Source organism: Cottoperca gobio, chromosome 12 (assembly GCF_900634415.1).
Source record: "Cottoperca gobio chromosome 12, fCotGob3.1, whole genome shotgun sequence".
NCBI lineage: Eukaryota > Metazoa > Chordata > Actinopteri > Perciformes > Bovichtidae > Cottoperca > Cottoperca gobio.
The window spans coordinates 4,213,871-4,358,049 of record NC_041366.1 but is presented as its reverse complement, the minus strand read 5'-3'; the positions used below and the strand labels follow the sequence as shown (position 1 = coordinate 4,358,049).

General features: G+C 40.9%; 1 protein-coding gene across 1 annotated transcript; it reads left to right on the top strand.

Moving 5' to 3' along the window:
- The first annotated feature begins 59,341 nt into the window (after positions 1-59,341).
- On the top strand, positions 59,342-134,572 carry LOC115016897 (ephrin-A5-like). The gene is made up of 5 exons (XM_029444982.1): positions 59,342-60,221; positions 121,609-121,901; positions 128,866-128,931; positions 129,061-129,141; positions 130,097-134,572. Exons 1-5 carry the CDS (start codon positions 60,097-60,099, stop codon positions 130,219-130,221), a joined length of 690 nt encoding a protein of 229 aa, XP_029300842.1. The 5' UTR covers positions 59,342-60,096; the 3' UTR covers positions 130,222-134,572.
- Positions 134,573-144,179: the final 9,607 nt, after the last annotated feature.

Genomic DNA, 144,179 nt, shown 5'->3' with positions numbered 1-144,179 from the left:
ATTTAAAGAAATTCAGCATAGCCACTATCAGAAAGTTTTAATACACAGGATGTAGCAATATAAACATATTGAAACCTTTGTCTAAATACATTTAATTTTTTCTCAAAAGTTCCAGACCAAAATGGTCCGTAGTTGAAGAATCACCCATATATATATATATATATATATATATATATATATATATAATACAAAATATATATACACTCTCCGGCCACCGGTACACCTAATCTCTATAAATGTATATAATATGTAATATATGGATATAAATGCAGATTGAAGAACACCTTGCTAGTACCTGGTTGGACAGTCATGTTGGTGCTGGAAATAGCCATTAAAAGATGGGTAAACTGTGGTCATAAAGGGATGGACATGGTCAGCAGCAATACTCAACAATGCTCAATTGGTACAAAGAGGACCAAGGTGTGCCAAGAAAATATCCACCACACTATTACACTACTACCAGCCTGGAGCATTGATACAAGGCAGGAGGGATCCATGCTTTTATGGGGTTTACGTCAAAGTTTACATCCTGACATCTGAATGTCAGAGCAGAAATCAAGACCCATCCCACGAAGCAATGTTTTTCCAATCTTCAATTTCCAATTTTAAGAGCGTGCCAATTATAGATTCAGTTTTTTGTTCTGAGCTGGCAGGAGTGGCATCAGGTGTGGTCTTTTGCTGCTGTAGCCCATCTGCTTCAAAGTTTGGCATGTTGGGCGTGCAGAGATGCTCTTCTGCATTCCTCAGTTTGAACTGTTGCCTATGAATCAGCTCGAACCTATCTGGCCATTCTCCTCTGACCTTTGCCTGGATATTTTCTCTTTTTCGGACCATTCTCTGTAAACCCTACATCAGGGGTCACTAACTGGCGGACTGCGGTACGAGTCCGGACCCAGACCTATCCGGACTCGGACCTATAATCAATAAATGATTGAGGGATTTTCAATTTTGACGGGGTGCTTCTATTTTAACCGCTGCAGCTTTTCTCGTATTTACGGCACTGGTTTAGCGGTTCAGGAAACTCACAGACCAATTGCATTTGAGTTAAGCCATCCCACGTGATGCTACGCAGCCAATCAAATCTGTGCATTCCAGGTGGCAAACATTGCGACTCTGAATACAGACAGATGAGAGGCGAGTGACAGATGGAAAGACGAGTTAGCGATACAGGGAAAGAAGACGGAGAAAGGGAGAGAAACACAGACGAAGAGACGAGTGAGCGGCAGACAGAGAGAGAACAATAACTACTCATGGACTCATTCATGTTCATCCTTCCCACTGGGAGCACAACACCAGTGTCTCATATGCTCAGAGACCGTGGTGCTCATTAACAGTGGTGCTGTGAAACGCCACTATGAGGCAAAGCACAACATTTTTGACCAAACATACCCACTCAAGTCTGAACTGAGGGCACAGAAAATAAGCAGTCTCAGAGCCCAATATGATTTTGATTTGTGACAAAATAGAGCAAATAGACCACCTGTCAGCATCATCAGCCACAGAGAACAGTTTGACCCAGGATGAGCTAGTCTGGGTTAAACTGTTCAATTGTTAAGATGTGTTGAGACTGATTTATTCTAACATTGGTTGAGAGTTAAATCAAGATGTGAAACAGTTAAAGAAAAAGGGAAACTCAAGCTGCTGCTACACTTTATTGTATTCTTCTAAAATTAAGCACTTTATTTGAAGATGCACAATTTTTCAAAAGCTATTTTATTTATTTTCTGTTTTTAAATAAAGCCCGAGAAGAACATTATACATATCTACAGTAATATATATATCTGTATAGTTCAATGTTAAGTGACAATAAATATTGTTCTAAATGTTTTAAAACTGTACTTTCTTTATTAGATTTGACGTTGATACAGCTACTAGGCTACTTCAATATATATCACACTAATTCATAACGCAAGTTAGACATTATGATGCTCCGGACCTTTGCTCATGGAAATTTTCTCTAACTGGACCTTTTAGAAATTTTGTTGAATACCCCTGCCCTACATGGTTATGTGTGAAAACCCCCGGAGATCAGTAGTTTCTGAAATACTCAAACCTAGAACAATGCCATGTTATGATCATGTTTAGACGCCTAAATGCATTAAGTTGCTGCAACATGACTGATTAGATATTTGTGCCAAAAAGCCCATTAGTTGCAACACAAACACTAATACCAAACTAACTTGTAAAATTACTAATGCAGCTATTTAATAATAAACTGGTAAAACTAAACTTAGTATAAAACTGTCGCCTGAGATTTATCGAAGCACAGACTTAATATTTCCTCCTAAAGGCCTGAGCTTTGTTGTGCTGAGAGACGAGGAAGACGAAAGCAACAGAGGGAATTGTTCATGCCTAGAGTGACCAGGCAATTTCTCTTCATCCCTGGTCACGCATCAATAGTGTACTTCCCAACCATGATGCACTGCAGGTCTGGAAACACACACACCTCTCCGGGCGATGATGCTACACTTCTTTACTGAGTCACGTACACGATATCCCGAATGGACCACACACACACACACACACACACATATCACATGGCCTCTCACATTTCAAACTTGCCATCAGACACCCTGTCACCCTCTATGCTGTGTCCTGCTGAGGCCTCTGTCAGCCGTGACTGACAGGATGACAGGGGGACGCTGTTATGAGTCATGCCTGGGCTGGTGGCCTCACAGCTGGGTACCTCCCGCACCACACCTGGGTACCCCGGCTGGCAGCCACACCAGCCAATCCTGACGAGAGAGAGGGAGAGACGAGCATCTCTCACACAGAGAGGCTTAGATTCAAAAGAGATTATTAAACATGGAAGAAGGACGCTGAATATGGATGTGTGACAGACAGTCAGGCTTAAGTAGTTCGTAAGGTGAAACCCACGTAATAGACGCAATCTGCAGGCAATGCTCGTGCAGCAACAAACCAAAGACAGACAAAGGACACAAATGAAAAGTTTGTTTGAGGAGGGACTGTAGTCCGAAGCCACGGAGCTTTTTGGTGCAGATTGTAGGATTAAAGGAATGTTCTGTAAATCTAGTCTGTAAGCCTTAGTGATTGGCAGACATAAATAGCTCTACTACTACGGCTCTCAGCAGTCAAAAAGTGACCAGTAATGTGTGTTTACATTATGTTCAGAGTTGACTGTTGTCACCTGTCACATCTTCATACAAATGCATCACATTCTCAGGACAAAGAGTCTAAGGTCTGCGAAAAACATTTTCTGGGACCTCTCTGGGATCTTAGGAACTTTACCTCAATTTGTGCCTGCAGGAACCTGAAGTAGGAATTTCTCAAAGAGGCAGCCACACATTAACACTATGCAGGTTCTGGCAAGCAATTATCTAAACCAGAAGATGAAAAAGTATCTGCTCAAAGTCTCATTCATTCTCAACTTAGACTTTCTGATGGAAAAGGAACTATCAGGGTGGAGTCTGCAATAATGGATGTATTAAGAAATCTGGACACTGCAAAGTCTCAGCCTTGCAGCCAATTTGTGTCTAAGTGGCCAGCTGCACTAGGGGAACAAAAATTCACCTGATGCCCAAAAAGGATTTCCCTCAAATACCACCATTTTAAATCTTGCAATGGGATCACAGCAGCCACGACGGCCAAATCAGGCCAGGGAGTAAAGTATGTGTGTGCCCACACAGACTCACACAGTCTCACAAGGTGAAAAGATATGAGCATGTGTAGCAGACAATAGTGCAGGGCTATTCAACTATATTGTTATAGCTAAGGGCTCGGGGACAGAACATTTCCTTGAGCTATATTGTCGTGGGATAAATTGACCCACTTGACCTCTTCGGCCTTATGAGTGGATTTATTGTGGCAAAACTCAAGGCCATTGTGTAAATAAACGTACAAAAGGGGCATTTGGTTTAGTAATTATTAATTGGCTGTGAATCCCACAATGAACATGGTCCCTCTGTGAGGTTCTGAGGACTGTTCTAAGATAAGATAAGACAAGCCAAGCCTTTGTTGATCCCTAGAGGGAAATGCAGGTGTTGTTGCAGCACAAGAAAGATCTAATCTGGTGTAGCCTATGTTTCATAGTTTGTTTAATTACACCTTGTGCTGTTTAATCACCTGTACTGTAGTTTGTATTGTTCACCGTCTTAGAATGTTAGCATTTGCAAATTAGCACTAAAGTACAGCTGAGGCCTATGGGTCATTAGTTTTACAGGTATTTGTTCATAAGCCAATGAAAAACATTTACCTGATGATGGTGCTAAATGGACGTTTCAAAGTGTTGCTAAAGGAGATCAACAAAGTCAGGAACAATCATCCTCTGAATATACAGTAGATGTTGAGACATTTCAGTCTGGACCAAAGTGGTGGACCAGCTGGCTGACATTGCCATCTCTAGAGCCACGTATGGCTAATAAAAAACAAATCTTATAGTTCAGGACAAACAGTTAAACCTTCAGCCTCACAACACGCTGCCACCTCCTCTCCTACGGACCAATGAGTGGTATTTTACCCATCTCACCTCACTAGAACCTACCACCTGCTCAGGTAACCAGTGGCTGACATTAACATATACACAGCATTCAAATAACACACACTGATAAAAGAGATATAATGATTCCTCCGTTACTGCTGACATCAAGGTTTAGCCATGAGTGCACAACTGTTATCTAATGTTACTTAGTGCAGAATTGTTTTACTTCTGCTTCCACAACTTGACCGGCTGTTCCTCACCAACAAGATGGCCTAATGATGCACACCTGTTTTCACTTTCTCTGATTGAGCAGAATCTGAAGAAAGCTATTCATCGGATTGAATGAGTTCGTCTTTTTTTTTTTTGTAAAAAACATAAATACATGTAGGTGCAGACTGGGGACTGTGTGAATGCTGCTTTGTCACCCGCCTGCCCGAACATATATTTTCTGGTAAGCTTACCCCTTTCGAATGTTGATTTGTAATTTGAATGTCAACGTTATCAATGAAGCTTTGAAGCTTTAAACAATTCGGTACAGCCCTATTATGATACGACCAATACATGTCTCCTTTCCAGCACCTTTGACCCAAAGTAAAAGGTGTGATTTACGCGCATTTTCTTTAAAGCTAAACCATGATCTTTTAGTAATCCTAACCAAAACATATTGTTGCATTTTAGTTTAGTTCTGGATATATTTACACTTTTACCCACGTCTTTAAAACTGTGACTGTAGAGAAGATACGTTTCCTTCTGAACATAATTCAGAATGCAGTTTAGTTGTATGGGAACTAATTTAGTAAGAGACAGGGTTGTCTGGTTCAAATAAACCTCAATAAAAGCCTGTCGCCTGCAGCTCTTCATCTACCAGCTCATTGTGTCTACTTCTTCTTTTACTATTCCTCCCTGCAATATTCCAAACTCATCTGCTGATCAAAATAACACGAAATATGTCCAGTTTTTGTTGTGTGGACTATTTATATGAAAGAAAAGCACCACTGACAACATTCTGCTAAGTGACAATTGCATTGCATTTCTTATGGCTGCTCCACATAAAAGCCTCACTGGCTCGCCAGTGAAAAGCTTTTAATTGGAAGCAGCTTGTGAAGTTCCTGCCTGCATGTCTTTTCTTCAAACTGAGCCATATATTTTAAAAACTGTTGTAGGTCCATTTTGCCTAATGTCTCTTTTCACATGTTGTCAGGTGCAGTCAATAGACAAAAATAATTGAACCTTAAGTTCTTGATATAGATCCTGAAATTAGAAACAAAAACCCAGAGATACGAGCGTACCCAGAGTAAATTGCCAGCTGACCATCCAGTCCTTCTGTATGTACACCAAACCAATATTTCACCATCAGCCAAGAAGCCCACGACTGTGAGCTCATTAATTTTCAATGGGCAGAGACATGTTGGCAAATTCGGAACACGGTCACCTTGTTTACTTGTTTACCGAGAAGAAAAGTTGGCTCCGCTGTAAGTTTTGGGTGACTTCGCCCATCAGCAGCTAATCATAGAGCAGCTGAATGTACGGTGAGAGACGAGCCCTGACCCTCCGACAGACACCCGGCCAAGCGCCCAGGACTCAGATGCTGCTAATCTAATCACCTCGTCCACATGGCAGCTCACCTCTTTTCACCTCACACACACACTCCAAAACGTGTTGTGCCCCAGCTGGGAGTGGAGCCACCCAGACACAGCTCACTGGAGCAGGGACCAAACCAGCACCTGGCCGGGTGAACCACACACACACACACACACACACACACACACACACACACACACACACACACACACACACACACACACACACACACACACACACACACACACACACACACACAGTTCTTTAACTGCTCTGTCTCCCAGGCTTTGTTTTAAAGTGAAATTCCTGCCCTCCCTTAAGAAATGACCTTCATTCGTTTATTGTTCTCTTCGTTTCTCCTTCCCTTCATCCCTTATGTCCTTTATTCTCCAAGTTTGTGCCCTTCCTGTTTGACGTGTCCCTCATTTCCAGTCTGTTTTCCTGTACACGTCCTTACGCTCTTCTATCCAATGCACAGCAATTCAATGTGCTTCACAGGATAATACAAATACAGTAATTTAAAAACTACGAAAAGTACAGGCGTGAAACAAGACGGACTAAATTTAAAGGTAAACTAGTGCAGTTTACATTTTTTGAATTCTATGAATGTTTTACTGCTGAAATACAAGCATGATTATTATTATTCCTTCATTTCAGGAAGTCTATTATACAGAGATTTAATATGGTCACATGCTCCTACCGCTGGAGGGGCATGTGACCATATTTAATCAGCCTTGAACTAATGGGAATTTTGTTTTTGACTGTGAGTTACTACACCTCACATGATCTGTATGGTTTTACTGTCATGTGGTTTTTTTTCATACTGTACTTAATATCTGTTTGCCCAATTTCAACACCTCTTGTCTAAGTTACTTGGTAAGGCTTCATCTTGAACTGAGAATGTCAAGTGTAGGTAAGTTGGTTCCTGTCTACAGAAAGTTAGATGTGGACGATACAGCTTTGGTCAAAACTTCAGTGTTTGAAACCAAATAATAATAATTTAACTAAACTTTCAACTGCATCTCACAGTCTTCAATGGATCTGTCTCAGGCCCGTAGATATAGTTATCACTTTAGTTCTAGTTGCTGATGAAGACAGTGAGGTGCAGCTGAAAGCTCTGACAAAGTTAGTTAACTTTCTTATTTTATCATACATATTGGCCACAATAATGAATTTCCATAATCAAGGCAAAGTTATAAAGTTAGAATCTTAATAAAATGTAAAAACCCTGATCAGGTGTACTCTTTCCATCTCTTGTTATATACCAAATATACTGCATGTAAAAATAAAATAATCTTTAAAAAAACATTTTTGTGTTAAAATCTTTCTTTTTTTCTCTTTGTGTAAAACATTACAATATGTTGACTCCTCCTGAACCAGGGAGAGACCTGTATTTATTCAATCAATTGACTTGGGGAAACTAGTTAATCCCACCCATTGTATTACCCGCTCTTGAAATTTCCAAAGAGCAAAATTTCCTTATCTAACAACATGGGTGAGGGTGGTGTGGACGGAGGCCAACAGTCATCAACAGCTGGGACTCACTTCAGCTCCACATTGCTTTGTATTTTTTAATTCACAGCTACTTGTTAGGGATCCCATCAATCCTGGCGGACTTGATCAAGTCCCTCATGTACCCTCCCCACACTTTCCTTTTGAAGCATTTTTCAGCAAACACTCCTTGAGCAGGTACTTTGAGAGGAATCCAACAGAAGAACAACTGTTGTTTCTGTTTACGGTGCAGCTAGAAGGGCATTCGAAGCAAGAGTGCAGGCCTCCGTCGAGGCTGTTCCAATAAGTGAATAAAATAATAATGCGTGCCCCGTGATGCAGATCAGCTCCAAAATCAGGCCAGTTGGTTTTTCCGTGATTCGGCTGACAAACAAACCGAACCAAAAACATCCTTCTTGGCGGAGGTAATGAAGCACTGATGAACTTTGTAGTGTGTCATGACAATATTGAACTCGTCATGTAGTGTGGTGTGCTGCATTACAACCAGTATGTGCCTGCTTCATTTCCGGTGAGCCTTATGTGGATTGGTATGCAATTTTATGGGAAAGGCGGACTCAGCCAGTAACATTGAAGACTATATCAAAAGGTAATTACTGAAAGCAAACACATTGAATGACTATTACTGCAACAACAACAAAACGCCGGCTATACATTACATAGTATCAAAAATTGGGTTCAATTTTCTTGTGACCATTTTGGATATAATGTCATCCATTCATGTAATTTACATGACACACACACATGTTCTGCACACTTGCCTTGCTGCATTATTACAGGTCAGGTCATTTAGCTGACGCTCTTATCCAGAGTGACTTACAGTGAAATAACTACAGGGACAGTCTCCCTGCAGCCACTCAGGGTTAAGTGCCTCGCTCAGGGGCACACTGGTGGCAGCCTGGCATTGAACACCCAACCTTCCGGTGTTCTGTTTGGAAGGCGTACCACCAGACCACTAGGATTGATGCTTTGTATTTGAGTCAATGTGCAGCTGTGGCACCTGAGCCCCCAAATCTGTTTCATTATTCTCCAGCTGAAGAAGGGCTACTCTGGTCACTAAAAGGAAAGAAAAAGATAAATGATTGGACAAATGGGTCAAGTATTAATTCCACATAAACGTAAAATAAAAAACAGCGAGGTTTCAGGGTTTTCTTCAGACAATTCTAGTCCGTCACAGTTCTAAACAACCTGCTTAGTAACCAAACATGATATGGCTGTAACTGAGGAATTTGAATTGGAGATTGAGCTGGAACATGTTGACACCACATTTGACCGCTGCCACTTCTCTGATCGTTTTCAGCTCATCGCAGGCTTGAATAATAACAGGTCACTGTCATAGTCAGTCCAACGAAAAGGCTGAAGGGACCTACTAAACACACTTGTGGCACTGACACACACACACACACTAGAGCATACTGCTGTAAAAACACTATTTAATACAATTTAAAAAAAACGTCAGCACAACCCAATAAATGTTATTACAGAGCATAACAAGTTGACATTGGAACAATGTGAAAAATATAATGTGAATAGATTTTTCAATTGTTAGAGGAGCAGACCGTGGATTAAAAAACACCACACTGCACAACAGTTATTCATCATAGTGTTACAAGAACAGGTCAAATCCAATTGAACTCTTCTGACAAGTCATCTGACCCTCCAGAAGAAGAAAGGTTGATGTTTCTCCCACAGCCAGCTCATCGCATAACAGAGAAGAGATCGCTGATCACACCCAGACAGTGCAAGTTCAATTAGAAACCTCCAGTAAAACTGCAGCTACTGTATGAGCATCTCACTGTAACCAGAGAATATCTCTCTGGCCATATTCTAATAATATAAATAATAAAATAAAGTGTCCAGTAAAGATAGGACCACCATCGAGATCCAACAGACACGATCTCTTTCACATCTTTTACTAAAGCATGAACAAAAATGACATTTCCTAACTGGATGTTTAAATAAGCAATTTATTTGCTAACATGTTTGCTGTAACACCTTTATATTGTGATATGTCAGGGCTGTGTGCTCTGTTCGCCACTTTAAACAGCCGAAATATACCATGTATAGTGAATAAAGTTGAAATGCAATCAACTGTTGTGCCATATGTCATGCCTTTTATGCTGGACAAGGGCTCATATAGGTTGAATAGAGTTAATGGGGAATATAGCTTTAGACGAGGCATTACTGCCAGTTAAATGCATTGCAAAAGAGCCAGTCATTATTGAACAATAGAGCTAATGGAACCTTAAGGGGCTGCTATTGATCAGGGAGCTGCCACTCTTTTAGACTAATGTGATCAATAATTCAGCCATAGCCTGAAAAAAAAATCATAATAGTGCCAGTGGCGATGCACTTGGTCCTTTGACTCCTTTCGTGAGAAATGTGAGATGCACACCTTCTACAAAACATTTCTATTTGTGAGACTGCAGTGAAATCTGCATGCTAGGTAGATGCTATTAATACTAGATATTCATGGCATAGAGAGCACTTTCCAATGAAAGGAAGGCTCAGGTAGTAAGCAGCAAAATAATGATAATAAAGCTGCTAAAAGTGGTTTTGGTTGGTGACAAAGGGGCGAGAAAGGACTTGGAAAAGTTGAACATTTAAAGTTTCCATGACAGCAAAGTTTGATTGGTATGTACTGGAGACATTGTAGAGAATACTTTCTCCACATTAGATTATGTTGGTACTGACAGTGACTCAAATGTCTCCCTGTGATGTGAAAGGGTTTCTGGACCTCTATAATCTGCAGTGTTATTTATCTTTTAGTTGCTTTCAGCTCCTTGTTTCTGGGAGGTCCATTGAGGTAAATTGCTCCAGCTCTCACTAACCACATAGTTACTCCCTGCTAACATTTAGGTAACAAGTCGGGTCGTCCGACTGGGACTGTGTCCTGGCACAGCATGACCAAATATTGTGCTTGTCACGGTGGGGAAAAGGTGAGGACCCAAACACAGAATGCAAGATGATCTTTTAACAAAAAGAGGACTTTATTTCAGGAAAGCTTACAAAATTGCAAAGTAACAAATACAACTGAAAATACAGACCAGAGGGTGAGACGAGGTAGCCATGAGCTGAAAACACCATGTAACATGAATGACGACCAGACAAGGAACACTGGGACAGACAGGGATATATACACACAACCACTAAACGATGGAACGAGACACAGCTGGGAGAGAAAGGCAAATACACAGGTGGAAACTAATCAACAATCACAACTAGACATGACACAAGGGGGAGTGAACCCTTCAAAATAAAACAGGATATAGAAAATCACGATCATGAGTGCTGGATGAAATATTGTTGTATGCCAACCTGGAAGTTAGCATCGCCCTGGTCACCTCGACAAAAAAGCCAATATGATTTTGGATTATTGCAGAAAATAAACGCTATGGCAAACAAAAGTTTCTGATACTTACACGTTTTGTTCAGCAAAATATTCCTCACAAATGAACACCAATTTTATGATTTTTGGAGTGTAAATGCAATCGCTGCAAGTAAAAAGCTAACGTAAGGCTATAAACAAACTAAACCACTGCCGCAGGAAACTAGTGAGTGAAGACGCTTAATGTCCCCAACAACCTCTGTAGTCTCATTTATTCATTTGTTAGCAGCCTTTTTTTGGACACGTAGCCTAAATTTCCCCAGTGGTTTATTTACGGACGTATTTTATGTCGAAAAAAACAAGAACATCTCTAAAGCTTGTGAAAGGCAAAATAAACAACAGGGATAATAACTGAAAAAAATTAGTTCATAACTTTTGTCTGATTGTGTTTCCATACTGCCCAAATTAACTCATTAGTCATAAACTCACTCACCCCATGTCAAAAAGCGTATTAAACTAAAAGGGCACTCAGTTAACACAGACCTCCACCAAGGCTGAATGCAGCACAAATGCCCTACAGTATATTGCAATGTTAACAAAAGTGAAAAAATGTGATTCGGATCCACTCCAAAATGTAATGTGTTCTTCCTTTGCACATGCTACACCCTTCAGGCCAATAGTTTTTTCTGTAATCCTGCTGACAAATGAACCAAATTTACAGAATGACTCCTTTGTGGAGGTAATTATCATGGAACTGTTATGGTGATATGCATACAGCTTTATGTTAAACGCCCAAGTGTCTGACGGTGCTGTCGGAACATGTGGCTCTCGTTGTGCACCTTCACATTTACTGAAGGGGTGGGCAAGGGATTTATTACGTCACATGTCTCAACTTGTTCTTTTACCCCTGGCTATCAGGAGATTAGATTAGGATCATATCCTATCACGGATAAAAATAATAGTCACATTCATCCTGCCCTGTTTTCTCCTTTCACGGTGACATGACTGAGGGATAATGCAGAGTAAGTCATTGTCAATCAGGCTGCCTGTCTATCTCTTGGTCTGTTTGTCTGCATGTGTCTTTTTTTCTGTCACATTTTTATGACAGTTTCTCACTCCAACCTCACAAGACATCAGACAATCTAAGTCTTGCTCTTTGTTTCTCTCTGCTAGTTTCATTTGATTAGATTTCTGTGAAGTCACAGATTTAGCTCAGTTCTTGTGAAGCAAAGATGGAAAGATATGGAGGGGTAAATACATCCAACATTAGCCGTGATGGAATAAAGTGACTGTCTGTTTGTCCTTTTGACTGTCCAGCTGGTCCATGAGAGTCAACTAATGCTGCTGCCACACCACCCGGTGACACAGATTCTCCTCACCTAGTCATTATCTGGGCAGATAATGCCCGGGGGCGAGGATGACTCTTCTGTTTTCCTCCACTTTCTCCTTCGTGCTCTATCCATCTTTATCTTTTCTCTTCTCTCCTCTCCTCTCTTTTTCTTGTTTTGAGTACAGACTTGATATTATATTTAATACTAGAAGATGTTGAGAAATAACAAAATAGTAAACAAAAACTCATCACAGGGTGTATACTTTAACATGATATGAAATGTTTCTTTCAAACATGCTTTTTTTATATGTGACAAAGTTTCATGTGAATTTAGTATTTGAAACAGAACATATTTAATAAATTCAAATATGGGTGGTTTTAGGATATTTCATACATGAAAAACACAGCTAATAGGATTGAGCCTTAAATATAACCCTGCTGTGTTATAATACTCATGTGTGTCGTTGGCCTATACTTTACTTTATCCATCTGTTTGTGTACTATGCCACTAACCGGGGGCTGTCCAGTCAGTGTAACTTTATGTTTTGTTTATTGGACGAGAAAACGTCCCACACTTTTCCCGCGATCATGAGAGCAGCTCGCCGGGGAGGAGGGAGGTCGGCACTCGGAAGCCTTGGGAGACAGCCCCAGTCAATGGACACAGAAACGCTGGTGGAGAGCTCGATCTAACCGGTGTAATGCAACAATAGAAAGTTTGCGATTTAGTGGCTGAACTCAAGCTCATCGCTAAGTGCTAACTGAAGCATGGTCCGTCTCCTGGGACTACCGACCGCTCTACTCACTTCACAAACAGGATTGGTGATAAAGCGCAGCCCTGGTGGAGGCCAACATCTGGACACTAACCCTAACCCGCTTTAAGCATACAGGGATTGGATGGCCCTCAGAAGTGACCCCCCCACCCCATACTCCCGTAGCACCTCCCACAGTATCACCCGGGGGACTCCTGAGCGGCTCCGCCTGCCTCCAGCCCGGCCTCTCCGCCGGCCTCCTGAGCGGCTCTGTCCACCTCCAGCCCGGACTCTCTGCCCGCCACCAGCCTGGCTTCCAGAGGGGCTCCACCCGCCTGCAGCCATGACTCTCCGCCGGGCTCCAAAGTGGCCCCGCCCGCCTCACTGTCCTCCAGAGCGGCCTCGCCCGCCTCGTCGTCCTCCAGAGCGGCCCCGCCCCGACTTCCTGCCCGAACTTCCCCATCCAGTCTTGTTCCCCAGTCCTGTTAGCACCTTAGTTTGGGTCCTCACCTTTTCCCCACCGTGACAGTTTCATGTGGTTGTGTTGAACCATTCTTAGTCCGGCCCCTCACCTGAAACCAATTTGCGCTGCGCCCTGCCAAGACAATGGTAGGGGAAACACTGTCTACATTAGGCACAGCCTTAAAAATTGAAATCTCAAGTGTCTCAACGCCAATCACAATGCCAAGCTTAATTTAACAGTTGGGAAAACCCACTCACAGGTGTTAACACTAGTTACTTAATTGTTGAGGTCACAGATGAGCTGTGCTTCATCTGGCAACTGGTTGATCGACCACCCAGGTATTGTTATATACCTTCCAACATATTCCTTATTCCTGAACCAAATTCAAGTCATGGAATGTGTATTTGTCATGAAATGTGTATTACTGCCATCACCTTGCAGACATGCCTCTTCTCAAGGCAATGGAGGATGCATGTGGTGAAGTTGATGTGGGGGCAGCTGGATCTGTCACTCCAGATGATTATATTTCTTCTTTTTGTGTTTAGACTTAAAAACATTAGTCACTTTTGTTTATTCATTTATCTTCCTGAAGGTTTTTTTTTAAATTATTTTGTTACTGTATAGTATTTTATTTCAGCAGATATTACTGTACATTACTGTACGAATCTTCTACAACCAGCTACAGCAGGGGTCTCAAACTCAATTTCCCTGGGGGCCGCTGGAGGTAGAGTCTGGGTGAGGCTGGGCCGTATCAAATATTCCACAAAAAAAGGGTTTCAAGTATTCCAAAAAAAAGTACAACTGATCCAATCTTCTCAATCTTTAGTAATAACAGTTCAGAACATGAACGATTCTTCAGAACATAGGCTTCTCTGACCTACTCCTGACCTGTTCACTTCTGCTCTCAACTCAAAAAACCTCTTCAAGACGTTTCCCCTGTTGAGCCAACGTACCTCAGTGAAGTAGAGCACATCCTCATATGCTGACTCTATTTCCTCCAAAAAGGCACGGAACTGGTGGTGCTTTAAGCCCCTGGATCTGATATGGTTGATGCATTTCACAATGACAGACATCACATTGTCAAACATCACAGGCATTTGCTGCAAAGGGCCTGTTGATGGATAATGCAGTGCAGAGCAATGGCCTCCTCCACACCCTCATCTCCCAGTTTTCAGTGCCACCAGTCCATTTCTCCTCCCTGTCATTGATGGCGTTCCGTCGGTTGTTATTCCAGCAAACCTCTTCCACGGTAAACCGGCATCCACAGTGGCATCACACAGCTGACGGAATATTTCCTGAGCGGTGGTCTGGCCATGCATTGGAATCACTGTGAGCAACTCCTCCATCCCTTCAAAATTGTCGTCAACACCGCGGACATACATTGCGAGCTACGTAGTGTCAGTGATGTCTGTGCTCTCATCAAGAGCGACTGAGTATGCACAAAAATGTTTGGCTTTCTCACGCAGTTGGAGAAATATGTTGGTCGTATATGTTACCTGACAGTTTCAGAAATGCGCTCTGCCACTGTGTTGGCTGAAAGGCTGATGTTGCTTAACTGACCCTTCTTTTCCGGACAGACTATACTTGCAGTCTGTAACATGCACTTTTTGATGAACTCGCCGTCTTTGAATGGCTTTCCCGTGAAAGACATGACTGGGGCTGGGTGATAAAACAATATAAAATGCCCAGGGCAACGACTCGTGCAATGACTCGGCAAATAGGTGCGTGTGAGAAAAACGCGCGGGCCGCACTAACACTAAACTTTGATGTCAAGTAGGGGGCCGCAAAATATCGTCCAGCGAGTTTGAGACCCATGGGCTACAGTGTAACACTGAAAAAGGCTTTTGCATTTTGTATGGTGGTTTTGTGTTCAGAGTTTCGAGAACATTATCTAAATATCCAGAAAAAGTGTAAAAACTGTAATAGTCAGAATTTGGAGATTTGACATATCAACATGATTGATTGAAATTTGTCTTAGTAAGCTCACAGAGAAAGACAACAAATAGTATTCACTTTCGCATAAAGCACTAATTACATTAAACAGAGGTAATATCCATACCCATAAATAATTATTAATTCATTAATTATTAATTAATTATAACAACAAATGGGTAAAATAAAATCCAACGCATAAGAACCCCAAAGATAAAACACTTGCACCTGTAGGGAAATTAGCAGCAACATCAAACAACCCACTAAATAAAGTGCATTAAAAACATCTGCCCTATTGAAAAATTACTTAACTTTTGGATTGCCTGCAGTGCTACAGTATGTCTGTAGCATCAAGGAACCTGTTATGGAACCTGGAGTTTTTTGTGAGAAAGAAAGATCTGGTCAGAGTGATCAAGATTTGGCTCCCCCTCATATGTCACATGCAGGTTCATTAGAATATAACGCCTGCATCATATTTTCCTTCAGAGCATAACTTTTTTCCGGAAGGGGTTTTAAAGAGACAGGTGCTAACATGGAGTGTTTCAAACACAAGGTAAATACAGGTATACTTAGACAGTAAGAGAAGAATAATGTGTTTTTAGAACATTAAAGCATGTAAACATGTTCAAGTAGAAACTCAAAATACAAGTATGAACCTAAAAATTGGAATAATATGTCCCCTTTTAAAAGAAAGGTCTTTGATGTGCTATATATCACAGTTATCGTCAATGTCGGTATTACGCCCACACCCCTATTCCCAGTAGTCATGGAGTCAGCTTTGGTGAGAACATACTGTATATATGTAATTGAATAGAACAGAACATTTGTTAAAGTTATCAGTAACACCTGTGTGTCTCTTGCTATGACAACTCAAAATTGTAGTGTATAGCTTTTGATTTTTGATTTGATTTTGCATAATGTTTGCAGCTCTGCCGACCTCTTTGTTCTGTGATGCTTTAATGCTTGGATTTCCCCCCTCAGACATATCGAGTCCTCTCTGGTTCTCTCTTTTTCTTATTTATACATACTGTGCAGTTTATATAAAAGGTGTGATAGGTATATATAGATGAATAGTATTAGATGTGTACAAGGTTTAAATCTATCTTTTCAAGTTCATCTCTTTCCCCCTTTCTCCTCTCTTTCTCTTCTTTCTATCTCTTGCTCTCCTCCCTGCTTTTGCTATCAAAATTACACAGATAAAAATCCTCAAGAGGGTGCTTGTTCACACACAGATGAACAGGCAGGCAAACTAGCAGCATATTCAATACCTCATGTGCCTACTTCAGAACAAACAACAACAAAGAAGCGGAGCCTATCAGTGTCTCAGTACAGGTTTGATCAAGGCTGCTTTTGACATTATCAGCCCGATGGGGGCTGTTACTGTTCTCAGCTCCATATACCTCCTTTTCAAACTGCACGCTCCTGAAAGAATTAGCAACATGCAATAACAGAGGGCCAGGCTAAAAGCTCCGGTCTGCTACACAGCGTAAACTCCTTCTTAAATCTTCTAATAAACATCTGGGCTTTCTATAAAAAGGCAAGAGGGCTGAGCATGTGTAGCATACCTGACACCAGATACTCCCTGTGACAGCAGGCCTTAAGGACACCTAGAAACAGCTTTGTGCTTTTTCATTGGCTGAGACGGGCATGAATGCCCCGGTGTTAACCCAGCTGAGAGTTTATGATGGAATCGTGCACCGAGTTTCCGCACACCTTTACCCCTGCTCTTAAGCAAAAGTATGATGTATGTATGGTCAAAACAAAAAACATATAAATCCTGCACCCTTTATTAATTACACTGTGTAACACAATATTTGTATGCTTCTGGGGGTTCTCCGATATGCTGGCCCCCCACTGAACTGGAGCTCTGGAACTGAATAGCTTGAGTGTTTTGCCTCCTGTTAAGTGCGGGATTAAAAAAACCACGACTGACATATTAGCTGGTGACAGGATCCATGTTGGGGCGCCGGTTTAAGCTTCCAAGGCTGCTGATCCGTACGCCCAGCTGAAACTGGGTTTATAGGACCCAGGGAACTGAAAAAGTTCCAACATGACACGCTAATGGCTTTATGTATTTAAACAGTGTGCACTGTACCATTTCATTGCACAAGTACTATCTGCGAGATCTGACAAGTTGATTCCTCGGAGGAGAGATCAGAGCCAATTTGTTAGCCTAGTTGGATTAACTACGCCGCTGCTCTGGATTTTGGCCTTTGCTGTGGAAGTGACGGACAGAATCCAGCTGTCAGTCTCAGCCTGGGAGTTAAGTGATGATGCGGTGGAGTCGGGTGAGGATGCATCACATATAACGATTGATGATTCATTAATCAAGCTTTATTCTACTTAATCTCCATAAACAGATTCTGCATTCACATGCATAATCGTTTATGGAGATTATGTAGGCATTGGGACAACATTTTTGTATCGTAGAGTTCTGGTATCCGTTTATTTGAGTAGTATTGACCAATCAAGGTTGAGTGGGCTTTGGATGCATGCAGGTAAACAGTCTGTGCATGAAACGCAATGGCAGAATTGTAATCTCGGAACCCATCTGCTATCTTCTGACAATGATTTGGCTTTTTATTACCAAAATTAGCTTGTAAACTGTCCGTTAGTAGACGTTGTCTCTAGACTCCAACTCTCCCATCTCAAGTTACCAATCGGAGTGTAAACAATGAGCATCGCACGGAAGAGGAAGTCTACTGCAACTTTATTCTGCTATCCCTCTGTGGAGCTGCGGTACCCCAAAATTAACAGGTTTGATCCCCAACAACGGCTAAAGTTTCTGTGAACTAAAAGCTGAATCCCAAGCCTGCATTTGGAATGTTGCTCCTGGCTGACTTTTCAGTCTGGCCCTTCTGTTGAAATGTGATTATGTACACTATGTAAGGCTCACAAGAGGGGTTTATACAGAAACACATTAGTTACGCTGTGTGTCATATGACAGCTGAAATGCTATACAATCCCCTAAATAAATTAATAGAATTATTTCCAAGCAAAAGCATTTCTCTCAGCCTGGCAGGAAATACTCAAATACTGACAGATGTTATGTTGAATAGTGACCTTCAGTATATGCATAGTCAGCTGTCTGTATGTCTACGTCATGAAAGAAAACTGTTGTCATTTATTATCATTAAAGTAAATGTGATTCTGATTAGTCTCAATCAAGAACAGAACATCTTTCTTTTAATTTCCCTTGCACAGGAAAGTCCTACAATTCTCTCTCCTCATTTAGCAATGCAGCAGCTCACTTTCTATGTTGGCACTGCTGATTCCTTCCTCTGCCAATCTGTCCAACTATTTACCTTTTCTTCCTGTCGAAGGACATTTGTGTTTTTTGAAACAGTGGGTAAGGTCTACTAGTGCCCTTCTGCACCCCTGATTTATGTGGTACGAGGGGTTTGGTGGATAAATATTAAAACATGGCCGCTCCATTGGCTGCCAGCAATAACAGGCTGACTGGTTTCCTGTGCAGGGTTAGATTGCCTTCCTTGCATGGGCTTCTGGGATGAGAGGCCAGTGGAGGCGCAATTCATGAGAGGACCATCTGAGTGAGAATAAAGAAGCAAAAACAGGAAGTTAAGTTTGTATGGGATCGATAGCCAAATAGAATAATCATCTGAAGGTCAATTCACATGTGAATGCAACGGTATTCCCTTTAAAACAAGACAAAATACCACTGCAAACACGCCTCACACTGAACACCTACAAGGATGTGACCATGGGGTCAAGAACACAGTGGCAGGAGTGGAAAATTTGTCAAAAACGTGCAGGAGGGTGTCCTGGTAGTTTGAGAGAGCGTCCCATCGCTCCTAAATCAGTGTTGTCTTTGTCAGTGTCCTTGAGCAAGACCTGACAGAATCCCGTGGCTCTTCAGAATAACCAAACATGTGAGCTGACCCCAACGGAGTAAAACAACTTAGAGTTTATATTGAATGAGGTCTGAAAGGGATAGCAGAACAAACCTTTTAGTCATTGTTTTCTGTGAGTCTGAAGTGTTTTTGAGCAGCTTTTGCATTTAGCTAGCTGCAGAGCTTGTTGCCTGTTGACGGATGCTGTCAAAGATTCAGTGCAGGCTTCTAGATGAGAGCTGTGTTGAGACTGACATTACCATTCTGTGAAAAAATACAGACTCCTTATTCATTTCAATGAGACCACTGTGTCGGAACAGTGGGCATCATATTGAAGAGAGCTCCAGCTAAAAAAAAAACGTACATTCCTGGTATGTGACTTTGTCATTTAAATGGTGTAATTCCACTGGTTACTTGCCAATTGTGAAAACAGGGATTACATTGATTCCAAGAGCAACTGTAAGAACTTTCCAGAGTTGTAACCTCTTTCATAGTATAAAATAAGTGTCAGAACGACACAAAGAAGTGTCCCCTGACGTGAGGCCCCTATATGCCTTCCAAAACTGATAAAGATGACTGTTGAGAAATGTATCTGTTCTACGATAATGTCACGTTTGAGGTTTGGTTAGGTTTAGGGAAAGATCATGATCTGGCTAAAAATAAGTACTTTAAGGTTAAGGAAACATTGTGGTTTGGGTTAAGATGTCATTTGTCATCATGGTTAAAGTAATAAACACTGGTAAAGGTTGGCTGGACGATGGTGGTCATGATTAAAAGACACCAACATTGACTTGCAATTTGTAACGGGAAATGAACAGCAGTTTTCTCTTGGTGAAGTTTGACGTTTTGTTGACCCATCCATCCACCCTGACCACTTGGCAACATGGACTTTGTCGCTCTATAAGAACGTGGCCTCAATTCCTCCTTTCGCCATTTTGTAATTATTTACCAAAATATCCCCTTGTAAAGGGCCTCTGCTGACAGGGTCTAGAGTTTGGTTATGAGGGAAGTTTGAAGCAGATGAGCATCTATCCAAGCCTACTGATTACTATACCTTAAAACTGAATGCAGAGACAAGAAAAAGGCAGTCAGGAGTTTGTTTGACTCTCTGTGTGTAGGACAAAAGTAATATTCCCTAACCGACATATCTCTTTCAGTACACAGTGTGTGTTTTAACAGTCAGTGCCTCTAAAAATGAACAGAGCCCCTGATAACAAAACAAAGAGACCATAAATGAAAGATCAAGTTCTCTTTGTTTTCCCTCAGGGAACATGATATTATGATGATCAAAATGGCTTCAGCCACCAATAACTGCTTAAGAGTTTGTATTGGCAGAGACCCGAATCATAACAATGCTTCAAAGAATATAATACTGACACACACGGTAGAAGGACAGCAAAATCTCATGGTTCAGGATATATTTACGATCCAGAGACTGTGGATATTAGTCTAAATATATACATTTGTACAGTTACCATGTGTTTGTGTTAGGTGGTGAGCATGTGCAACTGTGAGGGAAATTGTGGTGAGTGCCTGATAGTGAACAACTACCACAGTATAAGATATAGACAGAAGACGTTGTATTAAAAGCTGCATTCTATTATTTGGATATTTTCTGACAGCGAGGGATCAAAATGACTCCATAACAGGCTCACAGACATATAAAACACTGTTATGGCTAACATGTTAGAAAACAATTGCCTTTAAATAACATCAGCATTCATTAATTATTGTGCTTGTCCCCTCGTTTCACCCAGAACTAATACAGTCTAATATACCAATCCTGCAATCGATCCTTTATGAAGGTTGTAATGTTCAGTTTTTCATCTCAAAGACAGACAGGGTCTGGATGTTGGGTCAGGGATGTCCACGGGCCCGCTTCTGAAGGATGTTTCATCTTCTGCCTTGATCTTGAACTGTAATAAATTAAAGTGGGGTTAAAGTACATATCTTTTATCGCAAATGCACTAGAGTAAGAGTAAAAAGTGTTCTGCAAATCAGCTACTCTTAAAAGTACAATTTATTTAATTAATTTAAGTACACGTAACAGAGTAAATGTAATTTATTACAATACATTACAGTATTCAGCCTAAGATCATTAATATCTATGGGGTGGACAAAATAATAGAAACACCTTTCAGTATGTGTACCAGCTAGTCACTAACTTTGACTTAAAATAAAAAAACTTGTATTAGCGACATGTGATTTCTATAGTGAATAATGTTACATTGAGGGCCAAAGGATTTTAGAAATGATGAGGTCAGAGTTCGGATCCCCCAATGCAACCCCACCCCCTTAGTATTTTTTATTTAGCAATTAAAAAAAACCCTCCTATTTAGTTTGTTCAAAGCCCACAATTTGAAGAAACAAAATGGAGAACACTGACTACTCAATAATAGCTAAGGCTACCATGCTGAATTAGCAAGTAAACCAAATAGCAACAGCAAGGCGTAATGCAAAGTATGATGTGTTGCATGCATTAATCTGTTTTCGGCCACTAGGGGGCAAACAACAAAACCAGCTAATGGATACAGAGCCACAATCACATCACAAACATTTACACATTCAGCAGACACAGAGCGATATTATCATCCAATTAAAGTCTTATTTGTGTCCATCTGTTGAATGTAAATCCAACATTCCACCAACTCCTGAGAAAAAACATTTGGATTTCCAGCAGCTTGATGTTCCTCTCCATCCACCAGCTGTCTCTGACTTTGTCTGTTTGCCATTTGTTGCTGGGCAGGCAGTGTACCCTAACCCTAACCCTAACTTATTTTACTCCGTCACAGTCTTTTGATCCAATGTGAGTGTAAAAATATTGTTTAATGGAGCTAAATAAATAATAAGCAATTACACCGAGATTCCTGAAACTGAAATGTGAGGTCGTAGCTTGTATGCACAAGGTTGGGTGCACTGTAGGGATTATGGGGTGTGTATACCCACCCTGGTTTACATGCATGCTAGCCTGAAGATACTCCTAGGCACTAAGCATGCAAGCAACAGTGAAACAGACTTAACAAAGCCTGCTCGAAATCCTAGTGCACCTGCACACAGAGGGCCAGCGGAGAAACAGCAGGATTATCAATAATACAAATATGCTGACAGTCATGAGGTGGAGGTCATTCATTACACATGTGCAGACACACGGCCCTGCACAGAAGTACACACAGGTAAATGTATGCATACAGAATCTTTTCTGCAGCCAGAGGGGAGTATGATGCTCCCTGTTCATTAATCTTGCATGCATTACGTACACACATGTACATCATACACGCACAAACCACGTTTGCACATACATCTAGAGTAATAAACCAACACACATTCTCTCCTGAACATGTTCCATTATCATCCATTTCCATTATGCATTGTTATAAAACATTTCCTTGGGTGGAGTTATTTGTTAGCTAATTTTTCTATGATGCTCCTTGTAGCCTTCTACAGTCATTTCCTACAATCGCCCAATTCCCAAATATGACAGTATATGGGTGTGATCTATTGTGCAAACAGTGATGGTGCCACACTCGATAAAATAAAATATATTTTGTATTGTCTTCATGTCAACCATGCTTCTTTTGTGCTCCAGGATCATTTAGAAGGAGGGTTGAATCAAGGCATTATGCTATTTTTATTTTACCAACACTGACAGTACAAAACTGCTTTGTCAAAGTTATCTTTTTTTATTTCAAGCATTTTGTCTTTTTCATCTTTTCACTTATTAAGAAAGGATCATGACAAAGTGGAATTCACAGTTTCATTGTCAATCTTACACCACAGCACAGCATCATGTTTTCCTATAGATAAAATGCAATACAGAACAAAGGCAAGTTGTGCCAGTTGTTGTACCCTTCTATTACATCATTGATGACATTGACTGTGATCCACCATCAGAGGGCTTCTGCCAACAGGCCTCGTGCAAGTGTTCGGGCGTCCCTTTCCTCCGGTCTGGGGGTTCGCCATAGAGGCCATGTATAAACCAGTACAACTACACTAGAAACAAATACTATTGTCTAGACACAAAGAAAATGTTTTTAAAAAATGTTGTTCATGAGTGCAGGCTCTGTTCGACTTGATTGATATACGATAACAATAAGGCCTGATTACTGTGTGCGTGTGCGTGTGCATGCGTGCGTGTGTGATTTCCATGAGGCTTGAGTCTTTATGCTTTCTAAAGCCTCCACAATGTTGGCTTCACATAGTTAAATATCAGCCGATTTATGGTAGAAGCAAATTTAATTATTTAATGTCATTACCATTGTTCTGCTTCACTTATAAAATGGTTTAAACCAAAGTTATGTTGAATACCCCGTCGAGAAGCGTATATTTCCAGTGGTGTTTTGTGCCCACAGTAAGTCCCAAAGCCTTTGTTCTTCTTCTGAAAGAATTCCTGAGCTCATGTGCTTTGCTGCTTTTCTTTCCCGCAAAGTCATATGATGTTATTACTTCCTCTCAAGACCACACCGACATTATTTTGCATAATGGTTGGAAATACTTACAAAGATGAGAAAACATATTTTGTTTTACATTCATTTTCCTGTTGTACAAGTATCATTTAGCTGAGTTATGTTCAATTTCATATCTCAGTTCAACCATAAAAAACACAGCTGAAGAAATATATTTTTTCTCAGGGTATTAAAAAAATGACAAAACGTCAAGATAAAACATACAAATATTAGTTTAAGTGTATTGGTGCATCAATAAATGTGATTGCAATAGAAGATCTGAGTGAATGAAATGCCGTAGGGAGGTGGTCAGCAACAGAAAGACTTAAAGTACATGGTTAACATAGCCAATAGACCTAAATCGGAGGAACACATTGTGAGGAACATTCATTTTGTGTGGATTTTGGCTCCCTGTGGACAAAAGCGGTAGTGTTTCCGAGCACCAGAGTCCATTTAGAATACCTCTCGTTTTACTACAGCATGGTCTGACAGGTGTGCCACTCAGTCCTGGTTCTGCTATGCCTTCCATCCATGCAGCAATGTGGTCTGCGCCTCCAGCAGGGTGCTGTCAGTGTTGGCTCCCCCCAGAGATGCTGGTTCCTGGAGCGGAGCTCTCTACCTTCCAACCAACTGCAGGTCAAAGCTGGCAGCGAAGCCAGATCAGGGTGATTCTGTGGCCCCGCTGGAGTCTGAGCTGAAGGAGTTTCTGATGAACCTACATGACTGTCGTATTTCGCTGGAATCAGACCTGGTGGCACCGATGACAAGCATTATGAATAACTATACTGTATAAATATATTGCCAGTCTTCTCGCTTATGGTCTTGTTCACTTATGTCATATAGAGGCATCAGTTAAAAACGGGTCATTATTCCATTCATTTATTTGCATATATCAATCGGTAATGCTCCAGGCGCATATTCTATCGGTGTTTCTATCATCCGTAAAGAGATGCATTTCCTTGCGTTGAACACCATAGGGCGTACTCTACGGTTGCGGACCCAAAACAAAACTGTGGAATAAGGCGTTAGAAATATAAATCATTAGTTGAATCCAAGACAATAGCACCAGCAAGTGTCATTGCAGCTATCTTCACCCTTCCCCGTATATTTGTTACATGTTAAAAAATAATCATTACGATCAGCCTGATATCATATATTTAACTGCTTTTGCCATCTCATTAATTACAAATCAACTGATCCTATTATCTTTCTCATCCCGAAAACAGTTTGAGGCGAACGCAATTCCTTAAGAAAATAACAATACGATAATATCAGATGCATACACATTAAGTAGAACAACAAACATTGTTTGTCATAATATTTAATGATTTTGCCACTCGCATTTGCAAAAATCATTAGTGGTTTTATTTGCCTGCTGTGTCGAGGTGTTAGCAGGAGCCGGCTAATATCAGCAGTGAGTATGCAAAACCATGCTCTCTATCAGTCTTTGAGCAGTGTGTTGTCTCTCCTCACACCACCAGCTGAGATGCACCTCCACTGTCAGCATCAATTCCCAGTGTGATGAAGTGTGTGTGTGTGTGTGTGTGTGTGTGTGTGTGTGTGTGTGTGTGTGTGTGTGTGTGTGTGTGTGTCTGTGTACGCCTTTGTTTATCATTAGGCCTTGGTAGACAACTCAATATGTTTGCTCCGGTTGACGTCTCTGTTGATGGGCCCTGAGGTGATCATGTGATGTTGTTTTAGTATGTGTGTGCATTAGTAGTTAGACATAATCTCCCCACCCACTCTCAGTCTCCCTTTCAGTTACTTTTTCTATTTCATAATTGTTAGAGAGTCAAATTTAAACTGGAACTACTGGGTTATGTTACCGAAGTAAGAAACCCCCATAACAAATCACTAAAAATCTGGTGTTACAAAAGTTTGTATTTTCACCTCTTTGTTATATTTGCCATAATCATCAACTCCCCAGGTTTAGATGCTGTAGATACAAATATCCCTTTTTAGTATGTGCAATAAAATCACTTAATTTGCGCTCCAGCAATTAATTTTGCACCCTCCGTAGTTACAAGCAAGTTTGTCTTATTGTTTTCATTTTTTTATATATTTATTGGTAATTTTGCCTGTTTTCATTTGTTTTTACTGCTATTACTCTTTATAAGTGATATTTTATATTTTATTTTACTAATTGATGAGTCTGTTTTAATGTGCTGGAGCCATATTTCCCAAGTGGGACAATAAAGACTGAAATTTATTAGCTAGATTTTACAAGCTGGTCTATGTAAATGTTTTCTACGTAAAATCTTAATTTGCAACGACCAACTATAGTTGTGAAATAAAACTGGTGAAGCAAAAAGTCCAATACATCCTAATGAAATTGAGGGTAGAAGTATAAAGTAGCATAAACATTATTTTTCTCTCTTGTCCCGTCTTTCTCCATAAAGACAAACTCACTTTGTTAAAGCATCGTAATAATCAAGTTTGACTCAACTTGACCCTCATCATCCTCTCCTTCTCTCTCCCCACCATTTATTTGATCAAATCACAGCAGGAACATTAATACATTCCAAGGAAAGGTTTATTTTACAAAACCCTGTGCCCTGCTGCTTGCTTGTTTTCAGTAACTCAATCTTTGCATTTACATTCTTTGTACTATTTGGATGTGAAAAGTTCTGTTTGGCCTGATCTCCGCCTTTGCAGATCCTGCAGTTACACCCATGAGCCTTGTGATGACATCATGTGGAAAAATCCCAACTAGCTTCCTAAATAACCGTAAAAGTTTGCAACACACACGCAGGACCTCAGTTGTCATATTGCACCTTAACAAACCTGAAGGCTCATTAGTCTTGGTGAGAAAATGTTCTCCTCAGGGCCAAAAAGGTTAATCTGTTCCTGACTGTTTTAATTTTTGGTGGGTTACGATGAGCATTGCTAGAGAAAAAATTCTAAAAACCCACCATACACTTTGTGACCAGCAATAAACAGCAGAAAGGTACAGTTAGCACCTAGCTGGTGAATATAGTGGAGCATTTAGCAGCTAAAGAGCCAGATATTTCCCTCAGAAGTTGGTGGCGACCAAAAAAAAGAACTATCAGCAGTGTGAATTATTGACTCCACTGGTTATTAAAAGAAGTCTATGAGAAAATGACCCGACTTCTCGCTTGATTTCTTACCTCACTAAACATTTTCCTAATGACTTTATGTTCTCAATCGCTAGTTTCAAGTCTTCTTCAATACAGCATGATGTTCCTTTTGTAAATGATGGTAATATAGCAGAGGATGCTTAAGGGCGTGGCTACCTGATTGACAAGTGTTACTACGTCGTCGCTACCATGTCATGGCAATCCATCCAACTGTTGTCAAAACATTAAATTCTGAATAAAAAATGTCAACCTGTTGGTGCCGCTTTAACCAATAGCCATCAAGGTATTTCAGTCCTGACCAAACACCCATCCCTACAGCGTGAACACCTAGTGTGGCCTAACTATGGTTTCTCCATGGAGGTGGGTGTCAAAGGGTTAATAGAGGGAATAAATTAATTAGTTAAAGGGAAAAAGCAGTGCGTCATCTTCTCTAAAGCGCCCAGCTCAGGCGTGGGGTCGTGCCCTTCTCTCTGAAAGCTCTTTGGCTCTAAACAGAGCTGAGTGTTAGGGTCGGGTAAACTCTCAGGGAGAAAAGACTCTTTTGAAATGGGGACGAGCCACAGCTTTGGGTTCAATCATCAGGATATAAAATGTAACCAGTGTCCTCTCACGGAGCTAACGAGAGCCAGGCTGGGACCTCTGACCCTAGTGTGCTTAAGTTCACCGCACTCATGTGAAATTAAGAGCTATTAACAGGGGGGTCATTGCTAATGAGGACCCCTGTCTGGACACCCGAGGAAAGCTTGGCCTGTGGAATGTGGACTCCTCATGTGCTCTAAGAGAAGTTAGCACCACACGCTCTCGTGATGTGGGATAGGGTGACATTACATTACACAATACGCTGCTTTTTAGGAATTCAGCTGACACTTTGGGACTAGCAGAGAATACAGTGACTCATTTCAAACAGCAGTACGGGCTGTGAGGAGTACTAGCATCATGTTGAGACAAAAACAGGAAATCTTGACATCTTGGTGTAGATGTCAAGTTTCCTGGCTGATGATTCAAAATGATTATGGTGTCCTTCTGAGCTTTCCTCTGGTGATAACATCAGGCCAACATTTCTCTTCGACCAACATTTTGACCAATTGTAATATACATTGTAAAAAACAAATTTCCATATTTCAGTCAATTTTGGTGTTGATACTGTATATACGGTTTCCAGAGATTGACCAACCCGTTCTCATTGCCAACGAAGCGTAACTTAAAATAAGTCAACGTTGAGTTTTGGTTTCACATGGGACTGTTTGCTTGACCGATCTCGATCTCCTCCATACGCAAACGTTTTGCTCTTTAAACTACGTCTCCTGACTTCCTGAACAGTTTCTCCAAGGGTCTAATATTACACCAGATGGGTTTACATTGAAGTTACTTGAAAGCCTGGTGCGTCTCACGCAGGTGTTAAATGGTGCCTTGTGCGTCGGGATCAAGCCCCAAGGTCCGTGACAAAACATTGGTATGTGATGCCCTGGGAATGAGAGCGGGATGTGTTGACAAATTATTTTGTTGACCCACAGACTCTTCCTGCAGCACCACGACCGACAACTTTCAGGGTGGAATATTTTCTCTTGCGTGATATACGCTTTAGTGATAATTGGATTTTCAAGTGCAAAACAAATTTACATGAATTTCAAGCAGATTGTGTGAACTGTGAATATTCTATTGTCTTAACTTGGAGAGAAAAAAATGGCGCAGCCTCGTTCCAGTGCGCTTCAGCAGCACTACACGTATGGTGCTCGTAAATTGCAAAAGCAATTAGTTCAATTCTGGCCTGGACCTTTATTATTTGTCATATACTCTATTCTCTCCCCTCATTTCTTGTCATGTATCTACTGTCAGCTCTCTAATAAAGCAATAAAAAAGGCCATTTCAAAACCAATGGGCATGCTCCCAAGATAATGAACAATTTAAGTAAACTTAGCTTTAAAGCTACTTAAATTAACTTTACTCTACCTCTATCCTTAAGCCCAAATGTCAAATTTGCTACTTACTACTTTGAGGTGTAATGAGTTTTACAGTCTCTATGAACTGGTAGCAGACCTTAAAGTGTTCTGATTTTTCTAATTAGTCTAGGTTTGACAATAACTAATTTGCAAAGTAGATAATCATAAAACCACATCTTAAAGCTGTTGCCAAAGTTCATCTTTTTCATATATGTGTCTGGGTTGCTTAATTGTGCTTTTTTTTAATGAGTTCATCTGTGGGAGGGAGTGCACGCATGGCTAAACACACCCACATGTGCTGCTCCTGACCTCGTGTGGTTATAATTACATTTTCCGCATCTGAATATGGCGACTGTCAGTGCTGATGTGAGCTAACTGGATTCCAAGTATCTAATCAGGATCATTTGATTACAGTTCATTATCCTGTGAACTCACACCATCCTGTGCTGCTGACATTCAGGCGTTAGGAGGCTCAGCAGGTGATATGAGGGTCTATTTCTTCTTATGAGATCTTTAAAAGGATGATAATAATGTCATCACTCCTTAAAGGGCCTACGAAATGATAAACATGAATTGCGGAGATCCTCTGCGGCAACAGAACACAGACAGGTATATACATTTGACTATAGTTAATAGAACTTCCCAATAAATAGTGAATACATCATAATGAAACGTAACATTATCCTCAATTGTAAATAGATCGCAAGCTATCCTATGATATCAAACGTCATATATTACGAGCTGTATATAAAGCATTAGCTATTAGCTAACAAACAGACCGGAGGACAGCGCTGTTTTATAAAGTATAGTCTGCCCACTGACGAGCGTCTCAAGGCTGCCTATAGTAGCCGGAACACTTACCAGATGTTCATGGAAGTTACGATGTCGTAACTTTACGAGACTTATGTGAAACGGGTAACAAGTTGCTACTAGATAGATCCAACCTCCGTACGACCACAACAGGCTTATGAGCTGCTTACGAGCCTGTCGTGAAACACAGGAATATACATAGTATGAAATTAACATGACGTTAATATTGGCCTTTTTTCTGGATATTGCATATTGTGTACATGTCCTTACCACTCTTCTTTTGTATAATTAGGTGTACATGTGAAAACTGTACAATTATGGAAGCAATTGAAGAGCTGCTGCCAAGAAAAGGATGTCATGGAGGAATTCAATGAATATGATGGACATCGTGCAAACATAACCTGCATAACAGATCACCCAGGATTCAAATCAAAGTGTCTGGATGTTTGGGTGTTGCAGACAGCCTACCAAAGGTACTCGAAGAGGGACAAACAACAAGCAGGTGATCAGCCACGTAATGAGGAAGTTACTTGTGTGCACAAAAGTGTAGAGCTCAGAAACTTTGATGTATTTATGGAGAGTCGAATGGTCACTCTGGCACAGTCACAGAATAAATAGATAAATAAGCAAATAAGGTTGAAGTGATTACCATTGACATGTATTATCTTGTATTTTACAGAATGTATCACTATATGGCATATCGCCAGCTGGTGAGATTTTGTTGGGGAATACTTGGTAAGAACCACAGAATGCCATCATGTGCCATTCAAAAGATCTGTGCTACGTTTCCATCTGACAACTACTTGTCGTTCAAGTATCAGCACTTTATTAGAGTTGATAACAAAACACAATGTCAGTTCAGTGATTGAATCTGCTTCTATACAGCACAACAGCATCCCTCTTGTTTGGTTCTTGCACCAACTGCTGAGTGGAGCTAGGACTTCGAAAGGTTCCTCATCAACATTGTCTTGGCACAAAGCATTGAGTCTCGGTCAAGAGTTCAGTAACATACTCTACAAAAAATATGTTTTATAATCAAGCATTATATATAATATATATATATGTATGTATGTATGTGTGTATATATATATTATGATGCTGACCTTTGGAACAACCAACCTGGATTGGAACTTGCAGTCCAGCTGACCTGACACGTGGTCGCGCCTGTATGGACTTGTGGTGTGTCCGTGGAGGAGGATCCGTCTGCACAGCAATTTCTTTCTGACATGTCTGAAATGTACAAAACACAACTTTACTAATAAATCTTTCAAACCAGCTTGAAATTGTATTGCATGTTTATACATGTCTGCGTAAAGAAAATATCTAATAACATTCATAATAAAAGATGTGGTTGAATTGATTGAGAGAGCAATGATATCAAATTAAACAAATATATGAATTATGTACATGCATGTGGTGATTGTATGTTTAACACGTCATGTGCAGGTCTACTGGTACTACAACTGTAATGTACAGATGACGTACAGTATGTATACTTACTGGTGTACACACAGCTTCCTCCTCAGTGTGGATGTCCAATAGATGGTCACTGATCATACAGGTATCCTCAGTTCTGTCAGTGGCTTCATTCACCAATGTTTCAATACCTATGTAATAATAGGGTGATAGTTAAAAGTTAAATAGACTCACGCCTTTACTCAAACTACAGAATAAAATGGGGAAGCCTGTTATAAACATTGAATCTATACTTAATTAAGCTAATGAAGTGTAATTAGCTAAAGTTATTAATACTACAAACAATAACACACAGATATCGGCAAGGGCCTGGTGTAAACTTGTTACATACAGTAGACCGATTATGGCTTCATGCACGAAACAATAAATAAAGTAAACAAGTAGCACGGCTTACCTTTGCTCTGTCCCTTTTGGCGAATGCATTTTGTTGTCTCTTTGCTGGAGGACTCTGCACCGGCGGACGTGTTTGAGTCGGCGTGCTGGCTTGTGCTGGCTGGGGTCTCGGCAGTGTTGTAGGCACAGCATCTGCGTTCAGTTTTAAATTCTTTTTGAATCTCATTTCCTTGGCAAGCATAGTTTGTTTGAAACACGATCTCTCAAAGTGCTGCCCACAAATTATCGGTTTCATCGACGCACTTGTCTTGACCATAAACGCGACATTTTATCATCTTTTGGCCACAGAAAGCTAGATTTGGAGACGGCCCCACATCCCCATACAACACATCGCTTCACAATTATCTTTGGCGATCGATTGTTGTCCATTCTTTCTCGTAATAATTGACAGCAGTCTTTGCTGCAACGCTTCAACGCAGACAAACACTGGCGGCGGCTGTGTTCTACTTGTGACGTCATCGATCGAACATTGCTGAAGTGGATGTTCTCGGCGCAGCGACCGATTGTTGTTAGCGGAAGTCATTTTTATGCTGTTGTGATCGTGATTTATTACGAATACATCAATATTAAAAATATATATATGGCACATTTCACAATAGATGTGCAACCTCTATCATATACCAAGCTCAATAACACTGACGAAATATCATTTCGTAGGCCCTTTAAGTATGTTGTTATTTGAGAGCTCACACATCAAAGAGAGATTATGGATACATAAGTGAGAACAATATTCTAATTTTGCATTGTAATTTAGATGACAAATCCCATCCTAAACGGTGCTGTTATATCATCTACATACCCCCCAATTGATCACTGACAATGAAACAGTTAATTACTATAAGCATGTACGAATGAGCATTTTCTCCTTGTGAAACCAGAAATACTGGAGACACAAACTCAAAGGACACCAAAACTGTGTCTTCCGAGAGAGAGCACCTGGATATGAAAATGTAGACACTGAACTCTTGACAAACTCGGTTTAGTATTGATGTGTAAACAACTGCAATGAGGCGAAAAGATGACACCTCACAGCACCCGCCTTCAGGCAAAACAAACAGTCACAAGACAATTATGGCAGACGGTTAAGGAGGCCCTTGTGATAGAAGTTTGACCAGGTCAGCCATAGTAAATACAGAAAGAAACATAGAAATATTCTTGATTAATGCTACTTCAATCGTGAAAATAAATATCTGTAACTCCTTTGTTCTACCACTTTTCAAAAGGAAAGATTATACTATTTACAAATGATCATCTAAAAGGCCAAATGTCTCTGTGCCCACTCTACAGGTACACAAAGTAACAATTGGATATGAAGGAGAGAGTGTTTACTGTAAAGAGGGTTGAAAAGTCCTGCTAACTGGCAGGAAACCTAATATGACACGTATCAGTGTTTGCCATGTGAATTCATTTCAAAGTCACAAACGCCACTTTATATGTTTCACAGGAGTACCTGATATGCAAACTGTCAAAATATAATGAACAGTCCTGGTTTCTGCTGCTGAACATGAAGAAAACATCTGGTTGTATGTAATGATCAAGGTACAGTATCTGATACTCTGGGGCCGCAGTATCCCGGCTCAGAAATAATAAATTACACAGTCATACAACTCTTAAGTAATCGGTATTAAGGGGAACTGTAATTTATTGAAACAGCAGAATGTATTTAGCTAGATAATCATTATGTTGTTTCCTCTAAGAAGCAACTGGTCAACAGTTTTAAAGTTTACTATGTGATGTGCAAATCAAGTCAAGCCTACAGCCATTCCCCCAGCTCTGATGCTGTGCTTCAGCATAGTGCTCATTTATGCAAAATGCTAACGCCGATGCTAGCTCGTTGATGTGAAGTTTAATGTTTACCATGTTCACCATCGTAAACTCAGCTGAGGATGATAGGAATGTTTCTTTTTGCCATTATTTGCAGTATTAGACAACTTAAAATGTTAGTGGCGCCAGATGGAAAGTCATTGGATCATCCTGTCGGCAACATCAACATCTGCACTGGGTTTCGTGGCGATCCATTCAATAGTTGTTGAGATATTTCAGCCTGGACCATTGAGTGGACCGACATCACCGTCACTAAAGCCATGCTGCGAGCTTGACTAAAAACTTTAAGTCAGAAACAATTTAAAATGCCACCAAATGTTTCAGTTGTGGATCTTGAACAGCATTTCAAAATAAAAGACGAAACGAAAAACCGAGTGAAACACGAGTAGCAACGTCTTTATCATTCTGTTTTATAAAAGGTCATTCGTGTTTACTTGATGACAGCAGGGACACAGACACACAACAGGAACGCAAAGCTGCCCCTCTTCAGCTGTGAGATAAGTTTGTTTATTCTCCAGTTTTCTGATAATTTAGGTTGATTAGCTTAAGTGTGTGATGTTAGTTTATCTAAACTAAGACTCTGAGAGACCTGCGGAGACAAGAGGACTCCTGCAGTACTTTTGTAATCTCTGCTGCTGTCAGTGAGAAATTCACACTGAACCTGATACGTACAGGAACATAACAAAAACCTGAATGCCTACAATACTTCAGAATGAACAACATTTACAAGGTCAGCAAGGTATTCATTATTAAACTCTTCCTCGTAGGATGATTGTTATGCCCCCGTACCCTCATACACTAGAAGAGGAAGAAACTACTGAGCGCTCCCCTTCCTCTTGACACAAGATTGTCAGTGACCACTGTGGTGATGAACTGATCGGATACATTGCAACTTCACTGGAGTTTCATACCGCAGTGAACACAGATGACAGAATAAAATCTTTTCATATTGTATTGGTTTTCTGATTTACCATTTAGTCAAAATAAATCTAGTAATTGTAGATCTAAACAACAAAACGGAAAACAACAACTTTCTTCATTTATAAGAAAGATTTTTCTTTTCATGATCTATTATTTCTCCCATCAACTTTCATTATGGTTACAATTCAATTCAGGAAGAGTCAAAGAGTCTGTCTGTCAGTAAGAAACCTTTTTACGTTTACATTTTTATTTATCAATTCTAAAATTAAAAATCTGAAATGAATGACGTATTTTCCCTGAAACATTAAGCTTAATAAAAAAATGTTCAGTGTTCAAAAGACACAATAATCACATTCTGGGTTATTAAATAATGAGTTCACAATCAAAATATCAATACATATTAATGCACATATGGCATAAATAATATAAATGCATTCTGCATGTAGAAAAGGCCCCTGAGCCTCTAAGCAGGACACAGTAATCCATATAAAGACGGACTGCAGCTTGTTATTCATGTGCAGGTGCTTGTTAAATAGGTACCTGCTGCTCCAGCAGTGGTAACTGTGTGTCTCTACTAGTATTAGCACAGTGCACATGTGTGCAGATACAAACTCTGTAGTTTCTATAGATGTTAAAGCGGACTGACAGCTGATCCAGCTGTGATCACATCAGAACCGAGGAATGGGATGCGCCCAATGACATTAGGAAGTAAAGTGGAAAATCACAACAAAAACATTTCTATTGATTAACAGAAATAAATGTGAAAATAACCTTTTCACACATATTCAGGTTGGTCCTATTTCTATGTTACTTTTCAGCAAAGCAAATGTTGAAAAGTAACTGGGGAGGACTGTAACATCATCATCCTCTTCTTTCTTAAAATGTTCTTCTTCATGATTGATCTTGCCCCCATCATAGGGCTCTGGCTCCCATCATAGGGCTCCCTATGATGGAGCTATTTTCTTGGAGCTCAGACCCACCCAATCGGCAGCAGCCATTCAGATGGCATATGCCCACCCACAAAATGATCTCTGGCTACACTACTGCCTCACTTCTAAAAGCCTAAAAGCTTGGGTAGGTAACATCGGAGAAGCTAGCAAGACTCAACCAGATTTTTAAGATTATCCAACCGAATAATCCAGCCCAAGTCTTTTCCAGTGAAAGTAGCTGGTATCATTAGATTGAAAAAGTCAATTTTAGCTTGATTTTAATAATATTAATAATTATATTAATAATAAAATGGCGCTGAATGTATCTGGTCGTTTATAAAGACACAATATCAACTTTGACAACGCAATTTCCTGAAAAGTAACGGTCTTGGACTTAATAGTTTTCCGCCCGATAGCGACGATTCATCGAAACCATTTAGAAGGTATTTTTTTAGCAACCAGGTTTTCATCCCTTGTCTAACCAGTCATTAGACCTCCATTACACTTGTATTGCATCTTCCAAAAGCAATTGGCTGAACCAATGATCATCAAGCAGTCCATCTCCACGTCCCCAGGCTCTGCCCAGTGTATCATCAGTGTATCTGCTGCTGTTGCCTCTGACAGTTGCCACATAATGGATAGCTGGGGCGGCAGAGTAAACAGTTCGGGGCGTGAGCTGTGTGCAAGGGAGGTCAGACATGCTGATTTATGGCCTATTTGATAAATCACCTCCTTTTTCAGGAAGGAGGTCCCCGTCAGATCCTCCTGACTGAGGAGCATCTGTGGATTCAGCTGTGGCCTCCATGACCTGCAGACTGAGCTGCCAGTGAAGCCTGGAGTGCCAGTCCAGTACTCCCTCCTACTCCTCGTCACTCGTCTCCTCCTCATCCTTCTTTTCTTCCCTCCTTTGCCTCCTCCTTCTCGGGCACTTTTCTTCTGGCATTTATCTCTTGTTCTTCACTCTCGTGTTCCTCGTTCTCCTCTCACTCTTACATTTTGTCCTCCTGCTTTTATTTCTCCTCGAGTTTCACGAAATCTCTCACATTCTCATTTTCGGCTCCTTCTCCTCTTACAAATTTAATCTTCTCCTTCTCCTCCTTTTTAAAAAGAATACCCATTACCCTCCCACTCCCTCCCCCTCATTCTCGTCTTACTCTCTCACCTCTTGCTGCTCCTTCTCCTGCCATTCTTCATTCTCTCTCACCAGTCACTCTCCTTTGTCTCCTTCTTCTCTGTTTCCTCCTTCTTTCTCCCACTTAATAAGATAACATGCATTAAGGCGCACTCCGTCATCATTGAAGGGTCTGTTGCAAACACCTACTTAAAAACAGACGGGGTGGGAACATGCATAAGAGGATTTTTACTAAGTCTGTCACAAATGACCATCAGGGGTGCAACATGTGTGGCTTTGGAGGCCATTACAGCAAAAATAAACTTTAAAGAGAGTTGTGTGAAGAATAACAGGTTGCTGCAAATGTATCTTATGTTGAGGAGCAGTGAGTTTTGGTGAAGTACCTTTTATAATGCGTATTTTAATTTGACAGTCTCTGTCTGTCCAGTAAAACAATACAGCAGATTTGAAACCTGCTTTTCCCAGATGTAAAACTTCAGGTACAAAGCTGTCCACCACGGTGTTCAGTCTGCAGTGATTAATCAGATTCTGAATGTATTTGTGTGAACTTTTATTCCTTGTTTACCTGCTTGTTCATTACTTTATTATGCTGCTTATTTATTTTATATTATAACACGTAGCCTACTTATTTGATTTTGTCTTTTATCTGCAGTGTCCCTTTGCTGTTGTAACACTGAACGTTTCCCTGCTGTGCGACAAATAAAGGATTCTGATTCCTTCCTCCCATATTTTGCACCTCTGAACAGGAATGCCTTAAAATACATTGAATGAGGCCAAAGATCAATGGTGCCACTTTTCTTCCTTTTTACCAGTGTAAAACCTCTGTGCAGTCCTTTAATATATGAGCAAAATATAATCTGATTGTTAAGCACCCTAAAATGCTTGTTTTAAGTACAACGGTGTAAAAACAAATGAAAATGAGCAGTTGTAATAGTCATTTTATTTGTAATTGTGAAATGTTTCATTTCAACCCTGTCCTCACTTCTAATTTGTATTTGCAAATATGCTTTGAAGGAAGACAAAACTGCTGCCTGGATTATGTTCTGTTTGAGTGAGGGAAGTGATATACTTATCCACTGCACCATATTTGTCAGGAGGTGGTAGTGGAGATAACGTTAGATTCTTTGGGTTAAATATTTTTTGTTTAAAAAATCTTTTTAGGATAATTCTTCATAGAAATATAAATTAAATAACATTTTAAACCCTGAGAACTGCCTGCAGGTCTTTCTTTCAGGCTGCATAAAATCCCGACAAATTCTACAAACAAGTTCAGCCTTCTGTCAGTCCAATCTGGGGAAAAACTTCCTAAAAGAAACCCCATAATTAAAGGGGGAAAAATGGAAGAAACCTTAGGGAGAGCAACTGAGGAGGGATCCCTCTCCCAGGACGGACAGATGTGCAATAGATGTCGTGTGTACAGGATAAACAACATAGTACAAATACAACATTTGACAGAAATTATGTTGTGTTGAAAAAAGAGAAAGTTTGGATGAATCCAGGAAAATGTCAAAAAGGCTTCCCGGTGTCCAGCAGGACCAGGGCAGCAGGCGCAGCCATGATTCCTGATCTGCCACATGAGACACAGAAACTCCGGGGATGATGCCCCGGATGATGAGTTAGTAACATACATTTACATAAATGCATACAGATAGAGAGGGAGAAGAAGAGAGGGAGGGGAAGAGAGAGGAAGAGAAGGAAGAGAGCAGGGAGGTGTCCCCCGGCAGTCTAAGCCTATAGCAGCATAACTAGGGGCTGATCCAGGGCAAACCTGAGCCAGCGCTAACTATAAGCTTTATCAAAAAGGAAAGTCTTTAGCCTACTCTTAAATGTGGAGAGTGTGTCTGCCTCCCGAACACAAACTGGAAGCTGGTTCCACTGGAGAGGAGCTTGATAGCTGAAGGCTCTGGCTCCCATTGTACTCTTAGAGACTCTAGGAACCACAAGTAACCCTGCAGTCTGGGAGCGTAATGCTCTAGTTGGTTTATAAGGTACTATGAGATCTTTAAGATATGCTGGAGCCTGACCATTAATTGCTTTGTAAGTCAGGAGAAGGATTTTGAATTCTATTCTGTATTTTACCGGGAGCCAGTGCAGAGCAGCTAATACAGGAGTAATATGATCCCGTTTCCTTGTTCTTGTCAATACACGTGCCGCTGCATTTTGGATCAACTGAAGAGTCTTAAGCGACTTTTTGGGACAACCTGATAACAATGAGTTGCAGTAATCCAGCCTTGAAGTAACAAAAGCATGGACTAGTTTTTCTGCATCATTTTGAGACAGGATGTGTCTTATTTTTGCAATGTTACGTAGATGAAAGAAGGCAGTCCTTGAGATTTGTTTTATGTGGGAGTTAAACGACAGATCTTGATCAAAGATGACGCCAAGAAAATGCGTTTCGGAGGCGTTTAGGGCCAAGTATAATAACTTCAGTTTTGTCTGTGTTTAACATCAAAAAGTTGCTAGACATCCAAGTTTTTATGTCCAAAAGGCATGCTTGAAGTTTAACCAATTGTTTGGTTTCATCTGGTTTAATTGATAGATATAATTGGGTATCATCCGCATAACAATGAAAGTTTATAGAGTGGTTCCTTATAATATTGCCCAAAGGAAGCATCATTAAGGTGAATAGAATCGGTCCAAGTACAGAACCCTGCGGAACTCCAAGACTGACTTTGGCTGCCATGGAGGATTTATCGTTAACAAGTACAAATTGAGATCGCTCAGATAAATAGGACTTGAACCAGCTTAGTGCGGTTCCTTTTATGCCAACACAATGTTCCAGTCTCTGTAGTAGAATGTCATGATCAACAGTGTCGAAAGCAGCACTGAGGTCTAACAAGACAACAACAGAGACAAGTCCTTTGTCTGATGCCATTAGAAGGTTATTGGTAACTTTCACCAGTGCTGTCTCTGTGCTATGATGAACTCTAAATCCAGATTGAAAAACCTCAAATAAACTATTATTATGTAAAAAATCACATAACTGTTTTGCAACTGGTTGATCATATTTAATAACGAGGTGTTAATTAAGGGTAAAACTTCTTTAAACAGTTTAGTTGGAATCGGGTCTAAAAGACAGGTTGATGGCTTAGACGATGAGATTGTTGAAGTTAGTTGGTTAAGGTTGATTGGAGTAAAACAGTCTATATATATTTCAGGAGTTACAGATGTTTTTAAAATTCCAGCGGTTGAAGTTAAGTCATTACTAATTGAGGTCAGGAGGAGATTAATTTTGTCTCTAATAATTATAATTTTATGGTTAAAGAAGCTCATGAAGTCGTCACTACTGAGAGATATAGGAATAGAAGGCTCCACCAGTAGTAGTGGCCTTATCAAGGCCAACCTTGCTGTTCCCCCCAGAGATGACCATGGACTCTGACTAGCCGCTCATCTCGGGAAGATTATCAGGAAAATGTTTGGAGCACATTTCCAATTATTTTCAAAATGGGTATTTTTCTACAAAAGAAAATCTAAACTGAGTTTGAAGACACAAAAATGAAAGAAATGGAGATAAGTGGAGTCTGCTGCCACAGGTGGCCAGAAGCAACATTGCAGCAACACAGTTTAATGGCTTCTACACACCTTTACGATTTTAATAGTTGTCAGATTGCTGCACTGATCACATTAAACCACTGTCTCCTGTAAGGGCACGGTTACACATGCGCAAAATTAACATTATTCTGCTGTTCACCTTCATTCTACGGAACCAACAAATTTGTCAAGTTCAACTTTGGTAAACTTTCAGCGATGGTCAGTCGCCTCCATTTGCGCATTTGTGACCATGCCCTAAAGGGGTATCTGGAAGTTTTTGTGGTTTGTTTCCACAAGTGATCGGCAACAGAGGTTCAATCATTACAAGACATTTCACTAGGAGGAATACATGACGAGTCTGTCTGTTCTCCAAACTCTGAAGCTAGCCAGCTAAGTTGTTTGTGCGCTTATTTGCAGTGAAAAACCAAGGAAGTTCCGTATCTTGTATTCGGTCGTCACTGCTGTCATTCCATTTACTTTTGTGGAGGCTTATTGAAATATAAATCAAGAATAAGGAAAAAGGATGCAGCAGTTTGTAAACCTCATGGGGTGTTCAGCCACTAACAGATTGAAATAGAATACCATTATTGTCATTGTACAACACAATTTAGTGTGTAGAATAAAATACAAGTTTAAACAAGTAAAAAAGTATTGATAGGCATGGGAAGGACATTGTGCATATGTCACAGTCTTTGGTGTCTCTTGATGTGAGACTGAGCAAGTTGCTTTAAAGTGGCAGTGCAGTCAATAAATAGTGTAATATAAAAATAGCACCAATGCAGTAGTGCAAAGATGCAAGGAGAGGTAGCTTTGGTTGGAGGAGCAGGAGCCGCTGCGTCTAGACGCGTCGCCATCTTGCTCAATAGATAATTAAAAGTAGCATTCTTGGATCAATGTCGCTTATCAGCATGGAGCAGGTGAACGCTGCATGCCTCTCGGTCCCTTTCTCCACTTTTTTCATTATTTCACATTCAAACACATATGGACTCAGTGATGGGACATATCCATGCTGGAGATTTGTTCCACATATCTGAGCGTTGGTATGCCCATGTGATGTGATATGGAGTGTGTTTGTTTGTGTGTGTGTCACAGGGCGAACCCTGTCATTCCATTACAGGTCACACTAATCTAATCACCCAGCTGTGAGCTCAGTGTGCAGGCGTTTATGAAAGGGACTGTCATGCAGGAGAGCACAGACCTCAGTCTGTCACCACGTTACCTTTCGCTCAATGACAAACTGTGTCTGGGCCGACTCCGATAGCCTGCAGCTGTTTCCCAGACTGATTACTGTGGGAGTGAGCGGCCTTTGCTTCAATTTAGACACCAACTCCAGTAAGGCATGTACGTGTAAACAAGGGGTCATGTCAGGTCTATCTAAAACCTGGAGGATTTCCAATTGTGATAGAGGACAGAGATAAAGCTGTTATCAGTGTGACTTACAGGACTGGACGGGACAAGCGACTCAGCTCTCCTCCCTGAAATCATATTGACAGGAAACGCGGTTCCCTCAGTTGAACTCTCGAGGCGTTCCGTCTGCTTTATCATTCTCGTGCCTGCTTGTGAGGGTTCGCAGTTGATACAGATTTTCTCAGGCTCAATCAGCTGAGCGGCTTGAGGTAAAAGAGATCAATACTTTTCATTTTTAACACAGAGGCAATATCGACCGTGTGAAGCGGCCTCTTCAGTGGGCTGGGAGAGGCTTTCTGTGCCATGATAAGAGGCGTATTATTTTAATCATCATCATCTTTCATCTGCTCCCCTCTTATCTGTCGCCCATACACAGGAAGATGGTTGAGGAGAGGATGGCAGGGTGGAGGGCTGCGGAGTCACAGAGGCAAAAACAGATTGGTCGACTCATCTCTGAACCAGTGACTTCTCATTTCTTCACGCTTTTTGTTGAGTTAAAGCCGCAGCTAATATGATGACATGCTAATGCCAGGTTGTGAAAACATGCTGACATTCATTCATGAACACGAGGCAGCACTACAGACACTGATCGTAACACACTCATGTGTAAGCAATAATACACAGCTAGGTTTCCTGCTTCCATGTTAAAGGCCTCTGCAAGAATCCACCCTGCCGCAGAGTCGTTTAGCAAGGCACTGAATCCCTATGGATGGATTACTGAACAGTTCTGTCAGGCACAGGCCCAAGGGCCCAAAGTGTCAGGGCCCCCCATGGCCTTCACCTACAAAATGTCACTCAAAGAGACACATACCAACCAGGAAGAGAATCAAAATGACTCCAAAGAAACATAAAATGACTACAAAGAGACACAAAAATACTACAGAGACCGAAACAACTTTAAAGAGATGAAAAACAGCTGCAAAAAGACACAACAAGACCTAAAAGAGACTCAGAATGACTACAATGAGACACAACGCAGCTACAAAAAGGGGCAAAACAACCAGAGAGAAGAAATAACACAAAATGACTAAAAAGAGCCACAAAACAACTACAAAGAGATGCAAAACAGCTGCAAAGAGATGCAAAACAGCTGCAAAAAGATGCAAAACAGCTGCAAAGAGATGCAAAGAGACCGAAAAGCAACTCACAGCGACTATGAAAAGGGGCAAAAGAGACAAAGAGATTAAAAAAGACGACAGAGAGACACTAAACAACTACAAAGTGACGCTAAATGGCTAGAAAGGGTGAGAAACAACCAGAGACAAAAAATAACTACAGAAAGTCTAAAACAAAGTGACACAAAACAACTACCAAGAGATACAAAAAGACTGAAAAACAACCTCACGGTGACAATGAAAAGGGGCAAAACAACCACAAAGAGACGCAAAGTAACGGCCACAAAGAGAGATGTGTAAGAGAGAGATGTGTAACGACCATGTAGGAGGTGGAAGAGCCTTTAGCATGTCTGTGTCCAGGGGCCCATTGTCTCACAACCCCCACTAGGTGCGGAGCTGCTGCTGACACAGCGCTTTGACCTGCCAGTGGATGAGGGCAAGAGAAGAATAATTTCAGTGTCAACATCAGCTGCAATAACATAGAGATGTGTTCACATTCAGAGGAGCCAAGAGACAATTTAATGGTCTCAATATTATGACAAAAACATAAATGTTTGCATTCATGACCACGTCCACACACAAACTGTGATGAAGTCATAATGTTGGAGAATAAATCATGTGATCATGTAACCTGATGGAGATCAGAACAGCCGAGTTCCATCACAGAGAAGCAAACAAACAAACTGGATATTCTAATTTTATTCATTGACCAAATTGGCAGATGAAATACAAACCATATTCATAAAGTGGCAATAAGGGGCAGAGGCAATACAAAGCTAATGGCTCTGCTAGCGCAGCAGGGTTTATTGTTTCGCTGTAGTAATAGACTCTCAAGGACAAACTATTGTTCAAAACTGGCCTTAATGTTTGCAGAAAATCACATAATTATTTGTGAGAGATGAAATGATGTGAACTTCAGTCTGGATATTTTTGCATTTTTCTTAAATTTAAAGTTTCTTTCAAGTACTGGATAAAAAACACAAGCCCATAAAACCTATTCAAAATCATGACGTGCTTTTCTATGTGAGATTTAAACACAAAACAAAAATGATCGATGTGACAAAAACAATTCAACTATTTTCTCATCGGATCAGAGGTATTTGTACGTTTAGGCATCTAACACTACTTATTATGTTATGTTTAGTGAAAACTCGTTGTCATTGTTAAAGGACTGTTGGTCGGAGGAGGATGTGAATACTAGTCTGTGGTGTCAACGTGAGACTCTACCTAGACACCGTCGTGCTACTTACGCCTTCGTGTTCGAGAGACGACAGTCATTATTCACAAATTTCACATACGTTGTTTTTATTGCGATACATTGAACATGTCAAGGTCAGTTACAGAACACACAAGTCAATGCATCTAGTCCTGTAACAAGGTTTGATTGATTGGTCGATCAACAACTCATATCTTCTACATCCTCTGATGTCATCATTGGGTCTTTGTGTGTTTGTGAGGGGCTTCCTTTAAAAATATAAAAGAATATTCGATTTTAACATTAAGAAATAAAAGTTGACATAAAAGAGAAGTTTCATTTGGAATAATGTCAATATAAATAAATAAATAATAATTTAATAAGTTGAGATTTTATTTCACAAATTGTTCTTATGATTATTAATTTCATAATGTATTTTTATTTAATATTGAACACTGTGGGGTTGAATACATATTTGGCCAGTTATGGTAATAATGTTAAGTAGTGTCTGATAATGCCGTTTGAGCACTCTTTGAAATATAAAGACGAATGTTCATTCAGCCTACTGTAGCTGCTTTATTGTGTAAATGTGTACGATTGAGAAACAGCTGAGTCCTCTCACAGCATCAACAGACAAAGAAGAAACCACAGCTTCATGTAAGTGTGGCTTAAGGGAACTGCCACAGGAAAAAAAACATGAAATATGAATTATATGGTCATATAATTCATAGTTTTCACGTGACGTCACATCCCTATGGGAACGCAGTCCACCTGGAGGGCAAACCAGAGCTGCCTTCCACTGCCTGCTACACATAGCTTATATTTACCACACTGTTAGCCAACATGCCAGATAGTTGTTTCTATAGAATCTTGTCTCAGATTGAAAACCCAGACGAGAGGACATTTTGGACGTGCTGCAGTCCTCATCGAGCACACCTGCCATACAAGTCAAATCGCACCAATCCTTGCTTCTCCACAGCAGCCCAGGCTGTCATCGTTGGGTCATTTAAACTGTAGGGATAGTTAACATGACATTAATGCTTGCCCGCTTGTAAGTAAACTCCAAGTTTGTGCAGTTGTCCGAGTGCAAATAAAATAAGATATTGGGCAAGTAAAACACTTAATTACGTTACAATTAAACATCATTTTAACATTACCTCGCTTTCCTTCAAACTCAACGGAAACTAAATAAAACTTCAAAATCATATTGATTAGTCTTTAGTCACTGTACTAAGTGATGATTATTTATTAAAAATCTTGTTGTGTAAATATTTTGTAAAAGCTTAAATGATCATAATTACAATATTGTCGCAATATGGATATCGAGGTATATTGAGGAAGAACATTCTATAGGCTTGTGCTGTGACTCTATTCAGTTCCGAGTGTTGAAACTTTGTCTCTCCCTCCAGGTCTCTGCGCCGATCACGTGACTCCAAACAAGAGAGCCAGTTGTCAAGAGACTGATTCCATCAGGTAATCATCACCTTCCTCAGCGGGTCCTGCCTTGACCTAGTCCTCATCGCTCCATAAGACGCAGCTTTCACTCTGGAACCATGACGTAAATGCTGCTGCTCCAATGTTGTAACACCAGCAAGCTTCCTTTGTAGATGGAATAGTTTGAGTTGTGTTCTCTATGACCCAGCTCACTGCAGTCTATTATGGGAATCTTTTGTTTTTTCATGACAAGGTTACAATAACCATGCACCTCCATGCTGTGGAACACTGATTACCTTGAGCTATCACTGCCAGCTCCCATTCAACCTTTATATGAATCACTTCAGCCACATCCATTGTGTGACACAAACCAGGGACTGAGAGGGATTTACTCACTTTGTATATTCCTGCTGTCAGGTCAATGTCAATGTCAAAGTGTCAGTTTCTGCATGAACAGGAAAAAGTGATATTTTCAGATCGATGATTTGCTTCTCTTGAGCCCAAAGATTTCTTGACTGTAATCATTCAGTTCAAACATGAAAGATAACGCTGCAAATATTTTAGTGGAGACCTCCCCTGACCCCTGCTTCTACTCCAGGCAGCCCCGGGCAGATTCACCATATAAACCTTGCTGACAATTCACCAGCAAGGGCTTTCAGGTTTGTAAAGGAGATTAACTAAACAAATACATCACCTTTAGAGGCTAAATCTGTCTTCAAGGAGACTGCTGAGAGGGATGAGCCTCTGTGCAAGGAAATAAAGCCAATGAATGAGACCAAGGTGTCCGTTTGTGACGGCAGGGTGATCTGATAGCTATTGAGGGCATCATGTGACTTGGAAATCACACATTTCATCTTTTACAGCAATCAATGTGTCACTCACTGTTGAAGTGTCCTTGAGCAATAGCTGGAAAAAACTGTTATTTGCTGCCAGGAGCCTCCACACCTCCAGTATGCATGACCTTTATTGAGCAATACGTCAAAATGAAGTCTTTATTTTGCTTTGCAAAGTACTATGAAACCTCGGAAAATAAATACAGGGAAATATGATAGTACTTTAGAGTAAGTTGTGGCTCTGCTGCAAAACACCAGTTATTGGAAAATGATAAAAGAAAAGGATTATGATCCTTTTGATGGAACACAGTTTCACATTGTGAACAAGATCTGCCTCCCAGTCCCTCTAAAGCCAGCCTGGTCTCCTAACAAATACATTACTATAAAACCAAAAGCATTGACAAATACCATTCAAGGAAAACATATTTTGTTCCGGAAAACTTTTGTTTTTGATATATTACAAATATGTTTCTAAAGGATGAGGTTGGGGTGCATGTCTGGGTCAAACAAACTCAGGTCTGTCACTGCTGTTCATGTCCCGTGTGAAACCAGACGTCAATATCGACTTTTTAAAATCGGTAACTTAAATAACATAACAAACGTACTTATTTTAAGCCAAACCACGATGTTGTACTCCACCTAACCAAGTAGTTTTGTTTCCTAAACATAATGCAGTATTTGTGTTGCGTTTTTGTTTTGTTGACGTTGACTACGCATTTAAACCTGCGACCGTAATCAGGGAGGAAATAGGTTTACCTCAAAACTTAATTGAGAATGCAGATATAAGCCTACATGAGAGTGATATCAACTCATCTAACTCTTGAAAAACAAGAGAATACGCATATTTCCAAACATATAAGTAGTCTTTAGCACAAACCAATGTTGGCTCAAGTCACATTAAGGCACACAAAGACATTTATCAAATAAAAAAAAGTTTGGCCTTCCTTACAGGAGCTTAGTTCAGAACTCAACAGTTACCTGGGCTTCCTAACCTTCTATTGTTCCCCCTTTCTATCCTTATTTCTTTTCACATTAACACCTTACCTTTATCACATCTTTTCACAGATGGTTGCTTTTTCATGTTGTTGTTTTTCCAGCAGAGTTGACTGTAGAGACATAAAAGATGTTTCCTTTGTGAGTTTTGCAATTTGCTTTGTGATTTCCTCCTCCTTATATATTTTCTATGCCGCATTCAGATAAATGTGTTTCATTTTTGTTGCAGAAACTGTTAAAGGAAGCTAAGCCATCAACTACATTGATCTGCCTTAAATGGTACTTCACAGGTGTACTTTAAACTGGACTGTTCTGCTTTTGTCTTAATAGGGCAATTTTGTTCATGGAATATTTGGAGGCATAACTTTGAGTTCAAAACTTCCATGTAAACATAATTATTTATCTTTTTTCAGGGCTCTTGTTGGGCTGGTGGGGGCCCTGTGTGATTGTAAATGTACTGGCAGTAAATCCTGTGCCTGCTTTTACCATTGTTGCTTCAGAAAACTATATTGTGCTTGACAGTTGCATTGGATTTGGTTTCAGCCACTGTTGGAGGTAATTGAACAGTGTGCTATTAGTGCTGGGGCTCTAATAAGGGCACCTAATGCTTGCTTATACAATGTAGCATTACATTGTACATATGGAAAATCACCAAAACCAGAGGAGCCGACGTACAAAACTTGTCTGTTCAAAAGTTTCTCGTACAAGAATAGCACTAAGGTTTTATAATTGGAAGCCTTGCTCAAAACACTTCCGACGCATACTCCAGTGGCACATTAAGTTAACTCACAACTCCTCCCTAATTGACTTCAGAACTCACTCCTGAATAATGACTCATAAACAGCAGCAAGCACTCAACATGTCTATTTGCCTGATATCAGACACAAATGTTTCCATCTTCAGTCTGACATTGCCTCCACTCTTATCGATTTCCACGGGGAGAGAGATTCGATTTTCCCTAACCAATCACTAGAGACCAACGTATTTGCCTGAATCTAACCTCATTTTAAATTGTCACTGATGGCTAGCTGTAGATTATAAATGAGCGGAGTTAATGTTAGCTGTGAGTTAGCATAACGTATGTGTTAATGTCATTGCTGTTGTTGTAATGTCATGTGTGTTGACTAGCGTTAGGCTCGTCATGTAACGTTAGTGCTTCAAGGTAATAGATTACCGCACTCTGTGTGCAAGAGCGTAAACTTCTTGCTCATTGTAATGTTGTTAGCGGAACTAAAAACCTGTTAGCTCGCATGATAGGCTAATTATATTAAATTTGAAAGAATTGCAACAGATTTGCCCTCACTGACGTGACCGTATTGATTGAGTCTTCATATATATCACATATCATATATGTATCTGCAGGTTCAAAGAATTCAACAAGGTTGATATGATATGTTGCTGGTCTGTGGTAAACAAATATACAGCTTTACAATTTGAGTAAGCCAAGGCAGAAAGCCATCCCCTTTCTTTGGTTAGGAATCCTAGCTTCAGAACTTGGCCTACACTTCCCTAACTGACAGAAAGCAAGCCAGTTGTTATAGCAAGCAAGCCAACTAGCTTTGGAGAGCTATTGTGACTGACTAGAACCACCTGTTTCAAAAGAATCTGCATATTAAGTTAAATTAATGTTAAGTTAAAGTTAAAGCCTTTTATTGTCATTATACAAAAAAACAACGAGATTCAGAGTGCAACTCTGTCTCAGTGTGCAAGAAATACATAGACATACATAACATAAAAACATTAACATCCCTGTACCACTTATTGTTGTAAAAAGGGCTTTAAATTGGATTGTATTTATTTATATTTTGACAGGGACAGTGCACAATTTCTTAGCTGTACCAGGCTAGAACCTTAGTTACATCTGTAGTCCCTAGAATAACATCTCTTATTCAGACAGAGACCCACATTTATGACAAGAAATAAGTCATCAAAACGTATCAATCCCTTCCAAGAAATGGCTAGGTTGTGCTGCAACTGTGTTTCTTGTTTCAATGAGCCTATAAACATTTAGTCAAATCACCCATCATCACTCATATTAAGCTTCAATCACTGGATTCAAGGCAAATCAAAAGTATTTGTACGGGAAACTAGAGAAACTTGATGTGATCACTTCAGCCGTGACGCCAAATTGGGCCAGTGGTGTGAAAGTGAGGACCGCAGCCATCCTCAAACTCAACTTTAATTTTGATCTCAACTACAGATGTGTAAAGTTTGTGACAAAATCTGTCCACAGACAGACAAACAGACAGAAATATAAACACCTGGCAAGTACTCAGACCCTCTTCTGCAGTAGTATGTACTACAGTAGGTGTCTCCAGGCTCACACGGGCCCACAAGGTGAAAACAGCACCAGTGTTGTTGTCATGGCTGCTCACGGCACAATTCTGCGTTGTTTCATCTCATATTGTTGTATTGTGTCTTGTATTTAAAGATATTTCAAAGCTCTCTTTCAGAAGTCTAAGATGATACAGAGATTCCTGTACTCACTACAAGATGAAATAAGGTGCAGATATTTTGCCGCTCTCTCTCCACTGAGTCCTGGCTGTGCCGCTCTGCTGGGCTGGCACAGACTCCTGTGATCCATCATTACCAGCCACAGGCAATGCAGAGTCACCTCAGCCCCACACTTCACTGCAGGCCGTCTGCTAATTAGGAGGAAGCAGAGAGTTGTGAAGTAGCTGCGGTGTAATAACATCTACAAGTTATGCATGCGTGCCCAACATGGAGCAGTGATATTTTAGATTTAGCTCAGTGAGGGCATGTTTAAATATGCTGTTGTATCAAAAGTTGTGTCCTAAAATGAGGCAACTTCCAATGGAAAAAAGCACTAAATTAAAATGAAATGTTAGAGTTTAATACAGGAGATAACATGAGCTGAAAATTAAGCACATGATGGCACATAATGTATATTTTTTGGGGGGTCCAAGCACCATTAGGTAAGACATAAAACATATTTATTTTTATGTATTTGCCATATTTGTAAAATTGCTCAGAGCAACACTAAGATGCTGTGTTTCTGTATGACGTCTGGGTACAGACTACATTTCAACAAACGTTTATTTTTCCACAGAGCAGAGAAATTTCAGTAAATGTTGATGACTGCTTTCAGGTGATATTGTCGCCAACACACGGTATAAACACATGTCCTCCCAGTCGCTGAAATGCCACCGGTGCTACGCCTGGCAGCTGGTTGCTGTTGCCTGTTTTGTGATGATTTGGTTTCTTGTAGGATACTGTGCAGGAAGTTGTGGCACGGAGCCAAACTTTGAAAGCCCCAGATATACAAATAAGGAAGAGTAGGGCTGATAGCTCATATTTGGTGCTCCTTGAATTTGATTAAATCGTGTTTCCATCCACATTTTTCACATCTAAATGTTGTAATTCAACAAAATCGTGGGAGAAAAGTACGAGCTGTAAGCACTTCTACCCTTCATTTACTAGCATCCTGCACTCAGAGGTAGTGCAGTGATGTATTTAGCAACTGAGCAATATTTACATGACAAAAACAAAACTATCTGAACAATCTTACATTAATTTAGTTATGAATGATCTACAGCTGTATATTATATATGAGCTACATGAGGCAACATGCAGCGTGTGTTCACAGGATACTGCCAGCTGAAGTTAAGGATAAACTGGATCCTAATTATTCCTCTTCTGTTTGACGTGAGCTTTAGTGATGTATGACACTGGGCTCCTGACATTATCAAGTAGATGTGTAGATTGTGTTCTCTCAGCTTGCTTTCTCTCTGTAAGAACATCCCTTTAGGGCTGCACTTCACAAAACATGGTCAAATGTATGTGGATATTTGAACTTTACATCCACGTGTGATTGTTAAAAAGGTCATTTTGTAACCCGGCTGCAGTGATTTGCTCTCAGTGCTCCCATGTTGGGGGCTTTGTGCATGTGTGTATGTAGACAGGAAAGGGTTAGTGTTAGAAGAACAATGTTTCCTAAAATATCATTGTATACAGTAATATTAAAAAGTATTTTCACTGTAACTAGGGGGCTCAAGGCATGGACAGTAACCCCACACCAAAAGTACATTGTGTGTTTTCATAGTGTGATTTTTTTCCAGGAAAAAAACAAACAAACATAAGTCCATACGCAAGGTTTTGACTTCGTCTGCAAAGCACTTAAGGATACATTTAGGGTTCACAAATACATTTTAAAATATGTTGACGTGGTTTTTCACGAGGGCTTTCCCCAATTTTATTTTAAGCTGCATTTGTTTGTAGTAAAGATTTTTTCTTTAAAGTTTCCCTCCAGACATATTTCGGAGATTGTTCAAATCTGTTTGATTAATATGTTGTTTAACTTCTTTCTTTTTTTACTCTGAAAAGGGTCTAGAAACACAATTGATAATGAAAATAATCATAAGTTGTGTTGTTGTGTCTTGTGTTGAAAATCAGTTTGCTTCCCATTTATTGCCCTGGTTATGTTTGAATCTAAATTCACTAACATGAAACGTATCACATACTTACATTAACGCTCCGTATCTCAAGAGTTTATTTGTGTTACTGAGTGTCTTTGCATGCTCTTCCCTGAAATCACTCTTGAAATTGTTAGATGTTTCAATTTTGATTTGGGGATTCTTCTTCAGACCGCAGCACATGTTGTTTATTTTCAAAAGGCCACCAGCTTTATTGAAAAGTATCTGTTTCATTTTCACACAGATCTTCCCAGAGGGGGATCAGATATCTGTCGGAAGCAGAGCCAGACAATGTATTCCCTCCTGCCCCGCCACTTCCCCCGTCTCCTGTCCCCCCCTTCCCCCTCCCCCTCCCTTCCATGACCCTGTCAGGTCGAGATCATAACCCACCGACCCACGATCCACCCGCCTCATTTATGCAGCAGAGACACATGAGCTGATGAGATCAACTTTACCGTGCTCGCAGTGAGTGTGATGCACAGCTCCTGATTTTCTGTTATCACTTCACCTTTAAATGCCTCAGATTAAATGCTAATGTTTAAAAGCTGGTTAAGCTAAATTCCAGACATAAATGATTTAAGTGCCGTGTGTATAATTACTCACTTTGCAAGAGATGAACTCAATGAGCTACTTCAAAATGTCATTTCTTGAAAAGCTGATTTCTGCTTTTGTTAACAGGTGTCACATAGTGTGAAGCATGTTTTCCAAGCAGGGGCTAAGACCTCGGTACTGGGTACAATACATGTGAATTTATTCTGTCTTTATTCCTCTCCTCAAATCTAATCTTGCTACATACAGTTTTAGAAATAAGCTAATTTCAGGCTGGCAATTGTGTTATGAGAATGGGAGTGAGCGGATTGATTGAAAGGGCAATAAGGGGCCGATCAATGAGCAGATGAGCACTGGACCTTCAGCTCCACATTGTGTGACTCCCCGAGGCAGGTTTGGCTTCGATTCGGATAACATCCTCTCATTTAGTCTTTGGGGCGGTCAACCACAGCTGGGACTCTTCCTAGCTCTCAATTGAGGTTGCAGAGATCTGATCTTGGGTCTATAGTAGTGAAAAAAGGGGTATATTCCTCTTTACGCAGATTCAGGTTTTTATTCATCCCAAGGTAACACAAAAAAGGCATTTGGTCTTTATAAAAGGTCACTTGGCTTGACCGCAGGCACACAGACTAGGGGCATTGGTCTACAGGGGCTGACAAAAAAGGACTCTGGGCAGAGGGGCACTTGGGTGCATTTTGTTTGACCACAGGGGTATTTCGGTTGGTCAGAGAGCTATTGGGCTGTCTAGAAGGGCACTTTGGTCAACCAAATTCCGAGCATGTTGGTTGACCAGACGGGTTGACCACAAGGGGCACTAGAGTCAACTACATGAGGACTGGAGTTGGAGTTGCTAGATGACAACTACTGGATTTACAATTTACAAGTAGCCACTTTTCAAGCTAATTTTAAGCTAATGAAACGATAACTCGTTGTCAGATGTTAACCGACGAGAGATTGCATTTCGGCCATTACAATTGATTGGTCAATACCACACGGAATACAAATGGAAACCAGAAAGCATCCGATAACAACAACTGTTCTGCGACAGGGGCACCTAGAGCTCTTTGGTTTACCAAATGAACTCTTGGGCTGACTAGATGGGCAACCTGGTTGACTACGAAGGCACTCGGGTTGACTAGAAAGCCAACTCGTTTGACCAGAGCGGTATTTGGAATAATTGAGGCCCGATCAGGCACTTTGGTTAACCATAGGAGCAATTGTTTCAACTGGAGGGCAATTTGGGTCATGTTAGCCGACTAGTAGATCGGTGGAGGCTGAGCTGCTGGAGATGGTTCTCTTATGGGGCGAGGCACAACTAGCTAATTATCAGTGCCTTACACCTCAAAGGGGCAAAGTGCATAAGTAAGTACATACAAAGGCATTGAAATCAACTATAGAGATCATTATGATATTGACCAGAGAGGGCATCCAAGTACACTTTTTTGTGCCCCACCACCACCAATACATGCCAATGGTATAAATGTGCAAATCTGGTGAACACCAACCCCCACCAACATAGCTAGCATTCCAGTGTCAGCAGCCCTCTGTTTGAATGACTTTAAGCAGGGCAGGCTCCACGGGTCACAGACATTACTTACCTACATGCAGGGAAACATCACAATGAAAACACTGATGGAGAGAAGTTTTTCCTCCATAAAAAACACATGAGGTGTGTGCGTGTGTGTGTGTGCCTGTCTTTGTGTGAGCTAACAAACACTCTCAGGCTTTTGTGTGCCAGTGTGAGTTTGTGTATTTGTGTTCACAGAGGTCATGTATACAAAAGGAGTTCAACCAGGTGCCACACACAGACCTACAAGTGCAGATTGGACAGGAATAACTCAGACCTCCCACGTCTTTCTGGCTCTAGATCAGCCTGTCATCGTGTATCTTCCTCACACCCTTCCTCTCTCAACCCCTATTTCACCTTAATTTGTATATTTTATACCATGGCCAAATCTTTTATAAGAAGCTGTTCTTCTTCTGACCTCAACATCTACGCCCTGTACGGCTGCATGCAAAGCCAGCCGGGAAGGTTCACACTGGAGTTTTAGACAGAGTGATGAAGAAGGAGAGACAGAAGAATAAACCGCTCCCTTGGGGGAGAGATAAACATTTACTTTTCCATGAGGAGATGGCGATAGCATTACAAGCAGGAGGGAAACGAGGGAAAGAGAAAAGAGTTGAAAGTAAGAAGAAGTCAAATGGACAGTGGGAGTAGAAGAGACAAATACAAGAAGTACATGACTCATGAACCTGTATTTAACGCACAATTTATTCCAGCAATAGCTGACCTGTGTACATTTGTTTTCTAAAAACCTTTTGGAAACTAGCAGAGAAGGGCTTGTAGAATGTCACAAGACCATAACCACTACCAGGCAATAATCTGCATGTGGACAGGTTACCAGAATCCACTGTGCGCGTTCAGGAAGGAAGAAGAAGCCTTGCAAGCTTTAATTAGATTTAAATGGAAAATTGAAATATCAGCCCAGTCTGATCTCCAAGAAATTGCATTCGTAGGAAAATGATTGCAATGTTTGCATCGGATATGCACCAAAAACTGTGGCAGTGTAGAAACGTAACCAGAGCAGGTGTGACCTTACTTTATCCTTGGCCATCCCCGTCTCTCCGAATTACACTTGCAGTTTTAAACATGTGGAATGTTGTAAATTGAGACAAAACAATTAAAAAATGAAACAAAACTACTTGGTTGTATTTAGGCAACACAATGACTTGGTTAGGTTTAGTAAAACATCTAGTTTCGCTTAAAATAATTACGTTTGTTGCGTTAATTAAGATACAAACGTAAAGTGGACATTGACTTTTGGTTTTGGGGAAAGCGATGTTTGTTTGACCCATACTAAAATATTCTAATGTAATACATGTAAATACAGTTAAGTCATGTTTTTTTAAGAATGGGAGGAAGTGATAATGAATGAAAACATTGCTTTTCATAGTTGGTGTTTGCAAATTCAAGACAAATCAGCCATAGAAGCTTATGGATAACTGGAAAGAACACTAACAGTGAGCGTAATCCAGAGAGTGATTGTGTTCCCTGGAGGGTGGGTGTACGGTACAAAGCGCAGGACTTTGACACCAGAGACTGAGGTTTGTGTCCTGCGTCCTGCATGTGTTTAGGTTCAGGCTACTAAAACATTATCGTAAACACGTACAGTCTCATGCTTCAAGTCCAGTATTGGTTTTGACACCTGATTTTGAAAAACACAAAATGTTAATTAATCTTAATTGTCTATTTCACTCTAAATTAAACCATAATTTACTAAATTAACATCATGCTGAAGAAGACTTAAAACTATTGATTGAGACCATAAATGCTGACTGCGGTAATAAATCAAGTGAGGAGTAAAGTCATTTTGTCATAGACTTCTATACAATAGGAAATATTTGAAGGCCCATTCAGGTTCCAACTCCTTTAACAAACTTTTTCAGGGAAGAAAACAATAATCCTGAGTGTAAAAATAAATAAATCACAATTTAGAGAAAAGCAATGTACTCTGAGAGTTCTGAGAAATGTATTTTGATTTATTGATATCTTTTTTGCCACATGGCTCTACTCATCCTCCGTACTAACTTAAAGTAGTTCTTTATACAGTAATGCTTTGTAGCGATCATATTAATGCCAAATATGAACAACTCAACAGCAGATATTTATCTTGTGTAAGAAAAAGAAATAGGAATATTGAAATGGATTTTTCTTTGCAGAGCCAAACGTGATTACAGTGTGTTTACCAGCTGCTAATGGAAGGGGACTGATGGGCTGTAATGCCTGTGTCACGACACAAACACTCAGTGGCACTTTGATGGCGCTGGTTAAGTACAGATTGCATTCATAAACAACAGGAAAAAAACACTGCAGCTCTCGTCCCTGCCCTCAGTCTGCTCGCCGTGGAGCACATTGTGATTCAGTGTCCTGTGGCAAAACAGTGTGTGATATACACTCCATATAGAGATTCCTCCATGCATGTGACAATCGACTCATAAGGCCATGAGAAGCATTAGGATGCACTGCTGTGCTAGCAGCCCCACTGACCCTAATTTATAATGACTCCATTGTCTTGGGGAACACAGACGTATATCAGGCATAAATGAAGTAGGACAGGCACTTTAGCTGGGGAGATGAGGTGATTATAGCTCATGGATTACTCTGCCTGGGTGAGGTGGATGATCAGCCTGACGCGCACTCACTCACGTGCACAAAAGTGTGTGCTCTCACGCTCACATGCACACATGCAAAACGCTCAGACCTGCTGGTTTGTGTAAACACATTCATACATTTACAGGACACAAACGTGCATGCACACACCCACGACCTCACCACGGCAACCAAACAAACACAGTGTGAGGTGGGTTTACTGTAAACAAAGATGATCGTGCTGCCGGGGAGTTTTGGGTTCAGCTCGCTCTCCAGTGATTTGGGGATTCATGGCGTGCAGCAGGTGTATGTCGCTGTGGTTTGCATGTTTTACGTGGGTTCAGGCAATTACAGGAACAGAGAACATGGCAAATTATGAGACAATGGTTCCTGAGGCAGAAACATGTAAAAGGCTATTTGTGGTCATTTTGTGTCTCTTTGTAATTGTTTGACTCTCTTTTGTAGTCTATTTGTGTCTCTCTGTTGTTATTTTATGTTTCTTTGTGGTCATTGTGAGTCTCTTCCTGGTTGGTATGTGTCTGTTTTGTGTAGGGGAAAGATCAGGGGGACCCCTAACACTTTTGGGCCCCGTCCTTGTGCACGGGAGGCCCGTTCAGTAATCCATCCATGTCAGAGAGGTGTTTCAAGAAGCCAGATTACCAGTGAAACCAGGCTTATGTCGGTAAATCAGCTTATTTTCTGGAAATTATGTTTCATAAAGAAGGTTTAAATTAGTCTGATCTAAGTCACATTGAACAACCATCCGTCCGGACTCGCCTGGTCCAGGCCAGGTTAGTTTTCAGACTGAGCTTCACCTAAGGATTAACCGGTTTTACAATCAATCTGTCACACTGAAACACAGTCCTTCTTTAAAGTTGTTCCCTGATAGTTCCTTTTTACTGCTGACCATAAATCAGTTTGTTTTATGTCTAGTTTATTACATGCACTGGTCTTATTGTGCAAGCCTTTAGTATCTGCACGGTACTTTAGTCAAATAAGGGATTTTAAATATTAAATCTAATATAAAACTGACCTGTAGGCTCATAGAAGGAGACATTTTCACCGTGTGCGCTCTAAACAGACACCCTGAAGTTGGTTAATTAAATATCAGAAGGGGGCACAAATAGAGGCTGTTATGCCATGAGTAGCACAGTCCAACTTAATTTCTTAATAAAAAATAAATAAATCCCCTGACTGGGTGACATTCCATACGTCAAAGCTGTTTAATGCCATTTTGTATCTAACAGTAGACTTTTGTGTTGATAATTGCTGTAGTCTCGTAAGTTTTTGCTTTAATATCCTCTGACAATTTTGCACAACTCTGCACAATACTACCACCTATAAAACTGCTTTATGACAGCTCTTCCACTTTTAATTCAGATATGCTGCACATGTCTTTTCACTGTTTATGTCATTATCTCCATTTCCTGATATAACAGGATCATTTTCTCGAGATATCAAAAAACAAAACTTTCTCGAGATAATCACATATTTAATTCACATCACAAGAAAACATTGTGTCATAAATTAAATGTAATAACATATATTGTTATAGCAGGGAGAAAAAAAAAAAGTTATTTCGAGATAATGACATAAACAATGAGCAAGAGCAATTAATATGTTTGAATCATGGCCGTTTAAGGCTTCTGTAATATGCCCTTTCTATTTCACTTCATTTTGCAGCTCATCACCCCAGAGCTCGAGTCCTGGTAAAACAAAAAACCTCATGATTTGAAAAAGTATTTCGACCCATCCATTTAAGTGTTTCATTTGGTGCTCTGAGAAATCATTTTAGAATACGCACAGTGGCATCAGGTGCTAAACCGGTGGAGAGGAACTCTGAGCCAGGTGAGGTGGAGTTCAAGGAGCCTGTTAAGGTGGAATAAATCAGGCTGTTTGTGAGCAGGAGCCACAGTTCGAGGAGCGGCGGCAACTGTTCAGTGTCACTGTAAAAGTTACACTTCTCCTGTTGAGCCCAGCGGCCCTCAGACGCGCTCCCTCAGTGGTACTGTTGTTATGAGGAGGATTAGTTCAGCTACCAGACTAAAGTCTGTCTGTATCTGCACTGACTCACTAATGGACAATCTCTAAACTCTACCTGGTGATGTTTATGTTATCTAAATACTCTAAAACATCCAAACAGAGAAATAGTTCAAATGTTCTCTTATTTCATGAGCAGTGTATTGAATTCTTACAAAAGAGACCCTGTGCATACTCAAACAATTCATGTTGGTTTCCCCATGACCACCACTACGTGGCACACTGAGTCATGAACCCAAACCATGCACTGCACAGCCCTGAAACCTGAGGGAGGCACAGTTTTAAATGTCTGTGAAACAAATGTGAGGCCAATAAAAACACTTAGAAATTATGAAGAAGCTACCCAGAGAAAATTAAAGCAGTTTTTATGCTGTGCTTACAATGCAATACATGCCTGGTGTTGTCATTTAGGGGAGAATGGAAATTGTGTTTTCCCTCAAACAAGTGAAAACTGTGCCGGCTGAGATACTGTACTGGTTCCAAGGCAATGTTGCCAGTTAAAGAACTGCCTGGAAACCAGTTGGGAACCGTTTCTTGTGTCAGGACAGAACATGGGAAAGCACTGCATGTACTGTAAACATGATTAATGTCAGTATATTCATAAAAGGAGTTTATTATCTTGCATTGAAAACAGCTGAACCTCGCTTCTTGTATGAGTCAAATATTTATATGTAAATGTATTTAATCTACTCAAATGTGTGCTTTTCTTTTTATTTGTTTAGTTTGGATTCATTATTGCAGATTTTTTTTGATAAACATGGAAGCAGCTGCACATAGGAAATGGTATTGGAAAAAAACATGTTAGAAAGTGAAAGATGGACAAATCATGACAACTAAGTGAAGTGCAGTGTATCCGCTGAAAGGAGCTTGCTGTGCAGCATGTTTATGAACTGATCTGGGATCTGTCTGCCGGCCTGGGAAGCACTGATACCCCCCAGGAGGAGGGATGTTGTTTTTATAAACGAAACGCCCGTCATTCAAAACCCAATCCAATGAGACTGTTCGCAACCGTGAAACTGTACACTGCAAGAAATGTCTGCAGCAACAAAACAGTGCAGCAGCGGCTGCACTGTTAAGAATAAAGTCCAAATGTTGAGAATAAAGTAGAAATATTAAGATAAAAGGAAAATAAATATAAAAATAAACATTGAACTTTGGATAATAAATTAAACTGCTAAGATTAGCACATGTAATTTGAAATTTCGACTTTATTCTCAATTTTTAACTTCTTGAAATTCAAAATAAATAAATCTCCCTCCATTGTTTTATATCTCCTTATGTCTGGCCCTATTACTGATGAAAATGTGAAGCATCGCAAGGTTAAAAGAAAGCAGAGCTGATAAATGCATTTGCATTATACTTCATTTAATTTGCTCCGGACGATTTAACAGTCAGATTAAACACCTCAACTGCTAAAGTGAACACTTTTTGCAGTGTGCCCCGGCTGGCACAGTAGGAGGGAGGAAGGGAGAGAGAGAGAGAGGGGTCGGGGGGAGAGAAGGGGGGTTGGTCCGGGAGAGCATGGCCGCAGGAGCGCTGCAGACTTGGTTTGGTTCCTCCACATTGATAACACAGCTTCTTGTGCGCTCTCGGTGATGTTGCGGAGCCGCTCGTCAGGGGACATTTAACCCGGAGATTGTGTGCGTCTACGCAGAGAGGTTCAATCTGCTGCGTGCGTTGTTGTTCGGCGCTCGGGCAGCTGCGGGTTCAGCCGGAGCTGAAGCTGCTGGTTTGAGTCTTCTTCTTTGAGGCTTCTTGGAAGACTCACACCGAACAGGAGGAGAGATCCTGAGTTGGAGAGTGCGACGGCACAGGGACTGCTGCTCTCGTTATCTCTTGGAACATTCATTATTTGGCTGTTATATGTTTCCACCGCGTACACCTCCTGAAGAAATTCAAGGCGAGTTGGAGAAACTGTTCGCTGCGCGGAGTTGAGCCGGCGGAAGATTGTTCATGCAGAAATATTGTGGATTTCCAGCGTTTATTCAGTTGTAGAACTGTTTTTCATTCAAGCGAGTGAAGAGTGAGCGTTTGGTGCAAAGACCTTCATCTGACAGTCAAAACGCAGAGTGAGCAAGAAATCACTCTTAAAAAAAAAAAAGGAAGATATTTGATTTTGTTATAAACGCCGAGGATGCAGCTACATCTGTGCGGGAATAACACGCGTTAAGTGGACTCTCATCATAACATTTCACCTCCACATCCATCTGAATCTCTAAACCTGAACCAGAGGACAATCAATTTGGCTTCGGCGGAGTTCCAGAGCAGATATGCCGCAGGTGGAAATGATCCCCCTCCTTATCCTCATCATCGTGATGTGTGTGTGCGGCCAGGACCTGGCGTCCAAGGTGGTGTCCGACCGCTACGCCGTCTACTGGAACCGGACCAACCCCAAGTGAGTAACCCGCTCTCCTGCAGGGACACACCGGCACACAGGGCTCCCTCCGCGACGCACTGTAATCAGTTGAAGCTGCACTCTAACCGGTTACAGTAGTTCCATAGTTGAGTGACTGGATGTACTGTGTGTACACCCCGGTCTGCATTTAATGCAAGTAACCCACTTAGACACGCTTAACAAAACCTCACTTTATACATTTACAATTACAACATGAACCTGTTGTTACAACAATTTGTAACAATGCATATTGTGATACAGCATTTGCTTTGTATTAGCCCCGTTATGAACTCCTCTCCGGCACACACACGGTTAGAGTGTTTTTTATCCACTCGTGACTACTACCTGTATTTGTTGTCTTCACTGACGGATTATTGTGATGATTTAATAATCCTCCGTATCAGAATCATCTTTGTAATCAACTGTGCACATTGAGCATTATAAATCACACCTGACAGAGGAACAAGACATTTCCTCACAAGCTGTCCGTTATTACGCACCATTACGCGCTATTACGCGTTTATGTACAATGTTTGCTGCACGTTCACGTCTCAAATGAAATATACGAGGAGCGTTGCGAGCGCCAGCAGAGAAGCATACGGCTGAGCTGTGCCGCTGCGCTGAAATAATGCTGAGTCGCTTCCAGTCTGATGCAATCGATTAGAATTGACAGAATTGTTTATGTGACAAATGAAGATTCATCCTATGAGACTTCGGAAATATTGTTCAGTTCATGTGGTTTATTATACTATCACAGCGACATGCTGCTTTGCTTAGAAAGTTGTGTTGGATGACGAAAAAAACTGAAAACTTTAAGTTGATTCCTGGTTTTAATTATTACAAATCCCCCCCCCCCCCCCAGATCCGTCCAGTTTAAATAATAAAGTGATATTTCTCCTCCTGAGTGTGTGAGGGCACCTCCCTGGGTGACTCAGTGCCTCACTGTTGGCAAATAGTGATATAATGAGTGTGTGTCACTTTGTTGTAGTTGGAATACTTTCACTGCACTCTGATATTAGCTGGCTGCAGTTTCGGCATGAGTCAAAACAAAAGGAAAGACATTTACTGTATATAAACATTTGTTCAGGGATGAGAAACTGGTCTGTTGAGCTTCAAAGGAGTCGAACTGACAGGGTGTTACTGATACAAATGCAAATGTTGCCATTAGACAGATATCTGAGTCTGATTACAGCTTTCTGTCCCACTCACAGCCTGCAGGTTGATTTTCTTTTTCTGTTGGCCTTCCTACAGTTCCCAAGTCTGGTTTCTTGGTTGCCATGCTCCCCCATCCAAGTGTACCCCTCCCCACCCCCCTCCACCTCCTCTGCCCCCCTCCCGGCCCACGCTGGGGCAAACAATAAGGGGGCACACAGGGGTATTTCAGCTGCGGCCAAGGCACAGCATGGCGCTCGCTCTTGTGAGAGATCCACACATGCTGAGGTCACACACTTGGTAGTAACCAGGCGAGTTGCGGGTTAAGCAGCACAGAGGGGACCGTTGTCAGGGTCAAAACCGGGGCAGTACCGCCGGCCATGGGGCCCGGTGACGCCCACGGCACGGCACCCCGCCTGGGCTTTGTCTCTGCAGAATGGAGGCTAAATAAATGAGTAACTCTAAATGACTGTCTCCTTTTCTCATTCATGACTTTAATCTAAACCTGACCCCGACTGTATAATGTAAGAGAGGGTCGCTCTTAAAGCCTGGGGGCCCCCTAACCTGCAGCAGAACCTAACAGGATTCCATACAAGCTCGCGGCCCCGCATCCCTGCTGTTTAATGTAACCATACAGAGCATTGGAGCCCTGGGAACCTGCTGTGGTACAGTCCCAACTTCCAGATGAGCTTTCCTACCCCCCTCTTCTGCCTTCTCTGCTGCATATTTGACCAAAGTGGAGAAAATGGCATCCGGAGCAGCAGTCCATACTCAGCCATTCATGAAATCCCCTACAGGAGCTCTGGAATTGAAATGGGAAGTGAGTCGTGAAAAATGGAAATGCGATGACATTTTCATGTTTTTCTATTGTTTCAAAGGGGCTTAAAGGAACCTTTTTTTGTGTAATTTAGATAAACGTGCGTCCATGTTTGCTGTGCTTTCATCTCTGGGAAACATCTTCCTGCGCTGATGCTTGTTGCAGATTAGACTCAGGCAAGCAGGACTCAGGATTTACAGCCCTGAGGATGGTTTGCTTTAAAAAGCTTCCACAGTGACAGCAAATAGCTGTGCTAGTATAAGCTACTTAATGAAATTAAATGAAACTCCAGTATCAGGGAGCCTCACAATTCATGTCATGACTCTAAGTAGTTTTTCCGATGCCAAAAAAGAACCAAAATGGTTTCAGATAATTGTGCTTTTTGAGTATTTATCTGCCAAATGTAATTCACTCTGTGTAGAGGCTGCAGTGAAAGCTTTGTTCGGTCTACTCAGAGTCAGTCCATTAGTGGAAGTGTGCACATAGTGGTTGTGCAGGTTTGGAAAATCTGGGAATGTTCCAAATGTGGATGTTATCCTCACAAAATGTAGACATTTCCACACATTTGTAAAGAGTACATACAAAACATTGTTGTGCCTCGTTTTAGTCTTTGACCCAGAATGGTTTCAGATCGTGTCGTTGAAGTTGAAGAATGTTGAATGATGAAGAGTAATGCATAGCGGTCGTACTACAAGGTTATTGTTAGCAGCATCTATAAAGTAAGTTCCACTTACTGTTTTATAAAGGTTGTTATGAATGGATTCATCATGTTACTATAGCATGTATTTGTGTGGATCAGTAAGAAGCCAGTTTTGAGAACAACTTTTTTTTGTGAAAAAGTAGACCCCTGCAATGGACTGTTCCACCTCCTGCTTTCTGAAAAAGCTGCATTCTGCAATATGTAGAAGAAATTCAATTTATAAACAACTTACTGACACTGACCAATTATTATATTGATTCTAAAAGATGCCTTTTTAATGACTTACTAACATTACAAACTTATTATCTAGAACTAGAAAAAAATAGAAATGTAGGAATTTAACAGAAAATTGTGCATGTGGCAAAATAGAAACTTTGTCTAAGATACAGCATTGTTTTAAAGTGATGATAAAGAATAATGTGTAACTGCTTTTATACTGCAGCCCCCATCATAGGATAAAGGATAACGATGTAACAAATACAATATAGATCAGAGCTTTTGGTGACATTAACAAAATTGCTAATGTCGGATCTATGAAGCATTAATAACTGATTTATTAAACATTAATTACAACGTATTCATCTTTTATAAAGTATGCCCTATTTGAAAGTTCTAAATGTTAAAAAGAAAGAAAAGTTGTTAATACATTTATATAAAGTACATCTTTAGTAAAGATCTATAAAGTATCAACAAATGATGTATTAACCACTTATAAAGTAATTATTTACATTTAATAAACCTTCATAATGTATCTTATCAGATAAGCATTTTATCTAAACATTTGTCCTGTTTGTGTGATCGATCGATCGACTGCAACAAACGATTATTTTCTCAATTAATCGTTTAATTGTTTAGTCTATAAAATGTCCAAAACGCAAAGATATTACTTAAAGTGATAAAAAACAGTGAAAAGCAGGAACTCTTTTACTTTTTTTTACGATTAATCAATTATCAAATAGTTGACGATGATTCTTCTGTTGATCGACTAATCAATAAGTCGACTAATTGTTGCAGCTCTAGATAAATAAACACCTGTATCAACCATTAATAAAGACATTGTACTGCTTATAAAGACCATATTAAGTAAGCTTTATAAGAAAGTGGCACCAAGACAAAACTCGTAAAATAAAAACTGAAGCATTTCGTGGTTGAAAAGCTCATGTAAGAAAAATGAGTCACAGATGTTTCTTGTCGGCAAACCAAACGACGGAATAAAGTGTACGAGCGGGGAATTTACTGCTGCCCTGACAAGGAGCTATTAGTGAATTCCCTGCTCACCAGCTATTTAGCTGCTTCATTAAAACCCACCCGGGTCCATATGGTCCGCATGCAGACGTTGCTGCGGCCCAAGGTGTTTATTTGTTGCTGATAGGTGGGATCAACAGAGAATCAGGGCCGAGTTCCGTCCATAATCTCCCAAGCTGTTTGTGTCTCCGAAGCCATGGAAACTGATACCCCTCGTCATCAAAGAACCTCATTGGGTGGGACTAAGGACCTGACAGCTGGGGAGAGAGGGATTCCAGCATTCAGGGAGTGCACCGTCACCCCAGGGGTTTCCTTTAATCCCTGATAATGCCCATCCAAAGCTTCCCCCAGCAGATGCAACATATTTCTTCCTAAGACAATCAAAGAATGGTTTCTGTGGACTGTTTGCATGTTTGATATAAGTGTGGTTGCTATCATTTAAAGAGATTTAAGGCTGGGTCTACAGATCGTTCCAGGTCCAAGGACCGTAGAGGAACAGGCTTTTGCCAGCCTCTTTACTAATGGAAGGCACTTTAGACTGAAGCTACTTGTACGACCTTAGATTGTGACTGCTAAAGTAAAAACTTGTGTCTTAAGTAAGTAGGACATTTGCTTGAGATATTATAGTAAGAAAAGGCACCAGTGTTGTAACCTACGCAAATTGAGGGATGACCATCCTGCCATGCTATACAAGGTACAATGATGGACCCTGAAGCTAGAATTAGTGACACAACTCTGGCCTGTGATACATCGGGTCTAGTTTGGACGAGGTGGACACTGCGGCAAACATGTACATAGTATCACCGAAATGGATCTAAATCAGAAAAAGGGCAGCAACTAAGCATTTCCTTCAGAAACAGGATTTAAACCTGTACAGAAAGCACATAATGAATTTGAATTTCTTTGTGAGAGAGTCAATGTGGTGTTTAACATCTCTAAAGTATTTGTACTTGTCAACACACTGAATAGAGACACCATCTAGAGTCATGATGGAGGGGGTTGGAACCTTTGTTCCCCCATGGTAGAAGACCATAGTTTTAGTACTGGTAGAGTTTAAAGGCTATTTCAGAACCGATAGGGCATGCTGCAGGGAGTTAAATCAGACCAGTCTGACGATCCAAACTGTCTTTCCCTTCTCAGTGTCTGGACATACTTGAGGTAGTATCTCAGATATTGGAAAAAGCTCTTTACTTGACACTTGCACACATTTTCTCTCATCGCAGAACGACCTCCACTATTAGCTTGTCTTACTCTTGCTCTCTTTTTAATCTCCACTTAAAGAAACAATGCTCCATTTTGCACTTGGTGGCGAGCTGATGTTGTGATAGTTTCCCAATGGCATTGTGCGTTGCTCCGTTCGCATTGTTCCCAGTGTTTACCCTCGCTTTCCCCTCTCAGCCTTTCCCCGGCTCCCTGCCGCTCGGTTCCGCTTGGATTAAAAACAGACACAAAAAAGGCAACCACGTCCAAATATTGACTGGGTCTCAGGACCGCAGCCCTCTCCCAGCGCCGGCACAGAGCGCCTCAAAGGCCGCCATTGTTTCCGCTTGTACTCAGCGGCCCATAGCCGGTTTTAAGCTGTGCAGGGAGACAGACTGAGAGAAGGAGAGGTGGTTGTGGAGAGTGTGCATATGTTATCTGAGGTGGGGCAGTGGGATTATAACAGGAGGGACAATGCAGTCGCGGGGGTGAGAGAAACTTCCTCACAAGAGGCCAGAGGCTAAGACAGGGGAACAGTGTTCAGGCCACGGAGTCCTGGGGTGGGGTCAGAACCAATGTATCCACCCTGAGGAAGTGTCAATCTCAAAAGGTATCAAAGAGAGCTGACTGAATGTGATTTCCTGCAGAGACTGTTCAAAAACTATCAATAAACAGGATGAGAAGCTTCTTATCTGAGGTTTACCTTCTATTTTATTACAAAGTGCAGGAGCATTAAGCCTCTTCACAGCACTTCAGTCTCTCAGCGCCTGATACGAAAGAGCGTCACATCCAAGATAGGAAATCACTTCCTCATATCACGTCAGTTTCCTTAACTCTCGGTGTACTTTAATCAGTGGTACCTTACAGAATGCACTTAATAAGACTCGGTTATACTTTCTACGGGGGAGGGGGGGGGTAGTTGTCCTGCGGAGACACCCGTCATTCCTCATGCTCTCCTCGACCCTGCCTGCAGAGAGAGGCTGCCCCAGCCCTCCCTTTACGCTCTGACTAATAAGGCAAGGCCCTCAGGCTGCCAGGGCCTGACTGACAGGAACTAGTGACGAGAGGTTGCTAATAAGTGTGGCCTCTTTATTGGTTTACGGCAAGGTTTCAATGCATTCAGTGAGTTGCAAGTTTGAGCATTTTCTATTCTATTATTTTTATTATTCATCACAAGAATTTCATCTTGAAAAGTCTTTTGTTAGTTTTTGAGCCCCAAAAGTGTTGGTTTCCTTAAATAAGAGCACATGCAGTGTGATTAATTATATAACCTGAATCCAATAGTAGTTGACTTGTTTCAAGTATTTTCTAGAATTTAGTGTCAGTATGTTGAAGAAAGAGTGAGGTAAATCACTAAACTGAGTTCAATAAAAATCTCCCTTGCATTTAGAAAATATAACTTAGAAGTGAAATCATTTGCCAAGTGATCCTTTCACCAAGTCTCTGAAACAAATCAACTGATGTCAAGAATTTTCTGGAGCGGATTCTCTGTAGAAGATTTACTGAATTAGAATAAAAAATCTAGAAAATTAAATCAAGCAGAGGTGAAAAAGTGTTTCCGCGCAGGATAGTAATTTAAACATGTTTCTAATTACAAATCAACTTTCTTCAAGAATTGTTTAGGACGAATACAGCCGATCACAACAGTAGAATTAAGAAAATTCACACTTTAATCTAGAATAAAAAAAATCTGCCAGTAAAGCAAGATTATTTCTTTCCAATATAAATCAACTTGTTACAAGCAATTTCTAGAATTGATCTTCAGTATCTTAAAAGAAGACAGAATAATAATTGCGGCAGTAGAATAAAGAAAAATCTCACTTGAATCTGGAAAATTCTACTCATACCTATATAAATCTTCCCCTGCAGCACAAAACCTTCAGCCGGTTTGACTACAAGTCAACTTGTTTCAATACATTTCTGGAACAGAGTCTCTTCTTGATCTAGAAAATGAAAATGAGCTGAAACTAAGTGGTAAAAAATCTTCCACATTAATAGAATCCTTTCTTGATCTAGAAAACCTGGATAATTAAAAGATTTTTTCAACCTGTTTTCAATACAATAATAAACCTTTTCTATTTTCTAGAATTTAGTGTCAACATGTTGAATACAGAGTAAGATAAACCACTGAGCTGGAATCAAGAAAAATATCACTTGAATTAAGAAAATGTGACTAAGAAATTAATGGATTTTCCCATGTAGTGTGATCCTTTCACTAAGTTTCTTGTTTCAAGACATAACTATCATTATCTTAAAAGAACATAAAACACGGGAGATCATCGGTCAAGCAAGATGACTTCTTTCCAATATAAGAAGAAAAAAAAATCAAACACAAAAATCCTTTCTTGATGTAGAAAACAGTGGTCAGTGGTATGCTTATTGCAAATACTGCAACTTGTTTTCAACACAATAATTAATCTGTTTTCTGAATTTCTCCAGAATTGATCCTGAGTTAGTATCTGGAAAGAAGGGAAATTGTGACTTGAATGTAGAGAATTCACTCCACATTGACGGACGGAGAGAGGTTGAAATGATCTTTCTCTACTGTCAGATTTCTTTCACTTGTTAAAGAAAATGAAACTTTTATGCCAAAGTGATCAGATTCATTGTGTCGAGATCAGATACTGTGTGACTTTAGCATCCTGCGTTTGATATGCGCGACAGTCAAAGGATTAGCGGGGGACTCTCCAGGCCTAATCTCACAGTCTCACTCCGCTGCACAGAGCTTCACTTTTCTGTTTTAATCTTAGTGGTGCTTTTTTTTTGTGTACGCTGTTTAAATGTGAGTGGTGAAATGGCATCCCCTGTGTCTTTGTAGGCACCGGTGAGGGTATTAGCAAAGAGGCTCTAAGGGGCTTAAAAGGTCAGCCCTCCCTTTGTGTGGAGACACAAAACACTTCCTGTGGGACCCTTCACCCCTCTCTGTTCTCCCCTCAGAAAGCCAGGCCCTGCCTGACCATTCACATTAATCAGCCTTAGCTCCTAATGACTGCAGTAAAGCTTCTAAAAACGGCTTCTAAAAAGGTCCTAAAGAGCCACTAAGCTGCTAACAGACAGGGCCAGGCTGCCGCTGTTTGTAGGGCATCACACAGTATCAAAGACTGCAGGGTGGGAGCTTGGCCATGCTCCGGTCCCTTTATAGTCTCATCAACACCAACAACTATGGGTTTTTGTAGGTTGTCAAGACTTGTTGTGGAAATGTGCTTCTTAAGCTTTTAAATGTGTGCACTGTAAAACAACCTCAATTTCACCAAGAATGTTTGTGTGCAATTGACTCTCTTCTTTTTTTATAATGTACTAAAATAGTTTTGACTTGTTTCAAGTGTTTTTCTTCATTATTTGGCATTATTTTTAAACAAATTTATTCGTGTTGAAATAGTGTATAACTCCCTGGTATATATATATATATATATATATTTTTTTTTTAGGTCCAGACTTTTAGGAGTCACAATAGATACAAATCTTCTCAGTGTAGAAGTTAAAGTTGCATTTCTTCTCCATTCTTCCAAGTAAAGTAAATGTAAAAAATGAGTGGATTCAACAAGACTCAGAGAAAGCAGTCAGCAGTATTTTCTCTTGCATGTTAAGATTATTGAGAAGTGAATAACTCTCGAGTTGTGATTATCAAGCTTCATTTTAGAATAAAAAAATGTCCTTTCTTGGAATAAAAAGTCTGTGGTTTTGACTTGACTGGAAAGTCAGTTCAGGCCAGGCTTCGCTGTCTTTTCTGCTTCAAGACAAATGGAGGTAATGAAAAAATTGGCACATCTGTAGATTGAAATCATAAACAATTACAGCTGCAATGTTAATTGGCTGAAATTGTCAAATTTTGACAGCGGGGGCCAAACCTCCAAGTAAATGTTTCTGGAAGTATATTTGGGTCAGTGCGGCTTTGGGGGGAGGCCTGAAACTAAAAGTATGTGCACCTCCTTGTCAGGGCGATATTTCCTGATTTTGAAAAGCTGCTGACTCGTAGCTTTTTGTGTATCTTGGAAGAAATTAGACAAAGCTCATGTGTGAGCGCATTGCTTTTCCAGTCAAGGTCTTGTGAAACATGTGTAATTCACGGAGTGATGAAGCTCTCTGAGCCGCACGTACGATCAGCAGTTTTCCCTTCAGCCACGCAGACAGACCAAAACATCTCTGATGACGCAAAATATGCTTTTTGCGGGAGATACTCATGCTGTCTAATTGCTTTTGTTTCTCCAGTTCAAATGTATCATGTAATTATTCTGGTATGAGGGTTTATCTGATGCTGGTTTGGAGCTGAACCACAACAAAGTTTGAGCTTGTTTCGTCGTTTTCAACCTCCCGTGGTGCAAAATATTGAAAGACAATTGTTATGTATCTGCGTGTGAAGAACAGTTGTTGTTGCATGAACTTGGTGTGACTTTGCGAGACCTTTCGTGTGGCTCTCTGGTCCTCTGAGACTCAAAGTGTTTCCTCCTGTTGGATTTCAGCACACTTGGTGCTTTGGGACACATGAAATATTAAAAAAGCTGTTTGTGATCTCACGATAGAGCCTGGACAAACCTTCACACGCAACCAGGAGAAATCCAGGTCAGGACCGCCATGACTTTATTAGAGGGGTCGACATTATGTCGGCTTTTCCTTTTCTTTATTCACAAATATTTTCCTGGCCTGCGCTTCTTTGATGATGAATGACTGCGATTAAATTGTTTTTGCTATTTTATCGTCGCACAACTTCAGTTGTGGGGTCATTAATTGAAATCTCAGGCTGCCAAGATCTGTGCACTTTCCATAGACTTGGCTGACTTCTCCTCCTCTTCGCCTTTTCACTGTGGTGTGTGGCGGAGCGGGGAGCACCAGGCAGCCATTTTCCAAATTAGACTCCATTTTGTTTCAAGAGAAAAAAGTAGGTTACGAATCCTGGGACGTCACTTGAGCATTATCTGATCTTTTCTGATCCGGCACTCAACTACTGCAAAACACTTCCTTCTTTGACAGACATTGAAAGTCTTTAATGGCTGCCGTCAACTTCTTAAAGTCGGATTCCCCTAAAACGTGAAAGAAATCTGTACGTGATGTTAAAATATTTTGCAAATCATCTTTTATTTTCAAACAAACTCTAAATATTCAGTTTTCTACAGAACTTTGTAAGGAAAATAAATTCTACAGAAAACAAAAGTGTGCAAGCGTGAGGAAAACAAAATGACTTGATTTTCCTGAAACTATCCCATAAATCAGGCCACAAACAAAACACGATCTCATCTTAAAACTGGTCCAAAACACTTGATGTCAAACCTCAGTAATTCAAGATGAAGGTTCGTGAAACTACATTGTGTTTTGATTCAGTTCAGTTCCGAAGTTAATAAGAAAACGTTTGTGTTGTTTTGGTCTCGTCTAGCTTTGAGATCGGTCTGATTCTTGAAAGAAATAATAACGTCTAGTTCTCTCTTCGCGGATGTTTGAGATATGAGCAGCACAACAGCACAACAAATCAATCAGAAATCAATTTCCTTGAAACAAGTTTAATAATGCAAATTATGTGTGACAAGATTATCCATCTTAGATAAGGAAAAAAATAAGATTTAATTATCCCCAAATGAGGTTTAATGACTTTGCTGAGTCGGCCGTTCTTGCGGCGAGGTGTACCACTGATTGACCTACTAACACAATGATGATCGTACACGCTGTGATGTATTTTGTTTATGCACAAACCCGTTGATGTGTGCCATCCCCGCTGCCCTGTACGAGCTGGCAACCTGGCTCGCTCGTATCACTGCTCGCAGCAGCAGCACGCTGGGAACACGCTGGGCAGACGTTGCGAGCGCTCGCGGCTGATGATCCCCTTTTATGTCTTGGCCCCATCAGGGCCCAGAGTTATTCTAGTGCATAATTGATGGAGGAGTTAGAATAGCAGAAGTAATGCGATGAGAGGGTGCAGCCAAGCGGAGCGAGGGATCGCGTGCGTGGGGCTGCAAACATTGCAGGGGACGAGAGGAGGGCATCTGGCGTAACAGGTCCCAGCGCTGAGTCGACACTGAATATGTCACCGCCCCAGCCAATCGCAGCTCTCCCTTTCCCTCCAATCAGATGTCTGCAGTTGAGTGGAGTACTACGTCCGCATGAATCAGACTCTTTGCTCATTAGCGCTCCTCTGAGCTCTTTTATCCCTTCTTATTTGTGGTATTAAAGCTATAAAAAGCTGATTTCAAGGTATAATTGACATAATTATTTTACTGGAGATTTCACTTTAACTAGAAAGGAATGTTGTAAATCACCTCGGGGTGTTTTCGGCCTCAGAAGGCTTTCTTTGTCCCTGTAGTGCATTCTTACGGACTTTGAACTCAGCACTGACAGGGTGGGTATCACACCTAGACGAGCTCCTACAAAGAGAAACTAATGGCCCAAAAAGCTTGTATTGTCTGCTTAACAAAAGGGACGAGGTCACCTGTCCCGTCCTGCTTCAAAGAGACCGTCCAACACTAAGGGAACAAATGAAAAACAGCAGACGGGTTTCAATAATATATTTTTTTTTAATTGAAAATAATATAAATGCTCTTTAGTTAGTATTCTATGGTAGTATTTAAAATTGAATGCATCAAGTACATATCATTTTTACCCTGGTACTGAATTGGTCACTTTTCAGCTGTAATAACTTAGATAGAACTTACACAAAGAACTGCAGAACTGCATAAAGAAACAAGCTGACAAAAAACACTTTAAAGCAGTCATCAAATCTAATAGGTCTACTGAATCTTTAAATAAAGAAGAAATCCACCAATAGTGGTGAGATAATAGAATGATTTTTCTATAAAATAGTCTATTTTGTAGAATAACAGAATCAACTCAAGAAAATTACTTTTCAATGTAGAAAAACATTCATTTGTGCTGGAAAGTGAAAATAAAATGTCATTACCATCTTATTTTATAATATATATATTCCTTTTTTTATGAAAATACAGTTTTGCAATTAAGAGAAGTGGAAAATGTGGATTATTTTGCACAGTTATCACCATCCCTCCAAAGAAAAGTGCTGAAAGATTGCGTCTGGTCTCCTGTTACCCAGACCTTACGACTCCTACGTTCAGTGTTTGTTGTGTATCCATTAGTTTTATATTCTGTGTCTTAATATGCAAAATGTACATTAGACGCAGCTAATGGGAATTTATTGTAATTTAACGGGCAGTGAAAGTGTTCTTTTAATTATCCAGCAGCCAGCGTAATGAAAACAGTGAGTTGTGCAGAGTTCTGTGAGAGCGTGCAGACAGTAGCCGGGCTCTGAGGTCGGCTCTGAAACACAGACCTGTCCAGCGGAGCACTTAGAGGCCACTGGACCGGGACTGTGCCTATTAACATCATAAAATCCTGCTCATAAAGATGTTTTATTTGTTTCCTGAGTGTGCCGGCTGCTTAGGTTTCCATCAGAAGTCTTTATGGCTCGCTGCTCATATTTCTGTCTCTGGATGGAGGTGACTATTAAGTTTTAGTGGACTTTTCTAAGTAGCAAAACTGTGGTCACCAAAAGTTCACTAATTATTTTTTCGTTTCGTTATTGGACTTTTTTTTTTAACAATTATTTAACTGCAACTTTGGAATCTCTGTTATATACACTAGTGTGGCTTTATGGCAGCTGTGATGAAACCTAGATGACAGGCAGAACACATTTAACTGTAAGAAAAATGTGTTTCAATATATAGCTAAATATTTAAATCAGTAATGGTACAAAATTCGCCCCAAAGAATTATTTTTAATCAGTATTATCAGATTAACTCCATCTACATAGATATTCTATTATAATTCATAGGTCATGGCTTACACACAATTTCTAACTATTTGTATTCATACTGATTTAAAAATATTTTTTAAATGCAAATTATTAGAAAAAATCTTTAAAGTAGAATTTCTTTAAATTTGTATTTTAGTATAGACGTTATAGTTTCAGATCATTGAAATAAAATAACATCAAAATCATACTTTTTACTTATCAGAATGTGTGTGGTTTTTATATGCATGTATGAATTAGTATGAATATTCAACTATATAATATATAATACAACTTTTCCAGTGTGTAATACGATGCTACAGTTACACGTACTCTAACAAAATGAAATAAATCTTGAATATTGTGTTAAATGTACAGAATGTTTTAATTCACCGTCATTTTTTCGAAATAAGAAAAACAGATTCAAATATTTAAAAATCACGGTAAATAAATCGATTTTAGATTTTTCATAATTTTATTAGAAAGATACATTTCTAATCAAAATTTGCAGCCATAGTTTTGAAAATCAATCTGATAATAAGTCTTATGAGTGATGTTAAACAACCTAAAAAATATGCTCATTCAAAAAGGTATTTGCAGGGTTGAAGCTGGCTTTGCTGCAACCGTGTTGTTGGCGCTGGGTTCCACGCCCGTCACCTTGCCTCAATTTCACTTATTTGAGCCTGTCTGATTATAGGCTGGAATAAAAGGGAAGAATTGATCGAAGAAGAAAATTTTTTTCCTGAAGTGTGGATGTTGAGTCCTGTGACTGCTCATCTGGGTCACATGGTTCTTCTAGAAGTAGTGCTGGTGAGGTCTAGACACGCGATACACAGGGGGGTTAGAGAAACACGCCGGCTAAGACGTCACACGCGTTTACCATCCACCAAGCCACTCCTGTATGGAGGCAGGCCCGTTCTCATTTTTGCCCAGCAACCCAGCACTGTAGTGGGATATGTGGTGGTGTGGTGCAGCACCACTGTTTAACACACTTCTTCACTTTTCCAATCAGAAATCACATTTTCTGATTGTTTCAAAGTACAGCAAAGACTCTGCAGGACTGTAAAGTTTGTGTCCAGATGATTAAAATGCTTTGAATAATTATTCCCTGTGTTGAATTAAGAGTTTGGGGAGAAACTGTGGAGCACCAGCTGAGAGGTCGTTTTTTACATTTGATGATATGTCTTTGTCATTTGGGGCCAAAAATGTTTTTTAAAAATCAGGTTACAAATCCTCCTCACTACATCGAAAAATGGTTAATATGCAAATTTGTTCCAAGCCCTCGCCAGAAAAAGAAGGAAAGCCAGGGGTGTGTCCTCTCAGAAAATCACCAATCAGGATTAACCTATTACCCTGCGGCAGCCAATGAGGCGAGGAGCAGCTGTGCTTTCATTGGCCCGTTGAGCACAGATAACCAAAACTGTGCCAGATACACTAGGGTAGAAATAACCCAGAATTCCTGTAGCCTGAAGGGAGCAAAGCCCTTAATGTAGCATGTTGAATTAATGCTGCCGCAGCCTGCTGCTTTCTGGGGGATGTAAACTGAAATGCCAACAACTATCTGAATTAATCACTATCTGTATGGTGTCTATTCATCGTGGCAAGGACACACACACACACACACACACACACACACACACACACACAAACACACAGTTACAGGGTCGTGCAGTAAATGTTCGAAGGTTGAAAGCTGAGTTTGCTTTCTCTCTTATGTGCTCCCTCATCATCTCTTCCCCTTCCTTTCCTTTCCTTTCCTGCCACCTTTTTGTCCAGCAATAATTACCTAAAACTTATGACAAAAAACTTCTTTAAAGTTAAGCTTTACCTGTTCTGTACTGTTTCTTTATTATAGAAACTACTTATATATAACACAATTACGTGCAAAACACACAAATTGTTTTACATCTAGGCCCCGTAAAGATTTCTTCATGATCATGATTTATAAATATGTTATAGTGCATTAAAATCACTCATATTTCCTTTGGTGTCTCAAAACAGTGTTATTTGAGACAACCACAACATTTTTTACAGAATAAGATTCCACACAATTAGAGAAGCCGTGTAAAAAAATGTGTCAGAATAACAACATTTGCATGTAAGCGATGATTTAAAAATGTCATATTGCATTAAATCCCCATAATTTGCTGTACTGTCCCAAAGATTTGTCATTTTTGAGAACTGCAAAATGTAATACCACAAGATCCCCACATTTGGTGCAGTAAACCCATTATTTTTGTCATTATCCCGAAATATATACTATGTTGCACGTGGATCCTAAAGTCTGGAGTCGTGTCCCTGAAATGTGTTTTGTGTTATATCCCAAAAAAATGTACAGCGTCAGAATAAAAATTGGGTGTAGCAGCTCCAAAATTCATTACAATTTAAAATTATGATTGAATCTTTTTTACATCAGATTCAATTTGCACAAAATCCACTCAAAATATATTTGTCATAATAAAAAGTGTATTTATTTTTTATAATTTGCATAAAAGGTACATTTGTTACAGCAACACAAACTTCCACTCATCGTATTAAACCAAAATGTCTTTGATAAAATTTCCCAAATTTGGTATTACTCCTAAAATGTGCTATTTGTATAAAACCAACATTTTTATAGCAGCAGGACATTCCTAAATGTAGAAAAGGACCTTCAATATTTGTTGTAGCACCCTCAAATTGAAAAATGCATGCCTAGCACAATCAAGACGTATATCTCTTATACTATTATCTTCAGATATTTGATCAATGACACAGGATTAACAGGTAAACCCAGAAACGGTTCAGGTTTTCTGCACATTCCGGGCCCTCGTCGTCCTGAGCCGCCTCTTGATTGGGCTCTGCTGCTAACCTTGATGTCCAGATGTTTTTCATCCAGCTGCTGACTCCTGCTGCTATCAGATATGAGAAGGGCGATTAAAGCTCCTCCGACTTCACAGCTTTGTTCTACTCGCTCCAAAAAATCCACGTCAGCTGACTCCCTCACTCTCTGCCAGGTTTGAGTTGAAGTCACTTTCTCCATGTGTGCGACATACAACCGCTGGCCTCCAGACAACACTAATGATTCAACTCTTTGGACCTGTTTTGTGAGCGAGGACCATTTCTTCTTCTTGGTTGTGATCCCGTACATAAAAAGGCTCAGATGCTGCACAGATGAATGTCAGCGCATTGGTGACTTTAATTTGGCGGTGTGCTCTGTGGGTGCAGACACACATTTTATCTGCTGTGGAAAATGAGTCTGCAGACTTTGGGGAGACAGCGTGATCACACACACACACACACACACACACACACACACACACACACACACACACACACCCACACACAGATGCAGACTTGTGAGCAGGGTGTCATATGTTTATCCTGTAAGTCAGCTGTTTGATCATAATTTGTGATTAATCAGCCATGAGAGCTTTTGAATTAAGTGCAGCTTTTCATGTCAGAGTAACTGCAGCCTAATCCGTCTGGCCTTTCCCAAATGCTTTATAGTTTAGCAGAACAGATGACACAGAGCGGGGCGGCTCAGTGCTGGTGCTGGTTATAGAGTGTCTCAGAACTGGAAAGTCTGGGGATTTAGTCCCAGCCGTGTCTTGAACGCAATACATTCCATTGATTAAAATATGTATTTAAGACGATATTTTATTTCTTGGTAGCATCTGCTACACACAATCTGAGTAGGTGCACTCTGCACTCTCGTTTGTCTGTAATAAGCGTCTAAGTGTGTAGGTTCAAAGAGTTGTAGCAAGAAAAGCCCTCAAAAGAAAACAGGAAAATTATTCTATAATGAAGTTATTGGAATACTTCACCTGCAAAATTACCATTTGGCAATTCATTAGTCACCCCCATGCTACCTTTGAATTTTTGAAGAATACTTATTTTTTCTGAAAGGCCTCCACTGTGAACAAAAACCGTGAAGAGCCTTGAATTTAAGTAACTCGTGGCCGCGTTTAACAACAGCAAGCCTCAGACTGTTTATGTGGAAGTGTTTTAAATAGTTTCACGTAGATACTCAAAGTGCCAAAAGATCCACTTATATTTAGAATGTATAAGACTTTCTCTATAATCTGAGGCTGAGGTGGATTTCCTGTTTACTCATCAAGAGCAGGTAACAACAGCTCATAAATAGCAGGTGTGTCACAACACAGGACTTCTATCTCACGTTCTTGCTGCTAAAACCTTGGTGGCGCTGGTTTCTTCCACAAATGCAGCAGCAGTTTAACACGTAGCAAATACGCCAACATGTCGCTAATGTCGCTAACAGCCTGCACCGCTTGTTAAAGAAAACAGGTCAGTTTGCCGTCCAAACAAAGTGCCACATGAGCTTTAATCGTGCAGTCGGGATAGCACAACTGTTTGTACAGCTTTGATCGCTGCTTTCCGTTTTGATCGTCACATTGAGTTGGTCAATACTTGTTGTGTTCTTAATGTTCAGACTTTAGAAAGAACACATTATTTTCTGCCTTCATCTTTTAAGAAAAATACAGGAATTTATTGATGAATTTTAAGAGATGGATGGAAATCAGAAACAAAAGAAAATCGGATTCCTGCTACATGGAGCATATTCGGAACCACGCTTGCTGCAAGTGGAGGTTGTTTATTGTTTACAGCGTCTAATTGAAGCAAACACAACATTTGTGTTTAAGATCGGAGGTGAAAATCAGTTAATCTGTCTCGATTGAAAATGCTTTGGTGCAATATGTTTGAGTCTAGACTCACTTACGGTATAAGACTGTGCAGGCAGAGTCGTCTTGAATCCTCCCTGTCTAGCAGAGCGTCAGGTCACAGTTCAGACCCAGATATTTGCTTTGAGAAACATGTACAAATGCTTCTAGCTTTGTGCAACTTTGATTTTGTATACGCTGTATGCAGGTTCAACAAATCCTTCACATATATCTGCCTTGTAGCCTTTATTGTGCAGGTTTCTCTGTATATCTGACAGCAACCATTTCCTACTAATATCATGAGTGTCATTACCATTAAAATGATCCAAACTCACCCTGCATGGCATGCCCTGGGTACGCTGTTCCCTCCCCACAAATGTTTCTCCTACTGCCCTTTTGTTCCGCTCCAGAATGGAGTTGACGAGTGTGAAACCGAACGTGATACCAGGGGCCCGAGAGTTCATTATTCGCCACTGTTCTCACGGGGCGAGTGAAAAATCACTCCTTTGTGCCTTGAAAGAAAGAGCCTTCCTCTGACCTCATGGTAGCGCAGTGTAATGTCAAAAGGCCCCGAGGTTGGTGCGGTGTAGCCACACCCACTCTGTTGTGGAGCCGTCGTGGAATCCGTCCAGGGTTCCCCGTCTCGGAGAGAGAGCGGAGGAAAAAACAACCTCTTGTAAACAAATGTTTGGATCCCACATCGTATGCCGCACTAATTGGACCTTGGTTGCTCAGAGGATCTTTTTTTCTCTCTTCCCCAGATCCAAATAGTGCATTTTCTGCATTCTCTGTATACTGTCCACTTCAGACCACACTCACTCTCCAATTAGGCTCTTTCTTTTAACGGATATGTTAAAGATTTCTTTCATGCAGGGCTGTGCAGTATCAGACGAGTCGCAATTATAGGTTTCTTGACGTCACCTCAGTTAGGAGCACTCGTCGCATCTCTCAAAGAGTTGACCGACATCAAACACATTTCAAAGCGGCTGTAGAAAGTCGCTCCTTAAGTGCAATTCGTGCGTTGGTGGTGGATCTGAGGAGCCTAACAGATGACATAATGACCCAGAGGAGCCTGCTGTCTTTCAGGTGTTAATTGAAGCTGTGTGTGGTATGTTTTTATGTCTGTGTGTGTCTGAGTGTATATTTTTTCCATACATTTCTCCCTACACACACACAGATGTAAAAGTCTGTATTTTATATTTTTATTTTTAAGACCTGAACATTTTTATTTTGTTAAAACAATTAAAAAATGTGTACAAATCAGCTGCATTGTCTATAAACAAGTATAATTTTTCCTTTATTGCAGTGCAGAAATCTGCCTTCATCTGCCTTCTTTTGAGATACTGATATTCTAGAAACTAGTGACATTTATTAAGGCTTAATTAATATATAAAATCAACTTGCTGAGATAGAGATTTTGCAGCAGATGCCAAATCCTTTGGTATGATCTTTTCTGAAATGGTCTTATTCGCTCGTGCTTCAAGATACTGACACCCATCTCTAGAAAATTCTTGGAAAAAGATTTTCGCACTTGTTTTAACGGAACAAAACTTTTAGTGTCCAATAATAAACCAAAATGGCAAAGAGTGAGATTTGATACGTTCCCCCGTTGCTGACAAATCCAGACTCAACCCGACCACAAGCACTAAATGGGAGTTTTCAGAGCACATCTGGGTAACTGTGTGATATATGATAGTGTGCTTTAATCACTCATAATTATGACACGACTCGACTGTCATGAGGTTGATTTTGGATGCAGCTTTGATGTTCCATCCAGCTCCTCCGTCTTTCCGTCACCTCCCCAGATAGCGCGGCCTTGTTAGCCAGGAATGTGGAAACTACACATTTCTGCTAAACTAAACCTTCATGGGAAAATGTTGCTTTTTCTGTGGAGGAAGAACTGTTAATGGATTAAGTGGCTGCTCTTTCCCACCCGAGGGCCAAGTCTCCATCGCACCCCGGTTTATTCAAGCTACATGCCCCCCTCCCCACAATCCATCTGCGTGCAGGCTAATAGGCATGGCTAGCATAGCTCAGCTTTAGACCCCGGTCCTCCGCCATGAACTTGGCTTTCCTGCCCCTCTTCACCCCATTCATGTCAGCAGGACCTGGCAGTCTTATTGGGCTTTTTGAGTGTGTTCACTTTGGACGGCGATGAAAGGAGTCGGGGGAACACGGGATCTTAAATCACTTAATGAGGGGAGACAGGCAATGCTTTTGTCCAGCTTGTTCTGGAGCTGTGTCCAGCCAAAGGCCTCTAACGGACTCTGACACCTCGCTCTGCTGCAGACCCGAGTGTGTGTTAGTGTGTTGGTGCATCGCCAGCATTGCTCCAGCCGGCCTGGCTTCAGCGTTCTGACCATTTTTGTTCTACATCTCAGCATTTTATTCGCATTTCCTCACCAGCTCGGCATGTTTATTTGGTCTCGGCATATTTTGTGTCTTTTATGCAGCGGGAAGCATATTTGTGTGTGTGGTGAGGGTTAAGTGGGAGGCAGATAGAGGCCGCATGATGTGTTAGGCAGCGGTGTGGAGTACGGGGTCGCTCCCTGCGGTTGTTTGGCCTTAGCCTACAGTTAGCTTTTCCCGTCTGAGCCGGAGCATGGAGGGAAAACCCAGAGCAGGAAATAAATAAACAAGTGGCAGCAGAGTTGAAGTTTCTAACACACACTTCTGTTGATCCAATGAACTAAACACACAAATATGTTAATGGTGGCTGTACAACATCATTAAACCCTTTAATGAGCCCAAAAAGTACCTAAAGCTGTTTATTCTCTTAGGAGTTTGGATTGTTTTCCTCTGTGTGAATGTTGTACTCTCAACATGTTGGCAGAACGCGAAAATGGTACATTAACGTCACATTCATATGAACAGGGATTTTCTTTTTGAAGGAGGTTATATTTGTCGTTCGGTTTGTTTGTATGCCTGTTTGTCAGCAGGATTACGGAAAAATTACTTGCTTGATTTTCATGAAATATGGGGGAAAGGTGTAGCATGGGCCAGGGAACAACCCATTCAATTTTGGAGCGGATCTGAATCACGGGGCGGATTTACCCATTGTTTTTCCCTTATAAAAACAGCCTTGGTGGACGTCTGTGCACTCCAAGTGCCCTTCTAGTTTCAAGATGGTGTGCTGCACCTAAAGTGTTAGAGTTTATCTTTTTATTTTGGCCACCAGTTTTTTGACACATCTGTTTTTGTTAAGTGGAAAATACCACATCTCAACAAGGCTAACACCTTTTTTATCACTCGGCTGCTTATATTTACTCGCGAAATAACCTGCACACTTACAGGACTATGAGCTTGAGCTTGTCTTTGTTTGTTTTTTAGCCAAGTTTGGTTAAAAATGGTATTCTCAATAAACATAAATAAAGCCTCTGTCAAAAGTACAGCTCGAACTGTATGAAAGGCTGTCTGGATAACAGTGCAGTAGCACCGTTGGTATGATAAGGATCAGGAAAGCCGGGGCAACCAGGGTTCAGCGTTGTAGTAGAGGCCTCCACCCTGTGACATCACAGACCAGGAAATCCCCTTTTCTCCCCACAGCTTCCTCAATCCTCACATCAGCCGCTGACTGTCTCTCACCTCCCCGACGCCCACTGCTCCTCCAGCCGTGAGATGAGCTGCTCTTTCTCTCTCTCCGCTGGCTCCTCCACTGCTAGTTGAGTCTATTCACTCCACCCAGTCCATTTTCACTTGTGCACTGCTCTTAACACTCTCCTACATTCTTCACCCGTGCGCCTTCCTCCCTCACTTTCCTCTGACATTTCAAGGTGTGCATGAGCGCAGCAACGGTTGTTTGGATTTGACACTTGCTCTTTCTCTCACTCATTGTCTCTCACGTCTAACACCACCTCCCTCTTTCTCTCGCACACACATTTCACACATGCTCGCACACACACTGACTATCTGGCAGGCTAGTGTTCAGTTACAGGACACCCTTCGATGTGTAAATGAGTTTTGTGAGCTCGTCTTCATTAGAACCAGAGCTTTTTCGGAGGACATTGTTGCCCCCCTGGCACAAAGCGGCCCTGGTTGAACCATTCACATATCAGCTGTAAACAGTCGATGCTGTGGATGCGGGTATCTGTGTGTTTGTGTGTGTGTGTGTGTGTGTGCGTGTGTGTGAGAGGTTGCGTGTTAATGTTGCTCGCTGAAAAGCCAAGATTTATATGGCGATCTCAATTTAGCTTCACTGCAGCCGCTCCTTGGCTGTTAGACCTCACTGTTCTTCTCCGCTGGCTCAAGTCCGCTTCCTTTCACAGCCCTCCAGAATAAGAAGAATGCTCTGCAGTTCCCATGGTAAATCACGTTCACATTTACATGTTAGGCCTCATCCAGAATGCAACGAATGATATGGGATAGACTGCGCTCAGACCCACAATGGCACTGCATTAAAAAAACATAGCTTGCACTGAAAGTACAGTTTTAAGGTTTATCAAACACTAACACATTTTACAGCAGTATACACTCCTTTGAGGCACGTTTTTACAACTTTGAAAAGAAGCAGTGATTTTTCTAGCCCTCTCAGTGTTTCTGAGATGAAGAGTAAAACTAGCTCATGATTCAATAGAACCTCATTGCCATTGTCTTTAAACAATAAAATTACACTTGAGAATCCAGTCAGCTAAGAGGTAGGACAGAAGCAAAGAGAATAAACACACACACACACACACACACACACACACACACACACACACACACACACACACACACACACACACACACACACACACACACAACGCAGATGACCCTGTGCAGCACTGCAACAAAAGTTGAACCTGCTGACTTTTCTTGATGCAGTTTGAACACATTGTTGTGTCTCTAGATTGTGACGCCCAAGAGTAGACAAACTTGATGATTTGAAATGAAGGTTGAAATTCTATCAGTACACAAACTCTAAGAATCGCTATGAATCTTAATTAAGTTTCAGAACAGAATACATTTGAATAGATCTTGGACTTAATAGTAAATGTGTTTCATTCACAAATATTTTGTTATTCATTTTCAGAACATTTTGTTTGCATATCCTAACTTCTGGCCCTCTTTATACCCCTGTTCTCACATTAACAGCAAGGTTTCTAAGTCCAATATGAATCATTAGACTTAGAGATATAACCATTATTGATAATCAAACAGCTTTTTAACCCAATCAATCAAGGATTAGCCTAAATGAAAAAGGCTGCATTTCGACACATTTTTAATTAACAATTCGATTCATTAATTAAACAAGTTTTGTAATTAATTCTTAATTTCATAGGCACTCTCATTTTATTTGCAATAAAACACCCTGCAAATATCATGATTGATCTCGAGGGATAATGCTTGTCTAGAAACTCTTTAATTTGTGAGTTAGCCTATTTAGCATTGAGCATTAACACTTTGAAATACACAGGTAAATAAAAAACTCCCGAAATAGAGCCGCGTTTTTAATCAGGTAGAGGCACAAAGGATACTGAGCCGAGCTTCTCGCAGCACTGGTCTCTTCACAATGTGTACTGCACTAAATGACTAGTTTATGCAAAAAGGAAAGTACATACCAACCAAACCACAGTCCACCCAAGTGGTGGCTGAGGGAAAAGAAAATCCCATATCCAAAGACTGTGTGTCATTGCCAAACAGCACACTGCCAATCCTGCCACATCTGTACCTACTCAAAGTTTTTTTCTGCTACATTCCTCTCCCCAACATATGTAGATATGTTTTCAATCAGGGGATCTCGAGCTAAAAGACAATAAGATCATGATTTTATCAGTTTTCTCTTCAATATATTCAAGCTAAGATTCCAGGCTCTAAAATGTGGCTTTTTCAAGTTATGTGACTACTGTATGTGAGAAATACCTTTTGACTTTTCAGACCCCTCAGGGTCTACACCTTAAGACACTTTGATTTGTGAAAGTGGGGGAAAAAATAAAATAGCTGTTCCTTATTGCCAGCCGACATCAGAAAGTGCAGGAGTACACGTCATTGTGCTCAGATAAATATGGATTCACTCTTGTGTGACCAGACTACAAACAGACATTGTGTATTCTGCTTTGCAGCCGCTTTGCATGGTGTTTGAATGGGCAGCTCGATAGGCCATGAGCCCATGAGAAACCCCCGACATGAAAGCCATCGTCTGCACACCAAGGAAATTCTGCTGACACCTAATCACAAAAAGAGAGGAGTGAAAAAAAATCTGTAGGAGCGCTTGGCGATCTCCACGGGTTATCTTGAGGGAGCGTAACCTTTGTGACATTGATAGGATTGTACACAAAAGAAGGCGCTCTCCTTGTTCGCACACCAACACACACACAACTTCACCAACTTTCTTTCATTAGCTTTCTTTGGGGTGTGCGTTGCTGGGCTCTGAAGCAGCAGAGGTGATGGATGTCAGGTTGCCCTCTGTCGCTGTTCTACTCGACTCGCCTTAATGGACCTTTTACAGACTTGAGTGAAATTGATGGGAAAACTAATCCCAAAAATAAAACCGAGGCTTCTTTCTTTTCTGCCCTTTTCTCAGGTTTTCAAACGCACGCTGCCTTATCAACACCCAATATTTTACACTCAGTAAACCCTCTCGTAAAGATCTGGTTCTCTTTACCTCATATAGCTGGTCACAGTTTACGGAGCTGGGAGTTGAAGTCAGGCTGGAAGGCAACCAGTGCAACCAATCACTCCTCTTTTCTCTCACTTATTTCTCAATGTCTTTCATTCTCCTCTTATGACAGAGCTTTCTCATGTCAGGCCAAACATGTGATTCCCTTTAACCGCTGCCCTGTAGCAGCTGATAGCCCAGAAAACTTCTCTCTGGCCAGGCAGCCTCCGAGGCAGACGGAGACACAACTGTTTATTTTATTTACTATCTATGGAAAGCGTCTATTTCTGGGGGAGGTGTAAGGCTGGCTTGATGAGGTGTTTAAATCGGGGGGGATAAAGACCAAGCTTAGGGCTCGGTGATGGGCTCTCTGTACCCGTGATGGACTGGTTTCACTTTTCTCCTTTAGGGAGTCACATTTCTGCTGAGAAAGAGGTTGTTACACTGGGCGCATGTGTTGGACACTTGGGACGCTAGTGTGGCGGGATGAAAGGACAATGTTAAAAAAATCATTGAAGTGGAGCTACAACCAGCGATTATTTTCTTAAAAATACACATCATCATTTCAGAAATTTCTTTTGTTGTTTCCGTCCAACAGTCCTAAAGTCAAATATATTTAATTTGCAGTAATGTATGACAAGCAAAATCAATACATTCTTACACCGGAGAACGGAGAACCATCAAATGTGCAGCATTTTAATAGTGTAAACATTTATCAAAATACAAGCCGATCGACTTATTAATGAACTAATCATTGCAGCCCTGGAATGAATGAGATCAGAATGGCCAGATTGAACATATGTGGAACAATTTCTTTACACCTAAGATTGTCTGATGATCTGCCCCGACATAGAATGAGTTTGACGTATGGGCGGAAGGCACAACTGTTTTTAGTAGTGCCGAACAGCCTCACTCAAAAATGTGGTAAAAAGCCGGTCATCATCGGGGGGGTGAGACGCCATAATCGTTTGAATATGTGGATGCTGACAATCATCTTCACAGTCAGTTTCTGCTGGAAGGCATTCATAGTGTTGCACACACGGAAAGTGTGAAAGTTCAAACTCTGCATACTTTCTCACCTTCACACGCTGTGGAGTGGGTGTGAACGTTGGATTGTTGGTTTCGGAAAATAACGTGACTTGTCGGATCCGCCAATTAAGATATCGGAAAGGTGTGGGAGGGGGGTTTTGAAGCTGTTCAACCATCCAACCATGGGGGTAGGGGAGAGCACCTGGAGACAGCAGAGTGTCATAAATCCACTTAGATCTTCATCTCTGTGTCAACATTTCCACTGAGACGCTGATTCAGTCTCAGCTGAGATAGTCCGAGGTCCTGCCATGTGCACCGAATCAAGACCTAATCTCATGTCGGCCGCCACTTCACCCATACTGCTCAGTCTCTGTGTGTGTGTGTGTGTGTGTGTGTGTGTGTGTGTGTGTGTGTGTGTGTCTGTGTCTGTGTGTGTTTGTTGGATGATTTGACTCTGAAGTGTGTTTTGTTGATATCAGCAGCAGTCCTACCTGAGTCACCACCCACCACAAATAACTGCGACACAACAAAAGTGGCCTGATTGGGGTAACCTGAATGTGTGTGTGTGTTTATCATCATGATCATCCTCTGGTTGAGAGATAAGAGGACAATCAGGCGGCAGGAAGTCACTCAACACACACAGCCGGAGACGGTCTCCTGTGCACACACACACGAGGGTTGGACTCTCAAGCCTGAATGGATGATGTGTGATGATTATTTTTTTTGCATGATCTTTATTGAATTCACAAAGGCTGTAAGACAGAATGAGAATAACAATGTCATCACTAAAAATTGAGATTTGTTTATCACAATTCTCATTCTATTCTTTGGGAAATGTTCTAATCGACTTTCTTGCCGCGAGTAAGATGAGAAGATGTATTCCACTTTCATGTGTGTATTGTAAATATTATGCTACAGCCAGCAGCCGTAACTAAAAGACTGGAAACAGCTAGCCTGGTTTTGCTCAAAGGTAACAAAATCTCTTTTCACGTGGGCTTATGTGCTGGACTGTTTCTTGGCCAGGTGCCGTGACGACTTCCTGGAGTTCTGATTTAACGCTCTACAAGAACGTGGAAAAGGCATTTTTCCTAAAATATTGGACTATTTATTTTAACAAGATCATTGATAAATGTAAGACCACAACAACTTGCAAAACAACAAAGCGGTGTGATGCAGGTTATGGTCATTTGTTATGTCATGGTGAACAAATGTATGTTTTGGAAATGAAGGCAAACCAATCCAAATGTTTTCAATCTCATTTGGATCTTTGTCAGGTCATTATTGTGTATAATTGCACTGATTTCCTGTAAAGTGGTCATGCTCATACACAGACGTATGACTTATAATAGAGGAACAGCACAGTCTCTCACATAAAGCATCACACCAGTAGTGATTCTAGCAGAGCAGAGCAGCAGTGACAGCAGGGAAACGTATGGCTGGTTGATGGTGATATAATGTGGATGTTAAATTAGGTGGAAAACCAACATAACGCTGTTGGTTCCTCTCTCCGCATGTCATTTTGTGCCTTGATGTCAGCAGAGGTCACTCGGTCTTGACCTCTTGACCCCTCTGTCCCTCAGCCGCGCACTAAAGCATCACACGTCGCTCATATGATCACCCCGCCTCTCCTCCCTCCCGTCCTGCAGCCATTGTCTAAATGTCATCTGGCAGACAAAACGCCTGTTCATCCAGAGCCGGAACAAAACACAGCATCCTCCATTCACACTGCGACTGTCAAACACTCCAACAAACGCTGCCACCTTCTCCAAAACCCGGCTGTCTCCTTTCTTTTCTTTTTTTTTTATCATTGGGGGCAGAGAACTTCTCACCCGAGATCAAAGAGGGTATCATAGCAAACATGGCAGAGATCCCAACTCTGATACCCATCCTGTGTGTGTGTGAGAGTGTTTGATTTGTGCATGCAGGCTATGAAAAAGCCCATTGTGGCTGTGCCAGTGCGCCTAATTAGTGTGTACACAACTATGTCAGTCGTCCTGTGATCTCCTCTTGTTCGGCAGTTTGTGGAGCTCTATTGTGAGCCGAGTGGGAATGCTGAGGGAGATGCTGAGTTTTGTGTGTGTGTCCTGTACAGTATATGAGTGTGTTATCAGAGACACACCTCAGCATTCCTGTCTGTCTGGTAGCGGTATCATCACCCGCGAGCTCAGCGTCTCGGATGCCTCTTGATTTACGATGGCTCCATGATCGAGTGGCGGTGCTGCCCGGTGTGCCAGCCAGGGAGCCCGAGGAGTTGAGTTTCGCCCCGGTTGTTTATTTTATGCCCTTTAATAAAATGCCCTTAAACTTTACGTCCTTATCAACTGGTCCAGGCCTTTTTATCATACCGCTCAGAGTCGGGTTTCCCAAAGGTACCTGAGGGTCTTTCTTGACTGTTATTCAAGTAAGCCCTCGAGTTACTCAGATAACGTTTGTATTACCCAAAAGTAATTTTGTTTTTACTCAATGACTTCCTGATTATTCCTTCTTTTTCTCTCTAAGTAGGGTTAAAGATAATGTTTTCTAAGTCAAGGATGATAAGTAAAGATTAAAAACAAGTTTGAGGGAAGTTATTTTCACAGGTATAAAATCATTTTAGCTCTCATTAAGAGGCTTTTTCCTGTACCCAGAAGTGTTAATTTGACCGATGACTGAAGGGCCTCACATACGTCAAGTGCAGTGGGATGAGAATCTGCGGGCTCCATACACACTGCACATAAGCTGACTACCTCAAAAATAACCACAAATAATTCTTGAACTTCTTTGCATCTTCTTATAAATCTCATAAACTTCAAAGAAAGACAGGCACCCTATGGTCCATGGGTCCTATGTTCTTTATATAAACTAACATTGTAAGAGATTGGTAAGGGTATCATCGCAAAATAATGGAAAACTGTCTTCCGCATCAGCAGGTGTTTAGCTGTAGGTGGGTGATTTCAACTTATTGACCCAGGGAAACATACGTTGGACATTTGACTGAGGGAAAAACACTGCAGACAAAACATACACTCCTCCGTCATATTAAGAGGATACTGAGCCGGGGAACATAAGACCCTGGCAGCATGAAACCCTTGGAACATCTACGCTCCCATTTTGATTGCTTCAAAATCTATTATGTCGTTTTAATAAATGGAATTTTCATACAAGTGCCAGATGTGTCCGTTGATAAGAAAATAAAATGATGAGACTTTGATATGAAACTGCACAAAAATGCATCAAACAACACCCAGGGACGCCCAGGTAACAACACATTATTCTTTTTATGAGACTTTCAGGCATAATCTTCCGAAGGCTCGCATTGTAACAAAGCTCGGCGAGTTCAAACTGTTGGAAGATTAACTTTGACTTGATCAAATGTTTTCTGTTCCCCCCTGCCCTGTTTGCGCAGATGAAAGAGCTGACTGAATGGGCTTTGTACTGGATGAGGGATAAGACTATTGTCTGGATTGAGCTTTTGTCAGAATGCCCAAGGATTTTCAGTTTACCTTGTCGGTGTTTCAGTTGCTGGGTTTTCCACGGAGGCAAACAGTCCGACTTTGTGTTCTTGGAATTCCTTTTGTTTATTTCCTCTTGGGAATGAAGATCTTTTATTAGCCGCAGTGTTTAATTACAGGATGCATTTCAAGAATCCATTTGCAAACAAAATGTGCAATATGGGGGAAGAAAATCCTTATTCCCAAGATATAGAAGCTCCAAACTGCAACAGCGTTACTTTGCCACATGAGGCACTGCTATCAGGTTCAAACCATATATCTTGTAGCTTTTTATTCATTATATCGTCAGATAAATTAAGCTTGAAAAATCTTAAATATACATATCCGACAGCAGCAAAGGAGTTAAATGTGAGGCAGAGGTACAATTCTTTAAAAATCACCGTTATCTTAATTTTCTGCTGTTGATATCAGCAATCCGTATAATTCTGCTTTTTTCAGTTGATAAAAATCTTGTTTTTGAGCAAAACTTTTAATCAGAATAAAGCTTGATCTCTTTGAAACACTTTGAGATGGATGTCAAAGCCCCACGCTGTCCTGCTCTGCTAAAAAAGAAGAAGAATGTGTGTGTTGTAGCGGGAGACAAAGCCACAGGAAGATAATGCAGAGGTATGTTATCAGTCTTTGATGCTTTGGTATGGCTGCTTGAGTGTGTCTGAGTGTGTGTGAGTGTGTGACCTGCTTTATCAGTACACAGAGATGTAAGGGGGCCTGACCTTATCATGGTGTCTCTGCCGCCTCCCTGTCCTCCCATCCTGCTCTTGAGATCGTCAATAAAAACACACACGCACACCTAAACAAAGCAGATCAGAGGAAACGCTGCAAAACAGTTCAATACATCCGTCAGTGACGCTCTTTGAAAGGACAGGACTCCTGCCAGTGTGCGGTTAACTGGCCAGACAGCTGATATCGATAAAATGCTAGACGTCAATATGGTGGGGGGAGTGGGATGGTCCCATCATTGACCTGTGGTCACTTAGAGAGGAGAGCCCACATGGATGCGTCCTGTAGGTCAGTACTGTTCGGCAAATGTGGTGAGAGATAGGGGAATTTTCCATTAATTTGAAGTAATTTACATCTTGTCAACGACAACGACAACAACAGCAACCGTATTAGATGATGAGTTATCATCACAGGGCCACCACTACAAAATGATGTTCCCTTACATACCAAACTGCATTACGGTTGGCGTTTTAAACATGGTTAAGGTTGTAAATCGAAACAAAACAAAAACTTGGTTAGGTTCAGAAAAAAGCCAATGTGAGTCGTCCTTATACTTATATTAATAGATATTTGAAACGTCAAAAACAAACACAATTCAGGAGAAAATAAGTTTCCCTCTAAACATCATTGATAATGCAGTTTTATATTGGAACATTGTTTTTTGGGAGGCAGGCTGTACAGGGCAGTACACTCAGGCATAATCTCTCCTAGAATTTGGCATTATGATGTTGTATACTGTGAGGTAATATTTTTCAATCGTCAGATATTTTGTTTAACTTTACAGGAAGTATCTCTCCCTGTAATATCTCTGGTTGTATTCGGAAAATGCTGTTAATCAATCAATCTGATTTATCGTAATATTGGATTTTAATTTAAAATATTTGATTAAATCAAAATTATGAGATAATAAGATCTTAGATCTTGGATCTTGGATGTGGATCTCACAAAGTACTAAAAGTATTCAACATGTGTAGTATTGCTGTGGATGTATTGTGCTCTGTAGTCTATTGAAACTAAAGACTGTTGCTGGGGCGAAATCCCGTTTCACTCATTATTGGTGTTTTTTAGTTATTTCCTATTCAAATTTGCTATTAGTTAAATCATGCTTCATGGTGACGTTAAAGCTGATTTAATCTTTCTTCATTTCACCTCTTGTAAAGCTGCTTTGCAATGGTAACCATAATGTTGGAATCCATCATTAAAATGGGCTCATTCTGATGCATCAGTATATTAATTGCTATTTCATGTTTCCATTTTCTTTTTAAACTTCCATCCATGAAATGTAGAGTCACTTAGCTGTTGTGATCATTTTAAATGTTCCTTAATGAACCAGGTTTTTCATTTGTAGACCTGTTATACATATTTTCTTTTTTTAAATGTCAAAACAAATAATTAACTGAATCACATTGTGAGTATAATGTGTCACTGGATATTTGCTGAGAGACTTTAAATAAAATCACTTGCTTAAATGGTTACAGTGAATAATTACAGCTCTCTGCTCACTGAGCAAACAAAGGGTCTGTGCCCTAAAGCGCACAGCAGACATCTGACGGTTACTGCCTAATTATATTAAACACATCACATGTACAGAAGTTATCGCACATGTTAGCGCTGTCTTTCCCCTCTGAAGCCCTTGTAAAGTGATCTCTCTCATCATCACTCTCGGGATGTGCTGTCCATGAGCTTCCAGCTCATGTCTTCGGTATGAATCTGTGCCATTACTTGTGGATTTCTGAGGTCTAGCTTCCCAGAGCTGGATGAAGCCTGCTGCAGCGTTTGATTTAAGACCGTTATTTTCGCCCAACACTTCTCCACCATAGGAGAAGGCCTTAATTTATGTTCTGTTTTTTACTGTGTGACTGCGCGGTCACAACCCTCATCTGTTTTAACGCACAAATTGGGAAGTCATTCTGTAACCTCTACGCACGTGTGACTCGTTAGCTAACATGGCTATTAGCCACAGTTAATTCCTTTCTCTTTGCTGAAGGCCTACTCAAGAGACACATAAAATATCCTGAGTGGAAAACTAAAAGCAAAGACACGTGACTCTGGTTGCTTCCTGACCACCAGCTGCCCAGCTAAGCACTTTTTGGTCATGACAAAGTCATTGACATACCTTGTGGCCGCTGACGCCGCATTGCCATAGAGGAAATAAGGGGAAGTTCCCGGGTGTCACTTGGTCTTGATCAGCGTCAGATTTACGGTGACCTGACCCAGGGAAGGCCAGCACGGGGTGTCTGGAATTATCCCAGGTTGACTCCTCCAGGGAGCGACTGCTAGAGGTCAGGGTGAGGGATGCAGATTTATATAGCCAGAGCTACATGCTGCACATGCTCTTTCTCCATTTAGCTAATGGGCCTGCTGTCATAATAGCTGTGCTTTCAGGGAGGAAGAGTTATGGCCTCATTGTCTTCCTGCTGAAGTGGTTTGTGTTTTCTTCTTGGAAAGTTGTGGGAGCTGCAGGTCTGGTGCTTATGTAAGGAGTGTTCGGATGGCCTGTGGCTTCAACGTTACACCATGTGGTTTGATTCCTGCACTGACACGGAAGACACTGGGCCTACTAACTGGCTGTAACATGATCATCTGGTGGAAATGTGTGAAGAAGATACACCACTACTTTTACCATCTCTCCTAGGTAGCCTTTGTTGAACTAATATGTAACACAAATGTGTTTTCTAGTGCTGTACCGAAATCATTGACATTCTGCGCAGCAAAAAGATTTTGTTTGCAAAAGTCAAAATGTATTGAAAAAAGACAGATGTAATCACTTCCAAAATTCACAAACTGTTTTTATTCGAAGAAATATTCTGCTTCAATTCATATTTTTTGGCGTTAAGCCTTTCAAAAAAATGTTTTACACTGCGGTCAAAAACAATTTGCTCTCCTGTTTGCCGCTACTCACACAAAGGGAGGCACACACCTGTATTAACGGGGCAGTGAGCAGCAATCTAACAGCACAATAAATTAGATTTGTATAAACACAATACTCTTACACTATTATAGCAAGTAACTTAAGTTGTTACAAAAACATCAAATTAGCTTAAGTATCTGCATCACTTGGCGCTTTCATTAAAACGACACATACCAACTGTAGAAAGTTTAATAAAAAAAAAAGACAAATTTAATCCAATGTATCTCTTTTTTTAAGGTGACGTCATAAAATATGACATGCAACATTCGAAAACGTCAATCAAAGAATTGAATGTAAAACTGACATTGGGTGCAGCCCTAGTATTTTCTCAGAACTTTCTTTTATCCGTCTTTCAGCTGAAACATGTTCCTGTGCTTTTATATTCCTAATCTTAGAAAATTGCTCTGCTACTTCAATGAAAAGAAAACAATTACACACTTTGTCATTTTCACTCCGAAAAAATACTATCATTGTTTTAGCAGTCAACAACTACAGCTCCCATAAGGCTTTCACAACATGCCAGTTGCTAAGGGGCAACACACACCAGCCGTGTCCCTTCGCGTTATGTCATTTGACGCCTGCAGCACAATCCAAATGTGCCATGGAGACAGAAGATGTAGTCATGGTACAGCAGCAATGTGCCAAATGTAATGAAATTGTTGTTTTTGGAGATTTCTGACGGGATGACATTGTCGCATGTCAACCCAAGATGACAGCCGATGGTGAGTGGGCTTACATAGAAAAAAACAACAGGCCCTGGTGTTCTGATTCATACACGGCTGGTGCATGTTGCCCTTAAGTTAGGAAAGACCGTGCAGATGGATGCTAACACAATAATCATAGTTGTAATGAATAGATGCTTATCAGTGGGCCAAGTATTCAGTAATACCACAGTGTGGGAATACAAAAGTATTAGCATCAAAATATACTTAAAATACCTAAAGTAAAAGTACTCATTCTGCACAACGACCCATAGAATAATATAATATATATATATATATATATATATATATATATATATATATATATATATATATATATAATATCATTTTATTGGATTATAATTATTGATACATTAATGTCTTATATCTAAACATAATTCATTAAAAATAAATAAGTCTGTATACACTGCCAGATAACTAAGATGTAGTGGAGGAGATATATAAAGTAGCAGGAAAAGGAAATACTGCAGTACTTGAGTAAATATACTTACTTATATATACAATATACTGTCCACCACTGGTGCTTATTTACTCAAACTTTTCAGTACTGCTGCTACTGCTGTTTTAAAATGATTATGCAACCAACAAGGAATCATGTGAATCCTTCAGGACAAAGACAGTCTAACAACATCACCATGATACAAATGCATTACTGTTTAATATGGCGACACAGGTTAGTACACTGACAGTCCATGTCTGAGCCAAATGCACATGCAGTCCAACAGTCAGGTCAACACAGCCAACATCTGTGCCACATTCCTCTCCCATTCACACAAGTGTAACGACAGCGGCATGGTAGCCTCCAGCTAAACCCAGAACACTACGGATTAGCAACGCCACGCTGGCGAACTGCACAATACAAAGTGTTGAGAGGAGCTAACAGGCCTTGCGCTGGTTGTATGTGGAGCAGGTGTGGCGGAAAAAAAACCACATGCACACACACTTTCATTCATACACTCCTTAAGTCCACCTTCAGATTCATCATAGGCTCATCACAAACCCACACAGACAGCACATACATGCCAGATGGGTGGTTATGGATAGACACGGGCCGTGTGCCAGCAAGCGGCACAGCCATTAGAGAGAGCAGGGTGAAGGAGGGAGTATGAAAGAAGTAAAACTGTGACGGAAACCTAAACCTCCTGGGAGCCATTGGTCTCTCCGGCTCTGCGTATCACATTAGGAGGAAAATAAAACTTTATGTTGTCTTAGATGAGATTGTAACATTGTTTTAGAGCGGGTCTTGCCCCCCAGAGTTGCTGTTGGCCTCTGGACAAGCATCGAGCTGATGCACCACTAACAATCCCCACTGAGACCGATGCTAATTAATTTATTTTAGGCAGTGTGACATCTCAGGTGCAGGCTGCTGAATACAGGATGCTGGAGTGAATGCAGGTTTTCTGCCAACAGCTGTTTCATCTGGAAGAATGATGGCTAGTGTCTGACCTCGGTACTTTTTTGGTACCGTAAAATGTGTCTGGAGCACAGGACTATCCAGAAATGTCGAGGACAAAAAGATGGCATCGGATGTCTAGTCATATTCTTTGAAGGATTAGGGCTTATTTCGGTTTGCATTAACCAAAATCCAGAAACAATTTTCACTTATTGAATCCAAAACATTTTAAGAAATCTAATTAGGTTTATCTTTTAACATTTGCGAGACACTATAAATAACGTAAACTTGACGATCTGTCTTTTGTTGGTGGAGGATGCAAAAGCTCTGCAGTTTTGAGTGATAGCCTCATTGATGTTCACAACCTGTAGCTACAACCTGAAAGTGAGAAAAGGAAGATATGACATACTAGTTCTTCCAAATATCGGAGCAATGTCAGCGCTAAAAATGAGAAGCCTGCTAACAGCAATTGTTCATACATCACTCTCTGCTTATAAAATAGAGATAGATGAGATATAAGTGGTGCCATGCCATTGTTTCGATGGCCCATTATTCCAAAACCCAAGTTGGAAAATGTTCTATTGGTCTAATGATGTCATTCTGCATAACAATTAGCCATGTGCTTCTGTTTGTTGTAGGCAGAGTGTATTCTTGGATAACAGGCTGTCAGATAAATGAGCTAATGGAACATTTGATGAACTATTAGGGTTTCAGAATAATGTGCAGTCCTATAAAAGTTTCGTAAAGATATTTGTTCCAGGTATCTCGACAACTTTTAAAATCTAGGAACTTACGCCACACTTTTGTTAACTTAAGAAAATGTAGATTTGTAGAAAAAATAGTTTTTATCCCTTGAAGTAGGGAATCACAAAAATTATCTCTGAGTAACAATTCTCAGGTGTCATATTGTTACCAGAATCAGAACATTTCCAACGACTCCCAGCGCTAGTAACATATTACAGTGTCAATTTATTGGTTCAATTAATTTTTTTATACGTGTGTATGTTTATTTAGGCAGTAAATCCCAAGCCACAGGGCCGAGCCTGGCAATGAGGCTGTGTGTCAGGACTCATCGGTGTTTGGGGAAGGGATTATGAGGGATGAGAGACGACATCCACACAAAACAAGATGAAGGCAGGAAAACGGAAAAAGAGTCCATTTACTAACTGCAGACTTCTCTTCTTCTCCTTTGTTATCCTGCGCTATTAAAAAAACGCTTTTATCCAAAGTCCCTCACCGTACCAGGCGTGCATACATTTTTAGCATTGGTGGCTCCAGTGGGAATGCACCGCCAGCCGTCTCTCACCAACGGTGCCATGCTCTGCCGGTTGAGCTATGCAGGGACCACACACTTCTTTCCTCCTCGTTAGTCCTTCTTCTCTGCAGTCGCTTCTGTAAATTATAAGAGCAACGTCCTGCTTTTCGTGACAGCTGCCTCAGTCACGGTTACACCACATGTCTTTTGTGTGTGTGGACTGCACTCACTGTGGAGGGCTACTGTGTGGGGAAAGACTTTCATCTGCAGATAACATCTTTCTGAGCTTTAGACTTTTAAATGTCTAACAATGTCTCAAATGTTAAAGTCAAATGTGATGTTAGAGGTGTCATTCATAGTGAGGAACCCACAGAGAAAAAGAAGGGAGCACACCTCTAATTTGTGTATCCGACCTGTGATTAGGATCCACTCCACACTTCTTCCTTGGCCCATGCTACATCAATCCATCTAGTTTCATAAAAATCACAAACACAACACCAACTGACTGCTAACGTTGCCTGTGACTGCTAAATCAGTAAATAGGCAACTGTTTACTCAAACAAGTTCACTATATTGACTTAAAATGTGATAATATGTCAATGTTGTGTTCACAGCTTGTTTCCACTGCCCCCAAGTGGTCAAAAAAGTTTTATAACAAAACAAGAGTAAATAGGCCGTACAAAGTAATTTCAACACAAATTAGAGCAGCACTCTGAGAGCAATATCCACTCCATGAGATGCACTTTTACCATCACAGTCCTGTCAGTGGTGTCTGATGCTGCGCGCGATAGACGGAGTAGAGAACACTGCCAACATGCCAAACAACAAGGTTTGTTTCTTCCTCTCTGTCTATCTTTTTTACCCCATCTCCTCCTCCATCACTCTGTCGCAAGTCCTCCACAGCTCACCCCGAGCTGTCAGGCTCAAACCAGGGGAACAGATGAGAAACAAATGGGTTTTGTCTGGCACACATGAGGGAGGGAGATACGCTTATCAGGCCTTCAGTGGTGGGCTTTACCCAAGGCACCTCCGCTGCCCCGAGCCCCAGCTGCCCCCTTCAACTCTCCCTCCCTCCTCTTCCTCTCTACCTGCCATTTTATCTGAGGAATGTGGGAATGCAGCAAGGCCAGAGATGGAGAGAAAGAGAAAGAAGGATGAAGGGAGGGAAAGGGATAAAGGGGAAAACATGGAGTTGCTGGGTGCTGACAGGCCCGCTCTCCACGCCGACACCTTCTCCTGAGCTCAGGCGGATTACAGCCTCAGTGTAGGGACAGGCAGCCCCTCCTCAATGACTCTCAGCCACCTATCATCCCTCACCAGTCCTCCCGCCTATTCTGCCTTAAACCATCCACAGTTCTTTACTCGCACGGGTACAGTACGACAAAAAAGGGGGGAGGAAACCTTGTGCCTGGCATTCTGGCGATTTTCAGCTAAATGGAAACTGAAGCTGGCACATCGTAGCTTAAATTATAGATGGTTCAGCAGGATTGCTGCAGCTTGAGATGGCCAAAAGTGCCAAAAATAGGTTCTAGAAAAGCCCCAGAAAGACCCTCATTTTATTTTTGCCCACTTACTGGCTTTTCCTAAGCTTTGGACAGTTTTGGACTGTTTAACGGACAAAACTAAACATTTTAGAGATATTATCCTTGAGAGCCATTTCAAAACAACTTCATCAAATGGTGCAATGTTGTGGCATCAAGCAGTTGATGGAATCAGCTACATGCTTCAGCAGCATTGTGAAAGCCTCTCTAATCTCAAAATGCACTAAACAGCTCCATATCAACTCCTCTAGTAAGTACATTTTTACCTCTTTTGGTCTGGGTTTACTGACTTCTGGTTTGATCCAAACCTAAATTATAGGTGTGAAACCTCCACAAGACCACGGACCAAAAGAGGTGGTCTCAGTCCGGATCAAATTGAACCATGTTTCGGTTTGTTTCTAGTGTGGAAACATCTTACGGACCAATTACAGGAAGGCTGGTTCAGACCTTTCATGTTTGAAAATGCCCTCAATCAATACTGATATTAGAATTCCTATGGTGCTGAATCATTGCCTCAGTTTGTTCCCTACTCTCAGGCACATGTGTGTTCTATTACCAACGTCAGCGGTGTCGGATCAACCTTTTGGACAAATTATGTTCTGGGAAATCCACTTGGGGGCATTTAAAAATCGAGTGTAATATCATCCTATTGTGCAGCGTTCACTGTCAACACCACCCACTTAGCTTCAGCCACAGATGTGCATATTGGCGGACGCTGGCACCGAATCTGTGACATGTCATTTGTGGGGCGGTCCCGCTAACCGCCGGGCCACCCCGATGCTCTCATGCATTTACGGCGAGGCAGTGAGTGCTTCAGTCATGACGGCAGCCCAGAGGCAGAGCTGGCAGAGCCCAGGAGTGTTTGTAAGAGTAGGTTAGTGAGTGATTGAACGCAGCCTTCTGTGATGTGCTTGTCAGAAGCAAAGAATTGTGTCAAATAATGGGCGATGAGCACACTGACTGATTCTGATGAAAGAAACCTCATTTGCGACTTGCCAGTTTTTTTAGTGTGTGTGCATGCAAATGTCTAGGGATGTGTGTGCGTGACTTTGTATGCATGCATCTGTGAACTTCACTGCAGTGTTAATGAGAAGCACAACAGCCTGGAGGTGTGTGTGTGTGTACGAGTTGAGCTCTCATCTCTGGTGTCAGATCATCGCCTCAAAGAAGGGAAGCAGAGAGGTGAATATTTATTCCAAACATTCCTCTTTATGAAGACAAATACAGGATCAGACAATTTCTCAATTAAAGACCTTCTCAAAGATTCATTAGCAGTTATGAGGATGTACCAGTCTTCATGTTTTAATCATCTGCGTCATGATCATATCTTGTTTGCTCTATGTTACATTTGAGAGCAATGAAAAGGATACAAATTGTATGACAAGCAAGGATATTATGATTAAAGCATCAATTCATCAGCAGGAAACATTAAATAGGCAAGAATGTGTCTTAATGGCGATGCCACAGGGACTTTCTGACAACAGTTTATACAGAAACATATGGTAAAATATAAACAGGACCCTGCATACAATATACAAAGACATGGCAAGACATATTGTACCACGCAGAGTAGACTATACATACACTGCTACATATAAATATTCAATATTCTGTAACAGCTTGCTTATTATAGGTTGTATAAACATTTTAGTTGACAAATGTTTGTGCGCTTAAACCACCAAAAAGCCAATTATCTCTGCTCCTCAGTCTATTATCTCCCGAGTGTTTCTCCTCCCTCCCTCTACTCTCCTGCTAAGTGATGAAGCCAAGTGAGCACAGCTGCTTTGAGGCCCTTCAGTGGGGTCTCTGTCTCCTTCTAGAACCCCCCTCTCAGTCCCTCCTCTGTTTGTACCTCGTCTCAGAACTAGAAAGGTACTTGGACACGAAGGCAGACACTCGTGTGCAGGTGCCATACGTTTGACTTTGTTTGAGGAAAGTTAGAGCTCCTATAAATGTGATGTGACTTTGATCCAATAGAAAACATACATTGAATACTAGTGCTTGATATCGGTGCCAGTGGAATACTTGAGATTCAGTTCTGATCAAGAGGCAACCTCAGAGTCTGAAAAGTGAAATAGACGATAATGCTGAGTTTGCTTTAAGGTGGGGTTACCTTGTGAGTGACACACCGTTGGTTTCGTTCGTGTTTTCGTCTTAGCACTTTAATCCGTCCACTTCTTATATACTGTCCATGGTGCTGATTCAGAAGCAATGACTATATAGATACCACCATGAAAAAGGAGGAGACAGATACCAGTCTGATAGGTGTGAAAGGTCAGAAAGGCAATTTACATTCTCCTCATGTGCTGTCCGTCTGAAACCTGCTTCACTTCTTCCACTGAGCTGAAAAGAGCAATATTGTTCCAACCAATTAAGACCCTCCAACACACACATCACCAGCGCTGCCACTGACCGCTGTGTGTCCGTCTGTCTGGCTTTTTCCATCCAGGTGTCTTCTTTTGTCTGTCTCTGCTATTATTTAAAGGTGTGAATACAATTGTATTACTAACACATTTAACACAACCTGATCAAACCCTGTATTTTGGACGTATTTGTCCTATTACAGACTGTAATGTCAGTGTAAAGCCTTATATATTTTATTATTTAATAATATTGTATCTTTCGTTTTGTTTGTTTCTGAAGGTGCACTTTTCTACTAGACATTATTCTCCAACATATGAAAATGTCTGACGTTGGTAACCCCAGTGGCGGTATCAAAAACCTAAACATGAATCCAACTTGTGAACAAAAACATTCACCATTTTTTGAAAGTTGAAATCTGATATAATTACATACAATTTAATATTAATAATTGACTCTCTTTGAATGTTCAATTTCATCTGCAAACTGTTTTTCAATGTTTCTCTGAAATACTGATATCAGTTTTTGCCTCAAAAATCCAGGATTTAGTGAAGAATTCGAGTCAATGTACTCGATTACTTTCCAACTCTGGCCACAGCGATTTTATTCCAAAATGTTTGTAGCTCAATTGTATAAATAACTTTACTTAGTAAAGAACATACTGTATGTTCAATTACGGTCTTTTTTGTCAAATTTGATATAAATAGAAACCAGAAGTGTTCAGGTTGAGCTCAAGTGATTTTGTTTCCTCCTCAAGATTTGGAAACAAACTCTTGAGTCTTCAGGCTGCAGTAGCCACCAGCCTCCGTCCCGCTGCGGCTCTTGTCACCTGACACCATCTTCATGCTAACTGGCTTTCGAGAGCCTCTTCATGCCGGCCGGCACACACTGCAGGGCCCTGCTGTGCAGCCTGCGCTGTTCGGTGACAAGTGTGGAGGGACGAGAGCCAGAAGGCACACAGGAATGCAGCAGACACTCTGGGTGTGTGTGTGTGTGTGTGTGTGTGTGTGTGTGTGTGTGTGTGTGTGTGTGTGTGTGTGTGTGTGTGTGTGTGTGTGTGTGTGTGTTTGTGTGTGTGTGTGTGTGTGTGTTTCTCCCATTCCCTGTATGGGTTGAGAATGGAATAATTTGGAGTGCCTTGGTAGCCCACAATGTTCCGGGTTCGATTCAGGCCTCTGGGCCTTCGTTGCCTGCATGTCATACCTCTCTCTCTCTCTCTCTCCTGTCAAATTAAGGCGAAAATGCCCAAAAAATAATCTTTAAAATAAGAATGACCGAATCGCTCTCACTCGCTTGTTGAAGGCTATTCTTGTTGTTGTCTTAGTTTGTTTGCCTCTGGCTAACCAGCGTCTCTTCGAGAATCTCAACCAGCCTGCTGGAAATAACCTTTCACTTCCTTTTATCTCACACCAGTTGCCCTGTCGCCTCTTACTCCTTTAGCATCTTAACTATAATTCATTACAGAAGGATTGTATTACTGACTAGTTGTTTAGTGTCACTCAAGTTCATGTCAGATGTTTAAATAATAACTTTTTAAAGGAAAAACAAATATGGGAGAAGCAAATGAAGTACAGTTTTTGACAACTAGTTAGGTAGTGAGTTACATAAATGTGATTAAAGTAAAAGATAATGAACAAAATATAATAATAAAATAATGAACGAGGTGAAGGTTAAGAATCACGTAATAGAACACTTAATAGTTCATTGTCAAACTTATAACTTAACTTAAATATCATAGACACTTACCTAATGGAAAAATAAGGCTTTATTTACATCATTCTTCAAAGGATAACCCTCCTTATCAGTTTAATAAACCTCCTTTTTGGTTTGGTTTATTGACAACATACGAACATATTTATAAGATACAACACACTCGTCAGGAATCAAATGGTAAAGTCTCAGACTAATTTCGATCGTAGTCTTACAGCAGCAGACGATGATAAAAGCAGAAAATCAATATCAGGATCAGAATAGAGTTTATTGTATTATAAGTAGTTTTTCACTTACAAGGAATGCGTCTTGTCTACAGTAATATTAAGAGGAAATAAAAACACAGCCACATTTAAAAGTACTGCAATGAAATGACAACAAAAATATTAAAGAGATACTATCAGAAAAAGTACTATAGCAAAAATATGTAGAATATAATCATAAATGCAATTAAACACTAATCTAAACGCTAATTTAAATGACATTTCCATCGCTGGGGACGACCTGCGCACCTCCGAGCCGGGTCATAACACTCTATTACTTATTTTATGAATGTGCTTTCAAGCTTCATTAGAAAGCAGATTTGTTTGCTCTGGAGTTTTGTATCTGTGTGTGTGCTGTCACGCCTCCTGACCTGACCTTAATCATTTGAGGGATTATGGGGATTTGAGTCTTTACCTGCCGTGAGAAAAGATGACCTCATCAGTCTGTCTGCCTGTGACGGCTGCAGCCTTGGTTGCCGTCTCATGTCGTATAAAAACAGGTCTAGACATGTCACACACTCTGAACATGTCACACACTCTGAAAGAGTCACACACACACACACACACACACACACACACACACACACACACACACACACAACACACACACACACACACACACACAAACACACACACACACAGGCAGGGACACACTGTTTATCAAATGTGTCTCCTGAGACCTCATACCACCGAAACACACACACAAATAAACACCCACTCAAACACGGAGCGGTCAGTAAAGCCACCTGTGTGTATAGTGGTCATGCCGACGCAGTTTGCTTTACCTGACTGATGATCTCTCTGGCTGTCAGAGTAGCAGAAAGACTTTGTTGAGGTGGATTAGCCGCCTGCAGGGCCGGATTCGAGTTACTCCCTGGGTTTGGCTCAGCTAGCACCTAATGACAGAGGAAAGGTGCACACTGTGACCTGTAGGTGTTAAACTGAGGCCTCTTCTCAACTGTGATGACCCGGCTCTGCCACCGGACAGGCTGAATGTGCGAGATGACATCTCAACTCTCAGCACATAACTGCTTCCCCGTGCGAGTGACCTCTAACACCAGCAGTAATACTACAGGCCATGAGAACACAGTGATGGGAGGACTTTGCTCCTCTGTGATACTTTGCTTGAAGAAGCAAAAACAGTAGCGGTAACACCTTCTATGACACCCAAGTCTATAATGCATCATAATCTTCTTATAGCAGCGTATAATTATAGTTTCAAGCACTCACACATTTACACATTATAAAGCATTATAAGGTCAGACATTGTTTGTTTATTTGCAAGGATCATATTGTATTATAATTCTCATACATTACAATCTTTTACTAATGCTATGTAATGCATTATAATAATAAACTATATGCAGTATAATCATATAACACATTATAAATATGTTTATAATGCATTAAATAACAAAATGTCTGAGTGACGTAGTATTATGTTGACTTTATAAGTCATTATAACATTTATAATGTGTTAGGATAATTGTTTTAAAGCATTATGAATATTTATTTATATTTATTTATAACTATAATTAAACAGTGCTATAGGCGGATTATAACACATTGTATGTATGTTCATAATGCATTATACATGGACGTCATAGAACGTGTTACCACAGTGGTTTGTAAGCAAAGATATAAAGTAGTTCAGATGAAGTGAACTCCAAGGCTTCTGCCTCTCGCTCGATTACTCAACTAATTGGTCATTGGGATCTTCACTCGACCAAGAAACCTTCACTCGTTTTTTATGCTCTTTTTATTGGGAATGAGCTATTAATCAATAGCCATCACAGGAACATTAAGACATTTATTTGTGAATGGGGCATGTATTTATATATATATATTTCAGAGTCCTGAGGTTTCTTCTTATTTCCTACTAAGGAACTGGTAACTATTCATTTCTTAGGCTGTGTTCTCGAAAAGACGATGTAATTTGGTCACAGTTACAGAGAAGAGTGAGACAACGTTCAGAATATTCATGTTTAGCTGAACAAGCAAAAATGCCCATTTACTCAAGTACTGTACTTACAGTTTTGAGGTACTTGTACTTTATTTGAGTATTTCCAACTAATGATACTTTATAGTATTGTACTTTTTACTTCTCTACATTTGTTGGACATCTTTAGTTACTTCTCAGATTACAGTTTTCCATCCGCTTCCTGTCCAGATGTGTTGATTTTGAATGTTTGTGATAAACTGAAGGAGGAAGTGTTCCTTAACCTAAATAAACTCTTTAAAAAGCCTCTTGGATCCGCTGGAAAATGCTTCACAGGGCTGTGGTTCTTACAGGAACATTTTACTGCACAATGAGTACTTTTACTTCCCATATTTTAAATATATTTAGATGATAACACTAGATAGGAGTTGCAGGATTTATGCTTATCGTGGAGTATTTTCATAGTGGGTATTAGTACTTTTACAGCAGTAAAGGATCTGAATACTTCTTTTATAACTGGAAATTAGTGTACAAGGAGGCACACAATTCAACATATATGCAGTCTATAAGAATCAATGAATATTTGTGTAGGTTGGAATGGAGCATCATTTTCAGAAAGATTCAGAAGAACTGACTTAACTGTGTTTCTATGTTACCTGCCAAATTACGTAGTTCTTGAAAGCTTCAGGTTTAGTGTATGGCAACGGGTTTGCGCTAATTGAATTAAAATCATGTTAAGGAATCAGCATCGCTAAAGCACAGTATCAACTGACATCATATCACAAAACTGCACACGGAGAATTGCAAATTGGGAGGAATGTGGGGTTAGTGCGGTCACAGCAGCTCATTTCTGTCCCGGGCCTCCCTACCGTTCTTCCAGTCTTCTTCGTGTGACAGTTTTCACCAGACTGCCTTACTTTTTAAACGGTATATATCTTCAATGAGTTATGTTGTTCACTTTAATATTATTTAATTTAACCCAGACAGCATTGTGTAGAAGAACATGAAATTTGTCCAATTATTTGTGTCTTTGTGATGTAATGGCTTTGGTTTAACCTCTCAAAGCCTCCCTGTCCATGTAATTGGTCGTTGTGCGGAGGGTAAACACTATCGTGGGGAAGTGTTGAGCCTGTAAAGTGTTCGCTGTGTGTGTTATCGTGGTGAGTGCTGAGTGCAGTGTGTGCACTGTGTGTTCAGAAGTGTGTGTGTGCGTGCTGACTGATGGTGGTTCAGAGTGATTTTAAACTCTGGCCCTCTTACCTAAACCCTCTCTTTCACGCACACAGACGTTTTCTTTCAGTGGTCGTAGTTCACTGGTGGTTTTTGGTCACTGAATGTCAAACAATCAGCAGAAACACTGTGACATGTATTGTATATATTAGCCTGGAAACATATATGCTTGACTTTTCTTATAACTTTTAGTCAACTCCATATGTTAGAGTTCTTCCAGGCTTGGTTGTGTATTTCCTTATGAGGCATATCTCTCACTTTCCAGATTTGAAAGTTTTAATTTGGTTGATTTAACTTTGATGTTTGAGGACAATTTTGAGGTGTTGTGTGTTATTATTTTGACTTATCCCTCAGCCTCAGAAATTGCCACAGCATCAGTCTTAAATAAACCGGAAAATTAAAAGCTTCACAAAGGCGTCGGGGATCAGAGCTATGTTTGGGCACCATGGACACAATATCATTTTGATTTTGGCGTTCATCAAAATGTTTTGCAAAATCACAGTGATGGTATTTGCATTCAGAAGGATGGAAATATTAAGCACACTCAAAGTATAGTTTTAGTAGTCATTAAGGTGTTATGCCTTAAACCTGCAGTTTTTCTAATGGCCAGCAGGGGTCGACTTGATTGTAAAGAAGTCTATGAGAAAATGACCCGGCCTCTCACTTAATTTATTAACTCAGTAGACATTGTAAACACGAGTTTATGGTCTCAATCTCTAGTTTCAAGTCTTCTTGATGTTTATATGTACATTATAATGTAATTTAGAGTAAAATAGATGATAAAGCAACATATGCTTGAGGGCGGGGCTACCTTGTGATTGACAGTCGCTACAACTGCGTTGTTCTGTTTGGGTGTTGGCCGTGTTTTAGTCGAAGAACTTTCTCCCTTTCACAGTGTTTTCAGTTCATGAAAGTTATGTGTAACATTGGTCGCCTAAAAAGATCTTGTACTTGTACTGAGCTCCAACCTCTCGTGTCACTTCTGGTTCCAAAAAGAAAAACAAAATGGCGACGGCCAAACAACTCTTCTTTTACACACTATGATGTCAACACAGCATTGTGGGTATGTTAGCATGCTGACGTTAGCCTAACAGTGCTGTTGGCTGTAGACTCTTAGTCTGTTGTTTTCTTTAATTAAGTGTAAGAGTAGATGAGAAAGGTAACAAGCCTCCACAGGCTTAATCATTCTTTTTCTCTGTAGGCCTATTACATTTAGTGCACGCTCTGCAACTGCAGAATTTCCAACTTCCATGCTATGAATAACACAACAGCAGAAGATTCATATGGACTCTTCTTACAAACAAAGTAAACACAAACCTCCTTGAACGCAGCATCAGCATTTCTTACATTTATACATTTATACATGACAAGTTGACACTAGCACTACATCACGATGTGATTCTACTGAAACATGATCACCAGTTTATTGAATCGTTGCCACGCCCCGGTCAAATAACGTCTGCATGGTTTCAGCTGCAAAACAAAGCTCTGCTAATTGGTGCAGACATTGAACCTGTGGCTGTTTTGATAACTGAATGGTCTCTCCCGCCGATAATTTCCCCTCCCATTTCGGGTTCCAACACTGAAGAACAGGAAGGATGTACATTAAGGGCCAAAGTATTTAAAGTCGTAAAAAGTAATGACAGTGTCTGCTGATGCTGGCGAGCAGCTACGGGCCAACTGTGTGCCTACACTCCATTATTTGAAGATGGCCGTGTGAGTGGTCGTATCTTTTTACAACGTTCCTAATGGTTATGGATGAAAATGATGGCACACATGATGACGCCGCTATTTCCACAGGGCGATAATGGCGGTCACATGCCATTTAGGACGGGAGAGAGAGTTATAATAGCAGTGGAAGGGCAGAGAGAGGGAGGTTAAGGGGTTGTATTAAAACGATTAGAGTTGCAGGGTTAAGATGGCAGCCCTGAGCGTGAGTGGAAGAAGAGCATGCGGAGAGATGAAGAAAGGGTTAGTCGTGTAAAATGAGCATTGAGGAAGGGATACGATGGCGGGGCAGGCACTGCTCAGCTCTTTCTCTCTCCCCAGGGAGTAGATTAGAGATGAGAATGCCTGTCATTCAGTGAAGGGGAGTATATTTATCCAGTCTTCCACCCCACTGTCTGACACTGAATATGTTACCCTCCCTCTTTACTTTCCTCTCTTTTAAATCTTTTATTTTCAATTTCCTACCTTCATTTCTTTCTCTTTTTTCACCTCCATATCTCCCTTTGTCTCCTTGTCTTTGAAACTCCCCCTGTCCCATCCAGTCAAGCACTCATTTCATGATTTTCCAATGTAATGAAACCAATATTGCAATATTAGTATGGGTATTTATATGGTGCTAGATTCTTTTTTTGATAGTAATTTATGTCACAACAAGGCAGAACCCAACACTGTCTCCTAAAAATGATGTTCCTTTACAACGGAACTGCATCTCTATTATGTTTTGAGGGAAACGCATTTCTTCTGGATTAAGGTCGCAGTTTTAAACACTTTGTTCAGGTTCAGGAAAAGATGATGGTTTGGGTTCAAATAAGTACGTTTGTTACACAACTTAAGTTACGTACTTAAATATCTTACATAAGATCATTTATGTACATAAGTTAAAATAAGTCAATGTTTTACGTTTCACAAGGGACACTTACAGCGGTCTCCTGGGTGAAAGTCCTGTATTTGTTTGACTCACCCCGACCTCCTCTCTGCTCGGACTTATGAAGACTTTGATTAAAAAAGCTATTTGTGATACGTTAAAAGCTAAAGTAATCCGGGAGGAAATACGTTTCCCTCAAAAAGTAATTGACAATATAGTTTTCTTGTATGGGAACATCATTTGTAGGAGACCAGGCTGGCAGGAGCATATCGAAAACAGTCAAATGCATGTTCAAAACAGTTTTTTTCATCAGAAATTTCATACGCTGTTAGAGCTCCGTTGCAGAATCTTGATTTCTCTTTATTTCTAACTCTAATCTTCTGACTCACAAACAAGGGTAGGTGGTGACGGTATCGCCAGTAACTGTCAGAGTGAGAGAAGTTATGCAGTTTGAACAGCAGGCTAGTATCTCCACTCCAATAACAATTACATCAAGTGGTGTGTAAAATGAGGTGGCCCATGGTTCAGCGGCTGCAGTCTGCTCCCTAAAACACGGCGATAATGACCGGCAGAGGGGAGGATTCGGTGGCCGCAAAATGCTTAATTTAATCCAGGCACACACTGTGCATGTTAAGAAACACAGTGGTGGATACTGAATGGAAAGAAAAAGTATGTTTTCCACATTGAGATAGTCAGAAAATAGATACACATCTGTCTGAAGTGTCCTTCCCTTCGGCGATGAAGCCGCTCGCTTGTGTTCTCAGAGATGGAAACCGGCCGGTGGTGAGGTGATCTATGAACAGCGGCTCTATCTCTCCTTTATGGCCCTCTCCATCATCACATCGAAGCAGTAAATCCTTCCTCAAACTGACATGCAGCTGCTGACATGTGGTTCCCATCTAGTGAGTTCACAACTGGCCCGGATTCAGCCGAGGTGACGCTCACCGTGGCGAGGAACACGCTGATAGCCGATCCGGGGTCAGCTGTGAAGTTCAGGAACCTTGCATAGAGACAGGATATGTGTCAGGTGTTATAAAGCATGAGAGGAGGAAGACAGGCCCGTGATGTTTCTGGGATGCGATGCGGATGTGAGTTTATTCAAATATTTGAAAGGCGTGTTTCTGTATGTGAGAGGGCTTGGTTTGGTTAATGCAGATCAGCTGTTGGATAGCAGCTGGTCATATTTTGTTTGGGCCAGTCCGCCCTGTCGGACCGGTCTGTTTTGTCCCAAGCCAGATTTCTGCTGCTCTTTGTGGCCTCATGCTCGGAATAATATGTGCTGTTCCTGCAAAGAGCATTTATACGAGGGCGGATTGATTTGTTTGTGTGCTTTTTTTCTTAACTTTTATTTATCCAGGGAGGTTTTTTAGTTGTCAACGCCCTACTTTAGTCTCAGAGTTAGACTGTGGATGGTAATGTGGCTAACATCGCACGTAGTGTTGGGTTCTGAGGTGGATTTATTTTGGATCTAGTTCCAAATGTTATTACTTTAGTGGTATCTAGCCATACAGGTAATTTGTTTTCCTTTCTCCAGGTTCTGAGACACCTGTCTCTAGGAATAAGAATCAAGAACTGGTTGCATATTGTCTGATTCATCTAAATCGTATCAATTCCTTTTTTTCGATGTTTTTCTGAAATCTGCGCGTTGCAAAAACTCACGTGTCACAATATCAAACTCCGCTTATATACCATCTTTTTGTCAAGCCTATTCCCTTTTGAAAATGTATTAATTACTATGTATTTGAACATGTTCAAGTGTTATCAGGCAGACTTTCTACACTGTGTTCAGAGAAAGAGTTCCCATGACAACTACCGACAGAGAAGCATCTTGGAAACAAATCCCTTTTGTAATTTGGGTGAAATTACCCTTTCAGGTCCTACAAATCTTTTAGTATATGTTAGTATGTTTAATGTCTTTATGTTTTAGTTATTTAAAACTTAATTAGTAATAACTAGTGTTACTTTGAATATTTGACAAATGTAATCCTTCTAGATGGGATAAGGGATTTAGGAGGATTAGGATTTGATCACTAGATTTAATACTTGATTCAAATGCAGTAAAATTAATTAACTGTCTGTCTGGAATCACTTTGTTTCTTGAAGGAGTCTGTTTGTTCTTCTTCCTCCATATCACATATTGTCCCATTCAGTCAGGGATTCAAACTAACAACTTCTCAGTCATAAAGCCTAAACGTTTAGCTCCTGTGTGTGTGTGTGTGTGTGTGTGTGTGTGTGTGTGTGTGTGTGTGTGTGTGTGTGTGTGTGTGTGTGTGTGTTTGTGTCTGCGGGTGTATATATTCACATGTTCTCAAAATCCTGGAGCACCTGTCAGGTCCACTTATGCTGTGTAGCAGTGGGAAACCGTTTTATATGCATTGAAAATTGCCCACTGGAGGTCCCAAAAGACGGGCCATTACCTCACTGACTGTACGCCTTGTACTGCGCTCAATGTGTGAATGAGGAACATGGCCATCCATCCAGCGCTGACACTGGCATGCTGCAGCCAGTGTGAATATGAAATACAGCTTCTTAAGGTGGCGCGCGTGAATCTGAGCTCCGGACTTCTAAAGGCGCCGTGTGTGAATCCGAGCCGGGCCTCTCTTAAGGCGGTATGTGCAGATCTGAGATAGTCTCCAGTTTGCGGGCTGATGGACGAGACTTTGACAGACATTCTGCGTCAAGGGGAGGGGCGGGGGGGTTGATGGAGCAGATTGAGCGGACCAGGTGGCACGGCTTGGCGCTGGCATGCATGGCACTCGGAGGGCGCTTCTATGTTTAGCCCTTACATGATGTTACATGTGCTGTTTTTTCTGGGCCTGCTGTGGGATGTAAAGGGAGCAGAGCTGTGCTCCTAAGTGGTTTTCCCCCTGTAGCTTTACAATGGACACTGTTAGACACTTATAACATTGGTATGCGTATGAACGTAATTGTCACACTTACACTATAAAACATCATACAGAAATATATCATTAACTCATTCAAGAATTTTCAGATCCATATATAACCATATTTATATGGTATAATGTAACAAAGCACATTTACTCAGGTGTTGTACTTAAGTACAGTGTTGTGGTACATGCACCTTACTTGTTACTTTATACTTTATGCATCCACTACATCTCAGGGGGAAATGTTGTACTTTTTGACTCCACTATTTGTATTGGACATCTGTAGTTACTTTGTACATAAACCCAGTGGTATACGAAGTATATCAAATTGGCTCCACATTGACGTGGTACAACTTTAAAATGCTCTTACATGTACTTGTTAATGATAAAAACAGAATAAGGAGCCATTCAGCATATGCAGTGATTTTACTTTGATGCTTACTTACTTATAAACTTTTATTTGTAATGAAGTATTTTTAGATCAGAATAGTTCTACTTTTACTAAAGTAAAGGACTTCTTCCACCTCTGTGTACCACATGAGTTCACCTGACTTTACGTATTTTGACTTGAAATGGTCCGTAGAGTGAAAGCACTGCTGGGAGTTCAGTTCACTCATAATATTAAGCATATCAACAGACTTCCCACCGTGCGTTGTCTGAGAGTTTAAAACTCTCCAGAGATCCAATTTTTTTGTACTTCTACATTATGGAAACATATGCAATGCATATTAGGCTAAGATGTGGTTCTTCCCCTTGCTCTGCAGCTACAGAATACAGTTTGGTTTCCTCTCATCTCTTGTCAGTCAGCTGGCCACACTGACCTACAAAGTTGAAGTGTTCTCACCAGGAGAATCTGGAGGGACCACCGTGAGGTGCAGGTCAACGTAATCACTGTAATCACAGAAAGAAGTATGGAGGTAAAAGAGCGGTTGTTTAATAAACCTGTCTTATTTTCTCTGTGCTGTGAGATGCAGTTAGTGTTTTACTAAATGCTAGAATTTCAAGGCTCCACCTTTATTTACAATATTACAAGTAACCTACTGCTGCCTTCAGCTGCCTACTCTGGTTATTTGACCCTCGTCTTGCACATCGTAGTAGCCCCTCGAGAGACTTCCTGTTGTCAAACTCATCGCTGTGCTGCCATGTTCGAGTGCTGCCCGAAAGTTAGAAGTTCAGTTCTCGATTGAAATGAATAGAAACGCATTTCTCCTGAGAGATCACTGCGCAAATGGACACCAACGTTTCTTTCTTTTTTGTAGGAGTCAGTCTTCTTTAAAAGGTTGTGACACACACACACACACACACACACACACACACACACACACACACACACACACACACACACACACACACACAGACCTCCTAGCTCTTATACAGGACCTATGGGACTTTTAAATCAAGGATGTGCTCTTTCCCACTCCCCTCGTTCACATCCCTCACATGTTCTCACATCATTTTGGCTTCTTCTTTCACGTTTCTCTCACTAGTCAATCTTTCACTCTGCCATTTCTCCCCCTCCCCCTCTCTCTCTTTCAAACCTTGAATATAATCCTCTCTCACCCTTTCTCTCTCCCCCTCTCTTCTCAGAGCCTTGAACACAACACATTTTCCGAGCCTGAATTTTTAGCATTTCACCATCTCCCCACAGAACGCCTATTACTCAACCAAGTCAGCCCCACCGCACTTTGATGTGTGTGAGACCTCACTGGTGGATAAGTGCTGGTGTCGGTGTGTGTGCATATGTGTTTGTGTGCATGCAGTGGTGGTGTGTGTGAAAGCTTTGCAGGCTTGTCATGGGCGGGTGATTGAGTCCAGACGTTGTGGGTTCCTCTCTTCACCGCCGTCCCCTCCCCCCCCTCCTCGTTGTGGGTTCAGAGTGTGTTGAGCCTGGGGCAGGCGGGGCCGTGGCTCCCTGGGGTGCAGTAAAGTGATAGGGCAGTGCAGGGGGCTCAGATCGCCTCTGGAGAGGGAGGTCAGGGGTTGGAGTCTTGGCCCTGCAGAGCGAGGATCGGGGCCATGTTAGTCAAGCACGCTTCAGGTGGGGGCCTTCATGTAGAACTCACTGCTGCTTAGGCCAACTCGCATCTGGGTTTCTGTAGGTCTGTGTGGGCAGGGAGGGGGAGGGGGGGTATTTTCTTTGCGCATTCCTCGTTCTATTCTTTTCCTGTGATAATTAAAAAAATATCTTGTTTATCTTTTTCCTTTTCTTTCTTAAATGTCCATGTGGGGTCTACAAACAGAACTACAGAACTCAGAGCAACTTAACATGAAAGCAACAGATCAGCAAGAGCCAAATGAAAATGATCACTGGCAAACAACAATATGAAAGGCTGCACCATACGGAAGCAATCGTAGCAAGAAATGTTGCTTATAAACTATAAAAAATCAGATGGAAGAAAACATCATGTCGAACAATATGGTTTTTTTTATTACCTGCAGCTGTTTTGCTGTTTGTTATCATTTTTATTTTTATTTTCTATGCAGTTAACGGTCTCTTGCAACAGGAATCAGAACTGATGCATGTGGATGAAGCGTTGAGACAATGTGACAATATCAATGTGTCAGCTGTCAAAGAATTTGCCAAAGAAAGTGGTTCATTGACACTTTAAAAAGGAAAATTGCAGAACAGCGATGAACTATATAGATACTGTCCAGCCAACAATGACCTTTTAGTAAATAAGCAAGAAGAGGACGATGAAGACAGAGCGAGAGAGAGAGAGAGAGAGAAGGGATCCAGTTTACAGGTAGAAAGTTACAGACATGAAGAAGCATCAAGCATTTCATGTGGGACTTTTTAAACTTCACCTTCCGTCCTTAAGGCAGCTCCCAAGATGGACGACAGCGAGGTCAGTCCATCACCTGGGCTCAGAGACTGGCCAAACACTGGCTCTGAGGCTGAATAATGGGCTGTCACTAACCCCTGACCTCAGCTCAGAGTCTAAAGTGTCAGATCGATATCAGACGAGCACGGCGAGCAGCTCGTCTGACAGGAGGCATCCTGGAATACCTCTCCGAGAGGCTACACCGGCTGTGGGCTCTGCCCGAGCGTCCGCATTAAGTTAAATTAAAAAACTCATTATCATCATCACTATATGTGTATACGGGGATCTGTAGCATCCTGAGGACTGTTCCTCAGTAGACATGTCCGGCAGGTGCTGATGGGACATATTTTAGTGGGGTTATTTTAACAGGACCTGCTCTGGGCCTCCTGGAGTTATGTGGCATTAGAGGTGGTGGAAGAGGTATGTGTGTGTTCCTGTGTCCGGGGTCATGTATATGTGTGCCTGCATGTAAAAAAACCTGCAGGTTCAGGGCATTCTCATTACCAAATAGTCAAATACAGCAGCTTCGTCAATGGCCCTAGCATCCGTTTTGGACGTGCAGAGCTGCCTCTAGTAGCTGTAGTAATTATGATGGGAGGAAAGGAGGAGGTCAGATGACGTAGTATAAAACTCCAAGCAACAGTTCGTGTCCCATGTGAAACCAACTTATTGCGTGTGGAATTTACGTACGAAAATGATAACATACGTAACGTGCTTAATGAACTTGTGTACATATTTTAAGTTACAACAAACACTTATTTTAACCCAAATCATCATCTTTTCCTGAACCTAACCAAACGTAATGTTAGCCATGTGTTGAAGTCTATCGGACTACCCACAGTGGAAAATGAGGCTAAAGTGTTAAAAGTGATGTCAAGTGATCCTGAACATGTGTTGTTGTAAACTGCCGTCATGGCAACCTGAGCAGTAGCCATCTTTGGCACGGAGGGGGTTTATGACTCGCTCTGTCAGCCTCTTGGGGTTTTACAATGAATGAATGACGGAGCCTTGCTGTGTGTATGTGTGTGTGTGTGTGTGTGTGTGTGTGTGTGTGTGTGTGTGTGTGTGTGTGTGTGTGTTGACTGACACTAACCCCATGCTGCTGTTGCTGCTTTGACCTTTTTGACACCAGAATAGCGTCGTCAGTAATTAACCTGCCTCATTCATGTCAGACAGAGGGAGAATCTTTTGTCGCACTCAGTCTGTAACACGTCCAAAATATTCATCTTAAAGGGCCTCTCTCTCGTTCTGATTGCCTGCCATGTTTTTGTGGAAATAGACACAATGGTGAGCTGACAGTATTAGCAAAGTGGGAATCAACTTCTCATATATTGTATAGTGGTAAAGCAAGTACGTTTGTGCAAGGACTCTTTGGGTGTTTGCACGTGTTTCCTTCCACTTTAGGTCTGAGCATTGAAGTCATTTAAAGTGAAAGACCAGGAGACTCATTTAGTACTCAACTGCATCCAGTGTTATTCAGTTTTGGTCAGCTGGATGTGCAAACATGTAAACATTTGGTCAATGTACAATTTAATATAGTCCCCAAACGTTTTGCAACACTGATTCTCTGCAGTATTTCTTTACACGGGGCTTTTCTTCTTCTTCCTATTGTCTTTAACAATGCAATTAAATTACATTGTTTTTCTCCAGGAAGCATGCTGAGAAACTAAATTAGGGACCCACAAATTAAAGCCTTACTTTGAGTGCTTGTTTTTACAAAATTTGAGAACGTTTAGTATTTTTTTTTTTAATGGAGAAAAGTGTTTAATAGAAGAATATTGTTATATTTCTTGAAGTACTCTATTTTAAAAAAAAAGTATTGCTTTGTCAGCTTCCAGTTTGTCTCACAGCGAGTACTGGCACACAAGGCACGAAGACAACAGGGCCTAATTTGCAAGAGATTAGAATATACATGAAGCTGTACATAACACATTCTCTGTCTGCATGGACTCACTCGGCCTGGCACACAGCGCGGCTGCAGCTGCACTGAAGGACGAGTTAGCGATTGGCACAGTCAGGACCACCAGGATCATAAACAAGAGACGTCGGCTCTCATTCTTCCTGTCTCTGCTTCCTCTCTCTCCAGCCTCTGTTTTAGTTTTTAACTATCCGAGGTGCCTTCCCACAAGCAGCAATGTGTTTCCAATCTGATGTCAATTATTCACCTCCCCTGGTTCTGTTCCCAGCTGAAAGAATCACAGGAACAGAACTGTCTATACTTTACAGGCTCCATTTTTCCCATCTCTCTGCTGTCAACGCCCGTTGGACTGAGCCCCCTGGCAGACACATTATGTGTTTAAATACATGTGTGTCCACAGACAGATGTGTGTATGTAATTAGCCAACTAAATAATAATGGCTTTAACTTCCCAGCGGCGAAAAGCTATGAATGATGGGACAGGTGGAGGGAGGGTGATGGAGACCTCCCAACCCCGAGGGCAACGGGATGGACGGACCCCATCTGGTGACATCACGTCACATGACCTGGGCCTGATTATTACCCCTATTTAGCCCCATAAAGAGTTCCCCCTAGAGGCTGTTATTAGGAACTGCACTTGTTTAGTTGTTCAGTTAGTGCACATGGGTTTGTGGAAGAGTAAATTGAGGGACTTGGTATAGAAGCAGCGTGAGGTCTGTGGTTTCTTTCTTTCAGTGCAGACTTTATAAGTGTGTGTGTGTGTGTGTGTTAATACGGGAGCTTTGGGTGTTTCTGTGAGCTGAAAGCATCTCCACTTTTCCCTCTTTGTGGAATAACCCTGGGAAGCTGCCCCTTGTCTGACCCAACTGTGTTCATAAGGAAAACAACAGGAGGGCTTTATCGTCTCCTCCCTTTTACTTTCCTCTGCCCTCTTGTTTTGTCTGCATTCCTCTTCTTCCGTCTCTTTTTTGCTACTTTTCTCACTTCTCTCCTCTCTGGTCTACAGTCTTCTTTTCTCCCGTCCTCCGCTCCTCTTTTGTTTTCTCTTCTCGCTCCTTGTTTTGTCTGTTCTTCTCTTCCCCTGCTTCTCTATTCCTCCACTCTTCTCTTTCCTCCATCTTTCCCCTCTTCTACTCCTCATTCCTCTTATCTCTTTTCCTCCCCTCCTTTCTACTTTCTTCTACCATCTTATCAGCTACATGCTTCCTTTCCCTCAGGCCCCTCTTCTTCCTCATTTTACTTGTTGCTCCTCTCCTCCTCCCGTACACATCACCACGTTCTGCTTTTTCATGACTTCTATTTCCTTCTCTTTGTTCCTCAGCTTTCTTGCTTTTACTCATCCTCTACTGTCGTGTTCTGCTCTTCTTCCTCCCCCGTACTTCTATTCTCTTCTTTCTGCTCGTCTTCTTCTCGTTCTCTCTCCTCACTTTGGCTCCGAGAACTGTTATTTTTTCTCCTAGAAGTTTACTTTTGTTTTTATTAACTTACCTAACTATTGGCAGAGATTTGGCTTTAATAGCAACAGCATAATTGAAAAAATGTAAATGACCCAGTACCCAATTTATGTCTAGCAGAAAATGATTAGTAATAATAGTTTGCAGGAGTTTGTTAATTTCTGTCTCTGCCAACAAAATAAAAAATGTATACATAAAGAATTCAGAATGTGTAAACCAGAATTTAATTAAAGTTTCCTGGAAAGACTTTTGTAATATGGTATTAAATATATGCAAATAGAGACAAAGTTGTCATACGAATGTTTTAGTTATGCAGAGTGTCTTAGCACTTGTTGATTACCCACATGTTAGAAGATTTTAGGGGGAGATTCTGAGGGACACTTTGAGCCTTGCGTCCAGCTCCTTTCCTCTACTTCCCTCCTTTCACTGCCTTTTACTTTCTTACACCCTCTTGTCTTATTCATTCTCCCCTTCTCTCTATTTACTCCCACTTCTCTCCTCTTTTCTCTCCTTCCCATTAGTTGTCTTTTTTCACTTTGTGTGTTTCTCCCTATACTGGCTCTGCCTATACCTTACCTGTGCCAGGCCACAGAGTGACAATAACACAACAGAAGGGGATAAAGAAAGTAAACAAGGGGAGGGGAGGGGAGCTCACTGAAAAGAGGGATTATCCGTAGATGTGTGCTTTGTTAAGAGCTCCAGTTACTGATTCATTGATAAGCCCCTCCAACTGGCCGTGAGTAATTCAGCCAATCAGGGATCATTAATCCCCACGACAAATGGATTCAGGATTTAGGTGCTTTTATTTTGTTAACGGCTCATTATGAGACATTTGTAACTGACCCAGAACTGCTGAAGCGTGCTCTCGTTTTTTGGTCTGAGCGTTCTTCCTGCTATCAAAACCCCCGAACCATCGATCAGCCTTCAGTGCGTCCTGCTGCTCAGAACAACGACAAAAGGAAAACACAACTGTTGAAATTGCCTGTGAAGGCTTAATGACTCACTAAACAGCCTGTAACAACAAAGCCGTTTAGAAATACTGATGAATAAATCTTGCTCGTAATGAAATTGAATAAACTCTGATGCTGAAGATTGGGAATGAATGAACGTTTCTCACGCTTCAGTCCAGCCAACGGCAGGTGTGTGTGTGTGGGTGGGGGGGGGGGGGGGGGGGGTGGATACAGATGTATAGATCAGGGTAGAGATCAGCATGAGAAAGTCTGTGGTCCTCAAAAGACAAAACCAGAAGACATCGGGAGATGAATATTCACCACATCTTGAGTCCTGCTGTGTGCTTATGACCCTGTGTCTTATTAATATGTCATTCCTGCCAGTCAAACAAAACTCCTTATAGCCTTCATGTGGCAAACATCTGGATCATCTCTACTCTCACTGTGCATTTTATCGTCTTTTGTAACAAACACCCACAGTCTATATTTAAGATTTAGGATGTCTCTCTGCTGCATATGTTTGGCCACATTTGACCTTCTTCAGAACTGCCAACTCTGGTGAAGTGATCATAAATGGATAGGGAAAATAAATATGCTTCCAAGACAAGAATGAGAAACTGATAACCCAAACTACATTTGCAGGCAGACAGGGATGCACTGCTTCTACACATGTCACCCTCAACCATAGCTAAAACTCCCACCCACAGGTGGCAGAGGAATATTTGTATTGGGGTTTTTTCACGTTAAAACCCACATACACTTCTTAGTCTCTGGCTGCCACCTGCAATATGTTTCCTACATGCTGAAGGGATGCCGTATTTTTGTAGTGCAACCCGGAAATAATCATCGCACTGGTGACAAACAAAGTTTAGGATGCACATTTTATTCAGCAAGATAATCTTAACAAACGAACACCACTTCTATGATTTTTGAAGCCAAAATGCAGTTGCCAAAAGTAAACTGTTATAGCTTTAAACGAACACAACGGTCACATGATTTGCCGGTTTTGATTATTTTGTGTCAGGAAGGTTTGGACCGGATACAGACAGCCTTTCTAGCATGGCCTAAATAAAGCTTTTCAACAGCTGCACTTAAAAAAAGTGGTCATGTCATTAGTGGAGACTCTCTGCTGTCAGCGTCATAAGTACATTTTCTAACTATGCTGTTGTCATCATGTCATATTCTTTCACTGACACGATGTGATTTATACAGTATGTTGCATTATGAAAGTATATGTAACTGTTATGCTGTGGTTTTATTGGTTAAATCACAAATGCATCGCATGCATCAGTTTAGCAAAACAATTGCATTGAACAAATACTATGATTCTTACAAAAGGACCATAATGCAACAGGTGCAAGTGCCTCTCAAATACTTTTAATTACAATTTAAATTCAAATTCAAAAGTCGTTTTCATAAAAAGCATCCACACTTCTCTGGATAATCCCTGGAAGTCAATGTCAACCATTGTATAGGAACTATTTATTGTAGTTTTAATGGATAAAACTAAATGATGAAACTTACAATGAACTCTAACATGCAGAGTGAACGAGCTTGCGTGCTGAAAGAAAGTTGCCGGTGTAGCGTTTAGATTTTTCTGCTCCGAAGCCTGTTTATCTTTCTATTGAGTGCAGCAGTGAAATCCAATCAGGAGTGGTCACTGGAGACTGTTTCTGAGATGCGTGTTGATGCCAGCGCTAAACGCTGTCAGACACAGTCAGGATGTATCTGAATACAAGGATCTGAACAGGCTCATCATCACTTCCACATACTATTTTCCCACCTCTCTCTCACAAAGGCTTTAGTTACAAACTCTTCTTAATCCAAACTAATCTCAACGGTTCCTCCTGGGTCAGGTTTGATTGACAGCCACTGACAGTTGTGAGGTTGAAACCAACATTTAGGGCTTAGTAAAGACACGGGAGGACAAAGCAGGCTACCCCACAGTGCTCCTGGCTGAGGACATGATACTCTGGAGCCGGTTGACCCCTGGTAGTCAAAATATCAGCGAGCGGCTCCGAAACTAGAGGCCAAGGGAGGCCATGCTGTGCCTGCCTGGAGCCAAAGCGCTCAGAAGAGGAAAAAAGAAAAAGCTGGGAGGGAAAACAAGAGCTTTGGTTTCACGTTTGACCAGACTATAATTAGAGAGAGAAAAAGATTAGAATATGGCTGCTGATGCCATAAGACACCCACACACCCGCTATCACGCATACACATCCGCTCGTGCAAACCCAGTAGGACGGCCACTAATCCTGCTGCACATTTACAATCTGTGTAACGACAACATGATACCCCCCCCCAGCAGGCCTCAGCGAGCACACACCTCTCTTTATGCTACTCATGCCTCCCGAAGCCGCCCCAATGCGTACGTGTCAGCGGTAACAGCTGCGCCTCAATCCATCCCTCCGTCTCACCTGGCCTCAGATCAGCTGACTGGTACTCATGAAGCAGGAGTAGGCGTAGTATCTGATCTGTGGCCAGCGAGGCCCGGTGGAACGTAAGGGGGGAAAAACCCTGCGGTGCTCCAGCAAGTTTACCCCGTATCGGATCATCAGCCTGCTGCATGCTCCAACACGGTCTCCGGCCTGTCTCCCCTGGTGGACCTCACTGTGTCAATGAACAGAGGTGGAGTATTGAAGACATCCGCAGTATGTCAGTGATACTGAACCGCGGGGCCATTAGCAGCTATAGAGACACAAGCGGGCCGGCCGTCCAAGCCTAATCTGTCTCCGCTAAAAGCCTCGCAAATGCAACCTTATACAGCGCCTATGGGAATATGTGTTTCCAATCACTCTCTCTAGGAATGAATACCTGGCATATCTCGCCGCTGCACTTTTTTTCTCCCCTTCTCCAGTCCACTCGGTTTACAGTAAACACCAGGCAAAAAGATCTTGGGGCTGTTTCAAGGCGAGGCTTGAGAACAAGCCCTCATTTTCCCAGACTCCGAGATTCCACAAGGGGCTCCTCCATCAAGCTGTCATATCGGGCTAATGAAAATCTCATTCTACAGAGGGATCCTCTTAAAGCTGCTAAAGGTACATGCTAACCAGGGGATTAGCCCTGTAACGCTAGGGGACTTTAATTTCAGCACCAGCATAAGTCATTGCTGAGCACTAACATTGATATATGGCTTACGACACACGCTAGTCAGTCCTCAGAGGTTTCTGTATCACAGAGACGCTTGAATCTCACAGGAGGTTCAGGATGATTGAGACTGACATGATGAGATCCTGTAAACAAAACCAGTCTTTCACATAAGGGAACTTCTTCCTCAGCTGTGGCCTTGCTAAGATACCCAAAGTATTATCTCTTGTAGCACTCACAACTCTTTGGAGGTTGCATCATCAAGCAGCGTGATGGCGAGAGACTCCCCAAACAAATCAATGAGTAACTATCCTCCCACTTAAGCAGCTGCTGTCGATGTACCCGTGAGCAAAGCACTGCTTCAGGGGATCTGGGCGTTAGATGGGTACAAAACAAGAAGCAGGCTGCAGCAGCACAGAGAGCATGCATGCTCAGCATATTTTCATAGGGTAAATAAATGATTAAAAAAGGTCAAGATCAGTTGATCTCATGATGTTGTATGATGTTATTGTGGGAACTATCGTTGCATAAATAAACATTTAGAACAATCTCCTCACTTATTATAGATTAATCCTGTTAGTATTATGGCTGACATACAGAAAATTGCTCACACTGTAGATTATGAACCCAATAAAAATCCAGTCGTGTACGCACAAGTGGTCGGATGCTTCTGTGGTGGAAATGCTAACTTAATTGCATTGCCCTTCAGAGGAAACTGCATTTATTTCCTTAAAACATGCTTACACATGATCATTGCTTACGTCCATTTTATCTTTGCTGGCAGTGCTTTTCTTCCCTTTGTTTTGATAGCACATTGATGTGTTTCTTGCTGCGTTAATAAGTGGAATAGTGTGAAACCATTAGGAGGAATGTGTATCACGTCACAGACGTGCTTGTGTGTGTGAAAAACAAAACGTTGCTCCATAGCGCTAATAGTAGTCAGAAACTCCATAGGGTACCTTTAAGTGACCAAAGTAAGGACTTTTCTGCACAAACTACATATTGACATTTCTCTGTGTGTCTCTCCTAAAAGGTTTTACCGGGGTGATTACCACATCGACGTCTGCATCAACGACTACCTAGACGTCTACTGTCCGCACTACATTGGCCCGGTCTCGGACGATCGAGCAGAGCGCTACGTCCTGTACATGGTGAACTACGACGGCTACAGCTCCTGTGACCACACCGCCAAGGGCTTCAAACGCTGGGAGTGCAACAGGCCTCTGTCGCCCAACGGACCGCTGAAGTTCTCAGAGAAGTTCCAGCTCTTTACTCCCTTCTCCTTAGGATTTGAGTTTCGCCCCGGCAGAGAGTATTATTATATCTGTGAGTATGTGTTTACCTCTCTGTATTATTTACAGAGAGTATTATTGATACAGACAGAATGTGTCCATGTAGGTATGGACAATCAATATACACCTTTTTCTTGTACGGCTGCTTGTGTTTAAACAACATTTATTATTTGACAACTTTGGCTTCATTTGTTAATGAAATGTAAAAAAGTATTGTTTTGGTATCAGCACCAGCAGAGAAAGATTTATAATGACACCCAGCTTTCACTGGGAGTTATATCAGAAGATCCATATCAATTTAATTTTGAAATCATGCAAAAAGACAGCAGCAATGTTTGCGTTTTGTTTTGCAAGTCCTTGGGATGATGGCCAAGCCAAAATACAAGCCAGAGGGAGCAAAACATCTCTACTGTTGAGGTCTCGCCTGAAGTGTCTTTTGTTGCCGACTGGCTGAGCTCAGCTTTCTCCTCCTCGTGAGAAGACTCGGGAAAACAAACAGCTGGGAAGTCATGTTTTCATAAGTGAAGTCAGTGCCCTGCAGGGACAGAAGAGAGGGACTAAAGGAGACACAGTGCTCTACATGGTAGATTTCTGGTATTTAGCGGACACTGGTCAGAGGAACTTTGTAGTAAGAACTCAATACAAAGAGAGTACAGCCTTGGCATTACACAAAGTACAAATAAAGTTACAAAATCCAAAGAGACTGAGGTGACTGGTCCGGGGTAGTTTGAAGAAAGTTGTCAGTGTGTAACTTTTCAGCCTTGCTTTGAGACCCAGTACAGGTGTTTCTGAAAGCTGCCCAACACTCTGAAATCATTCAAAGAAATACACTGATGTATTTTTCATTGTGTCTTTGGAAACTTTGCGACCTCCACCAGAAGCTAAAATTAAGTTCTGGGCGTTTGTAATGAAGCTCGGTTGAGTTTAAGATCTCAAGGAAGATTTGAATTGTTCTAATTAAGTATTGAGGTTGATGATAAAACATCGGCCATTGGAGAATGTTTCCTCCTCACGTCTTTCAATGCTTTCATCTCACTGCTCTAGGACGGGTCTACAAGCGAGCATCCGGGATTACACGATCCTCACAATCATTGTGTCGTCATGGGAGTTAAATTAAATCTAAAGCTGTGTTTTTGTTGCAGTATTTTATGTTGTGATGTATTACCCTTCACTACATGTCTCTGTTGGATTTGTACATTGGCTAGTCTTCCTGACTCTGTTGCATAAATGTGACTGTATTGTTTAGGGAAGTTGTGGTCTGCCAGAGAATTGTTGATGTTGTTGCAATTACTTGGATGTTGATAACAAAAATCATAGATTCAATTCTGCTACATGTCTTCAGTTGGCTCAGGTTGATGTGAAACAATGTCACTGCTCTTGTGTACTTTTGATGATGATTGATCATCCAGAGAGAGAAAGAGAGAGATACAGTGCATATGGCTTCGAGCTGTTTCAGGCCATATGGACCTCTCTCTGACTCAGATTTATGATTCATCCATCAGATCCTTCTTCACTAAACACACTTAATTTCCCTCTGAGAACATGGGATCTGAACATGAATGAAATAACAAAAGACAAAGAGACCTCCAGGAAAATACCAAGGCCTTATAGTCACAACATATCACAGAATGACCATTTATGTCTACACATTGAAAAGAGTTGTGTCGTAGGAAAGAAGTGCGGCTTATAATAACATAAATTCCCATTCGAAAGTTTCCTTTATGACATCCATTAATGTGTTCCTTAGCTTTAGCACACTGTTAGCAAATGTTAGGCTTGGTGATTAAATCTTTTGTACCAAAAACTACAGGCTTCAACTACATCAAAGAAAACTATTTTTGCTTAGATTTTGAGTTTCATGTCCATGAAAGACTAACATTGTCTCTGCAATGTATTTTCTTGGTCGTTCTTTTTTTGATTGCTAATAGTGTAACAACTTTTTTTTGCTCAAATACTTTCCTAATAAGTCTTTCTTGGAGCCTTGAAGCTTATATTGGCATCAGTGAGAAAATAAGTATCGCTGTCACACATGAAAAACACACTATTCCAGATGGATCCTTGTTTTTTTTTCCCAGAAGCATCATCAACATCAAGAAATGCTGGTTGTGTTACAGTAAAGTGTGAAATCACATGTTGACTGTTTCTTGCTGAAACAAAGCTTGACAATACCTTTTAGCCAATACCAGTGTTGTGTAATATGGTTTGGGAATCTGTCAAGTGGGCATGTAAATGACACATTGAAGGGCGTTACATGTCTGCATGTCTCAGTGAAGACAGACACTCCTTTGTCCTCCTCAGTGGTGATCATCATTGGCCCCAGGCAAGGGGGGAAGAGAGGGTGGGGTCACGTCAAATAGATGACACCTGCAGTTGGCTCAGGGCCTGCCCGTCTGGCAGACAGACAAACACCCGGAGGAAAGCCACCCTGGTGTGGGATCAGTATTGCGGCTGGTCCTAGAAGGTCAAAGGTCACCGAGATGACGATGAGGTCTGCGCCCTGAGCTTCTCGTGGCCTCAGAGGGCGGCATGTTTTTCTAATAGAGCCTTAGTAGAGCGGGGAAAGCCTGATCCTAATCTCAGGGGATAGAAATCCAATTTTCAGAGGAGACAGTTGAGAGTCTGGCTCTCCCTGTGTGAGAGAGATGACTGTCTCCCTGTAAAGCCCTCGTGCTTCAAACGCCCGGGCTCCGCTCCGTACAGCCAGTGCAGATCTACATCGATAATGATATGAACCCCGGCAGCACAGTGGCCCGGCAGTTCCCCTTTAGCTTCTCAAGGCTGAAGCAAAGACAAAGGGCTTTGTTCCCCAAGATAAACCGATCATCACAGGAAAAACATCTGATCCGGCAGTATTTTAATCAGGATCCGTCTAATTCTTCTCGCAGTCACACAAAAGCCTGGCCTTCCACAAGCGTCCCAGCCGGTTTAGTGATCTGTGATTATGTGCTGCCAGTCCCCAATGTGTGATCGTGACCTACGAGTCCTGCAACACATGAGCGAACGTGCAACATTTTTTCTGAACGTGTGACCGGGAGGTTTACCGTCGTCATGGTGATGCGGGCGGCGGGATGACCTGACTGACGCTGGGTCTAGAGTTGCAGGCAGAGCTGGAGTTACAGTCCCGCTGAAGCACGGCTGTGTTGCTCGAGGATAGAAAAGCCAGACTCTGACCTCAGCAGCAGACATGAGAGAAAGGGAGAGAGACAGTTGGGTAATTGTGTGTGTGTCTGAAATTGGGAAGGGATGGGGGGAGAAAGAGGGTGAGAAAGTGAGATGAGAGAAAGACATTGTGACACAATGTCAGAGAAAGATTAAGGATCAGAGTGAGGAAAGCAGAGATAGAAAGAAAAAAAGGTTCTGCAAAGTGTTCAAAGCTGCAACTATAACTTTGTGTTATTACAGATAAGACAACATTTTGGAGGATGAAGGATCTTCCTCAGATCAAAAAAACATCTCATTTTGAGGTGTTACCTGACAAATAATCCCAAATAATCGTAAAGGAAAATGACCATTTACCTAAACAAATAATTGGAATTAAACACACTTTAACGCATTTGTGCCCAAAGACCTCAACATGTGTTGCGTTTAACTCTTGGAATCTGATACAAACTTACTTTTGGCAAGTATATAACTGAACATCTTTGACATTTTTAGATTAAAAAAAAAATCAAACTTTAATCAATAGTCAAAGACAGGATTTTTAGAAAATTAGATGGAAAAAAGGTTAACAAATATCTTTGATATTGAACTTTTTATGAGTTCATTCTGTAGATACTAAATACTTGTTTATCATCCTTGTAGCTCCTGAGATGCAGCACATTTCTTATAATACGACATTACGTCTTTGGACACATTGGACTACTGTTTTTTCCCTCAAATATAATGAAATATATAGAAAGAAAACAGTACTACCATGTGCCCAAATACTAAATATAGTATGATAATGAAATGGTTTGATGGATTTTGAAAATTTCTTCAGATTTCCAGCCAACGAAAATAAAACATTTGAATTGCGGGCACAAATGTGTTAAAGAACATGTGCTACTGTCAGTCTCCACATAAATATAAAAAAACAGATCAAAGCAAACACAAGCTGTCCATAACACATAAGAGATAATGCATGACGAGGTCTCTCGATATCCGACACCCCAGGGTGCATTATCATGCTTATAGCATGGTCACTTGCCACGGGAAAACAAGAGCAGCTGTGTTTTACAGAAAGTTGGCCTTTCTAACATCTAAAAGTCAACGGCAGATATGGTTACTGTTAGTTATAATGCGTTACGTCTCTTTTTGCAGCACAGACTGTGGATGTCCACTGCTGATTGGCCAGCGGATTTGCCTGGTGCATGTAATGGAAAGTCTGGAATCTGCACATACAACTCTGTTTTCGTCAGTTATGACTTAATGGTGCACGGCAGGATTTTACACATCTGCTTGTATTTGAGCGTAAGGAGCAATAAGTTATTCATAGAAATAATGAGAACAGCTTGTTTTTCTGACAACTGTGATTTCAATATGTTGCCTTATGACAGTCTGATTCAGCTGTGAGTTAATTGCAGTGTAGTGGGAGACATATGTATGGTTGCTATGGTGACCTTAATATTTCTTGCTCACTGATTTATTGACTGTGGTTAAAAATAAAAAAACATTCTCTGGCTGTTGGCTACGGGGTAATAGAAATGTTCATCCAAAAAGGAAATTGATCTCTATTTGTGCTAACATGATTGATGGATTCAAAAAGTTAATCAACTATTTAGTAATTTATCAAGCCACAACTTCTAACACTCTCTGAAAAGGGAGACTTTGCAGTTTTTTTGTGTTTTATGGATCATAAGTTGGACAAACTAACGTCCACTCTTGCTTGTGACGGACATTTGTTTGCTTCTTTCTGACATTTTATGGACTAAACAATCATTTAATCTAGAAATAATTAAGATGTTATTTGACAGCCAAAATAAATGTCAGTTGAAGCCCTAATCCAAATAGTTTCATAAAATAAATGAAACGACTTAGATCAGAGCCTGGGACAATAGTTTCTCTGTGCAGAAGCAGACTTTTTACAGCAGTGAAAGAAAGTTAAAGCGAGATAACGGCAGCCAAGGAAAGAGAAGGAGCATGAGAGGCATAAAGAAAGACAAAGGTTTGAGCCAGTGGAGTTCAGAGACAGAAACTGAGACAGTGAGTGTGAGGTAAGTTACTCGATACCCGCTGACACAGACAGAAGCAGCGTGATTGACACGGATTATCTCTCGTTTATTTCCTCCCTCTGCTGCTTCACTTCCAATACTCCTCTCATGGTGAAGTTTTAAAGACGATTTTTATCTCCGCTCGCAGCCGCATGGCCTCTGATAAAGCGTCTTTTGAAATAAGAGCCAGAGTCATTGGCAACAGTGGAAACACTGACATGGTTTGGTTTTATCAGGAATTTGCCGCACTGCCAGAATCCATCACACGGAGCGTCTGGGTGGAAGGACAGAGGAGTGTCCGTGGACAAACTACAGACACGTCTATGCACCAGATGCAACCACAACTCCATACACGAGCGCATAAATATGCAACACAGTCACACACATTCAAACACACCCAGGTTTGGGCGTGTGTTTGTCTGTGTAGTGAGATTAAGGGCAGTTTGAGAGACTTGGCAAGCAGCAGGAAATGACAGAGGTCAGAGTATTGAGGCCCATGAGGAAAAGTCTAGAGTGTGATGAACATAAGGTCAGACAAAACCTAAAAATGTTCAGACAGCAGTTGAAGTCATTTGTCAAGGCTGGAGACACCCTCACTGCTCTATTGGCGACTTGGTCCCCTGCACTACTTGAAAACTAATTAGTTTTGTTAGCTCTGCAAAACAATCACAGCAAAACCCCTCAAAAAAAGTTTTTAATCTTTGCATTTCACAATCAGGAAACAGAGGAAATTGGATTCTGCAGGTGGGCGTAATGGCATGCCCCTCATCTGCACAAATGACCGCCCCTGGCCAAATTACACTGAGGTTGACATTGAGTTGTTTTATAGCCTAAAATATGGAGCAGAAAGACTTTCACGTCAAGATGTGAGGGGAGTTCAGAAGGTTAGAGAAAGCTCTTCAGACTCTATTTCAAGGAGTTATATGTGGAATTGCTCTGATGGAGAAACAATCGACCTTGTCAAATTGTTCGTTGGTGGGTTTTAGAGAGTGAAGAGGTCTCAGGTGAAGTTGTGAAGTAAATGTGAACAGAGAATATTGAGTGGGTTTGCAAAACTAGAACCACAAAACCCTATTTTTTGCCTTTCGAGATGCAGGTCATGTTTTAACCTTCTAGTGTCGGCTCAGCTCACTTGGAACCTCAACTGAGGTGGTACCAGGTACCATCCACAACTTTTGGAGTTGAGTAGAGCCGTGCCATGCAGTGGAAATGTATCATTACTGTAGTTAAACAGAAAGGAGACTTTAAGAGTTGTCATATTAGGCCAGAAAAGTGTCAAAGACATTGCTTCTGTTGTCTTTCACTATGGACTAGGCTAATACGACGTAGTCTGATCTCATCAGTAGCTGCATTCAGTCCTTCACCTGTAATTCTGGATTATCCATGGATACAAAAAGTGTACATGTTGGTAGGGATGGATGTCTTTTTTTACACTCGTGTCAATACAATATCTGACTTTCGGTGTTAATACTGAAAGACTTTTTTTTATCCCTTACTTTTACAAATATGTTTTTTTGAAGGAGCCTTTATTTTATTTAACAAAAGTAGCTACAATTCTCAAATGTTGAATGTTTAAATGCAAAGAACTAAAAGGTGATACGGTGCAATGCTGAGGTTTGATTTGTGTCCCCAGTTTCATTTAAAGGGTTGTACACTAACGCTGTTTCCTTAATGCTGTATGTTTAGTAGAAAACTGCCATTTTAAAGCATAATTACACAATCCTAGATTTGTTCAAGGAAGGTATTTTATGATGTGTGTGTAACATGTTTAAAGTGTTTTGTGCTTAACTCTGCCTGATGTCTCCACAGCCTCCATCACTGACGACAAAGGAAGAAGGAGCTGCCTTCGACTCAAAGTCTTTGTCAGGCCTCAAAGTGAGTCGCAGATTGTTGAGTCTACTCTGCCCAGTTTGCCATTCTGTTGTGCACCAGCTTGTGATCAGACTGTGGACAAGTGACGTTCCAGTTCTCTAATCTACCCTCTCTCCTCTTTGTTTCCTAAAGACAATTGTGTGAAAGAGTCTGGGACCGTGCAGGAAGGGGTCGATTTTGACGATAACAGTCAGAACTCCCTAGAACCAAGAGGTTGGTGGGAATATACAGTACAGAATACGTGTGTGTGTGCGTGTGTGTCTATGTGTGTGTATGTGTGTGTGTGTGTGTGTGTGTGTGTATGTGTGTGTGTGTGTGTGTGTGTATGTGTGTGTGTGTGCGTGTGTCTTTGTTATGTCTGTTGATATTCTTTTATTTTCCTTTCATTTAATACGTAATGATTCATGAACTGGCGTGACATTTAGTATAGAGCACATACTGCAGGAACTTTGAACAGTAATAGAAGAGTCACTTTTAAAGTGGCAGTCCTTAAGAGTTCAGTCCTGGTTGATTTGGCGACACATGTACTGGTGGTAACAGCAAATACGGTTTAATACTACAGGATCCCAGAAAACTAGGGGCTGCAAAACAAACTGATGTTGATTTATTTAAGAAGTCAGGCAATGATTGGTCTTTTTCCATCATTCTGTAAGCAACCATGATCTGATTTAATGCTGCACGTGGCTGATAATCCTCGCTCAAAACTAATGCCTCAAATCACCGTTGTCTTGTTCTCGACACAATTCGGATGTATGATAGCGGTCAGTGCCAGGCTCACTGACAAACGCAAAGCATTTCCTGTGACTACTTCATAATAAAAGCCAGTAAAATGCTTTTAATGTGAATATGCAGCAGTAGGAAATGTTCGGTTTGCATCAGCAGTAACTTAAAACAGCATTGTTTCGCACAGAAACCCAGTTACTAATACTGCAAAGATATAAATATTGAAACACTTTCATCATAGGCTCAATCCCCATTGTGCCTTCATTCAGTGATAGACAGTGACTTAACATACGTTTACTTAAAGGAACATTTTCAAGATTATTACTTTATCAGAATCATTTTTGTAACAAAACTTTAGTCTGCAGATGTATGGCAGGCTGTGTTTCCTGTCTTTCTGCTGAATTGATCTGACCATCAATGATCATTTTCATCTGTTTCCCTTCAGACGGCATCGGTCACGAGTCACCAGAGGCGGCTCGAAGGGATGTGAACTCCGTTGACCGGCGCCAGACTTCAGTCCTCCTGCTCAGCTCCGCCCTCATACTCTTGGCGGCCATCTTGTCTTTATAGCGCCCAGGCTGAGGAATCCCCCAGGAATGGACTGTCCTGATTGGACCACAGACCGCCCTTACCCTGCAACCCCTCCCCTCAAGGAGCACTTTTACAAAAAAAAGAACACTGACAATCTCTCCATGTGAAAAGAGAGAGGAAGAGACTTCGACACTGAAGCCTTCGTTGTTTTTTGACTTGCCAACTAGAGTGATTCTTGACTTTCTGCTGGGCGCTGATGATCGAGGCGCCCGAGGTTAAAGAGGCGTAGTCTCTTACCTGTTCTCCTCGCTACGGCTCACAGTATGCAGATATTAAAGACAAGCACACATACATGCTTTCAAACACATACACACACAGAACACAAACTACACAATCAGTACACAGCTTGAATGGCAAAGAAGCACAGCAGGATCCCTCAAAGGTTTACAGACTTTTTACTTTTTTTTTGTGTTCAGGAAAACATCACGTAACCCCCGACATGTAACATGATTATATCTCACGTCAAAGTGGAAGAGGTTTTTGAAGAAGATCCGGGAGCGGCGCATCACGTACAGGCCAACGAAAGAGAAAACGAGAAGGATGTTGTTGCTAGGAGAAGGTTACCAAGGGCGCGGGGGTACGGGGGGGGGGACTTTGATGACTTCACCTTCCTCTCGGGTTAAATAGAGTCGGATGCATCGTCTCACACTGACCCTTGTTGAGAGTTAAAAAATGTAAAGCAGCACTCCTCTTTTAGTTTGTGGATAGGGCCGATTTAATGATCGATTAATGTCTTTGTTTTTTAATAAATCACCTAATTGAATCGTAGCAGCCAACACGGGTGTACAGTAAACTATTTGAACGAGCGTAGAAGTGGATACGGTATTTTGCCAGGCAAAATGTATTTTCCTATTTATTGTGAAGTCCTCGTGCTTTTTTCTTTTATGGTTTTAGTCTGTAAGTACAGTAGAAAGGCAATAAAAACAATACAGTTACCCATTAAGTTAGTTCATATGACACAGCTTTTTTGATACAATCATACGAAAACACTTCAGTTTATGTATCTGTTTGGATTGATCGCTGATGATTTAATTGTTTTTAACAAAGTCCAGGAAGAAGAAAAAAAAAGTCTGATGTGCTATCAGGGTGTAGAGATCGTAGAATATTTGTGTTTCGATTTTGTCATTAAAAATGTCACCAATGTAGTTTTACTATTACACTATTGCTTTTGTGAATCACTGTCGTAACACAACTATTGTATATAGAGACAAATGTCCCACAAAGTTCAGGGATGTGTCCAGGATGTGAAGTAAAAAAAAAAGAAAATGTTTTTTAAATCAGGAGGGTTACTCCCTCGACTCAAGATGTTTCAGTCAGCGAGTTACAGAGCAGGTGGTGGAGTGTGTGTGGGGCAGGGGGCGGTGTGTGATGCACTTGCCCTCTTTGATGTTGTGTAAAGTGGCGTCTGTACGGAAAATACACCGGGGGAACCCTCAGCGGTTATTTCTGGAATTAAAAAAAAACAACCACTAGCAGAAATGGATTTAAACAGCATGTGTCCCGGAACTGAGCTGGTGAACCTGAGAGGGGAAAGAGAAGGAGAGCAACACGTGAAGCTTTGTACTGATAATGAGATCAATAGTCATGTTTTACCAGCAGGGACTAGATATATTTACCTCAAAGCTCAGCTCAACATTCGACGATTGAAGATCCCCAACAGTTTTTTACCCTTCCGATTGTTAAAATAGAATCTAAAATCTGCATTTACAGGAGACGTTTCATGTCTCTGACAGACATGCTCCCTTTTACTCAACGCAGGTCACTCTGCTCCTTAATTTAAAGCTACACGTTTGTGATCCTTTTTCAATCTGCCAAGCCTGACAAGTGCGCTGTGCAATCGTATAAAACTCCACATCTTCATTCTCCGTATGCCTGCTTACCAAAGCTTTGCTCTGTGCACCAACGTCCAAGGTCCACGTGACCGCGCCTTTTTTTTTAAGCGATGGACCTGTTTTCCCGACTGGCTCGCGTCTCTGAAGCGTCTAATTCACTTTTGAATGTATATAAATGCCTGTAATCTTATCGACGGTTGACTTCATGCATTTCATTTGTTACGGACTTTGTCTGAACACGTATACATAAGCTACTTTATCGTGTTTGTAACTGAGAGAAGTGATCATATGTGATCACAGATACTGTGTTTGAATGCAGCCAAATTTACAGCATTATTGTTCTCAATTACACATTTTTCTGTTTCTGCTGTGAGACGTCAGAAGTTGGGAAATTTGATCACGGCTCATAAATGCTACATCTCGACCAGCAGTCTTTACCAACCTGCTATTATTTCATCGCTATGATGTCTGATTAATGACAGCAGCTGTGAGATCGGCTGTATTGACATTTAAAATGAGCGATCACATAGAACGTTAGACCCCGACTGTCGCCTGAAGCCATCGAATATCTGCGACCTCTGATAATGACAATATGACGATGTGAAAATACAGACGATTGCCCAACCCCTATGTTCCCCCTGTCACTCTCAGCAGCAGTGATACCCTACACATTGACTCCCTGCTGCAGTGTAGTTCTACCTCTGAAAAAGACCTGTAGTACCTGCTCACTGAGACGGTGCGATGGACTGTTAGGACCGCTCTTAGGGAAGAAAAATAAATCTCAGACTATCATTAAAATTGTCATATTGAGAATGCTCGTGATTATAGTAATACATTAATAATTACAGTCATATCAGTAGAATACAATTACAATTACAATAAAAAGTAATAGGAGAATACATCTCTCAGTTACACTTTTACGAGAACAATAATGATATCGATATCAAGGCTGAGATATGCCTCTGTATAAATAATCTCAGATTGCTTCATTTGGTTTTCTCTATTCTGTTTCACAGACAAAAACCTAAAGAACATTCACGTGTCTCAGTGACATCGAAATCAAAACGTCATTACATCTGAGCTGATGGTGGCGGGGAGAAAAGAACTGAGGGGGATTAAACACAATGCTTTCAGTTTGAGGACATTTTGGCTCACAAGTTTATGATTTGGAGGAATTATTCATTTAAGGAAATTAAAGTATTTTGAGTGTAAGAATTACTCAGTTTTGGGAGAAAATCTTTTTTTATTTAAGGGCACAAATTACCACATTTAAAAAAGTATTTCCTCCTCACACCCACCAGCCTCCATGCGTTTTAGTCCAACGTTAAGAGTCAACTGTAACTGTATCATTGCCTCGAGCCACGCCACGATGAGAAAACCAATCAGTTAGTTTTGTGGATACTGTGTATCCAACAATTAGTCTGTTGTAACATACAGTGTTAGATACGTTCTCTTTTTTCACACCACTTTTGAAGGGCACATTAATGTTCTTAGCAAGAAAAAAATATTCAATGTTTGATATAAAAAAAATGCTTCGTTTCATTTTATATGTCTTTTATATGAAACAAAAAAAAACAGGATCAACATTACACCTTCTCTCTGTAAATGTGTTTTACGAACATGGCACATATCATGCAGTGTGGTCGGGTTACGATCATGGATCAATGGGTCTGAAGAAAGAACAGATATGTTTTCTAAGAGCTAGAATATCTCTTTTCCCTCCACAAATCCCTCTTGTTCATTGTATTGTTGCAACAGAAGTGTCTTTAAAAGGTGCAGGATGTTCTTTGTGTCTACTTGTGGTCTTTCGATAATCTTCACCTCCAGCTGTTGCCGAGACAAGCTGTGGTTTAGATCGCTGCGTCGCAGGACTCAGGAGACCCGATTGGCTTTTATTGGCGTAGAAAGTTCAATGTGTTTGTTTGTTTGAGAGGAAGTCTGTTATCCACCTCAAATTTTGATGTTCCGTGTTCTATTGAGCAAACTGTGCTAAAAGGAGGGCGAGTAATGTGATCTAAGGACTTCTTCTTCACCTGGTTTTGGTGCCATGTAGCCTGAAGCTAATCCCACTGTGTCCCTGGTTTGCAGCATCTGTTTTTCATCCTCTGTATCTTAAAAAAAAAAAGGATGTGTGCTTTTGTCAGTGCATCTAGCATTGGGAAGGTTTTTTTTACTTTAGCCATGTAACACATTATGTAATAACTCGACAAAATGTAATTCATTTCACGTCATTATGTAACAACACCCGCATTTTGTAACAATATGCTGCATTTTGTAATAAACAGCTTGAACGCAATATGTAATACAATACATAGTGCAATGGTTATTTCAAGATATTTATGAAGGCCAAGGCCGGAGATATACTTGCTTTCCGTTCGCATGCACATGACCCTGCCTTGCCTGTATCTTTTGAAATTCATTTTGAGTCGGTATGAATCCTGCTTGAATGCATAAAATAAATATTGTTGTAATGTTATAAAAAAAATATTATGAATTAAGACATTCATTTGGGTTGTTTATTACATAATGCATGTATTATTACATTTTCCAGAAAAACAAAAAAGCATCTCCCGCATTTTGTAATAACCACTGCAATATGTAATCATTTATTACAAACTGGAGGGAAATGTATTACATATTGTGTACAAGCCGTTTATTACAACCTGCGGCAGATTATTACAACATGCGAGTGTAATTACATAATGACATTAGCATTTATTACTTAATGTGTTGTTATGAGCCACAACTGTTTCTTTTCCCAAACTAGACGTGGATGTGCCACAAAAGTGCACATTTCTTTTAACATAGTAGTAACTGTAACTCGTGCCTATAAGCCCCATCCTCTCCTGTACTCATCAGAATTATTCTAATGTATGTTTCCTGCTCAATCCCTCACTACAATTTTCTACCTTAAGGCCATTTCTTTGTAAATATACATGTTGGAGCAGCTATGACTAACTAAAACAAACAACTAAAAAAAAGGATTTAATAAATATTTCTTTGTCGTTGTAATTATCGTGTCTGATGTGTTTTATTAATCGTAATGCAAATGAGCGACAGTTTGTGAAATGCGATGAACATGAAGAAGGCGTGAAGGCTTCTTTGGAGCAGCTCGAGAGAGCGCTGGGTGTTTGTCTTGGTTGTCACTCGATGCATAATCACACAGGCAGAGTCCGGGGGAAGTGGGTGAAACAGCTGTTTCTCTATAATCTGGCGGTAATTCACAGTGAAAAAACAAAAAGGAAACAGCTTCAATTAATCTTGCGGGAATGTGCAGCACTTCAGAGAGCGCTGCCAAGAAAACTCTGTCTCACACTCTTTTGCTCCTCTTCGCTCTGCCTCTCCTGATGTGGGCTTCGATTCCTCCCTTTCTGTCTTCCTCTTCCTCCCTCGGTCTCTTTCAACAAACCTGCTGCAGAAACTTTAAGACTTCCTCATGACATTCAGCCTGTGTTGTAATACACACAATGGGGAATTTCCAGGAGAAGGTCAAGAACATGCTGTTCTTTGGTCCGGTGTGACAACCTGTTTTATCAACTGTCATGCAGGTGCAGCTGGGGTGTGTGAATCAAAGTGTGCTGCTGGTGGAAATGGTTTGGAGTCATGAACTCTAAGTGGGGGAAGAAATGCTTTCCACCGTCAGGTACTCGTCACATGAGACAGAATGATAAAATGATGCTAAAAAATGGATTCAAGTTAGATTGAATTTGAAAAATTCTTCCAAACCTTACGCCCCCCATTCATTCAGACTTTCTGCGAAAATACTCAGGCGACTACCCTGTGACATCCTGAGGGTTATTGTGTGGCTCCTACATATCTACAGAAGACTGAGTAGCAATCAGTAAGTTCATCATCTTGTGTAAATTGAATGCTGTCCCTTTAAATACAAGCCACACCGCACTGTGAAAGTCCCCAATATCAAGTAGAAGTTCTGCATTGGAAATTTTACTTAAGTACCGGTAAAAGAAAATAAGTGTAAGCCTAAAACTGCACCCGAGTATCAAAAGTGAAAGTACTGATTGTGAAAAAAAAGTTTCACTGTCACGTGAAAACTCAAGGCAAGTTTATTTTGTGTAGCACATTTCAGCATCAAGACAACACAAAACATCAAAAGCATCGCGACAAAATACAAAAGAAACACATTATGAAAGGACATTTAAATACAAGAAACATTAACAGTCATTGAAAAGCCAAATAATAGAAGACATTTTCTTAACAAGACAGGTATAAAATGCAAGAATAAAAGAAATGGATAATTATTTGATTTAATAAAAGGCAGCAGCAAACAGAAAAGTGTTCAGACTTGATTTAAAAGAGTGATGACTCAAATGGGCAGAAAGGTAGAAACAAAGACACTTTTCCTCAATGGTAAAAGGTAAAATCTTTAAATGGTACTCCAGTCACAGCATTTGCGTAAAGGTAGGGCCACTCTGAGGTTGGATATTTTGATGATCCAGCAGTCAGGTCTCTGCTCTGTCAAGAACATGGAGTAAAGAGTTCCACTGTGAACAATAAGGGAAAACAACATCCAGCGATGTAAAGAGATGCTGCTGGCCACAGTCCTCCAGTGATATGTTCTTCGCTTCCATAACCGCTGGTGTCACCCAAGTTCACCGCCAGACTCCATCGTGGTCCTGAGGAGGCCATGTCTATTCTCAGACGGCCCTGTGGTGAAGAGGGGCTAACTGAAGGACACACTGCAGTTCACGCTCAGTCACTATAACAGTGGTTTACAGTAGAGAGGCCTTAGTGGTTAGAGAGTCCTTAGTGCAAGCACAAAGGACCACTTCAATTTCTTTATGAACCAAAAAAGTACCATTGAGCAATATAATTACATCCACCAAGGATGTCATGTTTTCCACTCGGTTTGTTATTCTGTCAGCAGGATTAGGGAAAGAACTACTGGCCTACTTGGTGGAAGGGTTATCCAAGGAGCAATTTATTACATTTTGGAGCAGATCCAAATCATGGTGCGATTACACTAATTATTTTGAACTTTCATTAACAATTTATTTTGCGTTTGGTCGTACTTTGCTGCACCTTCCATGGCACTTCTGGTTGCAAATAAATAACGGACAAAACATACAATTTAAGGATTAAAAACCGGGGTTCACAAACCAATGGGTGACGTCACAGGGATACAAAGAACCTGCTGAAATCATCTAACTGTATTGGCACTTGATATGGTTCTACAACCCTGACTACTAGAAATGACATTTCTACACTACTAACTGGCAGAGCAAATACATTTAGCAAACAACATTCTACTGCACAGACTCCATTGTGATCAATATATTATGGAAGTGTTAATTATCGCATCTGGGAAGTCGCAAAATGTTGATACTGAATGTATGAGTAAAATATTTGATGACCACATAGTTACTACATTCTTATTAAACTGTGTGGTTATGTTAAGTCACTCGCAGCACTTGGTTAAGATTAGGAAAAGATCATGGTCTTGGTTTAATAAAGAAAAGTCCCAAGTGATGTTGAGAGACTGAAATATTAACTAATATTTAATCGAAACAAATATTTATTTAACCACGAGCAGCACTCAAAATGCCAACCCCAGACTCTGCTGTCAAGCTCCTGCTCTGTATGTCCACAACCCAACCACCTCAAAACAAACCCTGCGCAGTGAATAAATGTTTTTACTTCCTGCCCTCCAACAATACATCGCCACAGAACATAATTCAGGCAGCAATTATTCTTTCTCTGGCTATACAAATTAGAAGCATATAAATGTAATTTGAAGGAGACAGGGTTTAAATGTTTTCTTTTTTTTGACTGTTTCTAGGCAATAAAATAAGATTGACTGTTAAGTATTTCCCCACTAAAATGATATCCTGGGACAATCTTGTCTCCGGCAAAGGACATTAAAGTTACTACAGTAAATTGCTCTCCCAACTTTGTTGTGCAGACAAACCTAACCGCTGGTTGGATCAAGCTTACAGGCAGCTTATTTTTGAGTGAATGAAACACTACACTTATTTTCGCATCCTGAGTCTCCTGTGTGCTTAGGTTTAGGCAACAGAAGTACTGTGATTAGAGTTCGTGGTTAGAGTTAGGGAAAGATCGCGGGGTCGGTTGAATGTTTATAGACACATCTTGTCTCATGTCTAAAGTCACGACGGACCTCTTCATGAGTAAAGCAAGACAAAGGTCTTTCACCAAAGCCCCTTTCACACATGCAATGCAACCCAATCATTGGGATCAGACATAAAATGGACTTCACCCTGCAGCTCCCTAGTACTGAATCTGTGTAATGTCAGATTGAGCGCATGTGTGAAAAGAGTTGATCATTGTCCGGGACTTTCACTGCGAGCGAGTGGGTGTGTTGATGACGATTCCATGTGGCTGGCGTAAAACCTTGAAAAAACAAACATCTAAGGCTGAAGAAGAAGGGTCATTTACACGAAGACGCCTACGAAAATGTCTACCTGGAGAGATTCTGAAACTCTACTGATACGTTTAGTATCAACAGCCAGATATGTTCAGCAACAATATGTCCTCATTGTGTTCAAATGTATTCAGGCCAGCATTACATTTGCTGCAGCTAAGTAGATGCAAATAAACGTTGTTTCTAGGAGACAGGATTTGATGAAGCACTTAGACCCTTTGTTTCAGCGTCTTTCTGTTCAGTATTTCTATTTCTTAAACTGACACTTCATCGTCAGACTATCACTGCACATTGACGGAAATGTTGACCTATGCGGGCTGTCAGATAAAAATGAATAAAATAAAGATTTACAAACAAAATAGCACAACACTAGGACCCTGTTTAAAACTAACTTTACTTTTTTCAATGGAGATTTGAAAAAGCAAGCATTATGAGCTGTACACCTACTATGCAGTGGGAAAGAAGAAATAATGTTAGCACTTCATTCTAAAGGACTTTAATCAGTTCTGCACTGGAAGTGTTTGGTTGCATGCCTATTAGCAGTTAACCACCACATGTAGCTTTCAAGCTACACTAAACACAAGTTTTGCCTAGAAACGATTAGTTAGGGGGTTTAAAACGTGCCTTTCCAATGTACAAAAGTGCAGGGAAAAACAAACGTATGCATATGAATAAGAACACAAACTTCTGTTCTTTAGTTTGAGTTAATGTAAAGTGAAAACATAAAAAAAGAACAATCCCTCTAGTATTGTAAAGATCCCCTCCTCTCAGAAATGTTTATGTCTACCTAATATGTCTGACCTTGAGGATACTGACTTGTATCTGTGCAAAGTTTGTCACTAGAGAGGGGTGTTCACATTCCTCTACTAAAGGGGGAGATGACTGTGCACTTCCCTAAAATCTGAGATTCAAACTAGATTTAGTACGTCACAAATTTGAAAGCGAATCGCTGTTTCATATGCAAATGCAGGCAAATAAATCTGAAAACTTCAGCGCAGAGTGAAGTTTGTATGAGCACAGTGAACAATTTGACAGACAAAATGGTAGAGTGCAGTTTTTGGATGAAAACCGGACCCTGGAGTTCTTTCCACTATCTACAAAAAAATCCTACTAGATATTATTGTATGTTTCAGAACCACTAACGCTGCGTCAGCCACTACCAGTAACAAGTTTAAAAACAACATTAAAAAATAAAAGATGCAAGCTACAAATATATATACACATATATATATATACATACATATATACATATATATATACATACATACATACATACATACATACATACATACATACATACATACATACATACATACATACATACATACATATATATATATACATACATACATACATACATACACATATACATACACATACATATATATATATATATATATACATACACATATATATACATATATATATATATATATATATATATATATATATATATATATATATATATATATATGTATACAATGTTTTGACTTTGTTGAGCTCTTGTCTCCTGTTGTTATGGAAACTCTAAAAATTATATTTATAATTATAGACTGCATGTATAACTGGTCCTTTTACCCTGAGCTGTTTCCATTATTGAGGCTACCTCCCGCACGTGTTTTATGTTGACAGATGTTGGATTGTGGGAATATTTGAACCTGGCCTTCCCACTAATAACCAGTCTCCTGTTATCTGTGTTTGGGGTCTGAGGGAAACATATCTGTCAGACACTTCCACTTCCTGTTCTCTTTCACTAATCTAGTGACCTCATCTGTGTGTTGGGTGAGCTGTCAGCAAACATTTAGCAACACAGTGTAAAGAAGTAAACATATAATCATGTTGCCTGCTGCTTACTGGAGGATCCAATCAAGACTGTTTAAGACTGTGGGATTTTTCTTGTGTTAAAACTCTTACTGTAAGATTACGAACGATAAATCCAGGATCCTGTTCACAGTGGCAGGATTAGCTCCAGACAGACTCACTTCATCTGTTCTGCTTTCTTAAGACTAAGACTTAAGACGGGGAAAGCCTCTGATTATCATGAGGGATGCAACTACTCCCTGTACCTCCACTACGTCAGCTTTTTCTGAATAAAACAAACAAACAGCCTCATTCATTTTGAAGGGTTTCATTAGGAAGTATTTTAATAACCAATTAAAAACGTAACATTTGGAGACATGATTGTTAGTGGACGGCGATGTGACATCATTTGAGTGTTTGTGCATGAGTTTACAGCTGATCATCTGTGCGTAATCCTGCATTAGACCACCTACAGTGTGGGGGGTGGTTTTGTGAACAGGAAAGCTGCTCCATCATTTTGTCTAAAACCATCAAGGTCTAGAAGATGTTTTCTGCCACTTTCTGCATCTGCAGCACGCCTCACACAGCAGATGCCTCAGCGGGAGGCGCGTCACTTTCATTAACGTAGCTCTGAAGAAACCTGCCACCTTAAGAAAATATGGGCTGGTTGCTGATGTTTGGTCTCAGAGGGCGGGGGGATGCTGTCAGCTGCATTGGGTTTGTTTCCCCTAAAGATACACTCTATGTCCAAAAGTAAGAAGACACTATACATGTACTACTCAGGGGCTGTTTTTTCATGGTTGGAGCCTTTTGGTTGTAATGAAGGGAAATCTTAATGCTATAGTACACAGTGATATTTTAGACAATTGTGTGTTTACGCACTGTTTCAACAGTGTGGGGAAGGCCCTTTCCCGTTTCAACATGAGCAGTGCCTCTGTGCACAAAGCCAGGTCCATTAACAGTTTAGTGCGGAAGAAGTTAACTGTCCTGCACAGAGCCAAGATCTCCTCAGGCTAACTAAACCTCCAGACATGTGATTAGTGGACGACCCGCTCTGCCTCCTGAGCAGCAGCTCAATGCTGTCAGGTGGAACAGTGAGGTTGGTCCCTGGTGACTCCCCGACCCGCCATGTACTCACTAAAAGTCCTAATAGATGGTAACCCATGATTGGTTGGGGCCCGACGGGCAGTCTGTCATAGCAAGAATGTATTCTTCTATCTATCCCCCTGATCTGTGACCAGGGAAGTGCACAAAGTCCGTCTAAAGTTGCCAGAGCAAACAATGTTTTCTGTTGTGGAAGCATAAATACTGGTAGCTCATAATTGCTAAAGTTAGACCCAATTAAATCAACGTATCGTGCCATTTTTTAAAAACTTTTCGACAGGCATGCCTCCGCAGGACACAGAGGAGCGATGCTCTGCCCTCGGTTAAACACTCAACAGAGCACATTAAAAAAAAAGGAAAAAAACTTTGCCATGCAAAAAATGTTATTTAGACAGACATAAATGCAGAAACAAATAGAAATTAACCAGGTTTACTTGGCTTTATGTTAACTTACATTAACAGTGTGCAATTTTTAAAATATTTCAATAATCTTTTAAATTTGGGCGGCATATGAGGGCCATTGCTGGTTCAAACAATTGTTTTTAATGGAGCCAGGGTTGGTGGGTAATGTTTTTGTGAAAGATTAACTTGAGATTAAAGTCATATATTTGCGAGAGAAAAAGTCTCTGCATGTCCCGGACAGTGATCATCATAAATGCAAAAATACTGTGAAGTCTGATCTCTGTGTTTAGATGAAAGCTAGTGGAGAAAAAGGAGCTGATAGATGTGGATTTTCAGGACTCTTATGTGCTCCAGGATAAAATGAATGAGAGTTTAGGGGATACATGGACTGCCACCGAATTAAAATGAGATGCGAGACTGAGCTGAAATCTCTGAATGTCCAGCATACTTAACAGACTACTATGTTACCAGTTTGACACCTTCTAATTTATAACCCTTCATTTTCCTGATTAATTTTCCTGTCGTCTCGGTCTTAAGAACGTCTCATGTGGCTCGTGTTAATTTGATCTCATGGGGAGAGCCCCCCCCGTAATATCTCCACTTTAATTCTCAACGCTTCCACTTCAAACTTATATTCCTGTCCTCTTCAATTTAGCTGAAGGCTCGAGCAGATGGAATTGGGCGACGAGCCGTAGTAAATGAAAAGTGAGGGAGATGTAAAATCAGGCAGCCAAACAATCGGCCAACTCTTCAGAAGCGGCGACCTTCGGCCGCGTGGCAGCGCAGGCGCAAACCCCGAGGACAAACCCATTTCAGAAATCATCATGGAAAATCATGTTGGCCGTGTGTGTACGGACAGCGAGGGACAGGCTGTATTACTAGACTCCCCCGTATTCCCATAATAGAGACCACACAATGGCACGCCGGCCAATTCTCTGCCCCGCTGTTAAAATGAAGCCCTATTCAGTTTTATGTAGGCCATCTGTAAGTCTACTCAATCCTAAAAATAAAGACTGAGTGGAATAGAACGTATTCATTGCTCTGTGCTCTCGCCGTGGATGGCTTCGAGCTGAATGGGATCTCTGAAAGGAGAGAGCTGAGCCAGAGAAAACACCGAGCACGCCACTGTGATTGACTTAAGGCTTGTGAAATGGGCTAAATCTATTATTCAGACATATACAGGACCGTAGGGTAAAGCCCATACCTTAGGGAGGAAAATCAATATTTGTAAAATGGCTTGTACTGGTGCAGCACAATATAAAGTATGACCATTAGTTATTCCTCACTACAATAGGGACACAAAATAATAAGGTTTTGTCTGTAATTGATCCCATTATTATGTATTATGTCATGTTAGAATAACAACCTTTATATGAAGCTCTGAATAAATGAAGCCAGCAGGACTTCTCGCTGCAGAAGCTGCTGTATTTTGTAAAAGCAGTTGAAATTGGCTTTAGCAGGGCTGGCCCAAGATTGTTGTCATAAAGACATCATTTAAGACAGTGTGATGTATGGTTAACCTTTTTATGACTGTTGCATGTTATATATATTGTTGTGATTTTAATGTTGTTGTCTGCTATCATGGCGATTAACTCTTGTTGTGTATAAATATAATATGCAACAACACTAACAGCTAGCGAACATATTAGACAGACAACGTTGATGATTATTTGGTCTACCTGCTCTTCACGTAGCTCTGCATGTCGTCTTTTAGGGGCTTTTTTCTCTGGAGATAGGCACTGATCAATCCACTCCTCCAGAGTAAAACTTTGTAAATTTGTTTTCCTTTAACACCGAATGTGTCGGCGATTGCAAGCAAAGTTCATTACGGTAACTTCACTTACGGCCCTGCCGGAAGCCCGCAAAACAGCGCCTTTGTTCTGAGCGAATACACACAGCAGATTTAATTAAAATGGAAGCAAGACTGTATGTAAATCAACACTTGTATTGCGTGGTGACTTGTTTAGAACAGTGTACCAAGTCTGTAAGGTTGTACTAGGTGTGTAATTGTACTTAATCAATTAACTAACGGACGTAATTTAACAGCTGTAACGGTGTAGCTTTTTCTCAGACGCGGAGGGATACTGACTTGTTGTGAAAAGTAACTACAATTCTAACCGTGATATACGCTCATTATATCACGGCTAAGAACCAATCAGATTGCTTGATTTGACATGTCCGTTTTATAATGTAATGTAATGGATGGGTGATCAAATGTAAAATCACCCTTTGATAGAGGTTTAGTAAAGTAGAACTAGTAATATAAGAAGAAGTACCAGTGTAAAAGTAGATGTAGCAGTAGAAGTGGTAGGTAGGGTTGATGTGTACGAGCGGTTCCATGGAGCCTTTAGCGACGTGTTACAGTAACTGTTACACAACAACAACATGAAGCTGAAACA

Excerpts from the sequence above, each read along its gene's own strand:
- LOC115016897 (XM_029444982.1), top strand. The coding sequence starts at position 60,097 with ATGCCGCAGGTGGAAATGATCCCCCTCCTTATCCTCATCATCGTGATG. Across the intron at positions 121,902-128,865 it reads CAGAGAGTATTATTATATCT|CCTCCATCACTGACGACAAA; the intron begins GTGAGTATGTGT and ends ATGTCTCCACAG. Across the intron at positions 129,142-130,096 it reads GAACTCCCTAGAACCAAGAG|ACGGCATCGGTCACGAGTCA; the intron begins GTTGGTGGGAAT and ends GTTTCCCTTCAG.